The sequence below is a fragment of the Orbicella faveolata genome, unplaced genomic scaffold, assembly GCF_042242905.1.
Source record: "Orbicella faveolata isolate gen_17 unplaced genomic scaffold, um_ofav_v1 contig_47, whole genome shotgun sequence".
NCBI lineage: Eukaryota > Metazoa > Cnidaria > Anthozoa > Scleractinia > Merulinidae > Orbicella > Orbicella faveolata.
The window spans coordinates 27,503,428-27,647,606 of NW_028301577.1; the positions used below are offsets into that span (position 1 = coordinate 27,503,428).

The 144,179-nt window shown below is 45.7% G+C and overlaps 1 long non-coding RNA gene across 1 annotated transcript; it reads left to right on the forward strand.

Annotated features, from left to right (window-relative positions):
* The first annotated feature begins 66,580 nt into the window (after nucleotides 1-66,580).
* LOC149097797 (uncharacterized) lies at nucleotides 66,581-68,844 on the forward strand. Its single transcript, XR_016204258.1, has 2 exons — nucleotides 66,581-67,156; nucleotides 67,265-68,844. It is a non-coding gene; the product is annotated as an uncharacterized LOC149097797 (long non-coding RNA).
* Nucleotides 68,845-144,179: the final 75,335 nt, after the last annotated feature.

The window sequence follows — 144,179 nt, forward strand, 5'->3', positions numbered from 1 at the left end:
CTTTCGAGCTTCTCGGCCGAAATAGAGCCCTACTTCACTTTAAGACTGGAAGAGTAGCCTAGACCGCCTTACGCGCTTCGTAGTTTTGACCAACTACGGCTCGATTTCCCGGAAGTTGGCGAATATTTGCAATTCCCGGGGAAGCTAAACTAACTTCCGATGGCCTTAGCTTGCAGTTAAATGGACACAGCAAAACTTTTTGAACGCTCACTTTCGAGCTTATGGGTCGAAATATAACCCCACTTAACTTTAAGACTGAAAGAGTGGCCGAGACCGCCTTAGGCGCATCGTGATTTTGGGATACTTCGGCTCGATCTCCCGGAAATAGACCGATATTTTCCAGTCCCGGGGACCCTAAACTAACTCCTGATGGCCTTGGTTTCCAGTGAAATGGACACAGGAAAACATTTTGAACGCGCACTTCCGAGCTTGCTGGCCGAAATATAACCCTACTTCTTTTTAAGACTCAAAGAGTAGCCGGGAGCGCCTTACGCGCATTGTGATTTTGAGGATCTTCGGCTCGATCTGGCGAAACTTGGGAGATATTTTCCAGTCCCAAAGTCTCTAAACTCACTCCTGATTGTCTAAGATGTGAGTTAAATAGAGACAAAAATTTTTGAACCATTACTTTGGAGCTTCTGGAGTTAAATCTAAGCCCACTTTACCTTAAGCCTGAAAGAGTAGCCGACACCCCCTTAAGCGCATCGTGATTTTGACTAACTTCGGGTGGATTTCCCGTAACTTGGGGGATATTTCCAGTCCCTTGGACGCTAAACTAAGTCGTGATGGCCTTGTTTTGGAGTGAAATGGACACAGCAAAACTCTTTAAACACACAGTTTCGAGGTTCTGGGCCGCAATATTGCCCCACTTCACTTTAAGACTGAAAGAGTAGCCAAGACCGCCGTACGCGCGTGCTGATTTTGACCAACTTTGGCTAAATTTCCCGGAACTTGGGGGATATTTTCCATTCCCGAGGACTCTAAACTGGCCCCCGACGTCCTTGCTCTGCAGTAAAATGGACACAGCAAAACTTTTTGAACGCTCACTTTCGAGCTTATGGGCCGAAATATAACTTCACTTTACTTTAAGATTGAAAGAGTAGCCGAGACCGGCTTACGCGCATCGTAATTTTCACCAACTTTGGCTCGATTTCCCGGAAATTGGGGGATATTTTACAGTCCCGCAGACTCTAACGTAACTCCTGATCGCCTTGCTTTGGAGTGAAATGGACACAGCAAAACTTTCTGAACGCTCACTTTCAAGCTTCTGGGCGGAAATATTGCCCCAGTTCACTTTAAGAATGAAAGAGTAGCGGAGACCGCCTTACGCTTATCCTGATTGTGACCAACTTTGGCTCGATTTCCCGGGAAATGGGGGATATTTTCCGGTACCGGGGACTCTAAAGTAACTCCTGATTGCCTTGGTTTGCATTGAAATGGAGAGAGCAAAACTTTTTGAACGCTCGCCTTCGAGCTTCTGAGCCGAAATATAGCCCCACTTTACTTTAAGACTGAAAGAGTAGCCGAGACCGTCTTACGTGCATCGTGGTTTTGACCAACTTCGGCTAGATTTCCCAAAACTTCGGGGATATATTCCAGTCCCAAAGACTCTAAAGTAATTCCTGATGGCCTTAGTTTGCAGTGAAATGGACACAGCCAATTTTTTTGAAAGCATACTTTCGAAATTCTGGGGAGAAATATAGCCCAACTTCACTTTAAAACTGAAAGAGTAGCCAAGACCGCCTTAGGCGCATCGTGATTTTGACTAACTTCGGCTCGAGATTCCGGAACTTAAGGGATACTTTTCAGTCCCTAGGACTCTAAACTAACTCACGATAGCCTTGGTTTTCAGTTAAATTGAGAGAGCAAAACTTTTTGAAGGCTCACTTTCGAGCTTCTGGACCGAAATATAGCCCTACTTCACTTTAAGACTGAAAGAGTAGCCAAGACCGCCTTACGGGCATCGTGATTTTGACCAACTTCGTCTCAATTTCGCGGAACTTGGGGGATATTTTCCAGTTCCGGGGACTCTACACTAAATCCTGATGGCTTTGGTTTGCAGTGAAATGGACACAGGATAACATTTTGAACGCTCGCTTTCGAGCTTCTGGGCCGAAGCATAGCCCTACTTCACTTTAAGACTGAAAGAGTAGCTGAGATTGCCTTACGCGCATCGTGATTTTGGGTTACTTCGGCTCGATTTCCCGGAAGTTGGGAAATAATTCCCAGTCCCAGGCACTCTAAACTAATCCCTGATGGCCTTGGTTTTCAGTAAAATGGACACAGCCAAACTTTTTGAACGTTCACTTTCGAGCTTCTGGGCCGAAATATAGCCCCACTTCACTTTAAGACTGAAAGAGTAGCCGAGACCGCCTTACGCGCATGGTAAATTTGTCCAACTTCGGCTTGATTTCTCGGGGTTTGGGGGATATTTTCCAGTCCCGGAAGCTCAAAACTAACTCCTGATTGCCTTGGTTTTCAGTGAAATGGACACAGGTAAAAGGAACGCACGCTAGGTTTCCATGTTGTAGGCCGAAATCTACCCCCACTTTATTTTAAGACTGAAAGGGTAGACGAAACCGCCTTAACCGCATCGAAATGTTTAGCCACTATGGCTCGATCTGCCAAACCTTGGGGGATATTTTCCAGTCCCGGGGACTCTAACCTTACTCCTGATAACCTTAGTTTTCAGTAAAATAGTCACAGGTAACAGGAGCGCACGCTCCCTGTCGAGCTTCTTTGTCGAAATAAAGCCCCACTTCATTTTAAGACTGAAAGAGTAAAGGAAACTGCCGTACGCTTATCGTAATTTTAAGAAACTATGGCTCAATTTGCCGAAACTTGGAGGATAGTTTCCAGTCTCGAGGACTCTAAACTATCTCCTGATGGACTTAGTTCTTAGTGAAAAGGACACAGGCAAAAGGAGCGCACGCTCGGTGTCAAGCTTGTAGAACAGAAATATGGCCCCACTTCATTTTCAGAGTGAAAGAGTAGCCGAGTCCGCCTTACTCGCATCTTGATTTTGAGCATCTTTGGCTCGATTTGCCGGAATTTGGGGAATATTTTCCAGTCCCAAGGACTCTATGCTAACTCATGATGAACTTAGTTTTAGGTGATATGTACACAGGCAAAAGGAGCGCACGCACGGTGTCGAGCTTCTAGGTCGAAATATAGGCCCCCTTAATTTTAAGACTGAAAGAGTAGCCGAGACCGCCTTACGCGCATCGTGATTTTGGGCCACTTTTGCTCGATTTCCCGGAAGTTGGCGAATAATTTAAAGTCCCTGGGACGCTAAACTAACTGCCGATGACCTTGGTTTCCAATTTAATGAACACAGCAAAACATTCTGAACGCTCACCTTCGAGCTTCGGGGCCGAAATATAGCCCTACTTAAATTTAAGACTGAAAGAATAGCCGAGAGCTTGTTACGCGCATCCTGATTTTGATCAACTTCGGCACGATTTCCGGGAACTTGGGGAGTATTTTCCACTCCCGGGGACTCTAAACTAACTCCTGATGGCCATGGTTTGCAGTCAAATTTACACAGCTCAAGTTTTTGAACGAACACTTTCGAGGTTCTGGACCGAAATAAAGCCCCACTTCACTTGAAGACTGAAAGAGTAGCCGAGACCGACTTACGCGCATCCTGATTTTGAGCAACTTTGGCTCGATTTCCCGGAACTTAATGGATATATTCTAGTTCTGAGGACTCTAAACTAATTCCTGATGGCCTTAGTTTGCAGTAAAATGGACACAGCAAAACTTTTTGAACGCTCAATTGCGAGCTTCTGGGCCAAAATATAGCCCTACTTTACTTTAGCACTAAAAGGGTAGCCGAGACCGCCTTACGCGCATGGTGATTTTGACAAACTTCGGGTTGATTTCCCGGAACTTGGGGGATATTTTCCAGTCTCGGGGACTCTAAACTAACTCCTGCTTGTCTTGGTTTGGAGTGAAATGGAAACAGCAAAACTTTTTGAACGCTGACTTTCCAGCTTCTGGGCCCAAAAGTTTAGCCCCACTTCATTTTAAGATTGAAAGAGTAGCCGAGGCCGCCTTACGCGCATCCTAATTTTGACCAACTTAAGCTCGATTTTCGGAAACTTGGGAGATATTTTCAAGTCTCGGGGACTCTAAACTAACTCCTGATGTCCTTGCTTTGCTGTGAAATGGACACAGGAAATATTTTTTAACGCTCTTGTGCGAGCTTCTGGGCCAAAATATAGCACACTTCACTTTAAGACTGAAAGAGTAGCCTAGACCGCTTTATGCGAATCGTGATTTTGACAAACTACGCCTCGATTTCCCGGAACTTGGGTGATAGTTTCCAGCTTTGGGAGCTCTAAACTAACTCCTGATTGCCTTAGTTTTCAGTGAAATCGACACAGATGAAATTAGCGCACGCTCGGTGCCGAGCTTCTAGGTCGAGATATAGCCCCACTTCATTTTAAGACTGAAAAAATAGACGAAACGGCCTTACGCGCATCATGATTTTTAGTAACTTTGGCTCAATTTGCCGGAACTTGTGGGATATTTTTCAGTCCCAGGGACTGTAAACTAACTCCCGATCGCCTTGGTTTGCATTGAAATGGACAGAGCAAAACATTTTAAACGCTCACCTTCAAGCTTTTGAGCCGAATATAGCCCCACTTCACTTTAAGCCTGAAAGAGTAGCCGAGACCGTCTTACGCGCATCGTGATTTTGACCAACTTCGGCTTGATTTCCCGGGACTTGGGAGATATTTTCTAGTCCCGGGGACTATAAACTAACTCCTGATGTCCTTGTTTTGGAGTGGAATTGAAACAGCAAACGTTTTTGAAAGCAGAGTTTCGAGCTTCTGGGGCGAAATATAGCCCCACTTCACTTTAGGAGTGAAAGATGAGCCGAGTCCGCCTTACGCGCATCGTGATTTTGACAAACTTTCGCTCCATTGGCCGGAACTTAGTGAATATTTTCCAGTTCTGTGGACTCTAAACTAATTCCTGATGGCCTTGGTTTGCAATGAAATGGACACAGCAAAACTTTTTGAACGCTCATCTTCGAGCTTCTGCGCCAAAATATAGCCCCACTTCACTTGAAGACTGACAGAATAGCCGAGACCGCCTTACAGAGATCGTGATTTTGATCAAATTCAGCTCGATTTCCCGGAACTTGGGGGATATTTTCCAGTCCGGGGAACTTTCAAATAACTCCTGATGGCCTTTTTTTGCAGTTAAACGCAAGAAGCGTAACTTTTTAAACGGTCACTTTCGAGCTTCTGGGCTGAAATATAGCCCCACTTCACTTTAAGACTGCAACAATAGCCGAGCTCGCGTTTCGCGAATCGTGATTTTGACCAACTTCGGATCGATATCCCGGAACTTGGGGGATATTTTCCAGTCCTGGGGATCCTAAACTAACTCCTGATCACCTTGGTTTGAAGTGAACTTGACAAGGGAAAACTTTTTGAACGCTCACTTTCGAGCTTCTGAGGCGAAATATAGCCCGACTTCACTTTAAGACTGAAAGATTAGCCAAGACCGTCTTACGCCCATGGTGATTTTGACAAACTTCGGCTAAATTTCCCGGAATTTGGGGAATATTTTCCACTCCCTGGGTCTCTATACTAACTCCTGATGGCCTTGGTTTGCAGTGAAATTGACACAGCAAAACTTTTTAAACACTCAGTTTCGAGCTTCTGGGGCGAAATATTGCCTCACTTCACTTTAAGACTGAAAGAGTAGCCGAGACCGCGTACGCGCGTCGTGATTTTGACCAACTTCGGCTAAATTTCCCTGAACTTGGGGGATATGTTCCATTCCCGTGGACTCTAAACTGAACCCCGACGTCCTTGGTTTGCAGTAAACTGGACACAGCAAGGCTTTTTGAACGCCCATTATCGAGCTTCTAGCACGAGATATAGCCCCACTTTACTTTAAGACTAAAAGAGTAGCCGAGCCCGCCTTACGCGCATCGTGATTTTGACCAACTTCGGCTCGGTTTCCCGGAACTTGGGGAATATTTTTTAGTCCCGCGGACTCTAAAGTAACTCCTGATGGCCTTGGTTCGCATTGAAATTGACACAGCAAAACGTTTTGAACATTCACTTTCGAGCTTCTTGGCCCAAATATAGCCCCACTTATCTTTAAGACTGAAAGAGTAAGCGAGAGCGCCTTACGCGCATGGTGATTTTCACCAACTTCCGCTCGATTTCCCGCAACTTGGGGAATATTTTTTTAGTCCCGGGGACTCTAAACGAACTCCTGATGGCCTAGGTTTGCATTGAAATGGACATAGGAAAACATTTTCAACGCTCACCTTCGAGCTTCTGGGCCCAAATATAGCCCCACTTCTCTTTAAGACTTTAAGAGTAGCCGAGACCGCCTTACGCGCATCGTGATTTTGACCAGCTCAAGCTCGATTTCCCGCAACTTGGGGGATATTTTCAAATCCAGCGGACTCTAAACTAATACCTTATTGCCTTGCTTTGCAGTGAATTGGGCACAGCATAACTTTTTCAACGCTCACTTTCGACCTTCTTTGCCGAAATATAACCACACTTCACTTTAAGACTGAAAGAGTAGCCGAGACCGCCTTACGCGCACCGTGATTTTGACCAACTTCGGATCGATTTCTAGGAACTTGGGGGGTATTTTACAGTCCCGAGGACTCTAAACTAACCCCTGATCGCCTTGGTTTGTATTGAAATAGACAGAGGAAAACATTTTGAACGCTCACCTTCGAGCTTCTGGGCCGAAATATAGCCCCACTCTATTTTAAGATAGAAAGAGTAGCCGAGTGCGTCTTACGCGCATCGTGAGTTTGACAAACTTTGGCTCGATTTCCCGGAACTTAGGGGATATATTCAAGTCTCGGGGTCTCTAAACTATCTCCTGATTGCCTTGGTTTGCAGTGAAATGGACACAGCAGTTTTTTTGAACGCTCACTTTGGACCTTCTGGGCCAAAGTAGAGCCTCACTTCACTTTAAGACTGAACGAATAGCCGAGACGGCCTTACGCGTATCTTCATTTTGACAACCTTTGTCCCCATTTTCCCGCACTTACAGGATATTTTCCAGTCCCTGGGACTCTAACCTAACTTCTGCTCGCCTTTGTTTGCAGTGAAATTGACACAGGAAGACCTTTTGAACGGTCACTTTCGAGCTTCTGGGCAGAAATATAGCCCCACTTCACTTTAAGACTGAAAGATTAGCCGAGACCGCCTTACGCGCATGGTGATTTTGACCAACTTCGGCTAAATTTCCCGGAATTTGGAGGATATTTTCCACTTCCTGGGTCTCTAAACGAATTCCTGGTGGCTTTGGTTTGCAGTGAAATTGACACAGCAAAACCTTTTTAAACACTCACTTTAGAGCTTCTAGGCCGAAATATTGCCCCACTTCACTTTAAGACTGAAAGAGTAGCCGAGACCGCCTTACGGGCATGGTGATTTTGATCAACTTGGCTCGAATCTCCGGAAATTGGGGGATATTTTCCAGTGCCGGAATCTCTAAACTAAACCCTGATGTCTTTATTTTTGCTGAAATAGACACAGGTTAAAGAAGCGAGAGCTAGGGGTCGAGCTTCTAGGCCGAAATATAGCCCCACTTCATTTTAAGACTAAAAGAGTAGCCGAGACCGCCTTACGCGAATGGTGATTTTTGAGCATCTTTGGCTGGATTTGCGGGGACTAGGGGGATATTTTTCAGTCCCGGGAACTCTAAACTAACTCCTGATTGCCGTATTATTAAGTGAAAAGGACAGAGGTAAACGAAGCGGACGCTAGGCGTGGAGCTTCTAGGCCGAAATAAAGCCCCACTTTAATTTAAAACGGTAAGATTAGCATAAACTCTTACGCACATCGTGATTTTCAGCAACTTTGGTTGGTTTGCCGGATTTTGGTTGATATTTTACAGTCCCGGGGACTCTAAACTAACTTTTGATGGCTATAATTTTTACTAAAATGGACACAGATAAAAGGAGCGCTCGCTCGGTGTCTAGCCTCTAGGCCGAAATATAGCCCCACTTCACTTTAAGACGTAAAGAGTAGCAAAGAACGCCTTCAACGCATCGTGATTTTCACCAACTTCGGCTCGATTTCCCGGAAATTAGGGAATAGTTTCCAGTTCTGTGGACTCTAAACTTATTCCTGATCGTCTTGGTTTGCAGTGAAATGGACACAGCAAAACTTTTTGAACAGTTGTCTTCGAGCTACTGGCCTAAAATATAGCCCAACTTCACTTTAGGACTGAAAGAATAGCTGAGACCGCCTTGCGCGCATCGTGATTTTGACCAACTTGGGCTCGATTTCCCGGAACTACGCGGGTCGTGATTTGGACTAACTTTGGCTAAATTTCTCGGAAGTTGGGGGATATTTTCCATTCCCGGGGACTCTAAACTGGCCTCCGACGTCCTTGCTCTGCAGTAAAATGGACACAGCAAAACTTTTTGAACGCTCACTTTGCAGCTTATGGGCCGAAATATAACTCCACCTTACTTTAAGATTGAAAGAGTAGCCGAGACCGGCTTACGCGCATCGTAATTTTGACCAACTTCGGCTCGATTTCCCGGAAATTGGGGGATATTTTACAGTCCCGCGGACTCTAACGTAACTTCTGATGGCCCTGCTTTGGAGTGAAATGGACACAGCAAAACTTTCTGAACGCTCACTTTCAAGCTTCTGGGCGGAAATATTGCCCCAGTTTACTTTAAGAATGAAAGAGTAGCCAAGACCGCCTTACGCTTATCCTGATTGTGACCAACTTTGGCTCGATTTCCCGGGAAATGGGGGATATTATCCGGTACCGGGGACTCTAAAGTAACTCCTGATTGCCTTGGTTTGCATTGAAATGGAGAGAGCAAAACTTTTTGAACGCTCCCGTTCGAGCTTCTGAGCCGAAATATAGCCCCACTTCACTTTAAGACTGAAAGAGTAGCCGAGACCGTCTTACGCGCATGGTGGTTTTGACCAACTTCGGCTAGATTTCCCGAAACTTCGGGGATATATTCCAGTCCCAAGGACTCTAAAGTAATTCCTGATGGCCTTGGTTTGCAGTGAAATGGACACAGCCAACTTTTTGAACGCATACTTTGGAAATTCTGCGGAGAAATATGGCCCCACCTCACTTTAAAACTGAAAGAGTAGCCGAGACCGCCTTAGGCGCATCGTGATTCTGACCAGCTTCGGCTCGAGTTTCCGGAACTTAAGGAATATTTTTCAGTCCCGGGGACTCTAAACTAACTCACGATGGCCTTGGTTTTCAGTTAAACTGAGAGAGCAAAACTTTTTGTAGGCTCACTTTCGAGCTTCTGGACCGAAATATAGCCCTAGTTCACTTTAAGACTGAAAGAGTAGCCGAGATTGCCTTACGCACATGGTGATTTTGGGTTACTTCGGCTCGATTTCCCGGAAGTTGGAAAATAATTCCCAGTCCCGGGCACTCCAAACTAACTCCTGATGGCCTTGGTTTTCAGTGAAATGGACACAGACAAACTTTTTGAACGTTCACTTTCGAGCTTCTGGGCCGAAATATAACCCCACTTCACTTTAAGATTAAAAGAGTAGCCGAGTCCGCCTTACGCGCATGGTAAATTTGTCCAACTTCAGCTTGATTTCTCGGGGTTTGGGGGATATTTTCCAGTCCCGGAAGCTCTAAACTAACTCCTGATTGCCTTGGTTTTCAGTGAAATGGGCACAAGTAAAAGGAGCGCACGCTAGGTTTCCAGGTTGTAGGCCGAGATCTAGCCCCACTTTATTTTAAGACTGAAAGGGTAGACGAAACCGCCTTAAGCGCATCGAAATTTTTAGCCACTATGGCTCGATCTGCGAAAACTTGGGGGATATTTTCCAGTCCCGGGGACTCTACCCTAACTCCTGATAACCTTAGTTTTCAGTAAAATAGTTACAGGTAACAGGAGCGCACGCTGCCTGTCGAGCTTCATGGTCGAAATAAAGCCCCACTTCATTTTAAGACTGAAAGCGTAAAGGAAACTGCCGTATGCTTATCGTAATTTTAAGAAACTATTGCTCAATTTGCCGAAACTTGGAGGATAGTTTCCAGTCTCGAGGACTCTAAACTATCTCCTGATGGACTTAGTTCTTAGTGAAAAGGACACAGGCAAAAGGAGCGCACGCTCGGTGTCAAGCTTGTAGAACCGAAATATGGACCCACTTAATATTTAGAGTGAAAGATTAGCCGAGACCGCCTTACTCGCATCTTGATTTTGAGCATCTTTGGCTCGATTTGCCGGAATTCGGGGAATATTTTCCAGTCCCGAGGACTCTATGCTAACTCATGATGAACTTAGTTTTCAGTGATATGTACACAGGCAAAAGGAGCGCACGCACGGTGTCGAGCTTCTCGGCCGAAATATAGCCCCACTTGATTTTAAGACTGAAAGAGTAGCCGAGACCGCCTTACGCGCATCGTGATTTTGAACAACTTTGGCTCGATCTGCCAGAATTTGGGAAATATTTTCCAGTCCCAAGGACTCTACATTAACACCTGATCGCCTACGACGTCACTGAAATGGACACAGGTAAAATTAGCGCACGCCCGGTCTCGAGCTTCTAGGTCGAGATATAGCCTCCCTAAATTTTAAGACTGAAAGAGTAGCCGAGACCGCCTTACGCGCATCGTGATTTTGGGCCACTTTTGCTCGATTTCCCGGAAGTTGGCGACGGGGACGGGGACGCTAAACTAACTCCCGATGACCTTGGTTTGCAGTTTAATGAACAGAGCAAAACATTCTGAACGCTCACCTTCGAGCTTCAGAGCCGAAATATAGCCCTACTTAAATTTAAGACTGAAAGAAGTGCTTTTGAACTTTTAGGATATTGGCGCTATATAAATATTTTATTATTATTATTATTATTATTATTTACAGCCGAGAGCCCGTTACGCGCATGGTGATTTTGATCAACTTCGGCGCGATTTCCTGGAACTTGGAGAATATTTTCCACTCCCGGGGACTCTAAACTAACTCCTGACGGCCTTGGTTTCCAGTGAAAGGCACAGAGCAAAACTTTTTGAACGCGCACTTTCGAGCTTCTTGGCCCAACTATAGCCCAACTTCACTTTAAGACTGAAAGACTAACCGAGAGCGCCTTACACGCATCGTGACTTTGACCAACTTCGGCTCGATCTGCCGGAACTTGGGAAATATTTTCTAGTCCCAAGGGTTCTAAACTAACACCTGATGGCCTTGCTTTGCAGTGAAATGGACACAGCAGAACTTTTCGAATGCGCACTTTCGAGCCTCTAGGCCGAAATATAGCGCAACTTCACTTTAAGACTGAAAGAGTAGCGGGGACCGCCTTGCGCGGATCGTGATTTTGACCAACTTGGGCTTGATTTCCCGGAGCTGGGGGGATATTTTCTACTTCCGCGTACTCTAAACTAACTCCTGATGGCCATGGTTTGCAGTGAAATTTACACAGCAAAAGTTTTTGAACGCACACTTTCGAGGTTCTGGACCGAAGTAGAGGCCCACTTCACTTGAAGACTGAAAGAGTAGCCGAGACCGACTTACGGGCATCCTGATTTTGAGCAACTTCGGCTCGATTTGCCGGAACTTAGGGGATATATTCCAGTTCTGAGGACTCTGAACTAATTCCTGATGGCCTTGATTTGCAGTAAAATGGACACAGCAAAACTTTTTGAACGCTCAATTTCCAGCTTCTGGGCCAAAATATAGCCCCACTTTACTTTAACACTAAAAGGGTAGCCGAGACCGCCTTACGGGGATCGTGATTTTGACAAACTTCGGGTTGATTTCCCGGAACTTCGGGGATATTTTCAAGTCCTGGCGACCCTAAACTAACTCCTGCTTGTCTTGGTTTGGAGTGAAATTTAAACAGCAAAACTTTTTGAACGCTGACTTTCCAGCTTCTGGGCCAAAAAGTTTAGCCCCACTTCATTTTAAGATTGAAAGAGTAGCCGAGGCCACCTTACGCGCATCGTAATTTTGACTAAGTTAAGCTCGATTTTCGGAAACTTGGGGGATATTTTCCAGTCCCGAGGAATCTAAACTAACTCCTACTTGTCTTGGTTTGGAGTGAAATTGAAACAGGAAAACTTTTTGAACGTTGACTTTCCAGCTTCTGGGCCCAAAAGTTTAGCCCCACTTCATTTTAAGATTGAAAGAGTAGCCGAGGCCGCCTAACGCGCATCATAATTTTGACTAACTTAAGCTCGATTTTCGGAAACTTGGGGGATATTTTCCGGTCCCATGAACTCTAAACTAACTCCTGCTTGTCTTGGTTTGGAGTGAAATTGAAACAGGAAAACTTTTTGAACGCTGACTTTCCAGCTTCTGGGCCAAAAAGTTTAGCCCCACTTCACTTTAAGACTGAAAGAGTAGCCGAGACCGCCTTATGCGAATCGTGATTTTGGCAAACTACGCCTCGATTTCCCGGAACTTGGGGGATATTTTCCAGACCCGGCAACTTTAAACTAACTCCTGATTGCCTTGGTTTGCAGTAAAACTGAAACGGCAAAACTTTTTCAACGCTCACTTTAAAGCTTCTGGGCCAACACATAGCCCCACTTCACTTTAAGACTTAAAGAGTAGCCGAGACCGTCTTAAGCGCATCGTGATTTTTACGAAGTTCGGCTCCATTTCCTGGAACTGGGGGGACATTTTCCAGTCCCGGAGACTCTAAACTAACTCCTGATTGCCTTGGTTGGCCGAGCAATGGACACAGGAAAACTTTTTGAACGCTCACTTTCGAGCTGCTGGGCCGAAATATAGCCCATTTCATTTTAAGGCTGAAAGAGTACACGAGACCGCCTTACGCGCATCGTGATTTTGAGCCTCTATGGCTCGATTTCCCGGAACTTGGGGGATAGTTTCTAGCTTTGGGAGCTCTAAACTAACTCCTGATTGCCTTAGGTCTCAGTGAAATCGACACGGATTAAATAAGCGCACGCTCGGTGCCGAGCTTCTAGGTCGAAATATAGCCCCACTTCATTTTAAGACTGAAAAAGGAGACTAAACGGCCTTACGCGCATCGTGATTTTGAGCAACTTTGGCTCAATTTGCCGGAACTTGTGGGATATTTTTCAGTCCCAGAGACTAAAAACTAACTCCCGATCGCCTTGGTTTGCATTGAAATGGACAGAGCAAAACATTTTAAACGCTCACCTTCAAGCTTCTGAGCCGAATATAGCCCCACTTCACTTTAAGCCTGAAAGAGTAGCCGAATCCGTCTTACGCGCATCGTGATTTTGCCCATTTTTGGCTTGATTTTCCGCAACTTGGGGGATATTTTCCAGTCCCGGGGACTCTAAAGTAACTCCTGATGGCCTTGCTTTGCAGTGAAATGGACACAGAAAACTTTTTGAACGCTCACTTTGGACCTTCTGGGCCGAAATATAACCCCACTTCACTTTAAGACTTAAAGAGTTGCCGAGACCGCTTTACGCGCATCGTGATTTTGACCATCTTCGGCTTGATTTTCCGGGACTTGGGGGATATTTTCTAGTCCCGGGGACTATAAACTAAGTGCTGATGACCTTGTTTTGGGATGAAATTGAAACAGTAAAAGTTTTTGAAAGCAGAGTTTCGAGCTTCGGGGCCGAAATATAGCCCCACTTCACTTGAGGAGTGAAAGATGAGCCGAGTCCGCCTTACGCGTATCGTGATTTTGACCAACTTCGGCTCGATTGGCCGGAACTTAGAGAATATTTTCCAGTTCTGTGGACTCTAAACTAATTCCTGATGGCCTTGGTTTGCAATGAAATGTACACAGCAAAACTTCGAGCTTCTGCGCCAAAATATCGCCCCACTTCACTTCAAGACTGAAAGAATAGCCGAGACCGCCTTACAGACATCGTGATTTTGATCAAATTCAGCTCGATTTCCCGGAACTTGGGGGATATATTCCAGTCCGGGGGACTTTAAAATAACTCCTGATGGCCTTTTTTTGCAGTTAAATGCACGAAGCGTAACTTTTTAAACGGTCACTTTCGAGCTTCTGGGCTGAAATATAGCCCCACTTCACTTTAAGACTGCAACAATAGCCGACCCGCGTTTCGCGAATCGTGATTTTAACCAACTTCGGATCGATATCCCTGAACTTGGGGGATATTTTGCAGTCCTGGGGACCCTAAACTAACTCCCGATCACCTTCGTTTGAAGTGAACTTGACAAGGGAAAACTTTTTGAACGCTCACTTTCGAGCTTCTGGGGCGAAATATAGCCCCACTTCACTTAAAGACTGAAAGATTAGCCAAGACCGTCTTACGCCCATGGTGATTTTGACAAACTTAGGCTAAATTTCCCGGAATTTGGGGGATATTTTCCACTCCCTGGGTCTCTATACTAACTCCTGATGGCCTTGGTTTGCAGTGAAATTGACACAGCAAAACTTTTTAAAGACTCAGCTTCGTGCTTCTGGGGCGAAATATTGCCCCACTTCACTTTAAGACTGAAAGAGTAGCCGAGACCGCGTACGCGCGTCGTGATTTTGACCAACTTCGGCTCGATTTCCAGGAACTTGGGGGATATGTTCCATTCCCGGGGACTCTAAACTGACCCCCAACGTACTTGGTCTGCAGTAAACTGGACACAGCAAGGCTTTTTGAACGCTCATTTTCGAGCTTCTGGGAGGAGATATAGCCCCACTTTACTTTAAGACTAAAAGAGTACCCGGGCCCGCCTTACGCGCATCGTGATTTTGACCAACCTCGGCTCGATTTCCCGGAACTTGGAGAATATTTTTTAGTCCCGCGGACTCTAAAGTAACTCCTGATTGCCTTGGTTCCCATTGAAATGGACACAGCAAAACTTTTTGAACGTTCACTTTCGAGCTTCTTGGCTCAAATATAGCCCCACTTCACTTAAAGACTGAAAGAGTAAGCGAGAGCGCCTTACACGCATCGTGATTTTGACCAACTTCGGCTCGATTTCCCGGAACTTGGGGGATATTTTCAAATCCGGCAGACTCTAAACTAACATCTGATTGCCTTGCTTTGCAGTGAATTGGGCACAGCATAACTTTTTCAACGCTCACTTTCGACCTTCTTTGCCGAAATATAGCCACACTTCACTTTAAGACTGAAAGAGTAGCCGAGACCGCCTTACGCGCATCGTGATTTTGACCAACTTCGGATCGATTTCTAGGAACTTGGGGGGTATTTTCCAGTCCCCAGGACTCTAAACTAACCCCTGATCGCTTTGGTTTGCATTGAAAGGGAGAGAGGAAAACATTTGGAAAGCTCACCTTTGAGCGTCTGGGCCGAAATATAGCCCCACTCTACTTTAAGATAGAAAGAGTAGCCGAGTGCGTCTTACGCGCATCGTGAGTTTGACAAACTTTGGCTCGATTTCCCGGAACTTAGGGGATATATTCAAGTCTCGGGGACTCTTAACTATCTCCTGATTGCCTTGGTTTGCAGTGAAATGGACACAGCAATTTTTTTGAACGCTCACTTTGGACCTTCTGGGCCAAAGTAGAGCCTCACTTCACTTTAAGACTGAACGAATAGCCGAGACGGCCTTACGCGTATCTTCATTTTGACAACCTTTGTCCCCATTTTCCCGCACTTACAGGATATTTTCCAGTCCCTGGGACTCTAACCTAACTTCTGCTCGCCTTTGTTTGCAGTGAAATTGACACAGGAAGACCTTTTGAACGGTCACTTTCGAGCTTCTGGGCAGAAATATAGCCCCACTTCACTTTAAGACTGAAAGATTAGCCGAGACCGCCTTACGCACATGGTGATTTTGACCAACTTCGGCTAAATTTCCCGGAATTTGGGGGATATTTTCCACTCCCTGGGTCTCTAAACTAATTCCTGATGGCTTTGGTTTTCAGTGAAATGACACAGCAAAACCTTTTTAAACACTCACTTTAGAGCTTCTGGGCCGAAATATTGCCCCACTTCACTTTAAGACTGACAGAGTAGCCGAGACAGCCTTACGCGCATGGTGATTTTAACCAACCTCGGCCCGATTGCCAGGAAGTTGGGGGATATTTTCTACTGCCGGAAGCTCTAAATTAACACCTGATGGCCTTCGTTTGCAGTGAAATAGACAGAGCAAAACTTTTTAAACGCTCACTTTCAAGCTCTTGGGCAGCAATGTGGCCCCACTTCACTTCAAGACTGAAAGAGTAGCCGAGACCGCCTTACGCGCATCGTAATTTTGATCAACTTCGGCTCGATTTTTAGGAAATTGGGGGATATTTTCCAGTGCCGGATTCTCTTAACTAAACCCTGATGTCTTTATTTTTTGCTGAAATGGACACAGGTTAAAGAAGCGCAAGCTAGGTGTCGAGCTTCTAGGCCGAAATATAGCCCCACTTCATTTTAAGACTAAAAGAGTAGCCGAGACCGCCTTACGCAAATGGTGATTTTTGAGCATCTTTGGCTGGATTTGCAGGGACTAGGGGGATATTTTTCCGTCCCGGAGACTCTGAACTAACTCCTGATTGCCGTATTATTAAGTGAAAAGGACAGAGGTAAACGAAGCGGACGCTAGGTGTGGAGCTTCTAGGCCGAAATAAAGCCCCACTTTAATTTAAAACGGTAAGAGTAGCATAAACTCTTACGCACATCGTGATTTTCAGCAACTTTGGTTGATTTGCCGGATTTTGGTTGATATTTTACAGTCCCGGGGACTCTAAACTAACTTCTGATGGCCTTAATTTTTACTAAAATGGACACAGATAAAAGTAGCGCTCGCTCGGTGTCGAGCTTCTATGCCGAAATATAGCCCCACTTCACTTTAAGACGGAAAGAGTAGCAAAGAACGCCTTCCGCGCATCGTGATTTTCACCAACCTCGGCTCGTTTTGCCGGAAATTAGGCAATAGTTTCCAGTTCTGTTGACTCTAAACTTATTCCTGATCGTCTTGGTTTGCAGTGAAATGGACACAGCAAAACTTTTTGAACGCTTATCTTCGAGCTTCTGGCCTAAAATATAGCCCAACTTCACTTTAAGACTGAAAGAACAGCTGAGACCGCCTTGCGCGCATCGTGATTTTGACCAACTTCGGCTCAATTTCCCGGAATTTGGGGGATATTTTCCAGTCCCGGAGACTCTAAACTAACTCCTGATCGTCTTGGTTTGCATTGTAATGGACACAGCGAAACTTTTTGAACGCTCACTTTCGAGCTTCTGGCCCGAAATATAGCCCACTTTACTTTAAGACTGAAAGAGTAGCCGAAACCGTTTGCGCGAATCGTGATTTTACCAACTTCGGGTCGATTTCGCGGAACTTGGGGGATATTTTCCAGTTCCGGGGACTCTAAACTAACTCCTGATGGCTTTGGTTTGCAGTGAAATGGACACAGGATAACTTTTTCAATGCTCACTTTCGAGCTTCTGAGCCGAAGCATAGCCCTACGTTATTTTAAGACTGAAAGAGTAGCTGAGATTGCCTTACGCGCATGGTGATTTTGGGTTACTTCGACTCGATTTCCCGGAAGTTGGCAAATAATTCCCAGTCCCGGGCATTCTAAACTAATTCCTGATGGCCTTGGTTTTCAGTGACATGGACACAGCCAAACTTTTTGAACCTTTACTTTCGAGCTTCTGGGCCGAAATATAGCCCCACTTCACTTTAAGACTGAAAGATTAGCCGAGACCGCCTTACGCGCATGGTAAATTTGTCCAACTTGGGCTTGATTTCTGGGGGTTTGGGGGATATTTTCCAGTCCCGGAAGCTCTCAACTAACTCCTGATTGCCTTGGTTTTCAGTGAAATGGACACAGGTAAAAGGAGCGCACGCTAGGTTTCCAGGTTGTAGGCCGAGATCTAGCCCCACTTTATTTTAAGACTGAAAGGGTAGACGAAACCGCCTTAAGCCCATCGAAACTTTTAGCCACTATGGCTCGATCTGCCAAAACTTGGGGGATATTTTCCAGTCCCGGGGACTCTAAACTAACTCCTGATAACCTTAGTTTTCAGTAAAAAGGTCAGAGGTAACAGGAGCGCACGCTGCCTGTCGAGCTTCTAGGTCGAAATAAAGCCCCACTTCATTTTAAGACTGAAAGAGTAAACGAAACTGCCGTACGCTTATCGTAATTTTAAGAAACTATGGCTCAATTTGCCGAAACTTGGAGGATAGTTTCCAGTCTCGAGGACTCTAAACTATCTCCTGATGGACTTAGTTCTTAGTGAAAAGGACACAGGCAAAAGGAGCGCACGCTCGGTGTCAAGCTTGTAGAACCGAAATATGGCCTCACTTCATTTTCAGAGTGAGAGAGTAGCCGAGACCGCCTTACTCGCATCTTGATTTTGAGCATCTTTGGCTCGATTTGCCGGAATTCGGGGAATATTTTCCAGTCCCAAGGACTCTATGCTAACTCCTGATGAACTTAGTTTTCAGGGATATGTACACAGGCGAAAAGACCGCACGCTCGGTGTCGAGCTTCTCGGCCGAAATATAGCCCCACTTGATTTTAAGACTGAAAGAGTAGCCGAGAACGCCTTACAAGCATGGTGATTTTTAGCAACTTTGGCTCGATCTACCAGAATTTGGGAAATTTTTTCCAGTCCCAAGGACTCTAAACTAACACCTGATCGCCTAAGACGTCACTGAAATGGACACAGGTAAAATTAGCGCACGCCCGGTCTCGAGCCTCTAGGTCGAAATATAGCCCCCTTAATTTTAAGACTGAAAGGGTAGCCGAGACTGCCTTACGCGCATCGTGATTTTGGGCCACTTTTGCTCGATTTCCCGGAAGTTGGCGAATAATTTAAAGTCCCGGGGACGCTAAACTAACTCCCGATGACCTTGGTTTCCAATTTAATGAACACAGCAAAACATTCTGAACGCTCACCTTCGAGCTTCAGGGCCGAAATATAGCCCTACTTAAATTTAAGACGGAAAGAATAGCCGAGAGCCCGTTACGCGCATGGTGATTTTGATCAACTTCGGCGCGATTTCCTGAAACTTGGAGAATATTTTCCACTTCCGGGGACTCTAAACTAACTCCTGACAGCCTTGGTTTCCAGTGAAAGGGACAGAGCAAAACTTTTGTAAACGCGCACTTTCGAGCTTCTTGCCCGAACTATAGCCCAACCTCACTTTAAGACTGAAAGAGTAGCCGAGACCGCCTTACGCGCATCGTGATTTTGGGCCACTTTTGCTCGATTTCCCGGAAGTTGGCGAATAATTTAAAGTCACGGGGACGCTAAACTAACTCCCGATGACCTTGGTTTCCAATTTAATGAACACAGCAAAACATTCTGAACGTTCACGTTCGAGCTTTAGGGCCGAAATATAGCCCTACTAAAATTTAAGACTGAAAGAATAGCCGAGAGCCCATTACGCGCATGGTGATTTTGATCAACTTCGGCGCGATTTCCTGAAACTTGGAGAATATTTTCCACTTCCGGGGACTCTAAACTAACTCCTGACAGCCTTGGTTTCCAGTGAAAGGGACAGAGCAAAACTTTTGTAAACGCGCACTTTCGAGCTTCTTGCCCGAACTATAGCCCAACCTCACTTTAAGACTGAAAGAGTAGCCGAGACCGCCTTACGCGCATCGTGATTTTGGGCCACTTTTGCTCGATTTCCCGGAAGTTGGCGAATAATTTAAAGTCACGGGGACGCTAAACTAACTCCCGATGACCTTGGTTTCCAATTTAATGAACACAGCAAAACATTCTGAACGTTCACGTTCGAGCTTTAGGGCCGAAATATAGCCCTACTAAAATTTAAGACTGAAAGAATAGCCGAGAGCCCATTACGCGCATGGTGATTTTGATCAACTTCGGCGCGATTTCCTGAAACTTGGAGAATATTTTCCACTTCCGGGGACTCTAAACTAACTCCTGACAGCCTTGGTTTCCAGTGAAAGGGACAGAGCAAAACTTTTGTAAACGCGCACTTTCGAGCTTCTTGCCCGAACTATAGCCCAACCTCACTTTAAGACTGAAAGAGTAGCCGAGACCGCCTTACGCGCATCGTGATTTTGGGCCACTTTTGCTCGATTTCCCGGAAGTTGGCGAATAATTTAAAGTCACGGGGACGCTAAACTAACTCCCGATGACCTTGGTTTCCAATTTAGTGAACACAGCAAAACTTTCTGAACGCTCACCTTCGAGCTTTAGGGCCGAGATATAGCCCTACTTAAATTTAAGACTGAAAGAATAGCCGAGAGCCCGTTACGCGCATGGTGATTTTGATCAACTTCGGCGCGATTTCCTGGAACTTGGAGAATATTTTCCACTCCCGGGGACTCTAAACTAACTCCTGACGGCCTTGGTTTCCAGTGAAAGGGACAGAGCAAAACTTTTTGAACGCGCACTTTCGAGCTTCTTGGCCCAACTATAGTCCAACTTCACTTTAAGACTGAAAAACTAACCGAGAGCGCCTGACGCGCATCGTGACTTTGACCAACTTCGGCTCGATCTGCCGGAACTTGGGAAATATTTTCTAGTCCCAAGGGCTCTCAACTATCTCCTGATGGCCTTGCTTTGCAGTGAAATGGACACAGCAGAACTTTTCGAATGCGCACTTTCGAGCCTCTAGGCCGAAATATAGCGCAACTTCACTTTAAGACTGAAAGAGTAGCGGGGACCGTTTTGCGCGCATCGTGATTTTGACCAGCTTGGGCTCGATCTCCCGATACTGGGGGGATATTTTCTACTTCCGCGTACTCTAAACTAACGCCTGATGGCCTTCGTTTGCAGTGAAATGGACACAGCAAAACTTTTTGAACGCTCACTTTCGAGCTTGTGGGCCGAAATACAACCACACTTCACTTGAAGACTGAAACGGTAGCCGAGACCGCGTTACGCGCATCGTGATTTTGATCAACTTCTGCTCGATTTCCCGGAACTTGGGGAATATTTTCCAGTCCCGGGGACTCTAAACTAACTCCTGATGGCCATGGTTTGCAGAGAAATTTACACAGCACAAGTTTTTGAACGCACACTTTTGAGGTTTTGGACCGAAATAGAGCTCCACTTCACTTGAAGACTGAAAGAGTTGCCGAGACCGACTTACGCGCATCCTGATTTTGAGCAACTTCCGCTCGATTTGCCGGAACTTAGGGGATATAATCCAGTTCTGAAGACTCTAAACTAATTCCTGATGGCCTTGGTTTGCAGTAAAATGGACACAGCAAAACTTTTTGAACGCTCAATTTCGAGCTTCTGGGCCAAAATATAGCCCCACTTTACTTTAACACTGAAAGAGTAGCCGAAACCGCCTTACGCGCATGGTGATTTTGACAAACTTCGGGTTGATTTCCGGGAACTTTGGGGATATTTTCCAGTCCCGGGGACTCTAACTTAACTCCTGCTTGTCTTGGTTTGGAGTGAAATGGAAACAGCAAAACTTTTTGAACGCTGACTTTCCAGCTTCTGGGACCAAAACCTTAGCCCCACTTTATTTTAAGATTGAAAGAGTAGCCGAGGCCGCCTTACGCGCATCGTAATTTTGACTGACTTAAGCTCGATTTTCGGAAACTTGGGGGATATTTTCCAGTCCCGGGGACTCTAAACTAACTCCTGATGTCCTTGCTTTGCAGTGAAATGGACACAGGAAATCTTTTTTAACGCTCTTGTGCGAGCTTCTGGGCCAAAATATAGCCACACTTCACTTTAAGACTGAAACACTAGCCGAGACCGCCTTATGCGAATCGTGATTTTGACAAACTACGCCTCGATTTCCCGGAACTTGGGGGATATTTTCCAGACCCGGGAACTTTAAACTAACTCCTAATTGCCTTGGTTTGCAGTAAAATGGAAACGGCAAAACTTTTTGAGCGCTCACTTAAAAGCTCCTGGGCTAACACATAGGCCCACTTCACTTTAAGACTTAAAGAGTAGCCGAGACCGTCTTAAGCGCATCGTGATTTTGACGAAGTTCGGCTCCATTTCCCGGAACTGGGGGGATATTTTCCAGTCCCGGGGACCCTAAACTAACTCCTGATTGCCTTGGTTGGCCGAGCAATGGACACAGGAAAACTTTTTGAACGCTCACTTGCGAGCCTTTGGGCTGAAATATAGCCCATTTTATTTTAAGGGTGAAAGAGTAGACGAGACCGCCTTACCCGCATCGTGATTTTGAGCCTCTATGGCTCGATTTCCCGGAACTTGGGTGATAGTTTCCAGCTTTGGGAGCTCTAAACTAACTCCTGATTGCCTTAGGTCTCAGTGAAATCGACACAGATTAAATTAGCGCACGCTCGGTGCCGAGCTTCTAGGTCGAAATATAGCCCCACCTCATTTTGAGACTGAAAAAATAGACGAAACGGCCTTTCGCGCATCGTGATTTTGAGCGACTTTGGCTCAATTTGTCGGAACTTGAGGGAGATTTTTCAGTCCCAGGGACTGTAAACTAACTCCCGATCGCCTTGGTTTGCATTGAAATGGACAGAGCAAAACATTTTAAACGCTCACCTTCAAGCTTCTGAGCCGAATATGGCCGCACTTCACTTTAAGCCTGAAAGAGTAGCCGAGACCGTCTTACGCGCATCGTGATTTTGACCAATTTTGGCTTGATTTTCCGGAACTTGGGGGATATTTTCCAGTCCCGGGGACTCTAAAGTAACTCCTGATGGCCTTGCTTTGCAGTGAAATGGACACAGCAAAAGTTTTTGAACGCTCACTTTGGACCCTTTGGGCCGAAATATAACCCCACTTCACTTTAACAGTTAAAGAGTTGCCGAGACCGCTTTACGCGCATCGTGATTTTGACCATCTTCGGCTTGACTTCCCGGGACTTGGGGGATATTTTCTAGTCCCGGGGACTGAAAACTAAGTCCTGATGACCTTGTTTTGGAGTGAAATTGAAACAGCAAAAGTTTTTGAAAGCAGAGTTTCGAGCTTCTGGGCCGAAATATAGCCCCTCTTCACTTGAGGAGTGAACGATGAGGAGAGTCCGCCTTACGCGCATCGTGATTTTGACCAACTTCGGCTCGATTGGCCGGAACTTAGAGAATATTTTTCAGTTCTGTGGGCTCTAAGCTAATTCCTGATGGCCTTGGTTTGCAATGAAATGGACACAGGAAAACTCTTTGAACGCTCATCTTCGAGGTTCTGCGCCAAAATATAGCCCCACTTCACTTTAACGCTGAAAGAATAGCCGATACCGCCTTACAGACATCGTGATTTTGATCAAGTTCAGCTCGATTTCCTGGAACTTGGGGGATATTTTCCAGTCCGGGGGACTTTAAACTGACTCCTGATGGCCTTTTTTTGCAGTTAAATGCACGAAGCGTAACTTTATAAACGGTCACTTTCGAGCTTCTGGGCCGAAATATAGCCCCACTCTACTTTAAGATAGAAAGAGTAGCCGAGTCCGTCTTACGCGCATCGTGATTTTGACAATCTTCGGCTTGATATCCCGAGACTTGGGGGATATTTTCCAGTCCTGGGGACCCTAAACTAACTCCTGATCACCTTGGTTTGAAGTAAAATTGACAAGGGAAAACTTTTTGAACGCTCACTTTCGAGCTTCTGGGGCGAAATATAGCCCCACTTCACTTTAAGACTGAAAGATTAGCCAAGACCGTCTTACGCCCATGGTGATTTTGGCAAACTTAGGCTAAATTTCCCGGAATTTGGGGGGTGTTTTCCACTCCCTGGGTCTCTATATTAACTCCTGATGGCCTTGGTTTGCAGTGAAATTGACACAGCAAAACTTTTTAAACACTCAGTTTCGAGCTTCTGGGGCGAAATATTGCCCCACTTCCCTTTGACACTGAAAGAGTAGCCGAGACCGCGTACGCGCGTCGTGATTTTGACCAACTTCGGCTAAATTTCCCGGAACTTGGGGGATATTTACCCATCCCGGGGACTCTAAACTGACCCCCTACGTCCTTGGTCTGCAGTAAACTGGACACAGCAAGGCTTTTTGAACGTCATTTTCGAGCTTCTGGGACGAGATATAGCCCCACTGTTTTTTAATACTAAAAGAGTAGCCGAGCCCGCCTTACGCGCATCGTGATTTTCACCAACTTCGGCTCGGTTTCGGTCTCGGTTTTTCGTCCCGCGCACTCTAAAGTAATTCGTGATGGCCTTGGTTCGCATTGAAATGGACACAGCAAAACTTTTTGAACGTTCACTTTCGAGCTTCTTGGCCCAAATATAGCCCCACTTCACTTAAAGACTGAAAGAGTAAGCGAGAGCTCCTTACGCGCATCGTGATTTTGACAAACTTCGGGTCCATTTCCCGCAACTTGGGGGATATTTGTTTAGTCCCGGGGACTCTAAACGAACTCCTGATGGCCTTGGTTTGCATTGAAATGGACATAGGAAAACATTTTGAACGCTCACCTTCGAGCTTCTGAGCCCAAATATAGCCCCACTTCACTTTAAGACTTTAAGAGTAGCCGAGACCGCCTTACGCGCATCGTGATTTTGACCAGGTTAGGCTCGATTTCCCGGAACTTGGGGGATATTTTCAAATCCGGTAGACTCTAAAGTAACACCTGATTGCGTTGCTTTGCAGTGAATTGGGCATAGCATAACTTTTTTAACGCTCACTTTCGACCTTCTTTGCCGAAATATAGCCACACTTCACTATAAGACTGAAAGAGTAGCCGAGACCGCCTTACGCGCATCGTGATTTTGAGCAACTTCGGATCAATTTCTAGGAACTTGGAGGGTATTTTCCAGTCCCGAGGACTCTAAACTAACCCCAGATCGCCTTGGTTTGTATTGAAATGGACAGAGGAAAACATTTTGAACGCTCACCTTCGAGCTTCTGGGCCGAAATATAGCCCCACTCTACTTTAAGATAGAAAGAGTAGCCGAGTCCGTCTTACGCGCATCGTGATTTTGACAATCTTCGGCTTGATATCCCGAGACTTGGGGGATATTTTCTAGTCCTGGGGACTATAAAATAAGTCCTGATGACCTTGTTTTGCAGTGAAATTGAAACAGCAAAAGTTTTTGAAAGCAGAGTTTCGAGCTTCTGGGCCGAACTATAGCCCCACTTCACTTGACGAGTGAAAGATGAGCGGAGTCAGCCTTACGCGCATCGTAATTTTGACCAACTTCGGCTGGATTGGCCGGAGCTTAGGGAATATTTTCCAGTTCTGTGGACTCTAAACTAATTCCTGATGGCCTTGGTTTGCAATGAAATGGACACAGCAAAACTTTTTTAACGCTCATCTTCGAGCTTCAGCGCCAAAATATAGCCCCACTTCACTTGAAGACTGAAAGAATAGCCGAGACCGCCTTACAGACATCGTGATTTTGACCAAGTTCAGCTCGATTTCCCGGAACTTGGGGGATATTTTCCAGTCCGGGGGACTTTAAACTAACTCCTGATGGCCTTTGTTTGCAGTTAAATGCAAAAAGCGTAACTTTTTAAACGGTCACTTTCGAGCTTCTGGGCCGAAGTATAACCCCACTTCACTTTAAGACTGAAACAATAGCCGAGATCGCGTTTCGCGCATCGTGATTTTGACCAACTTCAGTTCGATATCCCGGAACTTGGGGGATATTTTCCAGTCCCGGGGACTCTAAACTAACTCCTGATCGCCTTGGTTTGCATTGAAACTGACAGAGCAAAACGTTGTGAAGACTCACCTTCGAACTTCTGGGCCGAAATATAGCCCCACTTCATTTTAAGAGTAAGAGTAGCCGAGTCTGTCTTACGCAAATCGTAATTTTGACTAACTTCGGCTCGATATCCCGGAACCTGGGGGATATATTCCAGTCCCGGGAACACTAAACTAACTCCTGATGGCCTTGGTTTCCAGTGAAATGGACCAGCAAATTTTTTTGAACCCTTACTTTGGAGCTTCTGGGCCGAAATAAAGCCCCACTTTATTTTAACACTAAAAGAGTAGCCGAGACGGCCTTACGCGCTTATTTATTTTGCCAAACTTTGTCTCGATTTTTCGGCGCTTACGAGATATTTTCCAGTCCCTGGGACTCTAAACTAACTCTTGATGGCTTTGGTTCGAAGTGAAATTGACACAGGAAAACTTTTTGAACGCTCACGTTCCAGCTTCTAGGGCGAAATATAGCCCCACTTCACTTTACGCCCTGGTGATTTTGACAAACTTGGGCTAAATTTCCCGGAATTTGGGGGATATTTTCCACTCCCTGGACCTGGGTCCATTTCAGCAAAAAAATGAAGACATCAGGGTTTAGTTTAGAGTTTCCAGCACTGGAAAATATCCCCCAATTTCCGGAAAATCGAGCCAAACTTGCTCAAAATCACGATGCGCGTAAGGCGGTCTCGGCTACTCTTTCAGTCTTCAAGTGAAGTGGGGCTACATTGCTGCCCAAGAGCTTCAAAGTGAGCATTTAAAAAGTTTTGCTCTGTCTATTTCACTGCAAACGAAGGCCATCAGGAGTTAATTTAGAGTTTCTGGAAGTAGAAAATATCCCCCAACTTCCTGGCAATCGAGCCGAGGTTGGTTAAAATCACCATGCCCGTAAGGCGGTCTCGGCTGCTCTTTCAGTCTTAAAGTGAAGTGGGGGACTATTTCGGCCCACAAGCTCGAGAGTGACCGTTCAAAAGGTCTTCCTGTGTCAATTTCACTTGAAACAAAGGCGAGCAGAAGTTAGGTTAGAGTCCCAGGGACTGGAAAATATCCTGTAAGTGCGGGAAAATGGGGACAAAGGTTGTCAAATTGAAGATACGCGTAAGGCCGTCCCGGCTATTCGTTCAGTCTTAAAGTGAAGTGAGGCTCTACCTCGGTCCAGAAGGTCCAAAGTGAGCGTTCAAAAAAAATTGCTGTGTCCATTTCACTGCAAACCAAGGCAATCAGGAGATAGTTTAGAGTCTCTAGAGACTTGAATATATCCCCTAAGTTCCGGGAAATCGAGCCAAAGTTTGTCAAACTCACGATGCGCGTAAGACGGACTCGGCTACTCTTTCTATCTTAAAGTAGAGTGGGGCTATATTTCGGCCCAGAAGCTCGAAGGTGAGCGTTCAAAATGTTTTGCTCTCTCCATTACGATACAAACCAAGGCGATAAGGGGTTAGTTTAGAGTCCTCGGGACTGGAAAATACCCTCCAAGTACCTAGAAATCGATCCAAAGTTGTCAAAATCACGATGCGCGTAAGGCGGTCTCGGCTACTCTTTCAGTCTTAAAGTGAAGTGTGGCTATATTGCGGCAAAGAAGGTCGAAAGTGAGCGTTGAAAAAGTTATGCTGTGCCCTATTCACTGCAAAGCAAGGCAATCAGGTATTAGTTTAGAGTCCGCTGGATTTGAAAATATACCCCAAGTTCCGGGAAATCGAGGCTAAGCTGGTCAAAATCACCATGCGCGTAAGGCGGTCTCGGCTACTCTCAAAGTTTTAAAGTGAAGTGTGGCTATATTTGGGCCAAGAAGCTCGAAGGGGAGCGATCAAAATGTTTTCCTGTGTCCATTTCAATGCAAACCAAGGCAATCAGGAGTTACTTTAGAGTCCGCGGGACTAAAAAATATTCCCCAAGTTGCGGGAAACCGAGCCGAAGTTGGTTAAAATCACAATACGCGTAAAGCGGTCTCGGCTACTCTTTTAGTCTTAAAGTAAAGTGGGGCTGTATCTCGTCCCAGAAGCTCGAAAATGAGCGTTCAAAAAGCCTTGCTGTGTCCAGTTTACTGCAGACCAAGGACGTCGGGGGTCAGTTTAGAGTCCCCGAGAATGGAAAATATCCCCCAAGTTCCGGGAAATTTAGCCGAAGTTGGTCAAAATCAGGACGCGCGTACGCGGTCTCGGCTACTCTTTCAGTCTTAAAGTGAAGTGGAGCTATATTTCAGCCCAGAAGCTCGAAATTGACCGTCTAAAAAGTTACGCTTCGTGCATTTAACTGCAAAAGAAGGCCATCAGGAGGTATTTGAAAGTCCCCCGGACTGGAAAATATCCCCCAAGTTCCGGGAAATCGAGCTGAACTTTGTCAAAATCACGATGTCTGTAAGGCGGTCTCGGCTACTCTTTCAGTCTTCAAGTGAAGTTGGGCTATATTTTGGCGCAGAGGCTCGAAGATGAGCGTTCAAAAAGTTTTGCTGTGTCCATTTCATTGCAAACGAAGGCCATCAGGAATTAGTTTAGAGTCCAGAGAACTGGAAAATATTCCCTAAGTTCCGGCCAATTGAGCCGAAGTTGGTCAAAATCACGATGCGCGTAAGGCGGATTCTGCTCATCTTTCACTCCTCAAGTGAAGTGGGGCTCTATTGCGGCCCAGAAGCTCGAAACTCTGCTTTCAAAAACTTTTGCTGTTTCAATTTCACTGCAAAACAAGGCCATCAGGACTTAGTTTATAGTCCCCGGGACTAGAAAATATCCCCCAAGTCCCGGGAAATCAAGCCGAAGATGGTCAAAATCACGATGCGCGTAAAGCGGTCTCGGCAACTCTTTAAGTCTTAAAGTGAAGTGGGGTTAAATTTCGGCCCAGAAGGTCCAAAGTGAGCGTTCAAAAAGTTTTGCTGTGTCCATTTCACTGCAAGGCAAGGCAATGAGGAGTTAGTTTAGAGTCCCCGGGACTGGAAAATATCCCACAAGTTCCGGAAAATCAAGCCAAAGTTGGTCAAAATCACGATGCAGCTCGAAAGTGAGCGTTCAAAAAGTTTTCCTGTGTCCATTGCTCGGCCAACCAAGGCAATCAGGAGTTAGTTTAGAGTCCCCGGGACTGCAGAATATCCCCCCAGTTCCGGGAAATGGAGCCGAACTTGGTCAAAATCACGATGCGCTTAAGACGGTCTCAGCTACTCTTTAAGTCTTAAAGTGAAGTGGGGCTATGTGTTGACCCAGAAGCTTTAAAGTGAGCGTTGAAAAAGTTTTGCCGTTTTTATTTGACTGCAAACCAAGGCAATGAGGAGTTAGTTTAAAGTTCCCGGGTCTGGAAAATATCCCCCAAGTTCCGGGATATCGAGGCGTAGTTTGTCAAAATCACGATTCGCATAAGGCGGTCTCGGCTACTCTTTCAGTCTTAAAGTGAAGTGTGGCTATAGTTTAGCCCAGAAGCTGGCACAAGAGCGTTCAAAAAGTTTTCCTGTGTCCATTTCACTCCAAAGCAAGGCCATCAGCAGTTAGTTTAGAGTCCCCGGGACTGGAAAATATCCCCCAAGTTTCCGAATATCGAGCTTAAGTTAGTGAAAATTACGATGGGCGTAAGGCGGCCTCAGCTACTCTTTCAATCTCAAAATGAAATGGGGCTAAACTTTTCGGCCCAGAAGCTGGAAAGTCAGCGTTCAAAAAGTTTTGCTGTTTCCATTTCACTCCAAACCAAGACAAGCAGGAGTTAGTTTAGAGTCCCCGGGACTGGAAAATATCCCCCAAGTTCCGGGAAATCAACCCGAAGTTTGTCAAAATCACGATGCGCGTAAGGCGGTCTCGGCTACCCTTTTAGTGTTAAAATAAAGTGGGGCTATATTTTGGCCCAGAAGCTCGAAATTGAGCGTTCAAAAAGTTTTGCTGTGTCCATTTTACCGCAAACCAAGGCCATCAGGAACTAGTTTAGAGTCCTCAGAACTGGAGTATATCCCCTAAGTTCTGGCAAATCGAGCCGAAGTTGCTAGAAATCACGATGCGCGTAAGTCGGTCTCGGCTACTCTTTCAGTCTTCAAGTGAAGTGGGGCTCTATTTCGGTCCAAAACCTCGAAAGTGTGCGTTCAAAAACTTGTGCTGTGTAAAGTTCACTGTAAACCATGGCCATCAGGCGTTAGTTTAGAGTACGCGGAAGTAGAAAATATCCGCCCAGTTCCGGGAAATCGAGCCCAAGTTGGTCAAAATCACGATGCGCGCAAGGCGGTCCCCGCTACTCTTTCAGTCTTAAAGTGAAGTTGCGCTATATTTCGGCCCAGAGGCTCGAAAGTGCGCATTCGAAAAGTTTAGCTGTGTCCATTTCACTGCAAAGAAAGGCCATCAGGAGTTAGTTTAGAGCACTTGGGACTAGAAAATATTTCCCAAGTTCCGCCATATCGAGCCGAAGTTGGTCCAAGTCACGATGCGCGTTAGGCGCTCTCGGTTAGTCTTTCAGTCTTAAAGTGAAGTAGGGCTATAGTTCGGCCAAAAAGCTCGAAAGTACGCGTTCAAAAAGTTTTGCTCTGTCCCTTTCACTGGAAACCAAGGCCGTCAGGGGTTAGTTTAGAGTCCCCGGGACTGGAAAATATTCTCCAAGCTCCAGGAAATCGCGCCGAAGTTGATCAAAATCACCATGCGCGTAACGGGCTCTCGGCTATTCTTTCAGTCTTAAATTTAAGTAGGGCTATATTTCGGCCCTGAAGCTCGAAGGTCAGCGTTCGGAATGTTTTGCTGTGTTCATTCAATTGGAAACCAAGGTCATCGGCAGTTAGTTTAGCGTCTCCGGGACTTTAAATTATTCGCCAACTTCCGGGAAATCGAGGAAGAGTGGCCCAAAATCACGATGCGCGTAAGGCGGTCTCGGCTACTCTTTCAGTCTTAAAATTAAGGGGGCCAATATTTCGACCTAGAACCTCGAGACCGGGCGTGCGCTTATTTTACCTGTTTCCATTTCACTGACATCTTAGGCGATCAGGTGTTAGTTTAGATTCCTTGGGACTGGAAATTATTTCCCAAATTCTGGCAGATCGAGCCAAAGTTGCTCAAAATCACGACGCGCGTAAGGCGGTCTCGGCTACTCTTTCAGTCTTAAAATGAAGTGGGGCTATATTTCGGCCGAGCAGCTCGACACCGAGCGTGCGCTCCGTTTGCCTGTGTAATTATCACTGAAAACTAAGTTCATCATGAGTTAGCATAGAGTCCTCGGGACTGGAAAATATTCCCCGAATTCCGGCAAATCGAGCCATAGTTTCTTAAAATTACGATAAGCGTACGGCAGTTTCGTTTACTCTTTCAGTCTTAAAATGAAGTGGGGCTTTATTTCGACAAAGAAGCTCGACAGGGAGCGTGCGCTCATGTTACCTGTGACCATTTTACTGAAAACTAAGGTTATCAGGAGTTAGCGTAGAGTCCCGGGACTGGAAAATATCCCCCAAGTTTTGGCAGATCGAGCCATAGTGGCTAAAAATTTCGATGCGCTTAAGGCGGTTTCGTCTACCTTTTCAGTCTTAAAATAAAGTGGGGCTAGATTTCGGCCTACAACCTCGAAACCTAGCGAACGCTCCTTTTACCTGTGTCCATTTCACTGAAAACCAAGGCAATCAGGAGTTAGTTTAGAGTTTCCGCGACTGGAAAATATCCCCCAAACCCCGAGAAATCAAGCCCAAGTTGGACAAATTTACCATGTGCGTAAGGCGGTCTCGGCTAGTGTTTCAGTCTTAAAGTGAAGTATGGCTATATTTCGGCCCACAACCTCGAAAGTGAGCGTTCAAAAAGCTTTGCTGTGTCCATTTCATTGCAAAACAAGGCCATCGGCACCTAGTTTAGCGTCCAAGGGACTGGAAACTATCCCCCAAGTTCCGGGAAATCCACCCGCCCGAAGCTTGTCAAAATCACGATACGCGTAAGGCGGTCTCGGCTACTTTTTCAGTATTAAAGTAAAGTGGGCTATATTTCGGCCCAGAAGATTGAAGGTGAGCGTTCAAAAAGTTTTGCTGTCGCTATTTCACTGCAAACCAAGGCAGTCAAGAGTTAGTTTAGAGTCCCTGGGACTGGAAAATATCCCCCAAGTTCAGGAATATCGACGCGAAGTTGGTCAAAATCACGATGCGCGCACGCCGGTCTCGGATAAACTTTAAGTCGTAAGTGATGTGGGACTATATTTCGGCCTAGAAGCTCCAAAGTGTGCGTTCAAAAACTTGTGCTGTCTGAATTTCACTGCAAACATGGCCATCAGGAGTTAGTTTAGCGTCCCCGGGACTGGAAAATATTCCCAAAGTTCCAGGAAAGCGAGCAGAAGTTGATCAAAATCACGATGCGCGTAACGCGGTCTCGGCTACTGTTTCAGTCTTAAACTTTTGCTGTTTCAATTTCACTGCAAAACAAGGTCATCAGGACTTAGTTTATAGTCCCCGGGACTAGAAAATATCCCCCAAGTCCCGGGAAATCAAGCCGAAGATGGTCAAAATCACGATGCGCGTAAAGCGGTCTCGGCAACTCTTTAAGTGTTAAAGTGAAGTGGGGTTATATTTCGGCCCAGAAGGTCCAAAGTGAGCGTTCAAAAAGTTTTGCTGTGTCCATTTCACTGCAAACCAAGGCCCTCATGAGTTAGTTTAGAGTTCCCGGGACTGGAAAATATTCTCCAAGTTCTAGGAAATGGCGCCGAAGTTGATGAAAATTACGATGCTCGGCTATTCTTTCAGTGTTAAATTTAGGTAGGGCTATATTTCGGCCCTGAAGCTCGAAGATGAGCGTTCAGAATGTTTTGCTGTGTTCATTGAACTGCAAACCAAGGTCATCGGGAGTTAGTTTAGCGTCCCCGGGACTCTAAATTATTCGCCAACTTCCGGGAAATCGAGCAAAAGTGGCCCAAAATCACGATGCGCGTAAGGCGGTCTCGGCTACTGTTTCAGTCTTAAAATTTTGCTGTTTCAATTTCACTGCAAAACAAGGTCATCAGGACTTAGTTTATAGTCCCCGGGACTAGAAAATATCCCCCAAGTCCCGGGAAATCAAGCCGAAGATGGTCAAAATCACGATGCGCGTAAAGCGGTCTCGGCAACTCTTTAAGTGTTAAAGTGAAGTGGGGTTATATTTCGGCCCAGAAGGTCCAAAGTGAGCGTTCAAAAAGTTTTGCTGTGTCCATTTCACTGCAAACCAAGGCCCTCATGAGTTAGTTTAGAGTTCCCGGGACTGGAAAATATTCTCCAAGTTCTAGGAAATGGCGCCGAAGTTGATGAAAATTACGATGCTCGGCTATTCTTTCAGTGTTAAATTTAGGTAGGGCTATATTTCGGCCCTGAAGCTCGAAGATGAGCGTTCAGAATGTTTTGCTGTGTTCATTGAACTGCAAACCAAGGTCATCGGGAGTTAGTTTAGCGTCCCCGGGACTCTAAATTATTCGCCAACTTCCGGGAAATCGAGCAAAAGTGGCCCAAAATCACCATGCGCGTAAGGCGGTCTCGGCTACTCTTTCAGTCTTAAATCTAAGGGGGACTATATTTCGACCTAGAAGCTCGAGACCGGGCGTGCGCTAATTTTACCTGTGTCCATTTCACTGACATCTTAGGCGATCAGGAGTTAGTTTAGAGTCCTTGGGACTGGAAAATATTTCCCAAATTCTGGCAGATCGAGCCAAAGTTGCTCAAAATCACGATGCGCGTAAGGCGGTCTCGGCTACTCTTTCAGTCTTAAAATCAAGTGGGGCTATTTTTCGGCCGAGAAGCTGGACACCGAGCGTGCGCTCCTTTTGCCTGTGTACATATCACTGAAAACTAAGTTCATCATGAGTTAGCATAGAGTCCTCGGGACTGGAAAATATTCCCCGAATTCCGGCAAATCGAGCCATAGATGCTCAAAATCACGATGCGCGTAAGGCGGTCTCGGCTACTAGTTTACTCCGAAAATGAAGTGGGGCCATATTTCGGTTCTACAAGCTCGACACCGAGCGTGCTCTCCTTTTACCTGTGTCCTTTTCACTAAGAACTAAGTCCATCACGAAATAGTTTAGAGTCCTCGAGCCTGGAAGCTATCCTCCAAGTTTCGGCAAATTGAGCCATAGTTTCTTAAAATTACGATAAGCGTAGGGCAGTTTCGTTTACTCTTTCAGTCTTAAAATGAACTGGGGCTACATTTCGACCTAGAAGCTCGACAGGGAGCGTGCGCTCCTGTTACCTGTGACCATTTTACTGAAAACTAAGGGCAAGAAGAGTTAGCGTAGAGTCCCCGTGACTGGAAAATATCCCCCAAGTTTTCCCAGATCGAGCCATAGTGGATAAAAATTTCGATGCGCTTAACGCGGTTTCGTGTACACTTTCAGTCTTAAAATAAAGTGGGAATATATTTCGGCCTACAACCTGGAAACCTAGCGTGCGCCCCTTTTACCTGTGTCCATTTCACTAAAAACCAAGGGAGTCAGGAGTTAGTTTAGAGCTTCCGGGACTGGAAAATATCCCCCAAGTCCCAGGAAATCAAGCCGAAGTTCAACAAAATTGCCATCCGCGTAAGGCGGTCCCGGCTACTCTTTCAGTCTTAAAGTGAAGTGGGGCTATATTTCGGCCCAGAAGCTCGAAAGTGAACGTTCAAAAAGTCTGGCTGTGTCCATTTCACTGAAAACCAAGGCCATCAGGAATTAGTTTAGAGTGTCCGGGACTGGGAATTATCTCCCAAGTTCCGGGAAATCGAGCCGAAGTAGCCCAAAATCACGATGCGCGTAAGCCGGTCTCGGCTACTCTTTCACTCTTAAAGTGAAGTGGAGGTTTATTTCGGCCCAGAAGCTCGAAAGTGAGCGTTCAAAAAGTTTTGCTGTGTCCATTTTACTGCAGACCAAGGACGTCGGGGGTCAGTTAAGAGTCCCCGGGTCTGGAAAATATCCCCCAGGTTCCGGGAAATTTAACCGAAGTTGGTCAAAACCACGACGCGCGTACGACGGTCTCGGCTACTCTCTCAGTCTTAAAGTGAAGTGGGGCAATATTTCGGCCCAGAAGCTCGAAACTGAGTGTTTAAAAAGTTTTCCTGTGTCCATTTCACTGCAAAACAAGGCCATCACAACTTAGTTTAGTGTCCAAGGGATTGGAAATATCCTCCAAGTTACGGGAAATCCACCCGAAGTTAGTCAAAATTACGATGCGCTTAAGGGGGTCTCGGCTACTCTTTCAGTCTTAAGGTAAAGTGGGCTTAGATTTAACTCCAGAAGCTCGAAAGTAAGGGTTCAAAAATTTTTGTCACTCACATCTTAGACAATCAGGAGTGAGTTTGGGACTGGAAAATATCTCCCAAGTTTCGCCAGATCGCGCCGAAGATCCTCAAAATCACAATGCGCGTAACGCGCTCCCGCCTACTCTTTCAGTCTTAAAAAGAAGTAGGGCTATATTTCGGGCAGCAAGCTCGAAAGTGCGCGTTCAAAAAGTCTTCCTGTGTCCATTTCACTGGAAACCAAAGCCATCAGGAGTTAGTTTAGAGTCCCCGGGACTGCAATATATTTCCCAAGCTCCGGAAAATCGAGAAGACGTTGGTCAAAATCACGATGCGTGCAAGACGGTCTTGGCTACTCTTTCTGTCTTAAAGTGAAGTGGGGCTATATTTCGGGCCAGAAGCCCGAAAGTGAGCGTTCAAAAAGTTTTGCTGTGTCCATTTCACTGCAAACCAAGGCCATCAGGGGTTAGTTTAGAGTCCCCGGGACTGAAAAATGTTGCATAAGTTCCGGGAAATCAAACCGAAGTTGATCAAAATCACGATGGGTGAAATGCGGTATCGGCTACTGTTTCAGTCCTAAAGTGAAGTGGGCCTATATTTCGGCCCAGAAGCCCGAAAGTGAGCGTTCAAAGAGTTTTCCTGTGTTCTTTGACTGAAAAACAAGGCCATCCCGAGTTAGTTTAGCGTCCCTGGGACTGGAAAATATTCCCCAAGTTCCGGTACATCAAGCTGAAGTTGCTCAAAATCACGATGCTCCCAAAGCTGTCTCGGCTACCCTTTCAGTCTAAAAGTGAAGAGGGGCTATATTTCTGTCCACAAGCTCGAAAGTGAGCGTTCAAAAAGTTTTGCTGTGTCCATTTCACTGCAAACCAAAGCGATCAAAAGTTAGTTTAGAGTCCCCGGGACTGGAAAATATTCCCCAAGTTCCGGGAAAGTGAGCCGAAGCTGATCAAAATCACGATGCGCGAAATGCGGTCTCGGCTACTGTTTCAGTCTTATAGTAAAGTGAGGCTATATTTCGGTCCACAGGCTTGAAAGTGAGCGTTCAAAAAATTTTGCTCTGTCCATTTCACTGCAAACCAAGGCCATCAGGAGTTAGTTTAGAGTTCCTGGGACTGGAAAATATCCCCCAAGTTCCGCAATATCGACCCGAAGTTTGTCAAACTTACGATGCGAGCAAGGCGGTCTCGGCTACTCTTTCAGTCTTAAGTCAAGTGGGGCTATATTTCGGCCCAGAATCTCGAAAGTGTGCGTTCAAAAAAACGTGCTGTGTCCATTTCAATGCAAACCAAGGCCATCAGGAGTTAGTTTAGAGTCCCCGGGACTGGAAAATATCCCCCAAGTCCCGGGAATTGGAGCCGAAGTTGATCAAATTCATGATGCGCGTAACGTGGTCTCGGCTACTGTTTCAGTCTTAAAGTCAAGTGTGCCTATATTTCGGCCCACAAGCTAGAAAGTGAGCGTTAGAAAAGTTTTGCTGTGTCCATTTCACTTCAAAACAAGGCCATGAGGACTTAGTTTAGCGTCCAAGGGACTGGAAAATATACCCCAATTTCCGGGAAATCCATTCGAAGTTCGTCAAAATTACGATATACGTAAGGCGGTTTCGGCTACTCTCTCAGTCTTAAAGTAAAGTCGGGCTATATTTCTGCCCAGAAGCTCCAAAGTTGTGCTCTGTCCATTTCCCTGAAGACTAAGGCCATCAGGAGTTACTTTAGAGTCCCTTTGACTGGAATATATCCGCCAAGTTTCGGGACTTGGACGCGAAATTGGTCAAAATCACGATTCGCTCAAGACGGTCTCGCTACCCTTTCAGTCTTAAAGTAAACTTGGGCTCTATTTCGGCCCAAACGCTTAAAAGTGAGAGTTCAAAAACTTTCGCTGTGTCCGTTTCACTACAAACCAAGACAAGCAGGAGTTAGTTTAGAGTCCCCGGGACTGGAAAATATCCCCCAAGTTCCGGGAAATCAACCCGGAGTTTGTCAAAATCACGATGCCCGTAAGGCGGTCTTGGCTACCCTTTTAGTGTTAAAGTAAAGTGGGGCTATATTTTTGCCCAGAAGCTCGAAATTGAGCGTTCAAAAAGTTTTGCTGTGTCCATTTTACTGCAAACCAAGGCAATCCGGGATTAGTTTAGAGTCCTCAGAACTGGAATATATCCCCTAAGTTCCGGCAAATCGAGCCGAAGTTGCTAAAAATCACGATGCGCGTAAGTCGGTCTCGGCTACTCTTTCAGTCTTCAAGTGAAGTGGGGCTCTATTTCGGTTCAGAACCTCGAACGTGTGCGTTCAGAAACTTGTGCTGTGCAAATTTCACTGCAAACCATGGCCATCAGGAGTTACTTTAGAGTACGCGGAAGTAGAAAATATCCGCCCAGATCCGGGAAATCGAGCCCAAGTTGGTCAAAATCACGATGCGCGCAAGGCGGTCCCCGCTACTCTTTCAGTCTTAAAGTGAAGTTGCGCTATATTTCGGCCCAGAGGCTCGAAAGTGCGCATTCGAAAAGTTTTGCTGTGTCCATTTCACTGCAAAGCAAGGCCATCAGGAGTTAGCTTAGAGCCCTTGGGACTAGAAAATATTTCCCAAGTTCCGCCAGATCGAGCCGAAGTTGGTCCAAGTCACGATGCGCGTTAGGCGCTCTCGGTTAGTCTTTCAGTCTTAAAGTGAAGTAGGGCTATATTTCGGCCCAGAGCCTCGACAGTGCGCATTCGAAAAGTTTTGCTGTGTCCATTTCACTGCAAAGCAAGGCCATCAGGAGTTAGCTTAGAGCCCTTGGGACTAGAAAATATTTCCCAAGTTCCGCCAGATCGAATCGAAGTTGGTCCAAGTCACGATGCGCGTAAGGCGCTCTCGGTTAGTCTTTCAGTCTTAAAGTGAAGTAGGGCTATATTTCGGCCCTGAAGCTCGAAGGTGAGCGTTCAGAATGTTTTGCTGGGTTCATTAAACTGCAAACCAAGGTCATCGGCAGTTAGTTTAGCGTCCCCGGGACTTTAAATTATTCGCCAACTTCCGGGAAATCGAGCAAAAGTAGCCCAAAATCACCATGCGCGTAAGGCGGTCTCGGCTACTCATTCAGTCTTAGAATTTAGGGGGGCTATATTTCGACCTAGAAGCTCGAGACCGGGCGTGGGCTAATTTTACCTGTGTCCATTTCACGGACATCTTAGGCGATCAGGTGTAAGTTTGGAGTCCTTGGGTTTGGAAAATATTTCCCAAATTCTGACAGATCGAGCCAAAGTTGCTCAAAATCACGATGCCCGTAAGGCGGTCTCGGCTACTCTTTCAGTCTTAAAATCAAGTGGGGCTATATTTCGGCCGAGAAGGTGGACACCGAGCGTGCGCTCCTTTTGCCTGTGTACATATCACTGAAAACTAAGTTCATCATGAGTTAGCATAGAGTCCTCGGGACTGGAAAATATTCCCCGAATTCCGGCATATCGAGCCAAAGATGCTCAAAATCAAGATGCGAGTAAGGCTGTCTCGGCTACTCTTTCACTCTGAAAATGAAGTGAGGCCATATTTCGGTTCTACAAGCTTGACACCGAGCGGGCGCTCCTTTTGCCTGTGTCCTTTTCACTAAGAACTAAGTCCATCAGGAGATAGTTTAGAGTCCTCGAGACTGGAAACTATCCTTCAAGTTTCGGGAAATTGAGCCATAGTTTCTTAAAATTACGATAAGCGTACGGCAGTTTCGTTTACTCTTTCAGTCTTAAAATGAAGTGGGGCTTTATTTCGACCTAGAAGCTCGACAGGGAGCGTGCGCTCCTGTTACCTGTGACCATTTTACTGAAAACTAAGGTTATCAGGAGTTAGCGTAGAGTCCCCGGGACTGGAAAATATCCCGCAAGTTTTCCCAGATCGAGCCATAGTGGCTAAAAATTTCGATGCGCTTAAGGCGGTTTCGTTCACCCTCTTAGTCTTAAAATAAAGTGGGGCTAGATCTCGGCCTACAACCTGGAAACCTAGCGTGCGCTCCTTTTACCTGTGTCCATTTCACTTAAAATCAAGGCAATCAGGAGTTAGTTTAGAGCTTCTGCGACTGGAAAATATCCCCCAAACCCCGAGAAATCAAGCCGAAGTTGGACAAATTTACCATGCGCGTAAGGCGGTCTCGGCTACTCTTTCAGTCTTAAAGTGAAGTGGGGCTATATTTCGGCCCAGAAGCTCGAAAGTGAACGTTCAAAAAGTTTGGCTGTGTCCATTTCACTGAAAACCAAGGGCATCAGGAATTAGTTTAGAGTGCCCGGGACTGGAAATTATTTCCCAACTTCCGAGAAATCGAGCCGAAGTAACCCAAAATCACGATGCGCGTAAGGCAATCTCAGCTACTCTTTCAGTCTTAAAGTGAAGTAGAGCTATCCTTCGGCCCAGAAGCTCGAAAGTGAGCGTTCAAAAAGTTATCCTGTGTCCATTTCACTGCAAACCAAAGCAATCAGGAGTTAGTTTACAGTCCCCGGAACTGGAAAATATCCCCCAAGTTCCGCGAAATCGAGACGAAGGTGGTCAAAATCACGATGCGCGTAAGGCGGTCCCGGCTACTCTTTCAGTCTTAAAGTGAAGTAGGGCTATATTTCGGTCCAGAAGCTCGAAAGTGAGCGTCCAAAAAGTTTTGCGCTCTCAATTTAACTGAAAACCAAGGCCATCGTGAGTTAGTTTAGAGTCCCCGGGACTGAAAAATATCCCCTAAGTTCGGGAAACTCGAGCCGAAGTTGGTCAAAATCACGATGCGCCTAAGGCGGTCTCGGCTACTCTTGCAGTTTTAAAGTGAAGTTGGCCTATATTTCTCCCCAGAATTTCGAAAGTATGCGTTCAAAAAAATTGGCTGTGTCCATTTCACTGCAAACCAAGGCCATCAGGAATTACTTTAGAGTCCTTGGGACTGGAATATATCCCCGAAGTTTCGGAAAATCTAGCCGAAGTTGGTCAAAACCACGATGCGCGTAAGACGGTCTCGGATACTCTTTCAGTCTTAAAGTGAAGTGGGGCTATATTTCGGCTCAGAAGCTCGAAGGGGAGCGTTCAAAAAGTTTTGCTCTCTCCATTTCAATGCAAACCAAGGCAATCAGGAGTTACTTTAGAGTCCCCGGTACCGGAAAATATCCCCCATTTCCTGGGAAATCGAGCCAAAGTTGGTCACAAACACGATAAGCGTAAGGCGGTCTCGGCTACTCTTTCATTCCTAAAGTGAACTGGGGCAATATTTCCGCCCAGAAGCTTGAAAAAGATCGTTCAGAAAGTTTTGCTGTGTCCATTTCACTCCAAAGCAAGGCCATCAGGAGTTACTTTAGAGTCCGCGGGACTGTAAAATATCCCCCAAGTTCCGGGAAATCGAGCCGAAGTAGCCCAAAATCACGATGCGCGTAAGCCGGTCTCGGCTACTCTTTCAATCTTAAAGTAAAGTGGAGCTACATTTCGGCCCAGAAGCTCGAAAGTGAGCGTTCAAAAAGTTTTGCTGTGTCCATTTTACTGCAGAGCAAGGACGTCGGGGGCCAGTTTAGAGTCCCCGGGAATGGAAAATATCCCCGAAGTTCTGGGAAATTGAGCCAAAGTTGGTCAAAATCACGACGCGCGTACAGCGGTCTCGGCTACTCTTTCAGTCTTAAAGTGAAGTGGGGCAATATTTCGGCCCAGAAGCTCGAAACTGAGTGTTTCAAAAGTTTTGCTGTCTCCATTTCGCTGCAAACCAAGGCCATCACGAGTTAGTAGAGAGACCCAGGGAGTGGAAAATATTCCCCAAATTCCGGGAAATTTAGCCGAAGTTTGTCAAAATCAGCAGGGCGTAAGGCGGTCTTGGCTAATCTTTCAGTCTTAAAGTGAAGTGGGGCTATATTTCGCCCCAGAAGCTCGAAAGTGAGCGTTCAAAAAGTTTTCCTGTGTCAATTTCACTTCGAACGAAAGCCATCAAGAGTTAGTTTAGAGTCCCAGGGACTGGAAAATATCCCGTAAGTGCCGAAAAATCGAGACAAAGTTTGGCAAAAAAAAAATAAGCGCGTAAGGCCGTCTCGGCTACTCTTTTAGTGTTAGAATAAAGTGGGGCTCTATTTCGGCCCAGAAGCTCCAAAGTAAGGGTTCAAAAAAATTTGCTGTGTCCATTTCACTGGAAACCAAGGGCATCAGGAGTTAGTTTAGTGTTCCCGGGACTGGAATACATCCCCCAGGTTCCGGGAAATCGAGCCGAAGTTAGTCAAAATCACGATTTGCGTAAGAAAGACTCGGCTACTCTTACTCTTAAAGAGAAGTGGGGCTATCTTTCGGCCCAGAAGCTCGAAGGTGAGTCTTCACAACGTTTTGCTCTGTCAATTTAAAGGCAAAGCAAGGCGATCGGGAGTTAGTTTAGAGTCACCTGGACTGGAAAATATCCCCCAAGTTCCGGGATATCCATCCGAAGTTGGTCAAAATCACGATGCGCGAAACGCGATCTCGGCTATTGTTTCAGTCTTAAAGTGAAGTGGGGCTATATTTCGGCCCAGAAGCTCGAAAGTGACCGTTTAAAAAGTTACGCTTTGTGCATTTAACTGCAAACAAAGGCATCAGGAGTTAGTTTATGGTCCCCCGGACTGGAAAATATGCGCCAACTTCCGGGAAATCGAGCTGAAGTTGGTCAAAATCACGATGCCTGTAAGGCGGTCTCCGCTACTCTTTCAGTCTTAAAGTGAAGTGGGGCTATATTTCGGCCCAGAAGCTGCAAAGTGATCGTTAAAAAAGTTATGCTCTCTGCATTTCACTGCAAACGAAGGCCGTCATAAGTTATTTTAGAGTCCCCCGGACTGGAAAATATCCCACAAGTTCCGGGAAATCGAGCTGAACTTGGTCAAAATCACGATGCGCGTAAGGCGGTCTCGGCTACTATTTCAGGGTTAAAGTGAAGTGGGCTTCTATTTAAGCCCACAAGCTAGAAGGTGAGTGTTAAAAAAGTTCTGCTCTGTCTATTTTCCCGAAAACCAAGGCCATAAGGAGTTAATTTAGAGCACGCGGGACTCGAATATATCCGCCAAGCTCCGGGAAATCGACCCGAAGTTGGTCAAAAGCACGATTCGCGCAAGACGGTTTCGGCTACTCTTTCAGTCTTAAAGTAGAGTGGGCTATATTTCGGGCCAGAAGCTCGAAAGTGAGCGTTCAAAAAGTTTGGCTGTGTCCATTTCAATGCAAACCAAGACGATCAGGAGTTAGTTTAGAGTCTCCGGGACTGGAAAATATTCCCCAAATTCCGGGAAATCGAGCCGAAATTGGTCAAAATCACATTGCGCGCAAGGCGTTCTCAGCTATTCTTTCAGTCTTAAAGTGAAGTTGGGCTATATTTTAGGCCAGAAGCTCGAAGATAAGCGTTCAAAAAGGTTTTGCTGTGTCCATTTCACTGCTAACCAAGGCCATCAGGAATAAGTTTAGAGTCCACAGAACTGGAAAATATTCCCTAATTTCCGGCAAGTCGAGCCGAAGTTGGTCAAAATCACGATGCGCGTAAGGCGGACTCGCCTCATCTTTCACTCTTCAAGTGAAGTGGGGCTATATTTCGGCCTAGAAGCTCGAAACTTTGCTTTCAAAAAGTTTGGCTGTTTCAATTTCACTGCAAAACAAGGCCATCCGGACTTAGTTTAGAATCCCCGGGACTAGAAAATATCTCCCAAGTCCCGCGAAATCAAGCCGAAGATGGTCAAAATCACGATGCACTTAAGGCGGTCTCGGCTACTCTTTTAAGTCTTAAAGTGAAGTGGGGCTATGTTTCGGCCCAGAAGCTCGAAAGGAAGCGTTCAAAAAGTTTTCCTGTGTCCATTTCACTGCAAACCCAGGCCATCAGGAGTTAGTTTAGAGTCCCCGGGACTGAATATATCCCCTAAGTTGCGGGAAATCGAGCCAAATTTGGTCAAAATCACCATGCACGTAAGCCGGTCTCCGCTACTCTATCAGTCTTAAAGTCAAGTTGGGCTATATTTTGTTCCAGAAACTCACAAGTGAGCGTTTAAAAAGTTCTGCTAAGTCCACTTCACTGCAAAGCACGACAATGAGGAGTTAGTTTAGAAATCCCGGGACTGGAAAATATCCTCGAAGTTGCGGGAAATCGAACCCAAGTTGGTGAAAATCACGATGCGCCGAAGGCGTTCTTTGCTACTCTTTCCGTCTTAAAGTGAAGTGGGGCTATATTTCGGCCTAGAAGCTCGACACCGAGCGAGCGCTCCTTTTCTCTGTGTCCATTTTAGCGAAAATTAAGGCCATCAGAAGTTAGTTTAGAGTCCCCGGGACTGTAAAATATCAACCAAAATCGGCAAATCAACCAAAGTTGCTGAAAATCACGATGTGCGTAAGAGTTTATGCTACTCTTACCGTTTTAAATTAAAGTGGGGCTATATTTCGGCCTAGAAGCTCCACACCTGGCGTCCGCTTCGTTTACCTCTGTCCTTTTCACTTAATAATACGGCAATCAGGAGTTAGTTTAGAGTCCCCGGGACTGAAAAATATCCCCCTAGTCCCCGCAAATCCAGCCAAAGATGCTCAAAACTCACCATTCGCGTAAGGCGGTCTCGGCTACTCTTTTAGTATTAAAATGAAGTTGGGCTATATTTCCGCCTAGAAGCTCGACACCTAGCTTGCGCTTCTTTAACCTGTGTCCATTTCAGCAAAAAATAAAGACATCAGGGTTTAGTTTAGAGATTCCGGCACTGGAAAATATCCCCCAATTTCCAGAAAATCGAGCCGAAGTTGATAAAAATCACGATGCGCGTAAGGCGGTCTCGGCTACTCTTTCAGTCTCGAAGTGAAGTGGGGCTACATTGCTGCCCAAGAGCTTGAAAGTGAGCATTTAAAAAGTTCTGCTCTGTCTATTTCACATCAAACGAAGGCCATCAGCAGTTAATTTAGAGTTTCCGGGAGTAGAAAATATCCCCCAACTTCCTGGCAATCGAGCCGAGGTTGGTTAAAATCACCATGCCCGTGAGGTGGTCTCGGCTACTCTTTCAGTCTTAAAGTGAAATGGGGCAATATTGCGGCCCAGAAGCTCTAAAGTGAGTGTTTAAAAACGTTTCGCTGTGTCAATTTCACTGCAAACCAAAGCTATCAGGAATTAGTTTAGAGACCCAGGGAGTGGAAAATATCCCCCAAATTCCGGGAAATTTAGCCGAAGTTGGTCAAAATCACCATATGCGTAAGGCGGTCTTGGCTAATCTTTCAGTATTAAAGTGAAGTGGGGCTATATTTCTGCCCAGAAGCTCGAAAGTGACCGTTCAAAAGGTCTTCCTGTGTCAATTTCACTGCAAACAAAGCCAAGCAGAAGTTAGTTTACAGTCCTCGGGATTAGAAAATACCCCCCAAGTTCTTAGAAATCGATCCGAAGTAGCTCAAAATCACGATGCGCGTAAGGTTGTCTCGGCTACTCTTTCAGTCTTAAAGTGAAGTGTGGCTATATTTCGGCAAAGAAGGTCGAAAGTGAGCGTTGAAAAAGTTATGCTGTGCCCAATTCACTGCAAAGCAAGGATATCAGGTGTTAGTTTAGAGTCCGCCGCATTTGAAAATATCCCCTAAGTTCCGCGAAATCGAGGCTAAGCTGGTCAAAATCACGATGCGCGTAAGGCGGTCTCGGCTACTCTTAAAGTCTTAAAGTGAGGTGGAGCTATATTTGGACCCAGAAGCTTGAAGGTGAGCGTTCAGAATGTTTTCCTATGTCCATTTCAATGCAAATAAAGGCCATCAGGAGTTAGTTTAGAGTCCCCGGGACTAAAAAATATTCCCCAAGTACCGGGAAATCGAGCCGAAGTTGGTTAAAATCACGTGCGGGTAAGGCGGGCTCGGCTACTCTTTTAGCCTTAAAGTAAAGTGGGGCTATATCTCGTCCCAGAAGCTCGAAAATGAGCGTTCAAAAAGCCTTGCTATGTCCAGTTAACTGCAGACCAAGGACGTCGGGGGTCAGATTACAGTCCCCGGGAATGGAAAATATCCCCCAAGCTCCGGGAAATTTAGCCGAAGTTGGTCAAAATCACGACGCGCGTACGCGGTCTCGGCTACTCTTTCAGTCTTAAAGTGAAGTGGGGATATATTTCGCCCCAGAAGCTCGAAACTGAGTGTTTAAAAAGTTTTGCTGTGTCAATTTCACTGCAAACCAAGGCCATCAGGAGTTAGTATAGAGACCCAGCGAGTGGAAAATATCCCCCAAATTCCGGGAAATTTAGCCTAAGTTTGTCAAAATCACCATGGGCGTAACACGGTCTTGGCTAATCATTCAGTCTTAAAGTGAAGTGGGGCTATATTTCGTCCCAGAAGCTCGAAAGTGAGCGTTCAGAAAGTTTTCCCTTGTCAAGTTCACCTCAAACCAAGGTGATCAGGAGTTAGTTTAGGGTCCCCAGGACTGGAAAATATCCCCCAAGTTCCGGGATATCGATCCGAAGTTGGTCAAAATCACGATTCGCGAAACGCGGGTCGGCTATTGTTGCAGTCTTAAAGTGAAGTGGGGCTATATTTCAGCCCAGAAGCTCGAAAGTGACCGTTTATAAAGTTACGCTTCGTGCATTTAACTGCAAAAAAAAACCCTCAGGAGTTACTTTAAAGTCCCCAGGACTGGAAAATATCCCCCAAGTTCCGGGAAATCGAGCTGAACTTGGTCAAAATCACGATGTCTGTAAGGCGGTCTCGGCTATTCTTTCAGTTTTCAAGTGAAGTGGGGCTATATTTTGGCGCAGAAGCTCCAAGATGAGCGTTCAAAAAGTTTAGCTGTGTCCATTTCATTGCAAACCAAGGCCACCAGGAATTAGTTTAGCGTCTACAGAACTGGAAAATGTTCTCTAAGTTCCGGCCAATCGAGCCGAAGTTGGTCAAAATCACGATGCGCGTAAGGCGGACTCGGCTCATCTTTCACTCCTCAAGTGAGGTGGGGCTATATTTCGGCCCAGAAGCTCGAAACTCTGCTTTCAAAAACTTTTGCTGTTTCAATTTCACTGCAAAACAAGGTCATCAGGACTTAGTTTATAGTCCCCAGGACTAGAAAATATCCCCCAAGTCCCGGGAAATCAACCCTAAGATGGTCAAAATCACGATGCGCGTAAAGCGGTCTCGGCAACTCTTTAAGGCTTAAAGGTAAGTGGGGTTATATTTCGGCCCAGAAGGTCCAAAGTGAGCGTTCAAAAAGTTTTGCTGTGTCCATTTCACTGCAAACCAAGGCGATCGGGAGTTAGTTTACAGTCCCTGGGACTGAAAAATATCCCACAAGTTCCGGCAAATTGTGCCAAAGTTGCTTAAAATCACGATGCGCGTAAGGCCGTTTCGTCTATTTTTTCAGTCTTAAAATGAAGTGGGGCTATATTTCGACCTAGAAGCTCGGCACCGAGCGTGCGCTAATTTAATCTGTGTCGATTTCACTGAAAACTAAGGCAATCAGGAGTTAGTTTAGAGCTCCCAAAGCTGAAAACTATCCCCCAAGTTCCGGGAAATCGAGCCATAGAGGCTCAAAATCACGATGCGCGTAAGGCGGTCTCGTCTAGTCTTTAACCCTTAAAATGAAATGGGCTATATTTCGGCCCAAAGGCTCGCAAGTGAGCGTTCAAAAAGTTTTCCTGTGTCCATTTCACTGCAAACCAAGGCGAAGAGGAATTACGTTAGAGTCTCCGGGACTGTAAAATATCCCCCAAGTTGCGGGAAAGCAAGCGGAAGTTGGTCAAAATCACGTTGCGTGCAAGGAGGTCTCGGCTACTCTTTCAGTTTTAAAGTGAAGTGGGGCTATATTTCCACCCAGCAGCTCGAAAGTGAGCGTTCAAACAGTTTTCCTGTGTCCATTGCTCGGCCAACCAAGGCAATCAGGAGTTAGTTTAGGGTCCCCGGGACTGGAAAATATCCCCCCAGTTCCGGGAAATGGAGCCGAACTTGGTCAAAAACACGATGCGCTTAAAACGGTCTCAGGTACTCTTTAAGTCTTAAAATGAAGTGGGGCTATGTGTTGACCCAGAAGCTTTAAAGTGAGCGTTGAAAAAGTTTTGCCGTTTCCATTTTACTGCAAACCAAGGCAATCAGGAGTTAGTTTAAAGTTCCTGGGTCTGGAAAATATCCCCCAAGTTCCGGGAAATCGAGGCGTAGTTTGTCAAAATCACGATTCGCATAAGGCGGTCTAGGCTACTCTTTCAGTCTTAAAGTGAAGTGTGGCTATATTTTGGCCCGGAAGCTCGCACAAGAACGTTAAAAAGGTTTTCCTGTGTCCATTTCACTCCAAAGCAAGGACATCAGGAGTTAGTTTAGAGTCCCCGGGACTGGAAAATATCCCCCAAGTTTCCGAAAATCGAGCTTAAGTTAGTCAAAATTACGATCCGCGTAAGGCGGCCTCGGCTACTCTTTCAATCTTAAAATGAAGTGGGGCTAAACTTTTGGGCCCAGAAGCTGGAAAGTCAGCGTTCAAAAAGTTTTGCTGTTTCCATTTCACTCCAAACCAAGACAAGCAGGAGTTAAGTTAGAGTCCCCGGGACTGGAAAATATCCGCCAAGTTCCGGGAAATCAACCCGAAGTTTGTCAAAATCACCATGCGCGTAAGGCGGTCTCGGCTACCCTTTTAGTGTTAAAGTAAAGTGGGGCTACTCTTTCAGTCTTAAAAAGAAGTAGGCCTATATTTCGGCCAGCAAGCTCGGAAGTGCGCGTTCAAAAAGTGTTCCTGTGTCCATTTCACTGGAATCCAAGGCCATCAGGAGTTAGTTTAGAGTCCCCGGGACTGGAAAATATCCCCCTATTTTCGGGAAATCGAGCCGAAGTATCCCAAAATCACGATGCGCGTAAGGCGGTCTTGGCTACTCTTTCAGTCTTAAAGTTAAGTGGGGCTATATTTCGACCCATAAGCTCGGAGGTGAGCGTTCAAAAAGTTTTCCTGTGTCCATTTAACTGCAAACTAACGCCATCGGAAGTTAGTTTAGCTTCCCCGGGAATTGAAAATATCGCCAAAATTCTAGAAAATCGAGCGGAAGTTGCTCAAAATAACGATGCGCGTAAGGCGGTCTCGCCTTCTCTTTCAGTCTTAAAGTGAAGTGGGGCTATATTTCATCCCAGAAGCTCGAAAATAAGCGTTCAAAAAGTTTTGCTCTGTTCATTTCACTGCAAACAAAGGCCATCAGGAGTTAGTGTAGACTCCTCGGGACTGGAAAATATCGCCCAAGTTCGGGGAAATTGAGCCGAATTTTGTCAAAATCACGATGCGCGTATGGCGGTCTCGGCTACTCTTTCATTCTTAAAGTGAACTGGGGGTATATTTCGGCCCAGAAGCTAGAAAGTGAAAGTTCAAAAAGATTTTCCTGTCCATTTCACCGCAAACCAAGCCACATCAGCAGATTGTTTACAGTGTCCGGGACATCAAAATATCCCCCAAGTCCTGGGAAATCGAGCCGAAGTTTGTCAAAATCACGATGCGCGTAAAGCAGTCTCGGCTACTCTTTTAGTCTTAAAGTGACGTGGCTGTATATTTCGGCCCAGAAGCTCGAAAGTGAGCGTTCAAAAATTTTTGCTCTCTCAATTTAACATAAAACCAAGGCCATCATGAGTTAGTTTAGAGTTCACGGGACTGGAAAATATCCCTTAAGTTCTGGCAACTCAAGCCGAAGTTCCTCAAAATCACGATGCGTCTAAGGCGGTCTCGGCTACTATTTCAGTCTTAAAGTGAAGTGGGGCTATATTTCGGCCCAGAATTTCGAAAGTAAGCGTTCAAAAAAATTTGCTGTGTCCATTTCACTGCATACCAAGGCCATCAGGGGTTAGTTTAGAGTCCTTGGGACTTGAATATATACCCGAAGTCTTGGGAAATCGAGCCGAAGTTGGTCAAAATCACGATGCGCCTAAGACGGTGTCGGCTACTCTGTCAGTCTTAAACTGAGGTGGGGCTATATTTCGGCTCAGAAGCCCGAAGGGGAGCGTTGAAAAAGTTTTGCTCTCTTCATTTCAATGCAAACGAAGGCAATCAGGACTTACTTTAGAGTCCCCGGTTCCGGAAAATATTTCCCATTTCCCGGGAAATCGAGCCGAAGTTTGTCAAAATTACGATGCGCGTAAAGCATTCTCGGCTACTCTTTTAGTTTTTAAGTGACGTGGCTGTATATTTCGGCCCAGAACCTCGAAAGTGAGCGTTCAAAAAGTTATGCTGTGCCCATTTCACTGCAAAGCAAGGCCATCAGGAAGTAGTTTCCAGTCCCCGGAACTGGAAAATTTCCCCCAAGTCCCGCGAAATCTAGACGAAGTTGGTCAAAATAACGATTCGCCTAAGGCGGTCTCGGCTACTCTTTCAGTCTTAAAGTGAAGTAGCGCTATATTTCGGTCCAGAAGCTCGAAAGTGAGCGTTCAAAAAGGTTTCCTCTCTGAATTTCACTGAAAACCAAGGCCATCGTGAGTTAGTTTAGAGTCCCCGGAACTGGAAAATATCTTTTAAGCTCTGGCAACTCAAGGCGAAGTTGGTCAAAGTCACGATGCGCCTAAGGCGATCTCGGCTACTCTTTCAGTCTTAAAGTGAAGTGGCGCTCTATTTCGGCCCAGAAGCTCAAAAATGAGCGCCGGAAACCAAGGCTATCAGGAGTTAGTTTAGAGTCCCCGGGATTGCAATATATTTGCAGAGTTCCGGAAAATCGAGAAGACCTTGGTGAAAATCACGATGCGCGCAAGACGGTCATGGCTAGTCTTTCAGTCTTAAAGTGAAGTGGGGCTATATTTCGGCCCAGAAGCTCAAAAGTGAGCTTCAAAAAGTTTTGCTGTGTCCATTTCACTGCAAACCAAGGCCATCAGGGGTTAGTTTAGAGTCCCCGGGAGTGAAAAATATTCCCCAAGTTCCGGGGAATCGAACCGAAGTTGATCAAAATCACGATGCACGAAATGCGGTATCGGCTACTCTTTCAGTCTTAAAGTGAAGTGGGGCTATATTTCGGCCCACAAGCTCGAAAGTGAGCGTTCAAAAAAGTTTTGCTGTGTTCTTTGACTAAAAAACAAGGCCATCACGAGTTAGTTTAGCGTCCCTGGGACTGGAAAATATTCCGCAAGTTCCGGTAAATCGAGCTGAAGTTGGTCAAAATCACGATGCTCCCAAAGCGGTCTCGGCTACCCTTTCAGTCTTAAAGTGAAGTGGGGCTATATTTCGGCCCACAAGCTCGAAAGTGAGCGTTCAAAAAAGTTTTGCTGTGTTCTTTGACTAAAAAACAAGGCCATCACGAGTTAGTTTAGCGTCCCTGGGACTGGAAAATATTCCGCAAGTTCCGGTAAATCGAGCTGAAGTTGGTCAAAATCACGATGCTCCCAAAGCGGTCTCGGCTACCCTTTCAGTCTTAAAGTGAAGTGGGGCTATATTTCTCTCCAGAAGCTCGAAAGTGACCGTTGAAAAAGTTTTGCTGTGTGCATTTCACTGCAAACCAAAGCTATCAAAAGTTAGTTTAGGGTCCCCGGGACTGGAAAATATTCCCCAAGTTCCGGGAAAGCGAGCCGAAGTTGATCAAAATCACGATGCGCGAAATGCGGTCTCGGCTACTGTTTCAGTCTTAAAGTAAAGTGTGGCTATATTTCGGCCCACAAGCTCGAAAGTGAGCGTTCAAAAAAGTTTTGCTGTGTTCTTTGACTAAAAAACAAGGCCATCACGAGTTAGTTTAGCGTCCCTGGGACTGGAAAATATTCCCCAAATTCCGGTAAATCGAGCTGAAGTTGGTCAAAATCACGATGCTCCCAAAGCGGTCTCGGCTACTCTTTCAGTCTTAAGGTGAAGTCGGGCTATATTTCTGTCTAGAAGCTCGAAAGTGAGCGTTGAAAAAGTTTTGCTGTGTGCATTTCACTGCAAACCAAAGCTCTCAAAAGTTATTTTAGGGTCCCCGGGACTGGAAAATATTCCCCAAGTTCCGTGAAAGCGAGCCGAAGTTGATCAAAATCACGATGCGCGAAATGCGGTCTCGGCTACTGTTTCAGTCTTAAAGTAAAGTGTGGCTATATTTCGGCCCACAAGCTTGAAAGTGAGCGTTCAAAAAGTTTTGCTCTGTCCATTTCAATGCAAAGCAAGGCCATCAGGAGTTAGTTTACACTCCCCGGGACTGGAAAATATCCCCCAAGTTCGCAGAAATCGATCCGAAAATGGTCAAAATCACCATGCGCGTAAGGCGACCTCGGCTACTCTTTCAGTCTTAAAGTAAAGTATGGCTATATTTCGGCCCAGAAGCTCCAAAGTGGGCGTTCAAAAAGTTATGCTGATCGCATTTCAGTGCAAACCAAGGCCATCCGGAGTTAGTTTAGAGTCCCCCACTTCACTTTAAGACTGAAAGAGTAGCCGAGACCGCCTTACGCCCATCGTAATTTTGACCAACTTCGGCTCGATTTCTTGGAACTTGGGGGATATTTTCCAGTCCCGCGGACTCTAAAGTAACTCCTGATGGCCTTGCTCGGGAGTGAAATGGACACAGCACAACTTTTTGAACGCTCACTTTCGAGCTTCTGGGCGGAAATATTGCCCAAGTTCACTTTAAGAATGCTCCGGGAAATCGACCCGAAGTTGGTCAAAATCACGATTCGCGGAAGACGGTTTCGGCTACTCTTTCAGTCTATATCTCGGGCCAGAAGCTCGAAAGTGAGCGTTCAAAAAGTTTCGCTGTGTCCATTTCAATGCAAACCAAGATAGTCAGGAGTTAGTTTAGAGTCTCCGGGACTGGAAAATATCCCCCAAATTCCGGGAAATCGAGCCAAAGTTGGTCAAAATCACGATGCGCGCAAGGCGGTCTCGGCTATTCTTTCAGTCTTAAAGTGAAGTTGGGCTATGTTTTAGGCCAGAAGCTCGAAGATAAGCGTTCAAAAAGGTTTTGCTGTGTCCATTTCACTGCTAAACAAGGCCATCAAGAATAAGTTTAGAGTCCACAGAACTGGAAAATATTCCCTAATTTCCGGCAAATCGAGCCGAAGTTGGTCAAAATCACGATGCGCGTAAGGCCGACTCGGCTCATCTTTCACTCTTCAAGTGAACTGGGGCTATATTTCGGCCTAGAAGCTCGAAACTTTGCTTTGAAAACGTTTAGCTGTTTCAATTTCATTGCAAAAGAAGGGCATCCGGACTTAGTTTAGAATCCCCGGGACTAGAAAATATCCCCCAAGTCCCGCGAAATCAAGCCGAAGATGGTCAAAATCACGATGCGCGTAAGGCGGTCTCGGCTACTCTTTAAGTCTTAAAGTTAGGCTATGTTTCGGCTCAGAAGCTCGAAAGGAAGCGTTCAAAAAGTTTTCCTGTGTCCATTTCACTGCAAACCCAGGCCATCAGGAGTTAGTTTAGAGTCCCCGGGACTGGAATTTATCCCCCAAGTTCCGGGAAATCGAGCCAAATTTGGTCAAAATCACCATGCGCGTAAGCCGGTCTCGGCTACTCTATCAGTCTTAAAGTCAAGTTGGGCTATATTTTGTTCCAGAAACTCACAAGTGAGCGTTTAAAAAGTTCTGCTAAGTCCACTTCATTGCAAACCACGACAATAAGGAGTTAGTTTAGAAATCCCGGGACTGGAAAATATCCTCGAAGTTGCGGGAAATCGAGCCGAAGTTGGTGAAAATCACGATGCGCGGAAGGCGTTCTTTGCTACTCTTTCCGTCTTAAAGTGAAGTGGGGCTATATTTCGGCCTAGAAGCTCGACACCGAGCGAGGGCTCCTTTTATCTGTATCCATTTTAGCAAAAATTAAGGCCATCAGAAGTTAGTTTAGAGTCCCCGGGACTGTAAAATATCAACCTAAATCCGGCAAATCAACCAAAGTTGCTGAAAATCACGATGTGCGTAATAGTTTATGCTACTCTTACCGTTTTAAATTAAAGTGGGGCTATATTTCGGCCTAGAAGCTCCACACTTAGCGTCCGCTTCGTTTACCTCTGTCCTTTTCACTTAATAATACGGCAATCAGGAGTTAGTTTAGAGTCCCCGGGACTGAAAAATATCCCCCTAGTCCCCCCAAATCCAGCTTCTTCAACCTGTGTCCATTTTAGCAAAAAATAAAGACATCAGGGTCTAGTTTAGAGATTCCGGCAGTCGAAAATATTGCCCAATTTCCAGAAAATCGCGCCGAAGTTTATCAAAATCACGATGCGCGTAAGGCGGTCTCGGCTACTCTTTCAGTCTTGAAGTGAAGTGGGGCTACATTGCCGCCCAAGAGCTTGAAAGTGAGCGTTTAAAAAGTTCTGCTCTGTCTATTTCACTGCAAACGAAGGCCATTAGGAATTAATTTAAAGTTTCTGGGAGTACAAAATATCCTCCAACTTCCTGGCAATCGAGCCGAGGTTGGTTAAAATCACCATGCCCGTAAGGCGGTCTCGGCTACTCTTTCAGTCTTAAAGTGAAGTGGGGCAATATTTCGACCCAAAAGCTCTAAAGTGAGTGTTTAAAAAGGTTTTCCTGTGTCAATTTCACTGCAAACCGAAGCCATCAGGAATTAGTTTAGATACCCAGGGAGTGGATAATATCCCCCAAATTCCAGGAAATTTAGCCGAAGTTGGTCAAAATCACCATGTGCGTAAGGCAGTCTCGGCTAACCTTTCAGTCTTAAAGTGAAGTGGGGCTATATTTCCGCCCAGAAGCTCCAAAGTGACCGTTCAATAGGTCTTTCTGTGTCAATTTCACTGCAAACAAATGCAAGCAGAAGTTAGGTTAGAGTCCCAGGGACTGGAAAATATCCTGTAAGTGCGGGAAAATGGGGACAAAGCTTGTCAAAATGAAGATACGCGTAAGGCCGTCTCGGCTATTCGTTCAGTCTTAAAGTGAAGTGAGGCTCTACTTTGGCCCAGAAGGTCCAAAGTGAGCGTTCAAAAACAATTGCTGTGCCTATTTCACTGCAAACCAAGGCAATCAGGAGATAGTTTAGAGTCCCCGAGACTTGAATATATCCCCTAAGTTCCGGGAAATCGAGCCAAAGTTTGTCAAACTCACGATGCGCGCAAGACGGACTGGGCTACTCTTTCAATCTTAAAGTAGAGTGGGGCTATATTTGGGCCCAGAAGCTCGAAGGTGAGCGTTCAAAATGCTTTCCTCTGTCCATTTCAATACAAACCAAGGCGATCAGCGGTTAGTTTAGAGTCCTCGGGACTGGAAAATACCTCCCAAGTTACTAGAAATCGATCCGAAGTTGGTCAAAATCACGATGCGCGTAAGGCGGTCTCGGCTACTCTTTCAGTCTTAAAGTGAAGTGTGGCTATATTTCGGCAAAGAAGGTCGAAAGTGAGCGTTGAAAAAGTTATGCTGTGCCCAATTCACTGCAAAGCAAGGATATCAGGTGTTAGTTTAGAGTCCGCCGGATTTAAAAATATCCCCAAGTTCCGGGAAATCGAGCCTAAGCTGGTCAAAATCACGATGCGCGTAAGGCGATCTCGGCTACTCTTAAATTCTGAAAGTGAAGTGGGGCTATATTTGGGCCCAGAAGCTCGAAGGTGAGCGTTCAAAATGTTTTCCTATGTCCATTTCACTGCAAACCAAGGTCATCAGGAGTTAGTTTAGAGTCCCCGGGACTAAAAAAATATCCCCCAACTTGCGGGAAATCGAGCCGAAGTTTGGTCAAAATAACGATGCGCTTAAGGCGCTCTCGCTCACTCTTTCAATCTTTAAGTGAAGTGGGGCTATATTTGGGCCAAGAAGCTCGAAAGTGAACGTTAAAAAATTTTGCTGTGTCCATTTCAATAACAACCAAGGCCGTCAGGAGTTACTTTAGAGTCCGCGGCACCAAAAAATATTCCCCAAATTTCGGGAAATCGAGCCGAAGTTGGTCAAAATCTCGATGCGCGTAAGGCGGGCTCGGCTACTTTGTTAGTCTTAAAGTAAAGTGGGGCTATATCTCGTCCCAGAAGCTCGAAAATGAGCGTTCAAAAAGCCTTGCTGTGTCCAGTTTACTGCAGACCAAGGACGTCGGGGGTCAGTTTAGAGTCCCCGGGAATGGAAAATATGCCCCCAGTTCCGGGAAATTTAGCCGAAGTATGTGAAAATCACGACGCACATACGAAGTCTCGGCTACTCTTTCAGTCTTAAAGTGAAGTGGGGCAATATTTCGCCCCAGAAGCTCAAAACTGAGTGTTTAAAAAGTTTTGCTGTGTCAATTTCACTGCAAACCAAGGCCATCAGGAGTTAGTATAGAGACCCAGGAAGTGGAAAATATCCCCCAAATTCCGGGAAATTTAGCCTAAGTTTGTCAAAATCACCATGGGCGTAAGACGGTCTTGGCTAATCTTTCAGTCTTAAATTGAAGTGGGGCTATATTTCGCCCCAGAAGCTCGAAAGCGAGCATTCAAAAAGTTTTCCCTTGTCAAGTTCACTTCAAACCAAGGTGATCAGGAGTTAGTTTAGGGTCCCCAGGACTGGAAAATATCCCCCAAGTTCCGGGATATCGATCCGAAGTTGGTCAAAGTCACGATTCGCGAAACGCGGGTCGGCTATTGTTGCAGTCTTAAAGTGAAGTGGGGCTATATTTCAGCCCAGAAGCTCGAAAGTGACCGTTAAAAAAAGTTACGCTTCGTGCATTTAACTGCAAAAAAAGGCCATCAGGAGTTATTTTAAAGTCCTCCGGACTGGAAAATATCCCCCAAGTTTCGGGAAATGGAGCTGAACTTGGTCAAAATCACGATGTCTGTAAGGCGGTCTCGGCCATTTTTTCAGTCTTCAAGTGAAGTGGGGCTATATTTTGGCGCTGAAGCTCGAAGATGAGCGTTAAAAAAGTTTTGCTGTGTCCATTTCATTGCAAACCAAGGCCATCAGGAATTAGTTTAGAGTCCACAGAACTGGAAAATATTCCCTAAGTTCCGGCCAATCCAGCCGAAGTTGGTCAAAATCACGATGCGCGTAAGGCGGACTCGGCTCATCTTTCACTCCTCAAGTGAGGTGGGGCTATATTTCGGCCCAGAAGCTCGAAACTCTGCTTTCAAAAACTTTTGCTGTTTCAATTTCACTGCAAAACAAGGTCATCAGGACTTAGTTTATAGTGCACGGGAGTAGGAAATATCCCCCAAGTACCGGGAAATCAAGCCGAAGATGGTCAAAATCACGATGCGCGTAAAACGGTCTCGGCAACTCTTTAAGTCTTAAAGTGAAGTGGGGTTATATTTCGGCCCAGAAGGTCCAAAGTGAGCGTTCAAAAAGTTTTGCTGTGTCCATTTCACTGCAAAGCAAGGCCATCAGGAGTTAGTTTAGAGTCCGCGGGACTGGAAAATATCCCCCAAGTTACTGAAAATCAAGCCAAAGTTGGTCAAAATCACGATGTGGGTAAGACGGTCTCGACTACTCTTTCAGGCTTAAAGTGAAGTGGGGCTATATTCCGCTCACAAGCTTGAAGGTGAGCGTTTAAAATGTTTTGCTCTGTCCATTTCAATGCAAAACAAGGCGATCGGGAGTTAGTTTACAGTCCCTGGGATTGAAAAATATCCCACAAGTTCCGGCAAATTGAGCCAAATTTGCTCAAAATCACGATGCGCGTGAGGCTGTTTCGTCTATTTTTTCAGTCTTAAAATGAAGTGGGGCTATATTTCGACCTAGAAGCTCGGCACCTAGCGTGCGCTAATTTAATCTGTGTCGATTTCATTGAAAACTAAGGCAATCAGGAGTTAGTTTAGAGCTCCCAAAGCTGGAAACTATCCCCCAAGTTCCGGGAAATCGAGCCATAGAGGCTCCAAATCACGATGCGCGTAAAGCGGTCTCGTCTACCTTTTCAGCCTTAAAATGAAATGGGCTATATTTCGGCCCAAAGGCTCGAAAGTGAGCGTTCAAAAAGTTTTCCTGTGTCCTTTTCACTGCAAACCAAGGCCCAGAGGAAATACGTTAGAGTCCCCGGGACTGTAAAATATCCCCCAAGTTCCGGGAAATCAAGCGGAAGTTGGTCAAAATCACGTTGCACGTAAGGCGGTCTCGGCTACTCTTTAAGTCTTAAAGTGAAGTGGGGCTATGTGTTGGGCCAGAAGCTTTAAAGTGAGCGTTCAAAAAGTTTTGCCGTTTCCATTTTACTGCAAACCAAGGCAATCAGGAGTTAGTTTAAAGTTCCCGGGTCTGGAAAATATCCCCCAAGTTCCGGGAAATCGAGGCGTAGTTTGTCAAAATCACGATTCGCATAAGGCGGTCCCGGCTACTCTTTCAGTGTTAAGGTGAAGTGTGGCTATATTTTGGAACGGAGGCTCGCACAAGAGCGTTAAAAAAGTTTTGCTCTGTCCATTTTACTGCAAACCTAGGCCATCAGGATTTAGTTTAGAGTCCTCAGAACTGCAATATATCCCCTAAGTTCCGGCAAATCGAGCCGAAGTTGCTCAAAATCAGGATGCGCGTAAGTCGGTTTCGGCTACTCTTTCAGTCTTCAAGTGAAGTGGGGCTCTATTTCGGTCCAGAACCTCGAAAGTGTGCGTTCAAAAACTTCTGGTGTGTAAATTTCACTGCAAACCATGGCCATCAGGAGTTAGTTTAGAGTCCCCGGGACTGGAAAATATTCCCCAAGTTCCGGGAAATCGAGCAGAAGTTGATCAAAATCACGATGCGCGTAACGCGGTCTCGGCTACCCCTTTCAGTCTTAAGTTGAAGTGTGGCTGTATTTCGGCCCACAAGCTCGAAAGTGAGCGTTCAAAAAGTTTTCCTGTGTCCATTTCACTGCAAACCATGGCCATCAGGAGTTAGTTTAAAGTACGCGGAAGTAGAAAATATCCCCCCATTTCCGGGAAATCGAGCCCAAGTTGGTCAAAATCACGATGCACGCAAGGTGGTCCCGGCTACTCTGTCAGTCTTAAAGTGAAGTTGCGCTATATTTCGGCCCAAAGGCTCGAAAGTGCGCATTCGAAAAGTTTTGCTGTGTCCATTTCACTGCAAAGCAAGGCATCAGGAGTTAGTAGAGAGCCCCTGGGACTACAAAATATTTCCCAAGTTCGGCCAGATCGAGCCGAAGTTGGTCAAAGTCACGATGCGCGTAAGGTGCTCTCGGTTAGTCTTTCAGTCTTAAAGTGAAGTTGGGCTATAGTTCGGCCAAGAAGCTGGAAAGTGCGCGTTCAAAAAGTTTTGCTCTGTCCCTTTCACTGGAAACCAAGGCCGTCAGGAGTTAGTTTACAGTCCCCGGGAGTGGAAAATATTCTCCAAGTTCCAGGAAATTGCGCCGAAGTTGTTCAAAATCACCATGCGCGTAACGGGCTCTCGGCTGTTCTTTCAGTCTTAAATTTAAGTAGGGCTATATTTCGGCGCTGAAGCTCGAGGGTGAGCGTTTAGAATGTTTTGCTGTGTTCATTAAATTGGAAACCAAGGTCATCGGGAGTTAGTTTAGCGTCCGGGACTTTAAATTATTCGCCAACTTCCGGGAAATCGAGCAAAAGTGGCGCAAAATCACGATGCGCGTTAGGCGGTCTCGGCTACTCTTTCACTCTGAAAATGAAGTGGGGCTATATTTCGGTTCTACAAGCTTGACACCGAGCATGCGCTCCTTTTGCCTGTGTCCTTTTCACTAAGAAGTAAGTCCATCAGAAGATAGCTTAGAGTCCTCGAGACTGGAAACTATCCTCCAAGTCTCGGCAAATTGAGCCATAGTTTCTTAAAATTACGATAAGCGTACGGCAGCTTCGTTTACTCTTTCAGTCTTAAAATGAAGTGGGGCTTTATTTCGACCTAGAAGCTCGACAGGGAGCGTGCGCTCCTGTTACCTGTGACCATTTTACTGAAAACTAAGGTTATCAGGAGTTAGCGTAGAGTCCCCGGGACTGGAAAATATCCCCCAAGTTTTGGCAGATCGAGCCATAGTGGTTGAAAATTTCGATGCGCTTAAGGTCGTTTGGTCTACCCTTTCAGTCTTAAAATAAATTGGGGCTACCTTTCGGCCTACAACCTGAAAACCTAGCGTGCGCTCCTTTTACCTGTGTCCATTTCACTGAAAACCAAGGCAATCAGGAGTTAGTTTAGAGCTTCCGGGACTGGAAAATATCCCCCAAACCCCGAGAAATCAAGCCGAAGCTGGACAAATTTACCATGCGTAAGGCGGTCTCGGCTACTCTTTCAGTCTTAAAGTGAAGTGGGGCTATATTTCGGTCCAGAAGCTCGAAAGTGAACGTTCAAAAAGTTTGGCTGTGTCCATTTCACTGAAAACCAAGGCCATTAGGAATTAGTTTAGAGTGCCCGGGACAGGGAATTATTTCCCAAGTTTCGGGAAATCGAGCCGAAGTAATCCAACATCACGATGCGCGTAAGGCAATCTCAGCTACTCTTTCAGTCTTAAAGTGAAGTAGGGCTATATTTCGGTACAGAAGCTCGAAAGTGACCGTTCAAAAAGTTTTACTCTCCCAATTTAACTGAAAACCAAGGCCATCGTCAGTTAGTTTAGAGTCCCCGGGACTGAAAAATATCCCTTCAGTTCCGGAAACTCGAGCCGAAGTTGGTCAAAATCACGATGCGCCTAAGGCGGTCTTCGCTACTCTTTCAGTTTTAAAGTGAAGTGGGGCTATATTTCGGCCCAGAAGCTGCAAAGTGATCGTTAAAAAAGTTATGCTCTGTGCATTTCACTGCAAACCAAGGCCGTCAGGAGTTAGTTTAGTGTCCCCCGGACCGGAAAATATCCCCCAAGTTGCGGGAAATCGAGCTGAACTTGGTCAAAATCACGATGCGCGTAAGGCGGTCTCGGCTACTATTTCAGGGTTAAAGTGAAGTGGGCTTCTATTTAAGCCCACAAGCTAGAAGGTGAGTGTTAAAAAAGTTCTGCTCTGTCCATTTCTCTGAAAACCAAGGCCATAAGGAGTTAATTTAGAGCTCGCGGGACTCGAATATATCCGCCAAGCTCCGGGAAATCGACCCGAAGTTGGTCAAAATCACGATTCGCGCAAGACGGTTTCGGCTACTCTTTCAGTCTTAAAGTAAAGTGGGATATATTTCGAGCCAGAAGCTCGAAAGTGAGCGTTCAAAAAGTTTGGCTTTGTCCGTTTCAATGCAAACCAAGACGATCAGGAGTTAGTTTAGAGTCTCCGGGACTGGAAAATATCCCCCAAATTCCGGGAAATCGAGCCGAAGTTGGTCAAAATCACGATGCCCGCAAGGCGGTCTCAGCTATTCTTTCAGTCTTAAAGTGAAGTTGGGCTATATTTTAGGCCAGAAGCTCGAAGATAAGCGTTCAAAAAGGTTTTGCTGTGTCCATTTCACTGCAAACCAAGGCCATCAGGAATAAGTTTAGAGTCCACAGAACTGGAAAATATTCCCTAATTTCCGGCAAATCGAGCCGAAGTTGGTCAAAATCACGATGGGCGTAAGGCCGACTCGGCTCATCTTTCACTCTTCAAGTGAAGTGCGGTCACGGCCTAGAAGTTCGAAACTTTGCTTTCAAAAAGTTTGGCTGTTTCAATTTCACTGCAAAACAAGGGCATCCGGACTTAGTTTAGAATCCCCGGGACTGGAATATATCACCCAAGGTGCGGGAAATCGAGCCAAATTTGGTCAAAACCACCATGCGCGTAAGCCGGTCTCGGCTACTCTATCAGTCTCAAAGTAAAGTTGGGCTATATTTTGTTCCAGAAACTCATAAGTGAGCGTTTAAAAAGTTCTGCTAAGTCCACTTCACTGGAAACCACGACAATGAGGAGTTAGTTTAGAAATCCTGGGACTGGAAAATATCCTCGAAGTTGCGGGAAATCGAGCCGAAGTTGGTGAAAATCACGATGCGCGGAAGGCGTTCTTTGCTACTCTTTTCGTCTTAAAGTGAAGTGGGGCTATATTTCGGCCTAGATGCTCGACACCGAGCGAGCGCTACTTTTATCTGTGTCCATTTTAGTAAAAATTAAGGCCATCAGAAGTTAGTTTAGAGTCCCCGGGACTGTAAAATATCAACCAAAATCCGGCAAATCAACCAAAGTTGCTGAAAATCACGATGTACGTAAGAGTTTATGCTACTCTTACCGTTTTAAATTAAAGTGGGGCTATATTTCGGCCTAGAAGCTCCACACCTAGCGTCCGCTTCGTTTACCTCTGTCCTTTTTACTTAATAATACGGCAATCAGGAGTTAGTTTAGAGACCCCGGGACTGAAAAATATCCCCCTAGTCCCCGCAAATCCAGCCAAAGATGCTCAAAACTCACCATTCGCGTAAGGCGGTCTCGGCTACTCTTTTAGTCTTAAAATAAAGTGGGGCTCTATTTCGGCCTAGAAGCTCGACACCTGTCCATTTCAGCAAAAAAGAAAGACAACAGGGTTGAGTTTAGAGATTCTGGCACTGGAAAATATCCCCCAATTTCCGGAAAATCGAGCCGAAGTTGATAAAAATTACGATGCGCGTAAGGCGGTCTCGGCTACTCTTTCAGTCTTAAAGTGAATTGGGGTACATTGCTGCCCAAGAGCTTGAAAGTGAGCGTTTAAAAAGTTCCGCTCTGTCTATTTCACTGCAAACGAAGGCCATCAGGAATTAGTTTAGAGACCCAGGGAGTGGAAAATATCCCCCAAATTCCGGGAAATTTAGCCGAAGTTGGTCAAAATCACCATGTGCGTAAGGCGGTCTCGGCTAATCTTTCAGTCTTAAAGTGAGGTGGGGCTATATTTCTGCCCAGAAGCTCCAAAGTGACCGTTCAAAAGGTCTTCCTGTGTCAATTTCACTGCAAACAAAGGCGAGCAGAAGTTAGGTTAGAGTCCCAGGGACTGGAAAATATCCTGTATGTGCGGGAAAATGAGGAGAAAGCTTGCCAAAATGAAGATACTCGTAAGGCCGTCCCGGCTATTCGTTCAGTCTTAAAGTGAAGTGAGGCTCTACTTCGGCCCAGAAGGTCCAAAGTGAGCGTTCAATAAAAATTGCTGTGTCCATTTCACTCCAAACCAAGGCAATCAGGAGATAGTTTAGAGTCCCCGAGACTTGAATATGTCCCCTAAGTTCCAGGAAATCGAGCGAAAGTTTGTCAAACTCACGATGCGCGTACGACGGACTCGGCTACTCTTTTAGTCTTAAAGTAAAGTGGGGCTATATCTCGTCCCAGAAGCTCGAAAATCAGCGTTCAAAAAGCCTTGCTGTGTCCAGTTTACTGCAGGCGAAGGACGTCGGGGGTCAGTTAAGAGTCCCCGGGAATGGAAAATATGCCCCAAGTTCCGCGAAGTTTAGCCGAAGTTGGTCAAAATCACGACGCGCGTACGCGGTCTCGGCTACTCTTTCAGTCTTAAAGTGAAGTGGGGCAATATATTGCCCCAGAAGCTCGAAACTGAGTGTTTAAAAAGTTTTGCTGTGTCAATTTCACTGCAAACCAAGGTCATCAGGAGTTAGTATAGAGACCCAGGGAGTGGAAAATATCCCCCAAATTCCGGGATATCGATCCGAAGTTGGTCAAAGTCACTATTCGCGAAACGCGGGTCGGCTATATAGTGGCTATATAGTGGGGCTATATTTCAGCCCAGAAGCTCGAAAGTGACCGTTTAAAAAGTTACGTTTCGTGCATTTAACTGCAAAAAAAGGCCATCAGGAGCTATTTTAAAGTCCCCCGGACTGGAAAATACACCTCAAGTTCCGGGAAATCGAGCTGAACTTGGTCAAAATCACGATGTCTGTAAGGCGGTCTCGGCTATTCTTTCAGTCTTCAAGTGAAGTGGGGCTATAGTTTGGCGCAGAAGCTCGAAGATGAGCGTTCAAAAAATTGTGCTGTGTACATTTCATTGCAAACCAAGGGCATCAGGAATTAGTTTAGAGTCCACAGAACTAGAAAATATCCCCCAAGTCCGGGGAAATCAAGCCGAAGATGGCCAAAAGCACGATGCGCGTAAAGCGGTCTCGGCAACTCTTTAAGTCTTAAAGTGAAGTGGGGTTATATTTCGGCCCAGAATGTCCAAAGTGAGCGTTCAAAAAGTTTTGCTGTGTCCATTTCACTGCAAAGCAAGGCTATCAGCAGTTAGTTTAGAGTCCCCGGGACTGGAAAATATCCCCCAAGTTCCTGAAAATCAAGCCAAAGTTGGTCAAAATCACGATGCGCCGTAAGACGGTCTCGGCTACTCTTTCAGGCTTAAAGTGAAGTGGGGCTATATTCGGCTCAGAAGCTTGAAGGTGAGCGTTTAAAATGTTTTGCTCTGTCCATTTCAATGCAAACCAAGGGGATCGGGAGTTAGTTTACAGTCCCTGGGACTGAAAAATATCCCACAAGTTCCGGCAAATTGTGCCAAAGTTGCTCAAAATCACGATGCGCGTAAGGCCGTTTCGTCTATTTTTTTCAGTCTTAAAATGAAGTCGCGCTATATTTCGACCTAGAAGCTCGGCACCGAGCGTGCGCTAATTTAATCTGTGTCGATTTCACTGAAAACTAAGGCAATCAGGAGTTAGTTTAGAGCTCCCAAAGCTGAAAACTATCCCCCAAGTTCCGGGAAATCGAGCCATAGAGGCTCAAAATCACGATGCGCGTAAGGCGGTCTCGTCTAGTCTTTAACCCTTAAAATGAAATGGGCTATATTTCGGCCCAAAGGCTCGAAAGTGAGCGTTCAAAAAGTTTTCCTGTGTCCTTTTCACTGCAAACCAAGGCCAAGGGAAATACGTTAGAGTCCCCGGAACTGTAAAATATCTCCCAAGTTCCGGGAAATCAAGCGGAAGTTGGTCAAAATCACGTTGCGTGCAAGGCGGTCTCGGCTACTCTTTCAGTTTTAAAGTGAAGTGGGGCTATATTTCGACCCAGCAGCTCGAAAGTGAGCGTTCAAAAAGTTTTCCTGTGTCCATATCTCGGCCAACCAAGGCAATCAGGAGTTAGTTTAGAGTCCCAGGGAGTTAAAAATTGCCCCCCCCCATTTCCGGGAAATGGAGCCGAACTTGGTCAAAATCACGATGCGCTTAAGACGGTCTGGGCTACTCTTTAAGTCTTAAAGTGAAGTGGGGCTATGTGTTGGCCCAGAAGCTTTAAAGTGAGCGTTGAGAAAGTTTTGCCGTTTCCATTTTACTGCAAACCAAGGCAATCAGGAGTTAGTTTAAAGTTCCCGGGTCTGGAAAATATCCCCCAAGTTCCGGGAAATCGAGGCGTAGTTTGTCAAAATCACGATTCGCATAAGGCGGTCTCGGCTACTCTTTTAGTCTTAAAGTGCAGTGTGGCTATATTTTGGCCCGGAAGCTCGCATAAGAGCGTTAAAAAAGTTTTCCTGTGTCCATTTCACTGCAAAGCAAGGCTATCAGGGGTTAGCTTAGAGTCCCCGGGACTGGAAAATATCCCCCAAGTTTCCGAAAATCGAGCTTAAGTTAGTCAAAATTACGATGCGCGTAAGGCGGCCTCGGCTACTCTTTCAATCTTAAAATGAAGTGGGGCTAAACTTTTGGGCCCAGCAGCTGGAAAGTCAGCGTTCAAAAAGATTGCTGTTTCCATTTCACTCCAAGCCAAAACAAGCAGGAGTTAGTTTAGAGTCACAGGATCTGGAAAATATCCCCCAGGTTCCGGGAAATCAACCCGAAGTTTGTCAAAATCACCATGCGCGTAAGGCGGTCTCGGCTACCCTTTTAGTGTTAAAGTAAAGTGGGGCTATATTTTGGCCCAGAAGCTCGAAATTGAGCGTTCAAAAAGTTTTGCTGTGTCCATTTTACTGCAAACCAAGGCCATCCAGGAATTAGTTTAGAGTCCTCAGAACTGGAATATATCCCCTAAGTTCCGGCAAATCGCGTATCAAGCTTTGCCTATTGTCTATGTTTAATTTTTTTAAGACAATGAGCCTTTTGTTGTCTGTTCCTTAGGGATTTTTCGTCCGGTTTCACGAAATTATACTCGGGTCATATCGGATTTAGTCGGCAAATTGTCACTGATGACATATTTTCCCTAAGGGTAACCTACTTGGGAAAACAAAGACAAACCATTCGGGGGTGGGTCAGTAAATTTCAAGAGCACGTCAACAGCTTTGACTAAACTTTTGTAATACCGCGCGCGCATGTTTCGGCCTTACTAGCTCAGCCTAACTGAACTTTACTTTTATTTAAGTCGTTAATTAAAATAATTGATACTTAGAATATAGCTTGTATTATCCGTGTTTTAGCAAGCAAGCGGCGGTCAGTAGCTGGAAGCGATGAGAACGGTTTCTCTTTAAATTTACTTCGTGCATGGCTTAATAGTTATTTAACCAATTGCGCATGGATCTACGAAAACCATAAACGAAAACAGAACTGTTGTCGATCGGCAAGAAGAAAAGTTTACCTTTTGCACCTTTCCACGTTTAAATGATTTCGCTGTTCGCTCATTGATTGCTCGACTGCTAAAAAAAACTCAGAAAAGAAAAAAACAATACAGTGAAGACACACCGCTTGATTTTTGTTTTCTGGTCTATTGAAGCAAGTAAACATCGTTGTTGAAGGCAAAACAAAACGTGCGATTTCGCACCTTTTTCCGTTTCAGTGATTTTTTTCTCCGGTTGGCCAAAAATTCTGAAACAAAAATCTTTATCATCACCGCTCGATTTTTCTTTTTTGGTCTCAGAAAACTCAGAAACTCAAAACTCAGAAGAGAAAAGAAAAAAAATACAGTGAAGACACAACGCTCGATTTTTGTTTTTTGGCCTATTGAAGCAAGTAAATATCGTTGTTGAAGACAAGACAAAAGGTGCGATTTTCGCACCTTTTTCCGTTTCAGTAATTTTATTCTCCGGTTAGCCAAAAATTCTCAAACAAAAATCTTTATTGTCGCATTAGGTGAGCGAAAAAAAAATAGTGTGACTTGTTTGGAATTGCTTGGGCAAACCGTTGTTTTTTTATTCCTTATTCCTTTTTTCGTGACGACTCCCTACCTCGCGCGCGCTCATGTTTGTCGCCGATTTGTTTCTGCCCACGCGACGCCGCTCAAATATAAACGAAGGCGGGCCATTCACTAATTTGGGGTATTGTTCTGCAGTTGAAAAGCTCATAAATTTTATCAATGATACTTGCATAAATAGCCTCGTAAACGCAAGCCATAATCACTTTAGACAATCCCTGATTGAGAGAAGAGCTAAGGAAAATGAGTAAGTTTTATGAAGTGTCGAAAGTGCTCGATAAGCGCACGGACGCTCACGGTCGTGTTCAGTATCTTGTTCGCTGGCGTGGCTATGGAAAGAAGAACGATAGCTGGGTGGATGAAGCCGATACAAACGAGCGCCTAAAACAAGTCTTTAGGACACGCCACCAAGGAACTCCAGGCTTGCTGCAGACCTTGGCTGTGTTAGTTGCAGAGAAGCTGAACATGAAGAAACCACCAACAACCAGCATCGTGAGACGTGCGTCCGTTACCATGCCGATGGATGCCGAGACCTTTAAAGAGTTGTTCGGTGGACTTCCTTCCGCGCCAAATCTCTTGCGAGCGACGAAGTTTTCTGTGCCCATTCACGAGCTTGACGCCATAATGCCTGCCGGATGGTCACTAAACACTTTTAAAACCTCTACGACTTGTCGGTTGCAGCCCGGCAAGCCTGTCGAGATTGCTCTCTTAGAGCGTAAAAAAGTGTTTTTTGATCATTCGGGGTGTTTGCGCTGTCAAGGCGGGAATGGAGCCACCGTCGCTTGCAAAGACGTGGTACGGAAAGTAGTGTTCGGTTCAACTCTTTTAAAGGTCTCATTCTACCGTGAGCGGAACAAGCAAGCCGAGCGGAAGCCCAAGGAGCGCACGAGACTAACCTGGGCGAAGCCAAGATCAGTCGCCAAGTGAACAACAGTGACCTACCGCTGGGTAGTCACTTAAACAAACGGCTCCTTTAGGAGCCACCAAATATAAGAAAGCATTGACCAACTCGAGTGTGTGATACTTTTCTATTTCTCTTTTCTGGTCCTTTTTTGTATTCATTAAATTATTTGCCTTAAAAAAAAGCTCAGCATTCAATCCACCTCGATTTGAACGGAAAGCTCCATACGTCTCACTTTTTAGATCGCGCTAGTCGCGTGCATCCCCGGGGTTGGTATCACTGAAATAATCATACTAAAATGGGCTTTATTCAGTGACCTTTAACCCAGTCGCCCTTTTGAACTAGCCTGGTAATTTGACACCGATGCCAGTTGGCACTGTCAAAAGCGTGGTCTATTCATCAATCATGGAGGAAGCAGGGCACGAGGCTTGGTAAGTGAGAAGTTAATGCATCCGTATTAAGTACTTCTTCCTGCGACCTATCTCCGTTTGCAAACGCGAAAGTATTTCTTAGTCAAACAGCACATCAAAGCTCACAGTAAAAGCTCGTAAATCCGCCGGTGGTTCAGTGAAATGAGCTAAATTTATTCTCGATGAAATAGCTGCCGTTTCCAACTTGACGGATTACACACAACAACAGAAAGTATTAGTGTAGATTTTGAAGTGCCTGTTGAGCGACGGACCACAAAATACACCTCAAATAGATATCACACTGATGGATAAGAATGCTGCACTATAAATCTCATCGGTTTAGCATGCTATGGAAATCTAATGCCAAAAATATATATGACCAAATTCAGGATATCAAAATACTCTACTCGTGTTACACTCGCGCTGACAACAATTTATTAAATGGACTGCTTCTTGCTCTCAGACCTGGTGAAATGATTCTCACATTGTCAGAAGAAAAAGAAAAAAAAGTCAAGTCAAGCCCTTCCATTCCTCTCCAATTTAGTTTCTGGAATTGTCCAAACTCATCACTGACATTTCTTTTTATCTTATTTTATTAGTGAGATATTTCCAGTTCCAGGAAGCTCTGGACTAGGTGGAGTGGGTCAAGGTAAACTACTACTCTATGCCCTAAGTAAATGGCATATAATAATGTTGAAAATTTGACATGGTAATTGATAAGATTTTATAATTTATCAAATTATTTCTAAATTCACAGGAGTTAAGAGAAAAAGGGATTCACATGGTAAATATTACTTTTCAAGGTGGAGTTTGAACAGTTTAAAAAAAGAAGAAATTTGAGTATTCCATTTAACATACTACTTTTTTTAATTATTTTATTTAGAACAATTAAAATGGGGCTGTGGGTTCATTGGTGGCCCCATCACCACAGAGGAAAACCCTGACTCGGAAGACCCTGACTCTGAAGACCCTGAATATGCTGGTCGTACGCCTCAAGGAGTGGCAAAGAGATAGCAGACTGCTCTACCTCAAAATGCCTCGGTCCGCGTTTGTAGAGGACGTTTGGCGCCTTCTCTATCTTAAACTTGGAAAACATTGCCTAGAAAACTTTTTTTTCGACGATCTAAACACGAGCGAAATGGTTGTTGTCAAGTGACAATAGCGAAATGATTGTTGTCAAGCACGCGTCTCTATAACCATTTACCTCATTAGAATAACTAGAACTCAATGACCATTCATGACAACAAGAAAACAATGGTGTCAACTAAGCGCGAATTTCAAAGACGCTCAGCTGCACTCAAAACATGTTATACGCCGGTAACTTTTTTAAATAACCAATTCGGAGAACAAGCTGAATAGAGGTCTTCATTAGAACTTTATTCATGTTGTGCACAAGACCTGACAATGGTTAGCGGCACGCGCTTCTACATGGAAAGTAAAGTTTTTGTCAATTAATGGTTTGTTGACGATTAAGAGACAAAGACGATAAAACAATACACAACTAGCCACGAAAGCGTTCAAGTTATGAATACTTTAGTGGAACTAATGCAATGAAAGTGTTTGGTAACTAAATTCCCCAAGAATCCTGTCACCATTTCTTAGATTGACTAATTATAAACTTTAATATGTTTGGAAAGAGTAAAAATCGATTAGTTTGAATTGGGGGAGTAACAGCACTAATAGCGCAATTGTGTTTTTAAATAACACGAAAGGCGCTTTTGTTTTCTTATACTTAAAGACATTCAATAATTTTATCATGACAATTTAACCCTCCCAAGAGTTTACTGATATTTCGAACATAATTGATAGTGGCGGAAACTACGGCAGTTCGTCGCTGCAAGTAGGCTACTTTCCACGCAGCGTGTTTGGCTTACTAGCGGCTGGCCTATTGCAGGGCATTAAACAGACCAGAAAAAAAGGCTTATTTCTTCGCTTCACTTTTCTTTGCCGATGACTGGGTTTTACTTGCAGTTTATTTTTCGCTTTTTCATTTGTATTTTAAAATACACACCCTGGCAATTTAAGCGTGCGTTTCTGAACGTTGGCGTTCGCCGGTTTGCAACAAGAAAGAAATAACTTCTACAGCCCGCGCTTCATGTAACAAATTTTCCCTTCCGTACCCCGGAAAAATGTCGCTGTACTGAGCGACATTTCCCCTACCCCACCACGAGAAGGGTGATATTGTCAGCATCTGGTCGTCAGCGAAGATTTTGAATCTCGCGCTCGGAAATTGGCTGAGAGTCGGTTCTTTGTTCTAGAAACAATAGCGCCTTTCAAGCTGCAAACAATAAAAAATGCCCATAAACGGTGTGCCATTGTCCAAAAATTAAACACAAAGTCTGATACGCGAGCGGAAGTTGTTCAAAATCAGGATGCGCGTAAGTCGGTCTCGGCTACTCGTTTAGTCTTCAAGTAAAGTGGGGCTCTATTTCGGTCCAGAACCTCGAAAGTGTGCGTTCAAAAGCTTGTGCTGTGTAACTTTCACTGCAAACCATGGCCATCAGGAGTTAGTTTAGAGTTCCCGGGACTTAAAAATATTCCCCAAGTTCCGGAAAATCGAGAAGAAGTTGACCAAAATCACGATGCGCGTAACGCGGTCCCGGCTACTGTTTCAGTCTTAAAGTGTAGCTGTATTTCGGCCCACAAGCTCGAAAGTGAGCGTTCAAAAGTTTTGCTGTGTCCATTTCACTGCAAACCAAGGCCATCAGGCGTTAGTTTAGAGTACGCGGAAGTAGAAAATATCCCCCCATTTCCGGGAAATCGAGCCCAAGTTGGTCAAACTCACGATGCGCGCAAGCCGTCCCGGCTACGCTTTCAGTCTTAAAGTGAAGTTGCACTATATTTCGGCCCAGAGGCTCGAACGTGCGCATTCGAAAAGTTTTGCTGTGTCCATTTCACTGCAAAGCAAGACCATCAGGAGTTACTTTAGAGCCCTTGGGACTAGAAAATATTTCCCAAATTCCGCCAGATCGAGCCAAAGTTGGTCAAAGTCACGATGCGCGTAAGGCGCTCTCGGTTAGTCTTTCAGTCTTAAAGTGAAGTTGGGCTATAGTTCGGCCAAAAAGCTGGAAAGTGCGCGTTCAAAAAGTTTTGCTCTGTCCCTTTCACTGGAAACCAAGGCCGTCAGGAGTTAGTTTAGAGTCCCCGGGGCTGGAAAATATTCTCCAAGTTCCAGGAAATCGCGCCGAAGTTGATCAAAATCACGATGCGCGTAACGGGCCCTTGGCTATTTTTTCAGTCTTAAAATTAAGTAGGGCTATATTTCGGCCCTGAAGCTCGAAGGTGAGCGTTCAGAATGTTTTGCTCTGTTCATTAAATTGGAAACCAAGGTCATCGGCAGTTAGTTTAGCGTCCCCGGGACTTTAAATTATTCGCCAACTTCCAGGAAATCGAGCAAAAGTGGCCCAAAATCACGATGCGCGTAAGGCGGTCTCGGCTACTCTTTCAGTCTTAAATCTAAGGGGGGCTATATTTCGACCTAGAAGCTCGAGACCGGGCGTGCGCTAATTTTACCTGTGTCCATTTCAGTGACATCTTAGGCGATCAGGTGTTACTTTAGAGTCCTTGGGACTGGAAAATATTTCCCAAATTTTGGCAGATCGAGCCAAAGTTGCTCAAAATCACCATGCGCGTAAGGCGGTCTCGGATACTCTTTCCGTCTTAAAATGAAGTGGGGCTATATTTCGGCCGAGCAGCTCGACACCAAGCGTCCGCTCCTTTTGCCTGTGTACATATCACTGAAAACTAAGTTCATCATGAGTTAGCATAAAGTCCTCGGGACTAGAAAATATTCCCCGAATTCCGGCAAATCGAGCCAAAGATACTCAAAATCAAGACGCGAGTAAGGCAGTCTCGGCTACTCTTTTACTCTGAAAATGAAGTGGGGCCATATTTCGGTTCTACAAGCTTGACACCGAGCGTGCGCTCCTTTTGCCTGTGTCCTTTTCACTAAGAACTACGTCCATCAGGAGATAGTTTAGAGTCCTCGAGACTGGAAACTATCCTCCAAGTTTCGGCAAATTGAGCCATAGTTTCTTAAATTTACGATAAGCGTACGGCAGTTTCGTTTACTCTTTCAGTCTTCAAATGAAGTAGGGCTTTATTTCGACCTAGAAGCTCGACAGGGAGCGTGCGCTCTTCTTACCTGTGACCATTTTACTGAAAACTAAGGTTATCAGGAGTTAGCTTAGAGTCCCCGGGACTGGAAAATATCCCCCAAGTTTTGGCAGATCGAGCCACAGTGGCTAAAAATTTCGATGCGCTTAAGGCGGTTGCGTCTACCCTTTCAGTCTTAAAATAAAGTGGGGCTAGTAGGGCTTTATTTCGACCTAGAAGCTCGACAGGGAGCGTGCGCTCTTCTTACCTGTGACCATTTTACTGAAAACTAAGGTTATCAGGAGTTAGCTTAGAGTCCCCGGGACTGTAAAAATAGCCCCCAAGTTTTGGCAGATCGAGCCATAGTGGCTAAAAATTTCGATGCGCTTAAGGCGGTTGCGTCTACCCTTTCAGTCTTAAAATAAAGTGGGGCTTTATTTCGGCCTACAACCTGGAAACCTAGTGTGCGCTCCTTTTACCTGTGTCGATTTCACTGAAAACCAAGGCAATCAGGAGTTAGTTTAGAGCTTTCGGGACTGGAAAATATCCCCCAAACCCCGAGAAATCAAGCCCAAGTTGGACAAATTTACCATGCGCGTAAGGCGGTCTTGGTCTCGGTCTCGGCCTCGGTCTCTTTCAGTCTTAAAGTGAAGTGGGGCTATATTTCGGCCCAGAAGCTCGAAAGTGAACGTTCAAAAAGTTTGGCTGTGTCCATTTCACTGAAAACCAAGGCCATCAGCAATTAGTTTAGAGTGCCCGGGACTGGGAATTATTTCCCAAGTTCCGGGAAATCGAGCCGAAGTAACCAAAAATCACGATGCGCGTAAGGCAATCTCAGCTACTCTTTCAGTCTTAAAGTGAAGTAGGGCTACGCTTCGGCCCACAAGCTCGAAAGTGAGCGTTGAAAAACTTATGCTGTGTCCATTTCAATGCCAACCAAAGCCCTCAGGAGTTAGTTTAAAGTCCCCGGAACTGGAAATATCCCCCAAATTCCGCGAAATCGAGACGAAGTTGGTCAAAATCACGATGGGCGTAAGGCGGTCTCGGCTACTCTTGGAGTCTTAAAGTAAAGTAGGGCTATATTTCGGTCTAGAAGCTTGAAAGTGAGCGTTCAAAAACTTTTGTTCTCCCAATTTAACTGAAAACCAAGGCCATCGTGAGTTAGTTTAGAGTCCCCGGGACTGAAAAATATCCCTTAACTTCCGGAAACTCGAGCCGAACTTGGTCAAAATCACGATGCGCCTAAAGCGGTCTCGGCTACTCTTTCAGTTTTAAAGTGAAGCGGGGCTATATTTCTCCCCAGAATTTCGAAAGTATGCGTTCAAAAAAATTGCCTGTGTCCATTTCACTGCAAACCAAGGCCATCAAGAATTACTTTAGAGTCCTTGGGACTGGAATATATCCCCGAAGTTTCGGGAAATCCAGCCGAAGTTGGTCAAAACCACGATGGGCGTAAGACGGTCTCGGCTACTCTTTCAGTCTTAAAGTGAAGTGGGGCTATATTTCGGCTCAGAAGCCTCGAGGGGGAGAGTTCAAAAAGTTTTGCTCTCTCCATTTCAATGCAAACCAAGGCAATCAGGAGTTACTTTAGAGTCCCCGGTACCGGAAAATATCCCCCATTTCCCGGGAAATCGAGCCAAAGTTGGTCACAATCACGATAAGCGTAAGGCGGTCTCGGCTACTCTTTCATTCTTAAAGTGAACTGGGCCAATATTTCCGCCCAGAAGCTTGAAAGTGAGCGTTCAGCAAGTTTTTGCTGTGTCCATTTCACTCCAAAGCAAGGCCATCAGAAGTTAGTTTAGAGTCCCCGGGACTAAAAAAATATCCCCCAAGTTGCGGGAAATCGAGCCGAAGTTGGTCAAAATCACGATGCGCGTAAGGCGCTCTCGCTTACTCTTTAAGTCTTTAAGTGAAGTGGGGCTACATTTGGGCCAAGAAGCTCAAAAGTGAGCGTTCAAAAAGTTTTGCTGTGTCCATTTCAATGCGAACCAAGGCCCTCAGGAGTTACTTTAGAGTCCGCGGGACTAAAAAATATTCCCCAAGTTCCGGGAAATCGAGCCGAAGTTGGTCAAAATCACGATGCGCGTAAGGCGGGCTCGGCTACTCTTTTAGTCTTAAAGTAAAGTGGGGCTATATCTCGTCCCAAGAGCTCGAAAATCAGCGTTCAAAAAGCCTTGCTGTGTCCAGTTTACTGCAGACCTAGGACGTCGGGGGTCAGTTTAGAGTCCCCGGGAATGGAAGATATGCCCCAAGTTCTGGGAAATTTAGCCGAAGTTGGTCAAAATCACGACGCGCGTACGCGGTCTCGGCTACTCTTTCAGTCTTAAAGTGAAGTGGGGCAATATTTCGCCCCAGAAGCTCGAAACTGAGTGTTTAAAAAGTTTTGCTGTGTCAATTTCACTGCAAACCAAGGCCATCAGGAGTTAGTATAGAGACCCAAGGAGTGGAAAATATCCCCCAAATTCCGGGAAATTTAGCCTAAGTTTGTCAAAATCACCATGGGCGTAAGACGGTCTTGGCTAATCTTTCAGTCTTAAAGTGAAGTGGGGCTATATTTTGGCGCAGAACCTCGAAGATGAGCGTTCGAAAAGTTTTGGTGTGTCCATTTCATTGCAAACCAAGCCCATCAGGAATTAGTTTAGAGTCCACAGAACTGCAAAATATTCCCTAAGCTCCGGTCAATCGAGCCGAAGTTGGTCAAAATCACGATCCGCGTAAGGCGGACTCGGCTCATCTTTCACTCCTCAAGTGAAGTGGGGCTATATTTCGGCCCAGAAGCTCGAAACTCTGCTTTCAAAAACTTTTGCTGTTTCAATTTAACTGCAAAACAAGGTCATTAGGTCGTAGTTTATAGTTTCCGGGACTAGAAAATATCCCCCAAGTCCCGGGAAATCAAGCCGAAGATGGTAAAAATCACGATGCGCGTAAAACGGTCTCGGCAACTCTTTAAGTCTTAAATGAAGTGGGGTTATATTTCGACCCAGAAGGTTTAAAGTGAGTGTTCAAAAAGTTTTGCTGTGTCCATTTCACTGCAAAGCAAGGTCATCAGTACTTATTTTATAGTCCCCGGGACTGGAAAATATCCCCCAAGTTCCGGAAAATCAAGCCAAAGTTGGTCAAAATCACGATGCGCCGTAAGACGGTCTCGGCTACTCTTTCAGGCTTAAAGTGAAGTGGAGCTTTATTCGGCTCAGAAGCTTGAAGGTGAGCGTTTAAAATGTTTTGCTCTGTCCATTTCAATGCAAACCAAGGCGATCGGGAGTTAATTTACAGTCCCTGCGACTGAAAAATATCCCACAAGTTCCGGCAAATTGAGCCAAAGTTGCTCAAAATCACGATGCGCGTAAGGCCGTTTCGTCTTTTTTTTCAGTCTTAAAATGAAGTGGGGCTATATTTCGACCTAGAAGCTTGGCACCGAGCGTGCGCTAATTTAATGCGCCAATTTCACTGAAAACTAAGGCAATCAGGAGTTAGTTTAGAGCTCCCAAAGCTGCAAACTATCCGTCAAGTTCCGGGAAATCGAGCCATAGAGGCTCAAAATCACGATGCGCGTGAGGCGGTCTCGTCTACTCTTTCAGCCTTAAAATGAAATGGGCTATATTTCGGCCCAAAGGCTCGAAAGTGAGCGTTCAAAACGTTTTCCTGTGTCCATTTCACTGCAAACCAAGGCCAAGAGGAAATACGTTAGAGTCCCCGGGACTGTAAAATATCCCCCAAGTTCCGGGAAATCAAGTGGAAGTTGCTCAAAATCACGTTTCGAGCAAGGCGGTCTCGGCTACTCTTTCAGTTTTAAAGTGAAGTGGGGCTATATTTCGACCCAGGAGCTCGAAAGTGATCGTTCAAAAATTTTTCGACTAGAAAATATTCCCCAAGTTCCCGGAAATCGAGCAGAAGTTGATCAAAATCACGATGCGCGTAATGCGGTCTCGGCTACCCTTTCAGTCTTAAAGTGAAGTGTGGCTGTATTTTGGCCCACAAGCTCGAAAGTGAGCGTTCAAAAAGTTTTGCTGTGTCCATTTCACTGCAAACCAAGGCCATCAGGCGTTAGTTTAGAATACCCGGAAGTAGAAAATATCTCCCAGCTCCGCGAAATCGAGCCCAAGTTGGTCAAAATCACGATGCGCGCAAGGCGGTCCCGGCTACTCTTTCAGTCTTAAAGTGAAGTTGCGCTATATTTCGGCCCAGAGGCTCGAAAGTGCGCATTTGAAAAGTTTTACTGTGTCCATTTCACTGCAAAGCAAGGCCATCAGTAGTTAGTTTAGAGCCCTTGGGACTAGAAAATATTTCCCAAGTTCCGCCAGATCGAGCCGAAGTTGGTCAAGGTCACGATGCAAGTAAGGCGCTCTCGGTTAGTCTTTCAGTCTTAAAGTGAAGTTGGGCTATAGCTCGGCCAAAAAGCTGGAAAGTGCTCGTTCAAAAAGTTTTGCTCTGTCCCTTTCACTGGAAACCAAGGCCGTCAGGAGTTAGTTTAGAGTCCCCGGGACTGGAAAATATTCTCCAAGTTCCAGGAAATCGCGCCGAAGTTGATCAAAATCACGATGCTCGTAACGCGCTCTCGGCTAATCTTTCAGTCTTAAATTTAAGTAGGGCTATGTTTCGGCCCTGAAGCTCGAAGGTGAGCGTTCAGAATGTTTTGCTCTGTTCATTAAATTGGAAACCAAGGTCATCGGCAGTTAGTTTAGTGTCCCCGGGACTTTAAATTATTCGCCAACTTCCGGGAAATCGAGCAAAAGTGGCCCAAAATCACGATGCGCGTAAGGAGGTCTCGGCTACTCTTTGAGTCTTAAAATTACGGGGGCTATATTTCGACCTAGAAGCTCGAGACCGGGCGTGCACTAATTCTACCTGTGTCCATTTCACTGACATCTTAGGCGATCACGTGTTAGTTTAGAGTCCTTGGGACTGGAAAATATTTCCCAAATTCTGGCAGATCGAGCCAAAGTTGCTCAAAATCACCATGCGCGTAAGGCGGTCTCGGTTACTCATTTAGTCTTAAAATGAAGTGGGGCTATATTTCGGCCGAGCAGCTCGACACCGAGCGTCCGCTCCTTTTGCCTGTGTACATATCACTGAAAACTAAGTTCATCATGAGTTAGCATAAAGTCCTCGGGACTGGAAAATATTCCCCGAATTCCGGCAAATCGAGCCAAAGATGCTCAAAATCAAGATGCGAGTAAGGCGGTCTCGGCTACTCTTTCACTCTGAAAATGAAATGGGGCCATATTTCGGTTCTACAAGCTTGACACCGAGCGTGGACTCCTTTTGCCTGTGTCCTTTTCACTACGAACTAACTCCATCAGGAGATAGCTTAGAGTCCTTGAGACTGGAAACTATCCTCCAAGTTTCGGCAAATTGAGCCATAGTTTCTTAAAATTACGATAAGCGTACGGCGGTTTCGTTTACTCTTTCAGTCTTAAAATGAAGTGGGGCTTTATTTCGACAAAGAAGCTCGACAGGGAGCGTGCGCTCCTGTTACCTCTGACCATTTTACTGATAACTAAGGTTATCAGGAGTTAGCTTAGAGTCCCCGGGACTGTAAAAATATCCCCCAAGTTTTCGCAGATTGAGCCATAGTGGCTAAAAATTTCGATGCGCTTAAGGCGGTTTCGTCTACCCTTTCAGTCTTAAAATAAAGTGGGGCTACATTTCGGCCTACAACCTGGAAACCTAGTGTGTGCTCCTTTTACCTGTGTCCATTTCACTAAAAACCAGGGCAATCAGGAGTTAGTTTAGAGCTTCCGGGACTGGAAAATATCCCCCAATTTCCGAGAAATCAAGCCGAAGCTGGACAAATTTACCATGCGTAAGGCGGTCTCGGCTACTCTTTCAGTCTTAAAGTGAAGTGGGGCTATATTTCGGTCCAGAAGCTCGAAAGTGAGCGTTCAAAAAGTTTGGCTGTGTCCATTTCACTGAAAACCAAGGCCATCAGCAATTACTTTAGGGTGCTTGGGACTGGGAATTATATCCCAAGTTCCGGGAAATCGAGCCGAAGTAACCCAAAATCACGATGCGCGTTAGGCAATCTCAGCTACTCTTTCAGTCTCAAAGTGAAGTAGGGCTATGCTTCGGCCCAGAAGCTCGAAAGTGAGCGTTCAAAAAGTTATCCTGTGTCCATTTCACTGCAAACCAAAGCCATCAGGAGTTAGTTTAGAGTCCCCGGAACTGGAAAATATCCCCCAAGTTCCTCGAAATCGAGACGAAGTTGTTCAAAATCACGATACGCGTAAGGCGGTCTCGGCTACTCTTTCAGTCTTAAAGTGAAGTAGGGCTATATTTCGGTCCAGAAGCTCGAAAGTGAGCCTTCAAAAAGTTTTGCTCTCTCAATTTAGCTAAAAACCAAGGCCATCGTGAGTTAGTTTAGAGTCCCCGGGACTGAAAAATATCCCTTAACTTCCGGAAACTCGAGCCGAACTTGGTCAAAATCACGATGCGCCTAAGGCGGTCTCGGCTACTCTTTCAGTTTTAAAGTGAAGTGGGGCTATATTTCTCCCCAGAATTTCGAAAGTATGCGTTCGAACAAATTGGCTGTGTCCATTCCACTGCAAACCAAGGCCATCAGGAAATACTTTAGAGTCCTTGGGCCTGGAATATATTCCCGAAGTTTCGGGAAATCTAGCCGAAGTTGGTCAAAACCACGATACGGGTAAGACGGTCTCGGCTACTCTTTCAGTCTTAAAGTGAAGTGCGGCTATATTTCGGCTCACAAGCTCGAAGGGGAGCGTTCAAAAAGTTTTGCTCTCTCCATTTCAATGCAAACCAAGGCAATCAGGAGTTACTTTAGAGTCCCCGGTACCGGAAAATATCCCCCATTTCCCGGGAAATTGAGCCAAAGTTGGTCACGATCACGATAAGCGTAAGGCGGTCTCGGCTACTCTTTCATTCTTAAAGTGAACTGGGGCAATATTTCCGCCCAGAAGCTTTAAAGTGTACGTTCAGAAAGTTTTGCTGTGTCGATTTCACTCCAAAGCAAGGCCATCAGAAGTAACTTTAGAGTCCGCGGGATTGTAAAATATCCCCCAAGTTGCGGGAAATCGAGCCGAAGTTGGTCAAAATTACGATGCGCGTAAGCCGGTCTCGGCTGCTCTTTCAGTCTTAAAGTAAAGTGGAGCTATATTTCGGCCCAGAAGCTCGAAAGTGAGCGTTCAAAAAGTTTTACTGTGTCCATTTTACTGCAGACCAAGGACATCGGGGGCCAGTTTAGAGTCCCCGGGAATGGAAAATATCCCCCAAGTTCCGGCAAATGTAGCCAAAGTTGGTCAAAATCACGACGCGCGTACGGCGGTCTCGGCTACTCTTTCAGTCTTAAAGTGAAGTGGGGCAATATTTCGGCCCAGAAGCTCGAAACCGAGTGTTTAAAAGGTTTTGCTGTCTCAATTTCAGTGCAAACCAAGGCTATCAGGAGTTAGTTTAGAGACGCAGGAGTGGAAAATATCCCCCAAATTCCGGGAAATTTACCTGAAGTTTGTCAAAATGACCAGGGCGTAGGGCGGTCTTGGCTAATCTTTCAGTCTTAAAGTGAAGTGGGGCTATATTTCGCCCCAGAAGCTCGAAAGTGAGCGTTCAAAAAGTATTCCTGTGTCAATTTCACTTCGAAGCAAAGCCGTCAAGAGTTAGTTTACAGTCCCAGGAACTGGAAAATATCCCGTAAATGCCGAAAAATCGAGACAAAGTTTGGCAAAATAAATAAGCGCGTAAGGCCGTCTCGGCTACTATGTTAGTGTTAAAATAAAGTGGGGCTCTATTTCGGCCCAGAAGCTCCAAAGTAAGGATTCAAAAAAATTTGCTGTGTCCATTTCACTGGAAACCAAGGCCATCAGGAGTTAGTTTAGTGTTCCCGGGACTGGAATATATCCCCCAGGTTCCGAGAAATCCAGCCGAAGTTAGTCAAAATCACGATTTACGTAAGACAGACTCGGCTACTCTTACTCTTAAAAAGAAGTGGGGCTATATTTCGGCCCAGAAGCTCGAAGATGAGTCTTCACAACGTTTTGCTCTGTCAGTTTCAATGCAAAGCAAGGCGATCAGGAGTTATTTTAGAGTCCCCGGGACTGGAAAGTATCCCCCAAGTTCCGGGATATCGATCCGAAGTTGGTCAAAATCACGATGCGCGAAACGCGATCTCCGCTATTGTTTCAGTCTTAAAGAGAGGTAGGGCTATATTTCGGCCCAGAAGCTCGAAAGTGACCGTTTAAAAAGTTACGCTTTGTCCATTTAACTGCAAACAAAGGCCATCAGGAGTTAGTTTAAAGTCCCCCGGACTGGAAAATATCCGCCAACTTCCGGGAAATCGAGCTGAACTTGGTCAAAATCAGGATGCCTGTAAGGCGGTCTCCACTACTCTTTCAGTCTTAAAGTGAAGTGGGGCTATATTTCGGCCCAGAAGCTGCAAAGTGATCGTTAAAAAAGTTATGCTCTCTGCATTTCACTGCAAACATAGGCCACCAGGAGTTAGTTTAGAGTCCACCGGACTGGAAAATATCCCCCAAGTTCCGGGAAATCGAGTTGAACTTGGTCAAAATCACGATGCGCGTAAGGCGGTCTCGGCTACTATTTCAGGGTTAAAGTGAAGTGGGCTTCTATTTAAGCCCACAAGCTAGAAGGTGAGTGTTAAAAAAGTTCTGCTCTGTCCATTTCTCCGAAAACCAAGGCCATAAGGAGTTAATTTAGAGCTCGCGGGACTCAAATATATCCGCCAAGCTCCGGGAAATCGACCCGAAGTTGGTCAAAATCACGATTCGCGCAAGACGGTTTCGGCTACTCTTTCAGTCTTAAAGTAAAGTGGGCTATATTTCGGGCCAGAAGCTCGAAAGTGAGCGTTCAAAAAATTTCGCTGTGTCCATTACAATGCAAACCAAGACGATCAGGAGTTAGTTTAGACTCTCCGGGACTGGAAACTAACCCCCAAATTTCGGGAAATCGAGCCGAAGTTGGTCAAAATCACGATTCGCGAAACGCGGTCGGTTATTGTTGCAGTCTTAAAGTGAAGTGGGGCTATATTTCAGCCCAGAAGCTCGAAACTCTGCTTTCAAAAACTTTTGCTGTTTCAATTTCACTGCAAAAACATGGTCATCAGGACTTAGTTTATAGTCTTCGGGACTAGAAAATCTCCTCCAAGTCCCGGGAAATCAAGCCGAAGATGGTCAAAATCACGATGCGCGTAAAGCGGTCTCGGCAACTCTTTAAGTCTTAAAGTGAAGTGGAGTTATATTTCGGCCCAGAAGGTCCAAAGTAAGCGTTGAAAAAGTTTTGCTGTGTCCATTTCACTGGAAAGCAAGGCCATCAGGAGTTAGTTTAGAGTCCCCGGGACTGGAAAATATCCCCCAAGTTCCGGAAAATGAAGCCAAAGTTGGTCAAAATCACGATGCGCGTAAGGCGGTCTCGGCTACTCTTTTAGTCTTGAAGTGAAGTGGGGCTACATTGCTGCCCAAGAGCTTGAAAGTGAGCATTTAAAAAGTTTTGCTCTGTCTATTTCACTGCAAACGAAGGCCATCAGGACTTAATTTAGAGTTTCCGGGAATAAAAAATATCCCCCAACTTCCTGGCAATCGAGCCGAGGTTGGTTAAAATCACCAAGCCCGTAAGGCGGTCTCGGCTACTCTTTCAGTCTTAAAGTGAAGTGGGGCAATATTTGGGCCCAGAAACTCTAAAGTAAGTGTTTAAAAAGGTTTTGCTGTGTCAATTTCACTGCAAACCGAAGCCATAAGGAATTAGTTTAGAGACCCAGGGAATGGAAAATATCCCCCAAATTCCGGGAAATCTAGGCGAAGTTGGTCAAAATCACCATGTGCGTAAGGCGGTCTCGGCTAATCTTTCAGTCTTAAAGTAAAGTGGGGTTACATTTCTGCCCAGAAGCTCGAAAGTGACCGTTCAAAAGGTCTTCCCGTGTCCATTTCACTGCAAACAAATGCAAGCAGAAGTTAGGTTAGAGTCCCAGGGACTGGAAAATATCCTGTAAGTGCGGGAAAATGGGGACAAAGGTTGTCAAAATGAAGATACGCGTAAGGCCGTCTCGGCTATTCGTTCAGTCTTAAAGTGAAGTGAGGCTCTACTTCGGCCCAGAAGGTCCAAAGTGAGCGTTCAAAAAAATTGCTGTGTCCATTTCACTGCGAAACAAGGCAATCAGGAGATAGTTTAGAGTCCCCGAGACTTGAAGATATCCCGGGAAATCGAGCCAAAGTTTGTCAAACTCACGATGCGCGTAAGACGGACTGGGCTACTCTTTCAATCTTAAAGTAGAGTGGGGCTATATTTGGGCCCAGAAGCTCGAAGGTGAGCGTTCAAAATGTTTTCCTCTCTCCATTTCAATACAAACCAAGGCGATCAGGGGTTAGTTTAGAGTCCTCGGGACTGGAAAGTACCCCCCAAGTTCCTAGAAATCGATGCGAAGTTGGTCAAAATCACGATGCGCGTAAGGCGGTCTCGGCTACTCTTTCAGTCTTAAAGTGAAGTGTGGCTATATTTCGGCAATGAAGGTCGAAAGTGAGCTTTGAAAAAGTTATGCTGTGCCTAATTCACTGCAAAGCAAGGCAATCAAGTGTTAGTTTAGAGTCCGCCAGATTTGAAAATATCCCCTAAGTTCCGGGAAATCGAGCCTAAGCTGGTCAAAATCACGATGCGCGTAAGGCGGTCTCGGCTACTCTTAAAATCTGAAAGTGAAGTGGGGCTATATTTGGGCCCGGAAGCTCGAAGGTGAACGTTCAAAATGTTTTCCTATGTCCATTTCAATGAAAACCAAGGCCATCAGGAGTTAGTTTAGAGTCCCCGGGACTAAAAAAATATGCCCCAAGTTGCGGGAAATCGAGCCGAAGTTGGTCAAAATCACGATGCGCGTAAGGCGCTGTCGCTTACTCTTTCAGTCTTTAAGTGAAGTGGGGCTCTATTTGGGCCAAGAAGCTCGAAAGTGAACGTTCAAAAAGTTTTGCTGTGTCCATTTCAATAAGAACCAAGGCCATCAGGAGTTACTTTAGAGTCCGCAGGACTAAAAAATATTCAACAAGTTCCGGGAAACCGAGCCGAAGTTGGTCAAAAGCACGATGTGCGTTCGCCGGGCTCGGCTACTCTTCTAGTCTTAAAGTAAAGTGGGGCTATATCTCGTCCCAGAAGCTCGAAAGTGAGCGTTCAAAAAGCCTTGCTGTGTCCAGTTTACTGCAGACCAAGGACGTCGGGGGTCAGTTTAGAGTCCCCGGAAATGGAAAGTATCCCCCAAGTTCCGGGAAATTTAGCCGAAGTTGGTCAAAATCACGACGCGCGTACGCGGTCTCGGCTACTCTTTCAGTCTTAAAGTGAAGTGGGGCAATATTTCGCCGCAGAAGCTCGAAACTAAGTGTTTAAAAAGTTTTGCTGTGTCAATTTCACTGCAAACCAAGGCCATCAGGAGTTAGTATAGAGCCCAAGGAGTGGAAAATATCCCCCAAATTCCGAGAAATTTAGCCAAAGTTTGTCAAAATCACCATGGGCGTAAGACGGTCTTGGCTAATCTTTCAGTCTTAAAGTGAAGTGGGGCTATATTTCGCCCCAGAAGCTAGAAAGTGAGCGTTCAAATCGAGCCAAAGATGCTCAAAACCACGATGCGCGTAAGGCGGTCTCGGCTACTCGTTTACTCCGAAAATGAAGTGGGGCTATATTTCGGTTCTACAAGCTCGACACCGAGCGTGCTCTCCTTTTACCTGTGTCCATATCACTAAGAACTAAGTCCATCAGGAGATAGTTTAGAATCCTCGAGACAGGAAGCTATCCTCCAAGTTTCGGCAAATTGAGCCATACTTTCTTAAAATTACGATAAGCGTACGGCAGTTTCGTTTACTCTTTCAGTCTTAAAATGAAATTGGGCTACATTTCGGCCTAGAAGCTCGACACCGAGCGTGCGCTCCTGTTACCTTTGACCATTTTACTGAAAACTAAGGCCATCAAGAGTTAGGGTAGAGTCCCCGGGACTGGAAAATATCCCCCAAGTTTTGGCAGATCGAGCCATAGTGGCTAAAAATTTCGATGCGCTTAAGGCGGTTTCGTGTACACTTTCAGTCTTAAAATAAAGTGGGGCTATATTTCGGCCTACAACCTGGAAACCTGGCGTGCGCCTCTTTTACCTGTGTCCATTTCACTATAAGCCAAGGCATTCAGGAGTTAGTTTAGAGCTTGCGGGACTGGAAAATATCCCCCAAGTCGCAGGAAATCAAGCCGAAGTTCGACAAAATTACCATGCGCGTAAGGCGGTCCCGGCTACTCTTTCAGTCTTAAAGTCAAGTGGGGCTATATTTCGGCCCAGAAGCTGGAAAGTGAACGTTCAAAAAGTTTGGCTGTGTCCATTTCACTGAAAACCAAGGCCATCAGGAATTAGTTTAGAGTTGCCGGGAGTGGGAATTATCTTTCAAGTTCCGGGAAATCGAGCCGAAGTAGCCCAAAATCACGATGCGCGTAAGGAGGTCTCGGCTAGTCTTTCACTCTTAAAGTGAGGTGGAGCTATATTTCGACCGAGAAGCTCGAAAGTGAGCGTTCACAAAGTTTTGCTGTGTCCATTTTACTGCAGACCAAGGACGTCCGAGGTCAGTTTAGAGTCCCCGGGACTGGAATAGATCCCCGAAGTTCCGGGACATCGAGCGGAAGTTGCTCAAAATCACGATGCGCGTAAGACGGTCTCGGCTACTCTTTCAGTCTTAAAGTAAAGTGGGGCTATATTTCGGCCCAGAAGCTCGAAAGTGACCCTTTAAAAAGTTACGCTTTGTGCGTTTAACTGCAAACCAAGGCCAGCAGGAGTTAGTTTAAAGTCCCCCGGACTGGAAAATATCCCCCAAGTTCCGGCAAATCGAGCTGAACTTGGTCAAAATCACGATGCTCGTAAGGCGGTCTTGGCCACTATTTCAGTCTCAAAGTGAAGTACGGCTATATTTCGGCCCAGAAGCTCGAAACTGAGCGTTCAAAAAGTTTTCCTGCGTCCATTTCACTTTAAACCAAGGCCATCAGGAGTTACTTTAGAGTCCCCGGGACCTGAAAATATCGCCAAAATTCTAGAAAATCGAGCGGAAGTTGCTCAAAATCACGATGCGCGTAAGGCGGTCTCGCCTACTCTTTAAGTCTTAAAGTGAAGTGGGGCTATATTTCATCCCAGAAGCTCGAAAATAAGCCTTCAAAAAGTGTTACTGTGTTTATTTCACTGCAAACCAAGGCCATCAGGAGTTAGTTTAGACTCCTCGGGACTGGAAAATATCGCCCAAGTTCTAGGAAATCGAGCCGAATTCTGTCAAAATCACCATGCGCGTAAGGCGGTCTCGGCTACTCTTTCATTCTTAAAGTGAACTGGAGGTATATTTCGGCCGAGAACCTAGAAAGTGAAAGTTCAAAAAGTTTTGCTGTGTTCATTTCACTGCAAACCAAAGCAATCAGGAGTTAGTTTAGACTCCTCGGGACTGGAAAATATCGCCCAAGTTCGGGGAAATCGAGCCGAATTTTCTCAAAATCACGATGCGCGTAAGGCGGTCTCGGCTACTCTTTCATTCTTAAAGTGAATCGGGGCTATATTTCGGCCCAGAAGCTAGAAAGTGAAAGTTCAAAAAGTTTTGCTGTGTTCATTTCACTGCAAACCAAGGCAATCAGGAGTTAGTTTAGACTCCTCGGGACTGGAAAATATCGCCCAAGTTCGGGGAAATCGAGCCGAATTTTCTCAAAATCACGATGCGCGTAAGGCGGTCTCGGCTACTCTTTCATTCTTAAAGTGAACTGGGGCTATATTTCGGCCCAGAAGCTAGAAAGTGAAAGTTCAAAAAGTTTTGCTGTGTCCATTTCACCGCAAACCAAGCCACATCAGCAGATTGTTTACAGTGTCCGGGACATCAAAATCTCCCCCAAGTCCCGGGAAATCGAGCCGAAGTTTGTCAACATCACGATGCGCGTAAAGGAGTCTCGGCTACTCTTTTAGTCTTAAAGTGACGTGGCTGTATATTTCGGCCCAGAAGCTCGAAAGTGAGCGTTCAAAAAGTTTTGCTCTCTCAATTTAACTGAAAACCAAGGCCATCATGAGTTAGTTTAGAGTTCACGGGACTGGAAAATATCCCTTAAGTTCTGGCAACTCAAGCCGAAGTTGGTCAAATTACGATGCGTCTAAGGCGGTCTCGGCTACTATTTCAGTCTTAAAGTGAAGTGGGGCTATATTTCGGCCCAGAATTTCGGAAGTAAGCGTTCAAAAAAATTGGCTGTGTCCATTTCACTGCAGACCAAGGCCATCAGGGGTTAGTTTAGAGTCCTTGGGACTTGAATATATCCCCGAAGTTTCGGGAAATCGAGCCGAAGTTGGTCAAAATCACGATGCGCGTAAGACGGTGTCGGCTACTGTTTCAGTCTTAAACTGAAGTGGGGCTATATTTCGGCTCAGAAGCCCGAAGGGGAGCGTTGAAAAAGTTTTGCTCTCTCCATTTCAATGCAAACCAAGGCAATCAGGAGTTACTTTAGAGTCCCCGGTACAGGAAAATATTCCTCATTTCCCGGGAAATCGAGCCAAAGTTGGTCAAAATCACGATGCGCGTAAGGCGGTCTCGGCTATTCTTTCAATCTTAAAGTGAACTCGGGCTATATTTCGGCCCAGAAGCTCGAAAGTGAAAGTTCAAAAAGTTTTGCTGCGTCCATTTCACTGCGAACGAAGCCACATCAGCATATAGTTTACAGTCTCCGGAACATCAAAATATCCCCCAAGTTGCGGGAAATCGAGCCGAAGTTGATCAAAATCACGATGCCCGTAAAGCAGTCTCGGCTACTCTTTTAGTCTTAAAGTGACGTGGCTGTATATTTCGGCCCAGAAGCTCGAAACTGAGTGTTCAAAAAGTTATGCTGCGCCCATTTCACTGCAAAGCAAGGCCCTCAGGAAGTAGTTTACAGTCCCCGAAACTGGAAAATATCCCCCAAGTTCCGCGAAATCGAGACAAAGTTGGTCAAAATAACGATTCGCGTAAGGCGGTCTTGGCTATCCTTTCAGTCTTAAAGTAAAGTGTGGCTATATTTCAGCCCACAAGCTCGAAAGTAAGCGTTCAAAAAGTTTTGCTCTGTCCATTTCAATGCAAAGCAAGGCGATCAGGAGTTAGTTTACAGTCCCGGGGACTGGAAAATATCCCCCAAGTTCCGAGAAATCGATCCGAAAATGGTCAAAATCACGATGCGCGTAATACGACCTCGGCTACTCTTTCAGTCTTAAAGTGAAGTGGGGCTATATTTCGGACCAGAAGCTCCAAACTGGGCGTTCAAAAAGTTATGCTGTACACATTTCAGTGCAAACCAAGGCCATCCGGAGTTAGTTTAGAGTCCCCCACTTCACTTTAAGAGTGAAAGAGTAGCCGAGACCGCCTTACGCCCATCGTAATTTTGACCAACTTCGGCTCGATTTCTTGGAACTTGGGTGATATTTTCCAGTCTCGCGGACTCTAAAGTAACTCCTGATGGCCTTCCTCTGGAGTGAAATGGACACAGCACAACTTTTTGAACGCTCGCTTTCGAGCTTCTGGGCGGAAATATTGCTCCAGTTCACTTTAAGAATGAAAGATTAACCGGGACCGCCTTACGCGCATCGTGATTTTGACCAACTTTGCCTCGATTTCCCGGGAAATGGGGATATTTTCCGGTACCGGGGACTCTAAACTAACTCCTGATTGCCTTGGTGTCCAGTGAAATGGACACAGCACAACTTTTTGAACGCGCACGTTTTGAGCTTCTGGGCCGAAGCATAGCCCTACTTCACTTTAAGACTGAAAGACTAGCCGAGACTGCCTTACGCGCATCGTGATTTTGGGCTACTTCGGCTCGATTTCCCGGAACTTGGGAGATAATTCCCAGTCCCGGCCACTCTGAACTAATTCCTGATGGCCTTGGTTTTCAGTGAAATGGACACAGCCAAACTTTTTGAACGTTCACTTTCCAGCTTCTGGGCCGAAATATAGCCCTACTTGACTTTAAGACTGAAAGAGTAGCCGGGACCGCCTTACGCGCATGGTAATTTTGTCGAACTTCGGCTTGATTTCCTGCAACTTGGGGGATATTTTCCAGTCCCGGAAGCTCTAAACTAACTCCTAAATGCCTTGGGTTTTAGTGAAGTGGACACAGGTAAAAGGGGCGCACGCTAGGTTTCCAGGTTGTAGGCCGAAATATAGCCCCACTTTATTTTAAGACTGAAAGTGTACACGAAACCGCCTTAAGCGCATCGAAATTTTTAGCCACTATGGCGCGATCTGCCAAAACTTGGGGGATATTTTCCAGTCCCGGGGACTCTACCCTAACTCTTGATGGCCTTAGTTTTCAGTAAAATGGTCAAAGGTAACAGGAGCGCACGCTCGGTGTCGAGCTTCTAGGCCGAAATGTAGCCCAATTTCATTTTAAGACTGAAAGAGTAAACAAAACTGCCGTACGCTTATGGTAATTTTAAGAAAGTATGGCTCAATTTGCCGAAACTTGGAGGATAGCTTCCTGTCTCGAGGATTCTAAACTATCTCCTGATGGACTTAGTTCTTAGTGAAATAGACAAAGGTAAAAGGAGAGCACGCTCGGTGTCGAGCTTGTAGAACCAAAATATAGCCCGACTTCATTTTCGGAGTAAACGAGTAGCCGAGACTGCCTTACGCGGATCGTGATTTTGAGCAACTTTGGCTCGATCTGCCAGAATTTGGGAAATATTTTCCAGTCCGAAGGAGTCTAAACTAACTCCTGATGGCCTAAGATGTCAGTGAAAAGCACACGTAAAATTAGCGCACGCCCGGTCTCGAGCTTCTAGGACGAAATATAGCCCCCCTTAATTTTAAGACTGAAAGAGTAGGCGAGACCGCCTTACGCGCATCGTGATTTTGGGCCACTTTTGCTCGATTTCTCGGAAGTTGGCGAATAATTTAAAGTCCCGGGGACGCTAAACTAACTCCCGATGACCTTGGTCTCCAGTTTAATGAACACAGCAAAACATTCTGAACGCTCACCTTCGAGCTTCAGGGCCGAAATATAGCCCTACTTAAATTTAAGACTGAAAGAATAGCCGAGAGCCCGTTACGCGCATCGTAATTTTCATCAACTTCGGCGCCATTTCCTGGAACTTGGAGAATATTTTCCACTCGCGGGGACTCTATACTAACTCCTGATTGCCTTGGTTTGCAGTGAAATGGACACAGCAAAACTTTTTGAACGCTCACTTTCGAGCTTGTGGGCCTAAATATAGCGACACTTTACTTTAAGACTGAAACAGTAGCCGAGACCGCGTTACACGCATCGTGATTTTGATCAACTTCGGCTCGTGACTTCTGCTCGCTTTCCTGGAACTTGGGGAATATTATCCAGTCCCGGGGACTCTAAACTGACTCCTGGTGGCCATGGTTTGCAGTGAAATTCACAGAGCACAAGGTTTTGAACGCACACTTTCGAGCTTCTAGGCCGAAATATAAACCCACATCACTTACCACTTAAAGAGTAGCCGAGACCGGCGTGCGCGCATCGTGATTTTGACCAACTTCGGGTCGATATTCCGGAACTTGGGGGATACTTTGCAGTCTCAAGGACTCTAAACTAACTCTTGATGGCCTTGGTTTGCAGTGAAATGGACACAGGAAAACTTTTTGAACGCTCACCTTCAAGCTTCTGGGCCGAAATATAGCCCACTTTACTTTAATACTGAAAAAGTAGCCGAGACCGCCTTACGCGCATCGTGATTTTGAGAAACTTCCGGTGGATTTCCCGGAACTTAGGGGATATTTTCCAGTCCCTTGGACGCTAAACTAGGTGCCGATGGCCTTGTTTTCCAGTGAAATGGACACAGCAAAGCTTTTTGAACGCTCACTTTCGAGGTTGTGGGCCGAAATATAGCCATACTTCACTTTAAGACTGAAACAGTAGCCGAGACCACGTTTCGCGCATTGTGATTTTGATCAACTTCGGCTCGATTTCCCGGAACTTGCGAAATATTTTCCAGTCCCGGGGACTCTAAACTAACTCGTACTGGTCTTGGTTTGCAGTGAAACGGAAACAAAAAAAAGTTTTTGAACGCATACTTTCGAGCTCCTGGACCGAAATAGAACCCCACTTCACTTGAAGACTGAAAGAGTAGCCGAGACCGCCTTACGTGCATCGTGATTTTGAGCAACTTCGGCTGGATTTGCCGGAACTAAGGGGATATATTCCAGTTCTGAGGACTCTAAACTAATTCCTGATGGCCTTGGTTTGGAGTAAAATGGACCCAGCAAAACTTTTTGAACGCTCAATTTCGAGCTTCTGGGCCAAAATATAGCCCCCCATTACTTTAACACTGAAAGAGTAGCCGAGACCACCTTACGCGCATCGTGATTTTGACAAACTTCGGGTTGATTTCCCGGAACATGGGGGATATTTTCCAGTCCCGGTGACTCTCAACTAACTCCTGCTTGTCATGGTTTGCAGTGAAATGGCCACAGCGAAAGTTTTTGAACGCTCACTCTCGAGCTTCTGGGCCGAAATAGAGCCCCATTTTACTTTAAGACTGAAAGAGTAGGCGAGACCGCCTTGAGCGAATCGTGATTTTGACCAATTTCGCCTTTATTTTCCGAAACTTGGGGGATATATTCCAGTCAAAGGGACTCTAAAGTAACTCCTGATGGCCTTGGTTTTCCGTGAAATGGACAGAGCACAACTTTGGAGCTTCTGGGCAGAAATATAGCCCCACTTTACTTTAAGACTGAAAGAGTAGATGAGACCGCCTTACGCGCATCGTAATTTTGACGAACTTCGAATGGATTTCCCAGAACTTGGGGGATATTTTCCAGTCCCTTGGACGCTAAACTAAGTCCTGATGGCCTTGTTTTGAACTAAAATGGACACAACAAAACTTTTTGAACGCTCACTTTCTAGCTTGTGGGCCGAAATATAGCCACACTTCACCTTAGGACTGACACAGTAGCCGAGACCACGTTACGTGCATCATGAATTTGATCAACTTCGGCTCGATTTCCCGGGACTTGGGGGATATTCTCCAGTCCCGGGGACTCTAAACTAACTTCTGATGGCCTTGGTTTGCACTGAAAGTGACAGAGCAAAACTTTTTAAACACTCACTTTTGAGCTTCTGGGCCGAAATATAGCCCCACTTCACTTTAAGACTGAAAGAGTAGCCGAGACCGTCTTGCGCGCATCGTGAGTTTGACCAACGTCTTCTCGATTTTCCGGAACTTGGGAAATACATTCCACTCCCGGGGACTCTAAACTAACTCCTGATAGCCTTGGTTTGCAGTGAAATAGACACAGTAATTTTTTTTTGAGCTTTGAGCTTGTGGGCCGAAATAGAGCCCCACTTCACTTTAAGACTGAAGGAGTAGCCGACACCGCCTTAAGCGCAGCGTGATTTTGACCAACTTCGGCTCGATTTGCCGGAACCTGGGGGATATTTTCCAGTCCCGGGGACTCTAAACTAACTCCTGATTTTCTTGGTTTTCAGTGAAATGGACACAGCGAAACTTTTTGAACGCTCACTCTCGAGCTTCTGGACCGAAATATAGCCCCACTTTACTTTAAGACTGGAAGAGTAGCCGAGACCGTCCTGCGCAAATCGTGATTTTGACCAAGTTCGGGTCGGTTTCCCGGAACTTGGGGGATATATTCCATTTCCGCGGGCTCTAAACTAACTCCTGATGGCCTTGGTTTCCAGTGAAATGGAGAAAGGAAAGCTTTTGGAACACTCTCTTTGTAGCTTCTGGGCCGAAATAGAATCCCACTTCACTTTCAGACTGAAATAGTAGCCGAGATCCCCTCACGCGCATCGTGAGTTAGACCAAGTTCAGCTCGATTTCACGCAATTTTTGGGATATTTTCCAGTCCGGGGGACTCTAAACTAACTCCGGATGGCCTTGGTTTGCACTGAAATGCGCACAGCATAACTTTTTGAACGCCCACTTTGGAGCTTGTGGGTCGAAATATAGCCCCACTTCACTTTAAGACTGAAAGAGTAGCCGAGATCGCCTTACGCGCATCGTGATTTTGACCATTTTCGGATCAATTTCTCGGAACTTGGGGGATATTTTCCAGTCCCGGGGACTCTAAACTAACTCCTGATCGCCTTGCTTTGCATTGAAATAGACAGAGGAAAACTTTTTGAACGCTCACCTTCGATCGTCCTGGCCGAAAGGAAGCCCCGCTTTACTTTAAGACTTAAAGAGTAACCGAGGCCACCTTACGCGTATTGTGATTTTGACAAACTTCGGGTGGATCTCCCGGAACTTGGGGAGCATTTTCCAGTCCCTTGGACGCTAAACTAAGTTCTGATGGCCTTGTTTTGCAGTGAAATGGACACAGCAAAACTTTTTGAACGCTCACTTTGGAGCTTGTGGGCTGAAATATAGCCACACTTTACTTTAAGACTGAAACAGTAGGCGAGACCGCATTTCACGCATCGTGATTTTGATCAACTTCGGCTCGCTTTCCCCGAACCTGGGGAATATTTTCCAGTCCCGGGGACCCTAAACTAACTTTTGATAGCTTCGGTTTGCAGTGAAATGAACAAAGCAAAACTTTTTGAACGCTCACTTTCGAGCTTCTGGACAGAAATATAGCCCCACTTCACTTTAAGACTGAAAGGGTAGCCAAGACCGCTTTGGGAGCATCGTGATTTTGACCAACTTCAGCTCGATTTACCGGAACTTGGGGAATATTTTCCAGTCGCAGGGACGCTAAACTAACTCGTGATGGCCTTGTTTTTCAGTCAAAGAACACAGCAAAACTTTTTGAACGCTCACTTTCGGGCTTCTGGGCCAAAATATAGCCCCACTTCACTTTAAGACTGAAACAGTAGCCGATACCGTATTTCGCGCATCGTGATTTTGATCAACTTCGGTTCGATTCCCCGGAACTTGGGGAAGATTTTTCAGTCCCGGGGACTCTAAACTAAGCCCTGATGGCCTTGGTTTGCAGTAAAATGGACACAGCAAAACTTTTTGAACGCTCACTTTCGGGCTTGTGGCCCGAAATATAGCCCAACTTCACTTTAAGACAGAAAGAGTAGCCGAGACCACTTTAGGGGCATCGTGATTTTGACCAACCTCGGCTCAATTTCCCGGACCTTGGGGCATATTTCCTTGTCCCGGGGACGCTACCCTAACTCCTGATGGCCTTGGTTTCCAGTGATATGCACACAGCAAAACTTTTTGAACGCTCACTTTCGGGCTTCTGGCCCGAAATATAGCCCGACGTCACTTTAAGACTCAAAGAGTAGCCGAGACTGCTTTACGCGCATCGTGATTTTGACAAACTTGGCTCGATTTCCCGGAACTTGGGGGATATTTTGATGTCCCGGAGACTGTAAACTAGCTCCTGATGTGGCTTGGTTCGCGGTGAAATGGACACAGCAAAACTTTTTGAACTTTCACTTTCGAGCTTCTGGGCCGAAATATAGCCTCACTTCACTTTAAGAATGAAAGAGTAGCCGAGACCGCCTTACGCGCATCGTGATTTTGACCAACTTTGGCTCGATTTCCCGGGAAATGGGGAATATTTTCCGGTACCGGGCACTCTAAAGTAACTCCTGATTGCCTTGGTTTGCATTGAAATGGAGAGAGCAAAACTTTTCCAACGCTCCCCTTCGGGCTTCTGAGCCGAAATATAGCCCCACTTCAGTTTAAGACTGAAAGAGTAGCCGACACCGTCTTACGCGCATCGTGATTTTGACCAACTTCGGCTCGATTTCCCGAAACTTCGGGGATATATTCAAGTCCCAAGATCCTAAACTAACCCCTGATGGCCTTGGTCAGGCGGTGAAATGGACACAGCAAATTTTTTTGAACGCTTACTTTCGAAATTCTGGGCCGAAATATAGCCCCACTTCACTTTAAGACTGAAATAGTAGCCGAGACCGCCTTAGACGCATCGTGATTTTGACCAACTTCGGCTTGAGTGGCCAGAACTTAAGGGATATTTTCCAGTCCCGTGGACTCTAAACAAACTCATGATGACCTTGGTTTTCAGTTAAATTGAGAGAGCAAAACTTTTTAAACGCTCACTTTCGAGCTTCTGGGCCGAAATATACAGCCACGTCACTTTAAGACTAAAAGAGTAGCCGAGACTGCTTTACTCGCATCGTGATTTTGACAAACTTCGGCTCGATTTCCCGGGACTTGGGGGATATTTTGATGTCCCGGACACTGTAAACAATCTGCTGATGTGGCTTGGTTTGCGGTGAAATGGACACAGCAAAACTTTTTGAACTTTCACTTTCTAGCTTCTGGGCCGAAATATAGCCCCAGTTCACTTTAAGAATGAAAGAGTAGCCGAGACCGCCTTACGCGTATCGTGATTTTGACAAAAATCGGCTCGATTTCCCCGAACTTGGGCGATATTTTCCAGTCCCGAGGAGTCTAAACTAACTCTTGATGGCCTTGGTTTGCAGTGAAATGAACACAGAAACACTTTTTGAAGGCTTATTTTCGAGCTTCTGGGATGAAATATAGCCCCACTTCACTTTAAGACTGAAAGAGTAGGCGAGACCGCCTTACGCGCATCGTGATTTTGAGGAACCTCCGGTCGATTTTCTAGAATTTTGGCGAAATTTTCAAGTCCCGGGGACTCTAAACTAACTCCTGATGGCCTTGGTTTCCATTGAAATGGACACAGGAACACTTTTTGAACGCGCATTTTCGAGCTTGCTGGCCGAAATTTAGCCCTACTTCTTTTTAAGACTGAAAGAGTAGGCGGGAGCGCCTTACGCGCATTGTGATTTTGAGGATCTTCTCGATCTGGCGAAACTTGGGAGATATTTTCAAGTCCCAAAGTCTGTAAATTCACTCCTGATTGTCTAAGATGTGAGTGAAATAGACACAAAAATTTTTGAATCCTAAGTTTCGAGCTTCTGGAGTTAAATCTAAGCCCACTTTACCTTAAGACTGAAAGAGTAGCCGAGACCCCCTTAAGCGCATGGTGATTTTGACTAACTTCGGGTGGATTTTCCGTAACTTGGGGGATATTTCCAGTCCGTTGGACGCTAAACTAAGTCGTGATGGCCTTGTTTTGCAGTGAAATGGACACAGCAAAACTTTTTAAACACTCAGTTTCGAGCTTCTGGGCCGAAATATTGCCCCACTTCACTTTAAGACTGAAAGGGTAGCCGAGACCGCCGTACCCGCGTCGTGATTTTGACCAACTTCGGTTAAATTTTCCGGAACTTAGGAGATATTTTCCACTTCTGGGGACTGTAAAGTGACCCCCGACATCCTTGGTCTGCAGTAAAATGGACACAGGAAAACTTTTTGAACGCTCACTTTTGAGCTTCTCGGCCGAAATATAGCTCCACTTCACTTTAAGAGTGAAAGAGTAGCCGAGACCGCCTTACGCCCATCGTAATTTTGACCAACTTGGGCTCGATTTCCCGGGACTTGGGGGATATTTTCCAGTCCCGCAAGCTCTAAACTAACTCCTGAATGCCTTGGTTTTTAGTGAAATGGACACAGGTAAAAGGGGCGCACGCTAGGTTTCCAGGTTGTAGGCCGAAATATAGCCCCACTTTATTTCAAGACTGAAAGTGTACACGAAACCGCCTTAAGCGCATCGAAATTTTTAGCCACTATGGCTCGATCTGCCAAAACTTGGGGATATTTTCCAGTCCCGGGGACTCTACCCTAACTCTTGATGGCCTTAGTTTTAAGTCAAATGGTCACAGGTAACAGGAGCGCACGCTCGGTGTCGAGCTTCTAGGCCGAAATGTAGCCCCAGTTCATTTTAAGACTGAAAGAGTAAACGAAACTGCCGTACGCTTATCGTAATTTTAAGAAAGTATGACTCAATTTGCCGAAACTTGGAGGATAGCTTCCAGTCTCGAGGACTCTAAACTATCTCCTGATGGACTTAGTTCTTAGTGAAATGGACACAGGTAAAAGGAGAGCACGCTCGGTGTCGAGCTTGTAGAACCAAAATATAGCCCCACTTCATTTTCGGAGTAAACGAGTAGCCGAGACCGCCTTACGCGCATCGTGATTTTGAGCATCTCTCACTCTCGAGCTTCTGGGCCGTAATAGAGCCCCATTTTACTTTAAGACTGAAAGAATAGGCGAGACCGTCTTGAGCGAATCCTGATTTTGACCAATTTTGCGTTTATTTCCCGAAACTTGGGGGATATTTTCCAGTCCCTTGGACGCTAAACTAGGTGCCGATGGCCTTGTTTTCCATTGAAATGGACACAGCAAAGCTTTTTGAACGCTCAATTTCGAGATTGTGGACCGAAATATAGCCATATTTCAATTTAAGACTGAAACAGTAGCCGAGACCACGTTTCGCGCATCGTGATTTTGATCAACTTCGGCTCGATTTGCCGGAACTTGCGAAATATTTTCCAGTCCCGGGGACTCTAAACTAACTCGTGCTGGTCTTGGTTTGCAGTGAAACGGAAACAGAAAAAGTTTTTGAACGCATACTTTCGAGCTTCTGGACCGAAATAGAACCCCACTTCACTTGAAGACTGTAAGAGTAGCCGAGACCGCCTTACGGGCATCGTGATTTTGAGCAACTTCGGCTGGATTTGCCGGAACTAAGGGGATATATTCCAGTTCTGAGGACTCTAAACTAATTCCTGATGGCCTTGGTTTGCAGTAAAATGGACCCAGCAAAACTTTTTGAACGCTCAATTTCGAGCTTCTGGGCCAAAATATAGCCCCCCATTACTTTAACACTGAAAGAGTAGCCGAGACCGCCTTACGCGCATCGTGATTTTGACAAACTTCGGGTTGATTTCCCGAAACTTGGGGGATATTTTCCAGTCCCGGTGACTCTCAACTAACTCCTGCTTGTCTTGGTTTGCAGTGAACTGGACACAGCCAAAGTTTTTGAACGCCCACTCTCGAGCGTCTGGGCCGAAATAGAGCCCCATTTTACTTTAAGATTGAAAGAGTAGGCGAGACCGCCTTGAGCGAATCGTGATTTTGACCAATTTCGCCTTTATTTCCCGAAACTTGGGGGATATATTCCAGTCAAAGGGACTCTAAAGTAACTCCTGATGGCCTTGGTTTTCAGTGAAACGGACAGAGCCCAACTTTGGAGCTTCTGGGCAGAAATATAGCCCCACTTTACTTTAAGACTGAAAGAGTAGATGAGACCGCCTTACGCGCATCGTAATTTTGACGAACTTCGAATGGGTTTCCCGGAACTTGGGGGATATTTTGCAGTCCCTTGGACGCTAAACTAAGTCCTGATGGCCTTGTTTTGAAGTAAAATGGACACAACAAAACTTTTTGAACGCTCACTTTCTAGCTTGTGGGTCGAAATATAGCCACGCCTCACTTTAGGACTGACACAGTAGCCGAGACCACGTTACGCGCATCATGAATTTGATCAACTTCGGCTCGATTTCCCGGGACTTGGGGGATATTCTCCAGTCCCGGGGACTCTAAAGTAACTTCTGATGGCCTTGGTTTGCACTGAAAGTGACAGAGCAAAACTTTTTAAACACTCACTTTCGAGCTTCTGGGCCGAAATATTGCCCCACTTCACTTTAAGACTGAAAGAGTAGCTGACACCACCTTACGCACATCGTGATTTTGACCAACTTCGGCTGGATTTACCGGAACTTGGGGTATATTGTCCAGTCCCGAGGACACTTAAGTAACCCCTGATGGCCTTGGTTTGCATTGAAATGGATACAGCAAAACTTTTTGAACGCTCACTTTTGAGCTTCTGGGGCGAAATATAGCACCACTTAACTTTAAGACTGAAAGAGTAGCCGAGACCGCCTTACGCGTATCGTGATTTTGGGATACTTCGGGTTGATTTCCCGGAACTTGGGGGATATTTTCCAGTCCCGGGGACGCTCAACTAACTCCTGCTTGTCTTGGTTTGCAGTGATATGGACACAGCGAAGACTGAAAGAGTAGGCGAGACCGTCTTGAGCGAATCGTGATTTTGACCAATTTCGCGTCCAATTCCCGAAACTTGGGGGATATATTCCAGTCAAAGGGACTCTAAAGTAACTCTTGATGGCCTTGGTTTTCAGTGAAATGGACAGAGCACAACTTTGGAGCTTCTGAGCAGAAATATAGCCCCACTTTACTTTAAGACTGAAAGAGTAGATGAGAGCGCCTTACGCGCATCGTAATTTTGACGAACTTCGAATGGGTTTCCCGGAACTTGGGGGATATTTTCCAGTCCTTTGGACGCTAAACTAAGTGCTGATGGCCTTGTTTTGAAGTAAAATGGACACAACAAAACTTTTTGAACGCTCACTTTCTAGCTTGTGGGCCGAAATATAGCCACGCCTCACTTTAGGACTGACACAGTAGCCGTGACCACGTTACGCGCATCATGAATTTGATCAACTTCGGCTCCAATTCCCGGGACTTGGGGGATATTCTCCAGTCCCGGGGACTCTAAACTAACTCCTGATGGCCTTGGTTTGCATTGAAATGGACACAGCACAATTTTTTGAACGCACACCTTCGAGATTCTGGGCCGAAATATAGTCCCACTTTACTTAAGACTGAAAGAATAGCCGAGACCGCCTTGCTCGCATCGTGAGTTTGACAAACTTCGGGTCGATATTCCGGAACTTGGGGGATATTTTCCAGTCCCAGGAACTCTAAAGTAACTCCTGATGGCCTTGGTTTGCAGTGAAATGGACAGAGGAAAACTTTTTCAACGCTCACCTTCCAGCTTTCTGGCCGAACTAAAGCCCCACTTTACTTTTAGACTTAAAGAGTAACCGAGACCACCTTACGCGCATTGTGATTTTGACTAACTTCGGGTGGATCTCCCGGAACTTGGGGAGCATTTTCCAGTCCCTTGGACGCTAAACTAAGTCCTGATGGCCTTGTTTTGCAGTGAAATGGACACAGCAAAACTTTTTGAACGCTCACTTTCGAGCTTGTGGGCCGAAATATAGCCACACTTTACTTTAAGACTGAAACAGTAGCCGAGACCGCATTTCGCGCATCGTGATTTTGATCAACTTTCGGCTCGCTTTCCCCGAACCTGGGCAATATTTTCCAGTCCCGGGGACCCTAAACTAACTTTTGATAGCTTTGGTTTGCAGTGAAATGCACACAGCAAAACTTTTTGAACGCTCACTTTCGAGCTTCTGGACAGAAATATAGCCCCACTTTACTTTAAGACTGAAAGGGCAGTCGAGACCGCTCTGGGAGCATCGTGATTTTGACCAACTTTAGCTCGATTTACCGGAACTTGGGGAATATTTTCCAGTCGCAGGGACGCTAAACTAACTCGTGATGGCCTTGTTTTTCAGTCAAAGAACACAGCAAAAATTTTTGAACGTTCACTTTCGGGCTTCTGGGCCGAAATATAGCCCCACTTCACTTTAAGACTGAAAGAGTAGCCGATACCGCATTTCGTACATCGTGATTTTGATCAACTTCGGTTCGATTCCCCGGAACTTGGGCAATATTTTTCAGTCCCGGGGACTCTAAACTAACCCCTGATGGCCTTGGTTTGCAGTGAAATAGACACAGCAAAACTTTTTGAACGCTCACTTTCGGGCTTGTGGCCCGAAATATAGCCCCACTTCACTTTAAGACAGAAAGAGTAGCCGAGACCACTTTAGGGGCATCGTGATTTTGACCAACCTCGGCTCAATTTCCCGGACCTTGGGGCATATTTTCTTGTTCCGGGGATGCTAAACTAACTCCTGATGGCCTTGGTTTGCAGTGAAATGAACACAGCAAAACTTTTTGAACGCTCACTTTCGGGCTTCTGGCCCGAAATATAGCCCCACTTCACTTTAAGACTGAAAGAGTAGCCGAGACTACGTTACGCAAATCGTTATTTTGACCAACTTCGGCTCGATTTCCCGGAAGTTGGGGGATATTTTCCAGTCCCGGGGACTCTAAACTAGCTCCTGATGGCTTTGGTTTGCAGTGAAATAAACACAGGGAAACTTTTTGAACGCTCACTTTCAAGCTCCTGGGCAGGAATAAAGCCTCACTTCACTTTAAGACTGAAACAGTAAGCGAGACCGCCTAACGCGCACAGTGATTTTGACCAACTTCGGCTAAATTTCCCTGAACTTGGGGGATATTTTCCAGTCCCGAAGACTCTTAAGTAACCCCTGATGGCCTTCGTTTACATTGAAATGGATACAGCAAAACTTTTTTAAGCTCACATTTGAGCTTCTGGGCCGAAATATAGCCCCACTTCACTTTAAGACTGAAAGACTAGCCAAGACCGTCTTGCGCGCATCGTGATTTTGACCAACGTCTTCTCGATTTTCCGGAACTTGGGAAATATATTGCAGTGCCGGGGACTCTAAACTAACTCCTGATGGCCTTGGTTTGCAGTTAAATGGACACAGCAAATTTTTTGCAGCGCTCACTTTGGAGCTTCTGGGCCGAAATAGAGCCCCACTTCACTATAAGACTGAAAGAGTAGCCGAGGCCGCCTTAGGCGCATCGTAATTTTGACCAACTGCGGCTTGAGTTGCCAGAGCTTAAAAGATATTTTCCAGTCCCAGGGACTCTAGACTTACTCATGATGGTCTTGGTTTTCAGTGAAATTGAGAGAGGAAAACTTTTTGAACGCTCACTTTCGAGCTTCTGGACCGAAATATAGCCCTACTTCATTTTAAGACTGAAAGAGTAGCCGAGACCACCTTACGCGAATGGTTATTTTGACCAACTTCGTCTCGATTTCGCGGAAGTTGGGGGATATTTTCCAGTTTCGGGCACTGTAAACTACTTCCTGAGGGCCTTGCTTTGCAGTGAAATGGGCACAGCATAACTTTTTGAACGCTCACTTTCGAGCTTGTGGGCGGAAATATACAGCCACGTCACTTTAAGACTCAAAGAGTAGCCGAGATTGCTATACGAGCATCGTGATTTTGACAAACTTCGGCTCGATTTCCCGGAACTTGGGGGATATTTTGATGTCCCGGAGACTGTAAACTATATCCTGATGTGGCTTGGTTCGCGGTGAAATGGACACAGCCAAACTTTTTGAACTTTCACTTTCGAGCTTCTGGGCCGAAATATAGCCCGAGTTCACTTTAAGAATGAAAGAATAGCCGCGACCGCCTTACGCGCATCGTTATTTTGACCAACTTTGGCTCGATTTCCCGGGAAATGGGGAATATTTTCCGGTACCGGGGACTCTAAAGTAACTGCTGATTGCCTTGGTTTGCATTGAAATGGAGAGAGCAAAACTTTTTCAACGCTCCCCTTCGGGCTTCTGAGCCGAAATATAGCCCCACTTCAGTTTAAGACTGAAAGAGTAGCCGACACCGTCTTACGCGCATCGTGATTTTGACCAACTTCGGCTCGATTTCCCGAAACTTCGGGGATATATTCAAGTCCCAAGGACTCTAAACTAACCCCTCATGGCCTTGGTCTGCAGTGAAATGGACACAGCAAAGTTTTTTGAACGCTTACTTTCGAAATTCTGGGCCGAAATATAGCCCCACTTCACTTTAGGACTGAAATAGTAGCCGAGACCGCCTTAGACGCATCGTGATTTTGACCAACTTCGGCTTGAGTTGCCAGAACTTAAGGGATATTTTCCAGTCCCGTGGACTCTAAACTAACTCATGATGGCCTTGATTTTCAGTTAAATTGAGAGAGCAAAACTTTTTGAACGCTCACTTTCGAGCTTCTGGGCCGAAATATACAGCCACGTCACTTTAAGACTAAAAAAGTAGCCGAGACTGCTTTACGCGCATCGTGATTTTGACAAACTTCGACTCGATTTCCCGGGACTTGGGGGATATTTTGATGTCCCGGACACTGTAAACAATCTGCTGATGTGGCTTGGTTTACGGTGAAATGGACAGGCAAAACTTTTTGAACTTTCACATTCTAGCTTCTGGGTCGAAATATAGCCCCAGTTCACTTTAAGAATAAAAGAGTAGCCGAGACCGCCTTACGCGCATCGTGATTTTGAGCAACTTCCCCTCCATTTTCTAGAATTTTGGCGATATTTTCAAGTCCCGGGCACTCTAAACTAACTCCTGATGGCCTTGGTTTGCAGTGAAATGGACGAAGGAAAACTTTTTGAACGCTCAGTTTCGAGCTTCTGGGCCGAAATACAACCTTACTTCACTGTAAGACTGAAATAGTAGCCGAGACCGCCTTACGAGCATCGTGATTTTGACCAAGTTCAGCTCGATTTCCTGGAACTTGGGGGATATTTTCCAGTCCGGGGGACTTTAAACTAACTCGTTATTGCCTTGGTTTGCAGTTAAATGCAGAAAGCGTAACTTTTTAAAGGGTCACTTTCGAGCTTCTTGGCCGAAATATAGCTCCACTTTACTTTAAGACTGTAAGAGTAGCCGAGACCGTCTTACGCGCATCGTCATTTTGACCAACTTCCGTTCGATTTCCCGGAATTTCGGGGATATATTCCAGTCCCAGGGACTCTAAACTAACTGCTGATGCCCTTGGTTTGTAGTGAAATGGACACAGCACATTTTTTTGAAGGCTCACTTTGAAGCTTCTCGGCCGAAATATAGCCCTACTTCACTTTAAGACTGAAAGAGTAGCCGAGACCGCCTTACGCGCATCGTAATTTGGGGATACTTCGGCTGGATTTCCCGCAAATAGGGGGATATTTTCCAGTCCCAGGGACTCTAAACTAACTCTTGATGGCCTTGGTTTTTTCAACTTCGGCTCGATTTCCCGGAAGTTGGCGAATATTTTCAATTTTCGGGGAAGCTAAACTAACTTCCGATGGCCTTAGTTTGCAGTTAAATGGACAGCAAAACTTTTTGAACGCTCACTTTCGAGCTTATGGGTCGAAATATAGCCCCACTTAACTTTAAGACTGAAAGAGTAGCCGAGACCGCCTTACGAGCATCGTGATTTTGGGATACTTCGGCTGGATTTCCCGCAAATAGGGGGATATTTTCCAGTCCCAGGGACTCTAAACTAACTCTTGAGGGCCTTGGTTTGCAGTGAAATGGACACAGGAAGACTTTTTGAACGCGCACTTTCAAGCTTGCTGGCCGAAATATAGCCCTACTTCTTTTTAAGACTGAAAGAGTAGGCGGGAGCGCCTTACGCGCATTGTGATTTTGAGGATCTTCGGCTCGATCTGGCGAAACTTGGGAGATATTTTCCAGTCCCAAAGTCTCTAAACTCACTCATGATTGTCTAAGATGTGAGTGAAATAGAGACAAAAATTTTTGAACCCTTACTTTCGAGCTTCTGGAGTTAAATCTAAGCCCACTTTACCTTAAGACTGAAAGAGTAGCCGAGACCCCCTTAAGCGCATCGTGATTTTGACTAACTTCGGGTGGATTTCCCGTAACTTGGGGATATTTCCAGTCCCTTGGACGCTAAACTAAGTCCTGATGGCTTTGGTTTGCAGTGAAATGGACACAGCAAAACTTTTTAAACACTCAGTTTCGAGCATCTGGGCTGAAATATTGCCCCACTTCACTTTAAGACTGAAAGAGTAGCCGAGACCGCCGTACGCGCGTCGTGCTTTTGACCAACTTCGGTTAAATATCCCGGAACTTGGGGGATATTTTCCAGTCCCGGGGACTCTAAACTGACCCCCGACGTCCTTGCTCTGCAGTAAAATGGACACAGCAAAACTTTTTGAACGCTCACTTTTGAACTTCTGGGCCGAAATATAGCTCCACTTCACTTAAAGAGTGAAAGAGTAGCCGAGACCGCCTTACGCCCATCGTAATTTTGACCAACTTCGGCTCGACTTCCCGGAACTTGGGGGATATTTTCCAGTCCCGCGGACTCTAAAGTAACTCCTGATGGCCTTGCTATGGAGTGAAATGGACACAGCACAACCTTTTGTACGCTCACTTTCGAGCTTCCGGGCGGAAATATTGCCCCAGTTCACTTTAAGAATGAAAGAGTAACCGAGTCCGCCTTACGCGAATCGTGATTTTGCCCAACTTTGGCTCGATTTCCCGGGAAATGGGGAATATTTTCCGGTACCGGGGACTCTAAACTAACTCCTGATTGCCTTGGTTTGCAGCGAAATGGACACAGCACAACTTTTTGAACTCTCACGTTTGAGCTTCTGGGCCGAAGCATAGCCCTACTTCACTTTAAGACTGAAAGACTAGCCGAGACCGCCTTACGCGCATCGTGAATTTGGGCTACTTCGGCTCGATTTCCCGCAACTTGGGAAATAATTCCCAGTCCCGGGCACTCTAAACTAATTCCTGATGGCCTTGGTTTTCATTGAAATGGACACAGCCAAACTTTTTGAACGTTCACTTTCGAGCTTCTGGGCCGAAATATAGCCCCAATTCACTTTAAGACCGAAAGAGTAGCCGGGACGGCCTTACGCGCATGGTAATTTTGTCGAACTTCGGCTTGATTTCCTGCGACTTGGAGAATATTTTCCAGTCCCGCAAGCTCTAAACTAACTCCTGAATGCCTTGGTTTTTAGTGAAATGGACACAGGTAAGAGGGGCGCACGCTAGGTTTCCAGGTTGTAGGCCGAGATATAGCCCCACTTTATTGTAAGACTGAAAGTGTACACGAAACCGCCTTAAGCGCATCGAAATTTTTAGCCACTATGGCTCGATCTGCCAAAACTTGGGGGATATTTTCCAGTCCCGGGGACTCTACCCTAACTCTTGATGGCCTTAGTTTTCAGTAAAATGGTCACAGGTAACAGGAGCGCACGCTCGGTGTCGAGCTTCTAGGCCGAAATGTAGCCCCAGTTCATTTTAAGACTGAAAGAGTAAACGAAACTGCCGTACGCTTATCGTAATTTTAAGAAAGTATGGCTCAATTTGCCGAAACTTGGAGGATAGCTTCCAGTTTCGAGGACTCTAAACTATCTCCTGATGGACCTAGTTCTTAGTGAAATGGACACAGGTAAAAGGAGAGCACGCTCGGTGTCGAGCTTGTAGAACCGAAATATAGCCCCACTTCATTTTCGGAGTAAACGAGTAGCCGAGACCGCCTTACGCGCATCGTGATTTTGAGCATCTTTGGCTCGATTTGCCAGAATTCGGGGAATAATTTCCAGTCCCGAGGACTCTATGCTAACTCGTGATGAACTTAGTTTTCAGTGATATGTACACAGGCAAAAGGAGCGCACGCTCGGTGTTGAGCTTCTCGGCCGAAATATAGCCCCACTTCATTTTAAGACTGAAAGAGTAGCCGAGACCGCCTTACGCGCATGGTGATTTTGAGCAACTTTGGCTCGATCTGCCAGAATTTGGGAAATATTTTCCAGTCCCAAGGACTCTAAACTAACTCCTGATGGCCTAAGATGTCAGTGAAATGGACACAGGTAAAATTAGCGCACGCCCGGTCTCGAGCTTCTAGGTCGAAATATAGCCCCCCTTAATTTTAAGACTGAAAGAGTAGGCGAGACGGCGTTACGCGCATCGTGATTTTGGGCCCCTTTTGCTCGATTTCCCGGAAGATGGCGAATAATTTAAAGTCCCGGGGACGCTAAACTAGCTCCCGATGACCTTGGTTTGCAGTTTAATGAACACAGCAAAACATTCTGAACGCTCACCTTCGAGCTTCAGGGCCGAGATATAGCCCTACTTAAATTTAAGACGAAAGAATCGCCGAGAGCCCGTTACGCGCATCGTAATTTTCATCAACTTCGGCACCATTTCCTGGAACTTGGAGAATATTTTCCACTCCCGGGGACTCTAAACTAACTCCTGATGGCCTTGGTTTGCAGTTTAATGAACACAGCAAAACATTCTGAACGCTCACCTTCGAGCTTCAGGGCCGAGATATAGCCCTACTTAAATTTAAGACTGAAAGAATCGCCGAGAGCCCGTTACGCGCATCGTAATTTTCATCAACTTCGGCACCATTTCCTGGAACTTGGAGAATATTTTCCACTCCCGGGGACTCTAAACTAACTCCTGATGGCCTTGGTTTGCAGTGAAATGGACACAGCAAAACTTTTTGAACGCTCACTTTCGAGCTTGTGGGCCTAAATATAGCAACACTTCTCTTTAAGACTGAAACAGTAGCCGAGACCGCGTTACGCGCATCGTGATTTTGATCAACTTCTGCTCGCTTTCCTGGAACTTGGGGAATATTTTCCAGTCCCGGGGACTCTAAACTAACTCCTGATGGCCATGGTTTGGAGTGAAATTCACACAGCACAAGTTTTTGAACGCACACTTTCGAGCTTCTAGGCCGAAATATAGTCCCACATCACTTACGACTTAAAGAGTAGCCGAGACCGGCGTGCGCGCATCGTGATTTTGACCAACTTCGAATCGATATTCCGGAACTTGGGCGATATTTTCCAGTCCCAGGGACTCTAAACTAACTCTTGATGGCCTTGGTTTGCAGTGAAATGGAGACTGCAAACCTTTTTGAACGCTCACCTTCAAGCTTGTAGGCCGAAATATAGCCCACTTTACTTTAATACTGAAAAAGTAGCGGAGACCGCCTTACGCGCATCGTGATTTTGACAAACTTCGGGTTGATTTCCCGGAACTTGGGGGATATTTTCCAGTCCCTTGGACGCTAAACTAGGTGCCGATGGCCTTGTTTTGCAGTGAAATGGACACAGCAAAGCTTTTTGAACGCTCACTTTCGAGCTTGTGGGCCGAAATATAGCCATACTTTACTATAAGACTGAAACAGTAGCCGAGACCACGTTTCGCGCATCGTGATTTTGATCAACTTCGGCTCGATTTCCCGGAACTTGCGAAATATTTTCTAGTCCCGGGGACTCTAAACTAACTCGTGCTGGTCTTGGTTTGCAGTGAAACGGAAACAGAAAAAGTTTTTGAACGCATACTTTCGAGGTTCTGGACCGAAATAGAACCCCACTTCACTTGAAGACTGAAAGAGTAGCCGAGACCGCCTTACCTGCATCGTGATTTTGAGCAACTTCGGCTGGATTTGCCGGAACTAAGGGGATATATTCCAGTTCTGAGGACTCTAAACTAATTCCTGATGGCCTTGGTTTGCAGTAAAATGGACCCAGCAAAACTTTTTGAACGCTCAATTTCGAGCTTCTGGGCCAAAATATAGCCCCCCATTACTTTAACACTGAAAGAGTAGCCGAGACCGCCTTACGCGCATCGTGATTTTGACAAACTTCGGGTTGATTTCCCGGAACTTGGGGGATATTTTCCAGTCCCTTGGACGCTAAACTAGGTGCCGATGGCCTTGTTTTGCAGTGAAATGGACACAGCAAAGCTTTTTGAACGCTCACTTTCGAGCTCGTGGGCCGAAATATAGCCATACTTTACTTTAAGACTGAAACAGTAACCGAGACCACGTTTCGCGGATCGTGATTTTGATCAACTTCGGCTCGATTTCCCGGAACTTGCGAAATATTTTCTAGTCCCGGGGACTCTAAACTAACTCGTGCAGGTCTTGGTTTGCAGTGAAACGGAAACAGAAAAAGTTTTTGAACGCATACTTTCGAGCTTCTGGACCGAAATAGAACCCCACTTCACTTGAAGACTGAAAGAGTAGCCGAGACTGCCTTACCTGCATCGTGATTTTGAGCAACTTCGGCTGGATTTGCTGGAACTAAGGGGATATATTCCAGTTCTGAGATCTCTAAACTAATTCCTGATGGCCTTGGTTTGCAGTAAAATGGACCCAGCAAAACTTTTTGAACGCTCAATTTCGAGCTTCTGGGCCAAAATATAGCCCCCCATTACTTTAACACTGAGAGAGTAGCCGAGACCGCCTTACGCGCATCGGGATTTTGACAAACTTCGGGTTGATTTCCCGGACCTTGGGGGATATTTTCCATTCCCGGGGACTCTCAACTAACTCCTGCTTGTCTTGGTTTGCAGTGAAATGGACACAGCGAAAGTTTTTGAACGCTCACTCTCGAGCTTCTGGGCCGAAATAGAGCCCCATTTTACTTTAAGACTGAAAGAGTAGGCGAGACCGCCTTACGCGGATGGTGTTTTTTTAGCATCTTTGACTGGATTTGCGGGGACTAGGGGGATATTTTTCAGTCCCGGGGACTCTAAACTAACTCCTGATATCCGTATTATTAAGTGAAAAGCAGAGAGGTAAACGAAGTGGACGCTAGGTGTGGAGCTTCTAGGCCGAAATATAGCCCCACTTTAATTTAAAACGGTAAGAGTACCATAAACTCTTACCCACATCGTGATTTTCAGCAACTTTGGTTGATTTGCCGGATTTTGGTTGATATTTTACAGTCCCGGGGACTCTAAACTAACTTCTGATGGCCTTAATTTTTACTAAAATGGACACAGATAAAAGGAGCGCTCGCTCGGTGTGGAGCTTCTAGGCCGAAATATAGCCCCACTTCACTTTAAGACGGAAAGAGTAGCAAAGAACGCCTTCCGCGCATCGTGATTTTCACCAACGTCGGCTCGATTTCCCGCAACTTCGAGGATATTTTCCAGTCCCGGGATTTCTAAACTAACTCCTCATTGTCGTGGTTTGTAGTGAAGTGGACTCAGGAGAACTTTTTAAACGCTCACTTGTGAGTTTCTGGAACAAAATATAGCCCAACTTGACTTTAAGACTGATAGAGTAGCCGAGACCGGCTTACGCGTATGGTGATTTTGACCAAATTTGGCTCGATTTCCCGGAACTTGGGGGATATATTCCAGTCCCGGGGACTCTAAACTAAGTCCGGATGGCCTTGTTTTGCAGTGAAATGGAAACAGCCAAACTTTTTGAACGCTTCCTTTCGAGCTTCTGGGCCGAAACATAGCCCCACTTCACTTGAAGAGTAAAAGATGAGTCGAGTCTGCCTTACACGCATCGTGATTTTGACCAACTTCGGCTCGATTTGCCGGAAATTAGGGAATATTTTCCAGTTCTGTGGACTCTAAACTTATTCCTGATGGCCTTGGTTTGCAGTGAAATTGACACAGCAAAACTTTTTGAACGCTTATCTTCGAGCTTCTGGCCTAAAATATAGCCCAACTTCACTTTAAGACTGACAGAATAGCTGAGACCGACTTGCGCGCATCGTGATTTTGAGCAACTTCGGCTCGATTTCCCGGAATTTGGGGGATAGTTTCCAGTCCCGGAGACTCTAAACTAACTCCTGATCGTCTTGGTTTGCATTGAAATGGACAGAGCGAAACTTTTTGAACGCTCACTTTCGAGCTTCTGGCCCGAAATATAGCCCACTTTACTTTAAGACTGAAAGAGTAGCCGAAACCGTCTTGCGCGAATCGTGATTTTGACCAACTTCGGGTCGATTTCCCGGAGCTTGGCGGTTATATTCGAGTCCCGCGAGCTCTAAATTAACTCCTTACGGCCTTGGTTTTCGGAGAAATGGACAGAGCAAAACTTTTTTAACACTCACCTTCTAGCTTGTGGGCTTAAATAGAAGCCCACTTTACTTTAACCCTGAAATAGTAGCCGAGACCGCCTTACGCGCATCGTGATTTTGACCAAGTTCAGCTCGATTTCCCGGAGCTTGGGGGATATTTTCCAGTCAGGGGGACTCTAAACTAACTCCTGATGGCCTTGGTTTGCAGTGAAATTGACACAGCAAAACTTTTTAAACACTCAGTTTCGAGCTTCTGGGCCGAAATATTGCCCCACTTCACTTTAAGACTGAAAGAGTAGCCGAGACCGCCGTACGCGCGTCGTGATTTTGACCAACTTTTGCTAAATTTCCCGGAACTTGGGGGATATTTTCCATACCCGGGGACTCTAAACTGGCCCGCGACGTCCTTGGTCTGCAGTAAAATGGACACAGCAAAACTTTTTGAACGCTCACTTTCGAGCTTCTGGGCCGAAATATAGCTCCACTTTACTTTAAGATTGAAAGAGTAAGCGAGACCGGCTTACGCGCATCGTAATTTTGACCAACTTTGGCTCGATTTCCCGGAAGTTGGGGGATAGTTTCTAGTCCCGCGGACTCTAAAGTAACTCCTGATGGCCTTGCTTTGGAGTTGAATGGACACAGCAAAACGTTCTGAACGCTCACTTTCAAGCTTCTGGGCGGAAATATTGCCCCAGTTCACTTTAAGAATGAAAGAGTAGCCGAGACCGCCTGACGCTTATCGTGATTGTGACCAGCTTTGGCTCGATTTCCCGGGAAATGGGGGATATTTTCCGGTACCGGGGACTCTAAAGTAACTCCTGATTGCCTTGGTTTGCATTGAAATGGAGGGAGAAAAACTTTTTGAACGCTCCCCTTCGAGCTTCTGAGCCGAAATATAGCCCCACTTCAGTTTAAGACTGAAAGAGTAGCCGAGACCGTCTTACGCTCATCGTGGTTTTGACCAACTTCGGCTAGATTTCCCGAAACTTCCGGGATATATTCCAGTCCCAAGGACTCTAAAGTATTTCCTGATAGCCTTGGTTTGCAGTGAAATGGACACAGCCAATTTTTTTGAACGAATACTTTCGAAGTTCTGGGGAGAAATATAGCCCCACTTCACTTAAAAACTGCAAGAGTAGCCGAGACCGCCTTAGGCGCATCGTGATTTTGACCAACTTCGGCTCGAGTTTCGGGAACTTCAGGGATATTTTTCAGTCCCGGGGACTCTAAACTAACTCACGATGGCCTTGGTTTACAGTTAAATTGAGAAAGTAAAACTTTTTGAACGCTCACTTTCGAGCTTCTGGACCGAAATATAGCCCTACTTCACTTTAAGACTAAAAGAGTAGCCGAGACTGACCTACGCGCATAGTGATTTTGACCAACTTCGTCTCGATTTCGCGGAACTTGGGGGATATTTTCTAGTCCCGGGGACTCTAAACTAACTCCTGATGGCTTTGGTTTGCAGTGAAATGGACACAGGATAACTTTTTGAACGCTCACTTTCGAGCTTCTGGGCCGAAGCATAGCCCTACTTCACTTTAAAATTGAAAGAGTAGCTGAGATTGGCTTACGCGCATCGTGATTTTGGGTTACTTCGGCTCGATTTCCCGGAACTTGGGAAATAATTCCCAGTCCCGGGCACTCTAAACTAATTCCTGATGACCTTGGTTTTCAGTGAAATGGACACAGCCAAACTTTTTGAACGTTCACTTTCGAGCTTCTGGGCCGAAATATAGCCCCACTTCACTTTAAGACTGAAAGAGTAGGAGAGACCGCCTTACGCGCATGGTAAATTTGTCCAACTTCGGCTTGAATCTCGGGGTTTGGGGGATATTTTCCAGTCCCGGAAGCTCTAAACTAACTCCTGAATGCCTTGGTTTTCAGTGAAATGGACACAGGTAAAGGCAGCGCACGCTAGGTTTCCACGTGGTAGGCCGAAATGTAGCCGCACTTTATTTTAAGACTGAAAGGGTAGACGAAACCGCCTTAAGCGCATCGAAATTTTTAGCCACTATGGCTCGATCTGCCAAAACTTGGGGGATATTTTCCAGTCCCGGGGACTCTACCCTAACTTCTGATAACCTTAGTTTTAAGTAAAATGGTCACAGGTAACAGGAGCGCACGCTCGGTGTCGAGCTTCTAGGCCGAAATGTAGCCCCAGTTCATTTTAAGACTGAAAGAGTAAACGAAACTGCCGTACGCTTATCGTAATTTTAAGAAAGTTTGGCTCAATTTGCCGAAACTTGGAGGATAGCTTCCAGTCTCGAGGATTCTAAACTTTCTCCTGATGGACTTAGTTCTTATTGAAATGGACACAGGTAAAAGGAGAGCACGCTCGGTGTCGAGCTTGTAGAACCGAAATATAGCCCCACTTCATTTTCGGAGTAAACGAGTAGCCGAGACCGCCTTACGCGCATGTGATTTTGAGCATCTTTGGCTCGATTTGCCGGAATTCGGAGAATATTTTCCAGTCCCGAGGACTCTATGCTAACTCGTGATGAACTTAGTTTTCAGTGATATGTACACAGGCAAAAGGAGCGCACGCTCGGTGTTGAGCTTGTCGGCCGAAATATAGCCCCACTTCATTTTAAGACTGAAAGAGTAGCCGAGACCGCCTTACGCGCATCGTGATTTTGAGCAACTTTGGCTCGATATGTCAGAATTTGGGAAATATTTTCCAGTCCCAAGGACTCTAAACTAACTCCTGATGGCCTAAGATGTCAGTGAAATGGACACAGGTAAAATTAGCGCACGCCCGGTCTCGAGCTTCTAGGTCGAAATATAGCCGCCCTTAATTTTAAGACTGAAAGAGTAGGCGAGACCGCGTTACGCGCATCGTGATTTTGGGCCACTTTTGCTCGATTTCCCGGAAGTTGGCGAATAATTTAAAGTCCCGGGGACGCTAAACTAACTCCTGATGACCTTGGTTTGCAGTTTAATGAACACAGCAAAACATTCTGAACGCTCACCATCGAGCTTCAGGGCCGAAATATAGCCCTACTTAAATTTAAGACTGAAACAATAGCGGTAAGCCCGTTACGCGCATCGTAATTTTCATCAACTTCGGCGCCATTTCCTGGAACTTGGAGAATATTTTCCAGTCCCGGGGACTCTAAACTTACTCCTGATGGCGTTGGTTTACAGTGAAATGGACACAGGAAAACTTTTTGAACGCTCACTTTCGAGCTTGTGGGCCTAAATATAGCCACACTTCAATTTAAGATTGAAACAGTAGCCGAGACTGCGTTACGCGCATCTTGATTTTGACAAACTTCGGGTGGATTTCCCGGAAAATGGGGGATATTTTCCAGTGCCGGGGACTATCACCTAAGTCCTGCTTGTCTTGGTTTGCAGTGAAATGGACACAGCGAAAGTTTTTGAACGCTCACTCTCGAGCTTCTGGGCTGAAATAGAGCCCCATTTTACTTTAAGACTGAACGAGTACGCGAGACCGTCTTGAGCGAATCGTGATTTTGACCAATTTCGCGTCCAATTCCCGAAACTTGAGGGATATATTCCAGTCAAAGGGACTCTAAAGTAACTCCTCATGGCCTTGGTTTTCAGTGAAATGGACAGAGCACAACTTTGGAGCTTCTGGGCAGAAATATAGCCCCACTTTACTTTAAGACTGAAAGAGTAGATGAGACCGCCTTACGCACATCGTAATTTTGAGGAACTTCAAATGGACTTCCCGGAACTTGGGGGATATTTTGCAGTCCCTTGGACGCTAAACTAAGTCCTGAAGGCCTTTTTTGAAATAAAATGGACACAACAAAACTTTTTGAACGCTCACTTTCTAGCTTGTGGGCCGAAATATAGCCACACTTCACTTTAGAACTGACACAGTAGCCGAGACCACGTTACGCGCATCATGAATTTGATCAACTTCGGCTCGATTTCCCGGGACTTGGGGTATATTCTCCAGTCCCGGGGACTCTAAAGTAACTTCTGATGGCCTTGGTTTGCACTGAAAGTGACAGAGCAAAACTTTTTAAACACTCACTTTCGAGCTTCTGGGCCGAAATATTGCCCCACTTCACTTTAAGACTGAAAGAGTAGCCGAGACCACCTTACGCAGAGCTTGATTTTGACCAACTTCGGCTGGATTTACCGGAACTTGGGGGATATTTTCCAGTCCCGAGGACTCTTAAGGAACCCCTGATGGCCTTGGTTTGCATTGAAATGGATACAGCAAAACTTTTTGAACGCTCACTTTTGAGCTTCTTGGCCGAAATATAGCCCCACTACACTTTAGGACTGAAAGAGTAGCCGAGACCGTCTTACGCGCATCGTGATTTTGACCAACGTCTTCTCGATTTTCCGGGACTTGGGAAAAACATTCCACTCCCGGGGACTCTAAACTAACTCCTGATAGACTTGGTTTGCAGTGAAATAGACACAGTAATTTTTTTTGAGCTTTGAGCTTGTGGGCCGAAATAGAGCCCCACTTCACTTTAAGACTGAAGGAGTAGCCGACACCGCCTTAAGCGCACCGTGATTTTCACCAACTTCGCCTCGATTAGCCGGAACTTGGGGGATATTTTCCAGTCGCTGGGACTCTAAACTAACTCCTGATTGTCTTGGTTTTCAGTGAAATGGACACAGCGAAACTTTTTGAACGCTCACTCTCGAGCTTCTGCACCGAAATAAAGCCCCACTTTATTTTAAGACTGAAAGAGTAGCCGAGACCGTCTTGCGCAAATCGTGATTTTGACCAAGTTCGGGTCGGTTTCCCGGAACTTGGGGGATATATTCCATTTCCGCGGGCTCTAAACTAACTCCTGACGGCCTTGGTTTTCAGTGAAATGGACAAAGGAAAGCTTTTTGAACACTCTCTTTGGAGCTTCTGGGACAAAATAGAATCCCACTTCACTTTCAGACTGAAATAGTAGCCGAGACCGCCTCACGCGCATCGTGAGTTACACCAAGTTCAGGTCGATTTGACGCAACTTTTGGGATATTTTCCAGTCCGGGGTACTCTAAACTAACTCCGGATGGCCTTGGTTTCCACTGAAATGTGCACAGCATAACTTTTTGAACGCCCACTTTGGAGCTTTCTGGCCGAAATATAGCCCCACTTCACTTTAAGACTGAAAGAGTAGCCGAGACCGCTTTACGCGAATCGTGATTTTGACCAACTTCGTCTCGATTTCGCGGAAGTTGGGGGATATTTTCCAGTTCCGGGCACTGTAAACTACTTCCTGAGGGCCTTGCTTTGCAGTGAAATGGGCACAGCATAACGTTTTGAACGCTCACTTTCGAGCTTCTATGCCGAAATATACAGCCACGTCACTTTAAGACTCAAAGAGTAGCCGAGACTGCTTTACGCGCATCGTGATTTTGACAAACTTCGGCTCGATTTCCCGCAACTTGGGGGATATTTTGATGTCCCGGAGACTGTAAGCTATATCCTGACGTGGCTTGGTTCGCGGTGAAATGGACACAGCAAAACTTTTTGAACTTTCACTTTCGAGCTTCTGGGCCGAGATATAGCCCGAGTTAACTTTAAGACTGAAAGAGTAGCCGAGACCGTCTTACGCGCATCGAGATTTTGACCAACTTCGGATGGATTTCCCGAAACTTCGGGTATATATTCAAGTCCCAAGGACTCTAAACTAACCCCTCATGGTCTTGGTCTGCAGTAAAATGGACACAGCAAATTTTTTTGAACGCTTACTTTCGAAATTCTGGGCCGAAATATAGCCCCACTTCACTTTAAGACTGAAATAGTAGCCGAGACCGCCTTAGACGCATCGTGATTTTGAGCAACTTCGGCTTGAGTTGCCAGAACTTAAGAGATATTTTCCAGTCCCGTGGACTCTAAACTAACTCATGATGGCCTTGGTTTTCAGTTAAATTGAGAGAGCAAAACTTTTTTCAACGCTCACTTTCGAGCTTCTATGCCGAAATATAGAGCCACGTCACTTTAAGACTAAAAGAGTAGCCGAGACTGCTTTACGCGCATCGTGATTTTGACAAACTTCGGCTCGATTTCCCGGGACTTGGGGGATATTTTGATGTCCCGGACACTGTAAACACTCTGCTGATGTGGGTTGGTTTGCGGTGAAATGGACACAGCAAAACTTTTTGAACTTTCACTTTCTAGCTTCTCGGCCGAAATATAGCCCCAGTTCACTTTAAGAATGAAAGAGTAGCCGAGACCGCCTTATGCGCATCGTAATTTTGACAAAATTCGGCTCGATTTCCCCGAACTTGGGCGATATTTTCCAGTCCCGAGCAGTCTAAACTAACTCCTGATGGCCTTGGTTTGCAGTGAAATGAAAACAGCACAACTTTTTGAACTTTCACTTTCTATCTTCTCGGCCGAAATATAGCCCCACTTCACTTTAAGAATGAAAGAGTAGCCGAGACCGCCTTACGCGCATCGTGATTTTGACAAAATTCGGCTCGATTTCCCCGAACTTGGGCGATATTTTCCAGTCCCGGGGACTCTAAACTAACTGCTAATGGCCTTGGTTTGCAGTGAAATGGACACAGGAACACTTTTTGAACGCGCACTGTCGAGCTTGCTGGCCGAAATATAGCCCTACTTCTTTTTAAGACTGAAAGAGTAGGCGGGAGCGCCTTACGCGCATTGTGATTTTGAGGATCTTCGGCTCGATCTGGCGAAACGTGGGAGATATTTTCCAGTCCCAAAGTCTCTAAACTCACTCCTGATTGTCTAAGATGTGAGTGAAATAGAGACAAAAATTTTTGAACCCTTACTTTCGAGCTTCTGGAGTTAAATCTAAGCCCACTTTACCTTAAGACTGAAAGAGTAGCCGAGACCCCCTTAAGCGCATCGTGATTTTGACTAACTTCGGGTGGATTTCCCGTAACTTGGGGGATATTTCCAGTCCCTTGGACACTAAACTAAGTCGTGATGGCCTTGTTTTGCAGTGAAATGGACACAGCAAAACTTTTTAAACACTCAGTTTCGAGCTTCTGGGCCGAAATATTGCCACACTTCACTTTAAGACTGAAAGAGTAGCCGAGACCGCCGTACGCGCGTCGTGATTTTGACCAACTTCGGTTAAATATCCCGGAACTTGGGGGATATTTTCCAGTCCCGGGGACTCTAAACTGACCCCCGACGTCCTTGCTCTGCAGTAAAATGGACACAGCAAAACTTTTTGAACGTTCACTTTTGAGCTTCTAGGCCGAAATATAGCTCCACTTCACTTTAAGAGTGAAAGAGTAGCCGAGACCGCTTTACGCCCATCGTAATTTTGACCAACTTCGGCTCGACTTCCCGGAACTTGGGGGATATTTTCTAGTCCCGCGGACTCTAAAGTAACTCCTGATGGCCTTGCTCTGGAGTGAAATGGACACAGCACAAGTTTTTGAACGCTCACTTTCGAGCTTTTGGGCGGAAATATTTTCCCAGTTCACTTTAAGAATGAAAGAGTAACCGGGACCGCCTTACGCGCATCGTGATTTTGACCAACTTTGGGTCGATTTCCCGGGAAATGGGGGACATTTTCCGGTACCGGGGACTCTAAGCTAACTCCTGATTGCCTTGGTTCGCAGTGAAATGGACACAGCAGAACTTTTTGAACGCTCACCTTCAAGCTTCTGGGCCGAAATATAGCCCACTTTACTTTAATACTGAAAAAGTAGCCGAGACCGCCTTACGCGCATCGTGATTTTGACAAACTTCGGGTGGATTTCCCGGAACTTGGGGGATATTTTCCAGTCCCTTGGACGCTAAACTAGGTGCCGATGGCCTTGTTTTGCAGTGAAATGGACACAGCAAAGCTCTTTGAACGCTCACTTTCGAGGTTGTGGGCCGAAATATAGCCATACTTCATTTTAAGACTGAAACAGTAGCCGAGACCACGTTTCGCGCATCGTGATTTTGATCAACTTCGTCTCGATTTCCCGGAACTTGCGAAATATTTTCCAGTCCGTGGGACTCTAAACTAACTCGTGCTGGTCTTGGTTTGCAGTGAAACGGAAACAGAAAAAGCTTTTGAACGCATGCTTTCGAGGTTCTGGACCAAAATAGAACCCCACTTCACTTGAAGACTGAAAGAGTAGCCGAGACCGCCTTACGTGCATCGTGATTTTGAGCAACTTCGGCTGGATTTGCCGGAAATAAGGGGATATATTCCAGTTCTGAGGACTCTAACCTAATTACTGATGGCCTTGGTTTGCAGTAAAATGGACTCAGCAAAACTTTTTGAACGCTCAATTTCGAGCTTCTGGGCCAAAATATAGTCCCCCATTACTTTAACACTGAAAGAGTAGCCGAGACCGCCTTACGCGCATCGTGATTTTGATAAACTTCGGGTTGATTTCCCGGAACTTGGGGGATACTTTCCAGTCCCGGGGACTCTCAACTAACTCCTGCTTGTCTTGGTTTGCCGTGAAATGTACACAGCGAAGACTGAAAGAGTAGGTGAGACCATCTTGAGCGAATCGTGATTTTGACCAATTTCGCGTTTATTTCCCGAAACTTGGGGGATATATTCCAGTCAAAGGGACTCTAAAGTAACTCTTGATGGCCTTGGTTTTCAGTGAAATGGACAGAGCACAACTTTGGAGCTTCTGGGCAGAAATATAACCCCACTTTACTTTAAGACTGAAAGAGTAGATGAGAGCGCCTTACGCGCATCGTAATTTTGACGAACTTCGAATGGATCTCCCGGAACTTGGGGGATATTTTGCAGTCCCTTGGACGCTAAACTAAGTCCTGATGGCCTTGTTTTGAAGTAAAATGGACACAACAAAACTTTTTGAACGCTCACTTTCTAGCTTGTGGGCCGAAATACAGCCACACTTCACTTTAAGACTGACACAGTAGCCGAGATCACGTTACGCGCATCATGAATTTGATCAACTTCGGCTCGATTTCCCGGGACTTGGGGGATATTCTCCAGTCCCGGGGACTCTAAAGTAACTTCTGATGGCCTTGGTTTGCACTGAAAGTGACAGAGCAAAACTTTTTAAACACTCACTTTCGAGCTTCTGGGCCGAAATATTGGCCCACTTCACTTTAAGACTGAAAGAGTAGCTGACACCACCTTACGCACATCGTGATTTTGACCAACTTGGCTGGATTTACCGGAACTTGGGGGATATTTTCCAGTCCCGAGGACTCTTAAGTAACCCCTGATGGCCATGGTTTGCATTGAAATGGATACAGCAAAACTTTTGGAACGCTCACTTTTGAGCTTCTGGGCCGAAATATAGCCCCACTTCACTTTAAGACTGAAAGAGTAGCCGAGACCGTCTTACGGGTATCGTGATTTTGGCCAACGTCTTCTCGAGTTTCCGGAAGTTGGGAAATACATTCCACTCCCGGGGACTCTAAACTAACTCCTGATAGCCTTGGTTTGCAGTGAAATAGACACAGTAATTTTTTTGAGCTTTGAGCTTGTGGGCCGAAATAGAGCCCCACTTCACTTTAAGACTGAGGGAGTAGCCGACACCGCCTTAAGCGCACCGTGATTTTGACCAACTTCGGCTCGATTTGCCGGAACTTGGGGGATATTTTCCAGTCCCGGGGACTCTAAACTAACTCCTGATTGTCTTGGTTTGCAGTGAAATGGACACAGCGAAACTTTTTGAACGCTCACTCTCGAGCTTCTGCACCGAAATAAAGCCCCACTTTATTTTAAGACTGAAAGAGTAGCCGAGACCGTCTTGCGCAAATCATGATTTTGACCAAGTTCAGGTCGGTTTCCCGGAACTTGGGGGATATATTCAATTTGCGCGGGCTCTAAACTAACTCCAGATGGCCTTGGTTTTCAGTGAAATGGACAAAGGAAAGCTTTTTGAACACTCCCTTTGCAGCTTCTGGGCCGAAATAGAATCCCACTTCATTTTCAGACTGAAATAGTAGCCGAGACCGCCTCACGCGCATCGTGAGTTACACCAAGTTCAGGTCGATTTGACGCGACTTTTGGGATATTTTCCAGTCCGGGGGACTCTAAACTAACTCCGGATGGCCTTGGTTTGCACTGAAATGCGCAGAGCATAACTTTTTGAACACCCACTTTGGAGCTTGTGGGGCGAAATATAGCCCCACTTCACTTTAAGACTGAAAGAGTAGCCAAGATCGCCTTACGCGCATCGTGATTTTGACCATTTTCGGATCGATTTCTCGGAACTTGGGGGATATTTTCCAGTCCCGGAGAATCTAAACTAACTCCTGATCGGCTTGCTTTGCATTGAAATAGACAGAGCAAAACTTTTTGAACGCTCACTTTCGCTCGCTTTCCCTGAAGTTGGGGAATATTTTCCAGTCGCGAGGACCCTAAACTAACTTTTGATGGCTTTGGTTTGCAGTGAAATGCACACAGCAAAACTTTTTGAACGCTCACTTTCGAGCTTCTGGACAGAAATATAGCCCGACTTTACTTTAAGAGTGAAAGAGTATCTGAAACCGCCTTACGTATATCGTAATTTTGACGAACTTCGAATGGATTTCCCGAAACTTGGGGATAGTTTCCAGTCCCTTGGACGCTAAACTAATTCCTGATAACCTTGTTTTGAAGTGAAATGGACACAGCAAAACTTTTCTAACGCTCACTTTCTAGCTTCTGGGCCGAAATATTGCCCCACTTCACTTTAAGACTGAAAGAGTAGCCGAGACCACCTTACGCACAGCGTGATTTTGACCAACTTCGGCTGGATTTACCGGAACTTGGGGGATATTTTCCAGTCCCGAGGACTCTTAAGGAACCCCTGATGGCCTTGGTTTGCATTGAAATGGATACAGCAAAACTTTTTGAACGCTCACTTTTGAGCTTCTGGGCCGAAATATAGCCCCACTTCACTTTAAGACTGAAAGAGTAGCCGAGACCGTCTTACGCGCATCGTGATTTTGACCAACGTCTTCTCGAGTTTCCGGAAGTTGGGAAATACATTCGACACCAGGGGACTCTAAACTAACTCCTGATAGCCTTGGTTTGAAGTGAAATGGACACAGCGAAAGTTTTTGAACGCTCACTCTCGAGCTTCTGGGCCGAAATAGAGCCCCATTTTACTTTAAGACTGAAAGAGTAGGCGAGACCGTCTTGAGCGAATCGTGATTTTGACCAATATCGCGTTTATTTCCCGAAACTTGGGTGATATATTCCAGTCAAAGGGACTCTAAAGTAACTCCTGATGGCGTTGGTTTTCAGTTAAATGAACAGAGCACAACTTTGGAGCTTCTGGGCAGAAATATAGCCCCACTTTACTTTAAGACTGAAAGAGTAGGCGAGACAGTCTTGAGCGAATCGTGATTTTGACCAATTTTGCGTTTATTTCCCGAAACTTGGGTGATATATTCCAGTCAAAGGGACTCTAAAGTAACTCCTCATGGCCTTGGTTTTCAGGGAAAAGGACAGAGCACAACTTTGAAGCTTCTGGGCAGAAATATAGCCCCACTTTTCTTTAAGACTGGAAGAGTAGATGAGACCGCCTTACTCGCATCGTAATTTTGACGAACTTCAAATGGATTTCCCGGAACTTGGGGGATATTTTGCAGTCCCTTGGACGCTAAACTAAGTCCTGATGGCCTTGTTTTGAAGTAAAATGGACACAACAAAACTTTTTGAACGCTCACTTTCTAGCTTGTGGGCCGAAATATAGCCACACTTCACTTTAGGACTGACACAGTAGCCGAGATCACGTTACGCGCATCATGAATTTGATCAACTTCGGCTCGATTTTCCGGGACTTGGGGGATATTCTCCAGTCCCGGAGACTCTAAAGTAACTTCTGATGGCCTTGGTTTGCACTGAAAGTGACAGAGCAAAACTTTTTAAACACTCACTTTCGAGCTTCTGGGCCGAAATATTGCCCCACTTCACTCTAAGACTGAAAGAGTAGCCGAGACCACCTTACGAACATCGTGATTTTGACCAACTTCGGCTGGATTTACCGGAACTTGGGGGATATTTCCAGTCCCGAGGACTCTTAAGTAAGCCGTGATGGCCTTGGTTTGCATTGAAATGGATACAGCAAAACTTTTTGAACGCTCACTTTAAGACTGAAAGAGGAGCCGAGACCGTCTTACGCGCATCGTGATTTTGACGAACGTCTTCTCGAGTTTCCGGAAGTTGGGAAATACATTCCACTCCCGGGGACTCTAAACTAACTCCTGATAGCCTTGGTTTCCAGTGAAATGGACACAGCGAAAGTTTTTGAACGCTCACTCTCGAGTTTCTGGGCCGAAATAGAGCCCCATTTTACTTTAAGACTGAAAGAGTAGGCGAGACCGTCTTGAGCGAATCGTGATTTTGACCAATTTCGCGTTTATTTCCCGAAACTTGGGTGATATATTCCAGTCAAAGGGACTCTAAAGTAACTCCTGATGGCGTTGGTTTTCAGTGAAATGGACAGAGCACAACTTTGAAGCTTCTGGGCAGAAATATAGCCCCACTTTACTTTAAGACTGAAAGAGTAGATGAGAGTGCCTTACGCGCATCGTAATTTTGACGAACTTCGAATAGATTTCCCGGAACTTGGGGGATATTTTGCAGTCCCTTGGACGCTAAACTAAGTCCTGATGGCCTTGTTTTGAAGTAAAATGGACACAACAAAACTTTTTGAACGCTCACTTTCTAGCTTGTGGGCCGAAATATAGCCACACTTCACTTTAGGACTGACACAGTAGCAGAGACCACGTTACGCGCATCACGAATTTGATCAACTTCGGCTCGATTTGCCGGGACTTGAGGGATATTCTCCAGTCCCGGGGACTCTAAACTAACTTCTGATGGCCTTGGTTTGCACTGAAAGTGACAGAGCAAAACTTTTTAAACACTCACTTTCGAGCTTCTGGGCCGAAATATTGCCCCACTTTACTCTAAGACTGAAAGAGTAGCCGAGACTGTCTTGCGCAAACCGTCATTTTGACCAACTTCGGGTCGGTTTCCCTGAACTTGGGGGATATATTCCATTTCCGCGGGCTCTAAACTAACTGCTGATGGCCTTGGTTTTCAGTGAAATGGACAAAGGGAAGCTTTTTGACCACTCTCTTTGTAGCTTCTGGGCCGAAATAGAATCCCACTTCACTTTCAGACTCAAATAGTAGCCGAGACCGCCTCATGCGCATCGTGAGTTAGACCAAGTTCAGGTCGATTTCACGCGACTTTTGGGATATTTTCCAGTCCGGGGGACTCTAAACTAACTCCGGATGGCCTTGGTTTGCACTGAAATGCGCAGAGCATAACTTTTTGAACGCCCACTTTGGAGCTTGTGGGCCGAAATATAGCCCCACTTCACTTTAAGACTGAAAGAGTAGCCGAGATCGCCTTACGCGCATCGTGATTTTGACCATTTTCGGATCGATTTCTCGGAACTTGGGGGATATTTTCCAGTCCCGGGGACTCTAAACTAACTCCTGATCGCCTTGCTTTGCATTGAAATGGACAGAGCAAAACTTTTTGAACGCTCACTTTCGAGCTTGTGGGCCGAAATATAACCCCACTTTACTTTAAGACTGAAACAGTAGCCGAGCCCGCATTTCGCGCATCGTGATTTTGATCAACTTCAGCTCGCTTTCCCAGAACTTGGGGAATATTTTCCAGTCCCGGGGACAGTAAATTAACCTTTGATAGCTTTAATTTGCAGTGAAATGCACACAGCAAAACTTTTTCAACGCTCACTTTCGAGCTTCTGGACAGAAATATAGACCCACTTCACTTTAAGACTGAAAGGGTAGCCGAGATCGCTTTGGGAGCATCGTAATTTTGACCAACTTGAGCTCGCTTTCCCGGAACTTGGGCAATAGTTTTCAGTCCCAGGGACTCTAAACTAACCCCTGATGGCCTTGGTTTGCATTGAAATGGACACAGCAAATTTTTTTGAACGCTCACTTTCGGGCTTCTGGCCCGAAATATAGCCCCACTTCACTTTAAGACAGAAAGAGTAGCCGAGTCCACTTTAGGGGCATCGTGATTTTGACCAACCTCGGCTCAATTTCCCGGACCTTGGGGCATATTTTCCTGTCCCGGGGACGCTAAACTAAGTCCTGATCGCCTTGGTTTGCAGTGAAATGAACACAGCAAAACTTTTTGAACGCTCACTTTCGGGCTTCTGGCCCGAAATATAGCCCCACTTCACTTTAAGACTGAAAGAGTAGCCGAGACTACGTTACGCAAATCGTGATTTTGACCAACTTCGGCTCGATTTCCCGGAAGTTGAGGGATATTTTCAAGTCCCGGGGACTCTAAACTAGCTCCTGATGGCTTTGGTTTGCAGTGAAATAAACACAGGGAAACTTTTTGAACGCTCACTTTCAAGCTCCTGGGCAGGAATAAAGCCTCACTTCACTTTAAGACTGAAACAGTAAGCGAGACCGCCTAACGCGCACCGTGATTTTGACCAACTTCGGCTAAATTTCCCTGAACTTGGGGGATATTTTCCAGTCCCGAAGACTCATAAGTAACCCCTGATGGCCTTCGTTTGCATTGAAATGGATACAGCAAAACTTTTTGAACGCTCACTTTTGAGCTTCTGGGCCGAAATATAGCCCCACTTCACTTTAGGACTGAAAGACTAGCGAAGACCGTCTTGCGCGCATCGTGATTTTGACGAAAGTCTTGTGGATTTTCTGGAGCTTGGGAAATATATTGTAGTCCCAGGGACTCTAAACTAACTGCTGATAGCGTTGGTTTGCAGTGAAATGGACACAGCAAATTTTTAGCAGCGCTCACTTTGGAGCTTCTGGGCCGAAATAGAGCCCCACTTCACTTTAAGACTGAAAGAGTAGCCGAGGCCGCCTTAGGCGCATCGTGATTTTGACCAACTTAGGCTTGAGTTGCCAGAACTTAAAAGATATTTTCCAGTCCCGGGGACTCTAAACTAACTCATGATGGCCTTGGTTTTCAGTGAAATTCAGAGAGGAAAACTTTTTGAACGCTCACTTTCGAGCTTCTGGACCGAAATATAGCCCTACTTAACTTCAAGACTGAAAGAGTAGCCGAGACCGCCTTACGCGAATCGTTATTTTGACCAACTTCGTCTCGATTTCGCGGAACTTGGGGGATATTTTCCAGTTCCGGGCACTGTAAACTACTTCCTGAGGGCCTTGCTTTGCAGTGAAATGGGCACAGCATAACTTTTTGAACGCTCACTTTCGAGCTTGTGGGCGGAAATATACAGCCACGTCACTTTAAGACTCAAAGAGTAGCCGAGACTGCTTTACGCGCATCGTGATTTTGACAAACTTCGGCTCGATTTCCCGGAGCTCTGGGGATATTTTGATGTCCCGGAGACTGTAAACTATCTCCTGATGTGGCTTGGCTCGCGGTGAAATGGACACAGCAAAACTTTTTGAACTTTCACTTTCTAGCTTCTGGGCCGAAATATAGCCCCAGTTCACTTTAAGAATGATAGAATAGCCGAGACCGCCTTACGCACATCGTGATAGTGACCAACTTTGGCTCGATTTCCCGGGAAATGGGGAATATATTCCGGTACCGGGGACTCTAAAGTAACTCCTGATTGCCTTCGTTTGCATTGAAATGGAGAGAGCAAAACTTTTTCAACGCTCTCCTTCGGGCTTCTGATCCGAAATATAGCCCCACTTCAGTTTAAGACTGAACGAGTAGCCGACACCGTCTTACGCGCATAGTGATTTTGACCAACTTCGGCGCGATTTCCCGAAACTTCGGGTATATATTCAAGTCCCAAGGACTCTAAACTAACCCCTGATGGCCTTGGTCTGCAGTGAAATGGACACAGCAAAGTTTTTTGAACGCTTACTTTCGAAATTCTGGGCCGAAATATAGCCCCACTTCACTTTAAGACTGAAAGAGTAGCCGAGACCGCCTTACGCGCATCGTGATTTTGGGATACTTCGGCTCGATTTCCCGCAAATAGGGGCATATTTTCCAGTCCCGGGGACCCTAAACTAACTCCTGATGGCCTTGGTTTCCAGTGAAATGGACACAGGAACACTTTTTGAACGCGCACTTTCGAGCGTGCTAGCCGAAATATAGCCCTACTTCTTTTTAAGACTGAAAGAGTAGGCGGGAGCGCCTTACGCGCATTGTGATTTTGAGGATCTTCGGCTCGATCTGGCGAGACTTGGGAGATATTTTCCAGTCCCAAAGTCTCTAAACTCACTCCTGATTGTCTAAGATGTGAGTGAAATAGAGACAAAAATTTTTGAACCCTTACTTTCGAGCTTCTGGAGTTAAATCTAAGCCCACTTTACCTTAAGACTGAAAGAGTAGCCGAGACCCCCTTAAGCGCATCGTGATTTTGACTAACTTCGGGTGGATTTCCCGTAACTTGGGGGATATTTCCAGTCCCTTGGACACTAAACTAAGTCGTTTTGGCCTTGTTTTGCAGTGAAATGGACACAGCAAAACTTTTTAAACACTCAGTTTCGAGCTTCTGGGCCGAAATATTGCCCCACTTCACTTTAAGCCTGAAAGAGTAGCCGAGACCGCCGTACGCGCATCGTGATTTTGACCAACTTCGGTTAAATTTCCCGGAACTTGGGGGATATTTTCCACTCTCGGGGACTCTAAACTGGGCCCCGACGTCCTTGGTCTGCAGTAAAATGGACACAGCAAAACTTTTTGAACGCTCACTTTTGAGCTTCTGCGCCGAAATATAGCTCCACTTCACTTTAAGAGTGAAAGAGTAGCCGAGAGCGCCTTACGCCCATCGTAATTTTCACCAACTTTGGCTCGATTTCCCGGAACTTGGGACACATTTTCCAGTCCCGCGGACTCTAAAGGAACTCCTGATTGCCTTGCTCTGGAGTGAAATTGACAGAGCACAAGTTTTTGAACGCTCACTTTCCAGCTTCCTGGCGGAAATATAGCCCCAGTTCACTTTAAGAATGAAAGAGTAACCGGGACCGTCTTACGCGGATCGTGATTTTGACCAACTTTAGCTCGATTTCCCGGGAAATCGGGGATATTTTCCGGTACCGGGGATTCTAAACGAACTCCTGATTGCCTTGGTTTGCAGTGAAATGGACACAGCACAACTTTTTGAACGCTCACGTTTGAGCTTCTGGGCCGAAGCATAGCCCTACTTCACTTTAAGACTGAAAGACTAGCCGAGACCGCCTTACGCGCATTGTGATTTTGGGCTACTTCGGCTCGATTTCCCGGAACTTGGGAGATAATTCCCAGTCCCGGGCACTCTAAACTACTTCCTGATGGCCTTGGTTTTCAGTGAAATGGACACAGCCAAACTCTTTGAAGGTTCACTTTCGAGCTTCTGGGCCGAAATATAGCCCCACTTCACTTTAAGACTGAAAGAGTAGCCGGGACCGCCTTACGCGCATGGTAATTTTGTCGAACTTCGGCTTGATTTCCTGGGACTTGGGGGATATTTTCCAGTCCCGGAAGCTCTAAACTAACTCCTGAATGCCTTGGTTTTTAGTGAAATGGAGACAGGTAAAAGGGGCGCACGCTAGGTTTCCAGGTTGTAGGCCGAAATATAGCCCCACTTTATTTTAAGACTGAAAGTGTACACGAATCCGCCTTAAGCGCATCTAAATTTTTAGCCACTATGGCTCGATCTGCCAAAACTTGGGGGATATTTTCCAGTCCCGGGGACTCTACCCTAACTCTTGATGGCCTTAGTTCTCAGTAAAATTGTCACAGGTAACAGGAGCGCACGCTCGGTGTCGAGCTTCTAGGCCGAAATGTAGCCCCAGTTCATTTTAAGACTGAAAGAGTAAACGAAACTGCCGTACGCTTATCGTAATTTTAAGAAAGTATGGTTCAATTTGCCGAAACTTGAAGGATAGCTTCCAGTCTCGAGGATTCTAAACTTTCTCCTGATGGACTTAGTTCTTAGTGAAATGGACACAGGTAAAAGGAGAGCACGCTCGGTGTCGAGCTTGTAGAACCAAAATATAGCCCCACTTCATTTTCGGAGTAAACGAGTAGCCGAGACCGCCTTACGCGCATCGTGATTTTGAGCATCTTTGGCTCGATTTGCCGGAATTCGGGGAATATTTTCCAGTCCCGAGGACTCTATGCTAACTCCTGATGAACTTAGTTTCCAGTGATATGTACACAGGCAAAAGGAGCGCACGCTCGGTGTTGAGCTTCTCGGCCGAAATATAGCCCCACTTCATTTTAAGACTGAAAGAGTAGCCGAGACCGCCTTACGCGCATCGTGAATTTGAGTAACTTTGGCTCGATCTGTCAGAATTTGGGAAATATTTTCCAGTCCCAAGGACTCTAAACTAACTCTTGATGGCCTAAGATGTCAGTGAAATGGACACAGGTAAAATTAGCGCACGCTCGGTCTCGAGCTTCTAGGTCGAAATATAGCCTCCCTTAATTTTAAGACTGAAAGAGTAGCCGAGACCGCCTTACGCGCATCGTGATTTTGGGCCACTTTTGCTCGATTTCCCGGAAGTTGGCGAATAATTTAAAGTCCCGGGGACGCTAAACTAACTCCCGATGACCTTGGTTTGCAGCTTAATGAACACAGCAAAACATTCTGAACGCTCACCTTCGAGCTTCAGGGCCGAAATATAGCCCTACTTAAGTTTAAGACTGAAAGAATAGCCGAGAGCCCGTTAAGCGCATCGTAATTTTTATCAACCTCGGCGCCATTTCCTGGAACTTGGAGAATATTTTCCAGTCCCGGGGACTCTAAACTAACTCCTGATGGCCTTGGTTTGCAGTGAAATGGACACAGCAAAACTTTTTGAACGCTCACTTTCGAGCTTGTGGGCCTAAATATAGCCAGACTTCACTTTAAGACTGAAACAGTAGCCGAGACCGCGTTACGCCCATCGTGATTTTGATCAACTTCTGCTCGCTTTCCTGGAACTTGGGGAATATTTTCCAGTCCCGGGGACTCTAAACTAACTCCTGATTGCCATGGTTTGCAGTGAAATTCACACAGCACAAGTTTTTGAACGCACACTTTCGAGCTTCTAGGCCGAAATATAGTCCCACATCACTTACCACTTAAAGAGTAACCGAGACCGGCGTGCGCGCATCGTGATTTTGACCAACTTCGGGTCGATATTCCGGAACTTCGGGGATATTTTCCAGTCCCAGGGACTCTAAACTAACTCTTGATGGCCTTGATTTTGCAGTGAATGGAGACAGCAAAACTTTTTGAACGCTCACCTTCAAGCTTGTAGGCCGAAATATAGCCCACTTTACTTTAATACTGAAAAAGTAGCCGAGACCGCCTTACGCGCATCGTGATTTTGGCAAACTTCGGGTGGATTTCCCGGAACTTGGGGGATATTTTCCAGTCCCTTGGACGCTAAACTAAGTCCTGATGGCCTTGTTTTGAAGTGAAATGGACACAGCAAAACTTTTTGAACGCTCAACTTTCAAGCTTGTGGGCCGAAATATAGCCACACTTGACTTTAAGACTGAAACAGTAGCCGAGACCACGTTACGCGCATCATGAATTTGATCAACGTCGGCTTCAAATCCCGGGACTTGGGGGATATTTTCCAGTCCCGAAGACTCTAAACTAACTCCTCATGGCCTGGTTTGCATTGAAATGGACACAGCACAATTTTTTTAACGCACACTTTCCAGATTCTGGGCCAAAATATAGCCCCACTTCACTTAAGACTGAAAGACTAGCCGAGACCGCCTTGCTCGCATCGTGAGTTTGACAAACGTTGGGTCGATATTCCGGAACTTGGGGGATATTTTCCAGTCCCAGGAACTCTAAACTAACTCCTGATGGCCTTGGTTTGAAGTGAAATGGACAGAGCAAAACTTTTTGAACGCTCACCTTCGAGCTTCCTGGCCGAAATAAAGCCCCACTTTACTTTAAGACTTAAAGAGTAACCGAGACCACCTTACGCGCATTGTGACTTTGACAAACTTCGGGTGGATATCCCGGAACTTGGGTAATATTTTCCACTCCGTTGGATGCTAACCTAAGTCCTGATGGCCTTGTTTTGCAGTGAAATGGACACAGCAAAACTTTTTGAACGCTCACTTTCGAGCTTGTGGGCCGAAATATAGCCACACTTTACTTCAAGACTAAAACAATAGCCGAGACCGCATTTCGCGCATCGTGATTTTGATCAACTTCGTCTCGCTTTCCCGGAACTTGGGGAATATTTTCCACTCCCGGGGACCCTAAACTAACTTTTGATAGCTTTGGTTTGCAGTGAAATGCACACAGCAAAACTTTTTGAACGCTGACTTTCGAGCTTCTGGAAAGAAATATAGCCCGACTTTACTTTAAGACTGAAAGAGTAGCCGAGACCGCATTTCGCGTATCGTGATTTTCACCAACTTCGGCTCGATTTCCCGGAAGTTGGGGGATATTTTCCAGTCCCGGGGACCCTAAACTAGCTCCTGATGGCTTGGTTTGCAGTGAAATAAGCACAGGAAAACTTTTTGAACGCTCACTTTCAAGCTCCTGGGCAGGAATAAAGCCTCACTTCACTTTAAGACTGAAACAGTAAGCGAGACCGCCTAACGCGCACCGTGATTTGACCAACTTCGGCTAAATTTCCCTGAACTTGGGGGATATTTTCCAGTCCCCAAGACTCTTAAGTAACCCCTGATGGCCTTCGTTTGCATTGAAATGGATACAGCCAAATTTTTTGAACGCTCACTTTTGAGCTTCTGGGCCGAAATATAGCCCCACTTCACTTTAAGACTGAAAGACTAACCAAGACCGTCTTGCGCACATGGTGATTTTGACGAACGTGTTCTCGATTTTCCCAAACTTGAGAAATATATTGCAGTCCCGGGGACTCTAAACTAACTCCTGATGGCCTTGGTTTGCAGTGAAATGGACACAGCAAATTTTTGCGGCGCTCACTTTGGAGCTTCTGGGCCGAAATAGAGCCCCACTTCACTTTAAGACTGAAAGAGTAGCCGAGGCCGCCTTAGGCGCATCGTGATTTTGACCAACTTCGCCTTGATCTGCCAGAACTTAAAAGATATTTTCCAGTCCCGGGGACTCTAAACTAACTCATGATGGCCTTGGTTTTCAGTGAAATTTAGAGAGGAAAACTTTTTGAACGCTCACTTTCGAGCTTCTGGACCGAAATATAGCCCTACTTAACTTTAAGACTGAAAGAGTAGCCGAGACCGCCTTACGCGAATCGTTATTTTGACCAACTTCGTCTCGATTTCGCGGAACCTGGGGGATATTTTCCAGTTCCGGGCACTGTAAACTACTTCCTGAGGGCCTTGCTTTGCAGTGAAATGGGCACAGCATAACTTTTTGAACGCTCACTTTCGAGCTTCTGGGCCGAAATATACAGCCGCGTCACTTTAAGACTCAAAGAGTAGCCGAGACTGCTTTACGCGCATCGTGATTTTGACAAACTTCGGCTCGATTTCCCGCAACTCTGGGGATATTTTGATGTCCCGGAGACTGTAAACTATCTCCTGATGTGGCTTGGCTCGCGGTGAAATGGACACAGCAAAACTTTTTGAACTTTCACTTTCGAGCTTCTAGGCCGAAATATAGCCCCAGTTCACTTTAAGAATGAAAGAATAGCCGAGACCGCCTTACGCGCATCGTGATTTTGACCAACTTTGGCTCGATTCCCCGGGAAATGGGGAATATTTTCCGGTACCGGAGACTCTAAAGTAACTCCTGATTGCCTTGGTTTGCATTGAAATGGAGAGAGCAAAACTTTTTCAACGCTCCCCTTCGGGCTTCTGAAACGAAATATAGCCCCACTTCAGTTTAAGACTGAAAGAGTAGCCGACACCGTCTTACGCGATTCGTCACTTTCACCAAGTTCGGCTCGATTTCCCGAAGCTTCGGGTATATATTCAAGTCCCAAGGACTCTAAACTAACCCCTGATGGCCTAGGTCTGCAGTGAAATGGACACAGCAATTTTTTTTTTGAACGCTTACTTTCGAAATTCTGGGCCGCAATATAGCCCCACTTCACTTTAAGACTGAAATAGTAGCCGAGACTGCCTTAGACGCATCGTGATTTTGACCAACGTCGGCTTGAGTTGCCAGAACTTAAGGGATAGTTTCCAGTTCCGTGGACTCTAAACTAACTCACGATGGCCTTGGTTTTCAGTTAAATTGAGAGAGGAAAACTTTTTGAACGCTCACTTTCGAGCTTCTGGGCCGAAATATACAGCCACGTCACTTTAAGACTCAAAGAGTAGCCGAGACTGCTTTACGCGCATCGTGATTTTGACAAACTTCGGCTCGATTTCCCGGGACTTGGGGGATATTTTGATCTCCCGGACACTGTAAACAATCTGCTGATGTGGCTTGGTTTGCGGTGAAATGGACACAGCAAAACATTTTGAACTTTCACTTTCTAGCTTCTCGGCGTAAATATAGCCCCAGTTCACTTTAAGAATGAAAGAGCAGCCGCGACCGCCTTACGCGCATCGTGATTTTCACAAAATTCGGCTCGATTTTCCCGAACTTGGGCGATATTTTCCAGTCCCGAGGAGTCTAAACTAACTCCTGATGGCCTCGGTTTGCAGTGAAATGAACACAGCAAAACTTTTTTAACTTTAATTTCTAGCTTCTCGGCCGAAATATAGCCCCAGTTCACTTTAAGAATGAATGAGTAGCCGAGACCGCCTTACGCGCATCGTGATTTTGACAAAATTCGGTTCGATTTTCCCGAACTTGGGCGATATTTTCCAGTCCCGAGGAGTCTAAAATAACTCCTGATGGGTTTGGTTTGCAGTGAAATGAACACAGGAAAACTTTTTGAAGGCTTATTTTCGAGCTTCTGGGATGAAATATAGTCCCACTTCACTTTAAGACTGAAAGAGTAGGCGAGACCGCCTTACGCGCATCGTGATTTTGAGCAACTTTTGTTCGATTTTCTAGAATTTTGGCGATATTTTCAAGTCTCGGGGACTCTAAACTAACTCCTGATGGCCTTGGTTTTCAGTGAAATGGACAAAGGAAAGCTTTTTGAACACTCTCTTCACTTTCAGACTGAAATAGTAGCCGAGACCGCCTCACGCGCATCGTGAGTTAGACCAAGTTCAGCCCGATTTCACGCAACTTTTGGGATATTTTCTAGTCCGGGGGACTTTAAACTAACTCATGATGGCCTTGGTTTGCACTGAAATGCGCACAGCATAACTTTTTGAACGCCCACTTTGAAGCTTGTGGGCCGAAATATAGCCCCACTTCACTTTAAGACTGAAAGAGTAGCCTAGATCGCTTCACGCGCATCGTGATTTTGACCATTTTCGGATCGATTTCTCGGAACTTGGGGTATATTTTCCATTCCCGGGGACTCTAAACTAACTCATGATCGCCTTGCTTTGCATTGAAATGGACAGAGCAAAACTTTTTGAACGCTCACCTTCGAGCTTCCTGGCCGAAATAAAGCCACCACTTTTCTTTAAGACTTAAAGAGTAACCGAGACCACCTTACGCGTATAGTGATTTTGACAAACGTCGGCTCGCTTTCCCGGAACTTGGGGAACATTTTCCAGTCCCTTGGACGCTAACCTAAGTCCTGATGGCCTTGTTTTCCAGTGAAATAGACACACCAAAACTTTTTGAACGCTCACTTTCGAGCTTCTGGACAGAAATATAGCCCGACTTTACTTTAAGACTGAAAGAGTAGCCGAAACCGCCTTACGTATATCGTAATTTTGACGAACTTCGAATGGATTTCCCGGAACTTGGGCGATATTTTCCAGTCCTTTGGACGCTAAACTAAGTCCTGATGGCCTTGTTTTGAAGTGAAATGGACACAGCAAAACTTTTTGAACGCTCACTTTCTAGCTTGTGGGCCGAAATATAGGCACACTTGACATTAAGACTGAAACAGTAGCCGAGACCACGTTACGCGCATCATGATTTTGATCAACTTCGGCTCGATTTCCCGGGACTTGGGGGATATTTTCTAGTCCTCGGGACTCTAAACTAACTCCTGATTGCCTTGGTTTGCATTGAAATGGACACAGCACAATTTTTTGAAAGCACACTTTCCAGATTCTGGGCCAAAATATAGCCCCACTTCACTTAAGTCTGAAAGAGTAGCCGAGACCGCCTTGCTCGCATCGTGAGTTTGACAAACTTCGGGTCGATATTCCGGAACTTGGGGGATATTTTCCAGTCCCAGGAACTCTAAACTAACTCCTGATGGCCTTGGTTTGCAGTGAAATGGACAGAGCAAAACTTTTTGAAAGCTCACCTTCGAGCTTCTTGGCCGAAATAAAACCCCACTTTACTTTAAGACTTAAAGAGTAACCGAGACCACCTTACGGGTATTGTGATTTTGACAAACTTCGGGTGGATCTCCCGGAACTTGGGGAACATTTTCCAGTCCCTTGGACGCTAAACTAAGTATTGGTGGCCTTGTTTTGCAGTGAAATGGACACAGCAAAACTTTTTGAACGCTCACTTTCGAGCTTGTGGGTCGAAATATACCCACACTTTACTTTAAGACTGAAACAGTAGCCGAGACCGCATTTCGCGCATCGTGATTTTGATCAACTTCGTCTCGCTTTCCCGGAACTTGGGGAATATTTTCCAGTCCCAGGGACCCTAAGCTAACCTTTGATAGCTTTGGTTTTCAGTGAAATGCACACAGCAAAATTTTTTCAACGCTGACTTTCGAGCTTCTGGACACAAATATAGCCCCACTTCACTTTAAGACTGAAAGGGTACCGAGACCGCTTTGGGAGCATCGTGATTTTGACCAACTTCAGCTCAATTTACCGGAACTTGGGGAATATTTTCCAGTCCCCGGGACGCTAAACTAACTCGTGATGGCCTTGGTTTTCAGTGAAATTCAGAGAGGAAAACTTTTTGAACGCTCACTTTCGAGCTTCTGGACCGAAATATAGCCCTACTTCACTTTAAGACTGAAACAGTAGCCGAGACAGCCTTACGCGAATCGTTATTTCGACCAACTTCGTCTCGATTTCGTGGAACTTGGGGGAAATTTTGGCGTCCCGGACACTGTAAATAATCTGCTGATGTGGCTTGGTTTGCGGTGAAATGGACACAGCAAAACTTTTTGAACTTTCACTTTCGAGCCTCTCGGCCGGAATGTAGCCCGAGGTCACTTGAAGAATGAAAGAATAGCCGAGTCCGCCTTACGCGCATCGTGATTTTGACAAAATTCGGCTCGATTTCCCCGAACTTGGGCGATATTTTCCAGTTTCGAGGAGTCTAAACTAACTCCTGATGGCCTTGGTTTGCAGTCAAATGAATACAGCAAAACTTTTTGAAGGCTTATTTTCGAGCTTCTGGCATGAAATATAGCCCCAGTTCACTTTAAGACTGAAAGAGGAGGCGAGACCGCCTGACGCGCATCGTGATTTTGAGCAACTTCCGCTCGATTTTCTAGAATTTTCGCGATATTTTCAAGTCCCGGGGACTCTAGACTAACTCCTGATGGCCTTGGTTTGCAGTGAAATGGACGCAGGAAAACTTTTTGAACGCTCAGTTTCGAGCTTCTGGGCCGAAATACGACCGTATTTCACTTTAAGACTGAAATAGTAGCCAAGACCGCCTTACGAGCATCGTGATTTTGACCAAGTCAGCTCGATTTCCCGGAACTTGGGGGATATTTTCCAGTCGGGGGGACTTTAAACTAACTCCTGATGGCCTTGGTTTGCAGTTAAATGCAGAAAGCGTAACTTTTTAAAGGGTCACTTTCGAGCTTCTGGGCCGAAATATAGCCCCACTTTACTTTAAGACTGAAAGAGTAGCCGAGACCGTCTTACGCGCATCGTGATTTTGGTCAACTTCCGTTCGATTTCCCGGAACTTCGGGGATATATTCCAGTCCCGGGGACTCTAAACTAACTGCTGATGGCCTTGGTTTGGAGTGAAATGGACACAGCACATTTTTTTGAACGCTCACTTTGGAGCTTCTCCGCCGAAATATAGTCCTACTTCACTTTAAGACTGAAAGAGTAGCCGAGACCGCCTTACGCGCATCGTAATTTTGACCAACTTCGGCTCGATTTCCCGGAAGTTGGCGAATATTTTCAATTCCCGGGGAAGCTAAACTAACTTCCGATGGCCTTAGTTTGCAGTTAAATGGACACAGCAAAACTTTTTGAACGCTCACTTTCGAGCTTATGGCTCGAAATATAGCCCCACTTAACTTTAAGACTGAAAGAGTAGCCGAGACCGCCTTACGCGCATCGTGAGTTTGGGTTATTTCGGCTCGATTTCCCGCAAATAGGGGGATATCTTCCAGTCCCGGAGACTCTAAACTAACTCCTGATGGCCTTGGTTTCCAGTGAAATGGACACACGAACACTTTTTGAAAGCGCACTTTCGAGCTTGGTGGCCGAAATATAGCCCTACTTCTTTTTAAGACTGAAAGAGTAGGCGGGAGCGCCTTACGCGCATTGTGATTTTGAGGATCTTCGGCTCGATCTGGCGACACTTGGGTGATATTTTCCAGTCCCAAAGTCTCTAAACTCACTCCTGATTGTCTAAGATGTGAGTGAAATAGAGACAAAAATTTTTGAACCCTTACTTTCGAGCTTCTGGAGTTAAATCTAAGCCCACTTTACCTTAAGACTGAAAGAGTAGCCGAGACCCCCTTAAGCGCATCGTGATTTTGACTAACTTCGGGTGGATTTCCCGTAACTTGGGGGATATTTCCAGTCCCTTGGACGCTAAACTAAGTCGTGATGGCCTTGTTTTGCAGTGAAATGGACACAGCAAAACTTTTTAAACACTCAGTTTCGAGCTTCTGGGCCGAAATATTGCCCCACTTCACTTTAAGACTGAAAGAGTGGCCGAGACCGCCGTACGCGCGTCGTGATGTTGACCAACTTCGGTTAAATTTCCCGGAACTTGAGGGATATTTTCCAGTCCCGGGGACTCTAAACTGACTCCAGATGTCCTTGGTGTGTAGTAAAATGGACACAGCAAAACTTTTTGAACGGTCACTTTTGAGCTTCTGGGCCGAAATATAGCTCCACTTCACTTTAAGAGTGAAAGAGTAGCCGAGACCGCCTTACGCCCATCGTAATTGTGACGAACTACGTCTCGATTTCCCGGAACTTGGGGGATATTTTCCAGTCCCGCGGACTCTAAAGTAACTCCTGATGGCCTTGCTCTGGAGTGAAATGGACACAGCACAAGTTTTTGAACGCTCACTTTCGAGCTTCTGGGCGGAAACATTGCCCCCGTTCACTTTAAGAATGAAAGAGTAACCGGGACCGCCTTACGCGCATCGTTATGTTGACCAACTTTGGCTCGATTTCCCAGGAAATGGGGGATATTTCCCGGTACCGGGGACTCTATACTAACTCCTGATTGCCTAGGCCGAAATGTAGCCCCAGTTCATTTTAAGACTGAAAGAGTAAACGAAACTGCCGTACGCTTATCGTAGTTTTAAGAAAGTATGGCTCAATTTGCCGAGACTTGGAGGATAGCTTCCAGTCTCGAGGATTCTAAACTATCTCCTGATGGACTTAGTTCTTAGTGAAATAGACACAGGTAAAAGGAGAGCACGCTCGGTGTCGAGCTTGTAGAACCGAAATATAGCCCCACTTCATTTTTGGAGTAAACGAGTAGCCGAGACCGCCTTACGCGCATCGTGATTTTGAGCATCTTTGGCTCGATTTGCCGGAATTCGGAGAATATTTTCCACTCCCGAGGACTCTATGCTAACTCGTGATTAACTTAGTTTTCAGTGATATGTACACAGGCAAAAGGAGCGCACGCTCGGTGTTGAGCTTGTCGGCCGAAATATAGCCCCACTTCATTTTAAGACTGAAAGAGTAGCCGAGACCGCCTTACGCGCATGGTGATTTTGAGCAACTTTGGCTCGATCTGGCAGAATATGGGAAATATTTTCCAGTCCCAAGGACTCTAAACTAACTCTTGATGGCCTAAGATGTCAGTGAAATGGACACAGGTAAAATTAGCGCACGCCCGGTCTCGAGCTTCTAGGTCGAAATATAGCCTCCCTTAATTTTAAGACTGAAAGAGTAGCCGAGACCGCCTTATGCGCATCGTGATTTTGGGCCACTTTTGCTCGATTTTCCGGAAGTGTGGCGACGGAGGCGCTAAACTAACTCCCGATGACCTTGGTTTGCAGTTGAAGAAACACAGGAAAACATCCTGAACGCTCACCTTCGAGCTTCAGGGCCGAAATATAGCCCTATTTAAATTTAAGACTAAAACAATAGCCGAGAGCCCGTTACGCGCATCGTAATTTTCATCAACTTCGGCGCCATTTCCTGGAACTTGGAGAATATTTTCCAGTCCTGGGGACTCTAAACTAACTGCTGATGGCCTTGGTTTGCAGTGAAATGGACACAGCAAAACTTTTTGAACTTTCACTTTCGAGCTTCTGAGCCGAAGTATAGCCCGAGTTCACTTTAAGAATGAAAGAATAGCCGAGACCGCCTTACGCGCATCGTGATTTTGACCAACTTTGGCTCGATTTCCCGGGAAATGGGGAATATTTTCCGGTACCGGGGACTCTAAAGTAACTCCTGATTGCTTTGGCTTACATTGAAATGGAGAGAGCAAAACTTTTTCAACGCTCCCCTTCGGGCTTCTGAGTCGAAATATAGCCCCACTTCAGTTTAAGACTGAAAGAGTAGCCGACACCTTCTTACGCGCATCGTGATTTTGACAACCTTCGGCTTGAGTTGCCAGAACTTAAGGGATATTTTCCAGTCCCGTGGACTCTAAACTAACTCATGATGGCCTTGGTTTTCATTTAAATTGAGCGAGCAAAACTTTTTGAACGCTCACTTTCGAGCTTCTGGGCCGAAATATACAGCCACGTCACTTTAAGACTAAAAGAGTAGCCGAGACTTCTTTACGCGCATCGTGATTTTGACAAACTTCGGCTCGATTTCCCGGGACTTGGGGGATATTTTGATGTTCCGGACACTGTAAAAAATCTGCTGATGTGGGTTGGTTTGCGGTGAAATGGACACAGCAAAACGTTTTTTAAACTTTCACTTTGTAGCTTCTGGGCCGAAATATAGCCCCAGTTCACTTTAAGAATGAAAGAGTAGCCGAGACCGCCTTACGCGCATCGTGATTTTGACAAAATTCGGCTCGTGTTCCCCGAACTTGGGCGATATTTTCCAGTCCCGAGGAGTGTAAACTAACTCCTGATGGCGTTGGTTTCCAGTAAAATGAACACAGTAACACGTTTTGAACGCTTATTATCGAGCGTATGGGATGAAATATAGCCCCACTTCACTTTAAGACTGAAAGAGTAGGCGAGACCGCCTTACGCGCATCGTGATTTTCAGCAACTTTCGCTCGATTTTCTAGAATTTTGGCGATATTTTCAAGTCCCGGGGACTCTAAACTAACTCCTGATGGCCTTGGTTTCGAGTGAAACTGACACAGGAACACTTTTTGAACGCGCACTTTCGAGTTTGCTGGCCGAAATATAGCCCTACTTCTTTTTAAGACTGAAAGAGTAGCCGGAAGCGCCTTAAGCGCATTGTGATTTTGAGGATCTTTGGGTCGATCTGGCGAAACTTGGGAGATATTTTCCAGTCCCAAAGTCTCTAAACTCCCTCCTGATTGTCTAAGATGTGAGTGAAATAGAGACAAAAATTTTTGAACCCTTACTTTCGAGCTTCTGGAGTTAAATCTAAGCCCACTTTACCTTAAGACTGAAAGAGTAGCCGAGACCCCCTTAAGCACATCGTGATTTTGACTAACTTCGGGTGTATTTCCCGTAACTTGGGGGATATTTCCAGTCCCTTGGACGCTAAACTAAGTCCTGATTGCCTTGTTTTGAAGTAAAATGGACACAACAAAGCTTTTTGAACGCTCACTTTCTAGCTTGTGCGCCGAAATATAGCCCCACTTCACTTTAGGACTGACAAAGTAGCCGAGACCACATTACGCGCATCATGAATTTGATAAACTTCGGCTCGATTTCCCGGGACTTGGGGGATATTCTCCAGTCCCGGGGACTCTAAATTAACTTCTGATGGCCTTGGTTTGGACTGAAAGTGAGAGAGCAAAACTTTTTAAACGCTCACTTTCGAGCTTCTGGGCCGAAATATTGCCCCACTTCACTTTAAGACTGAAAGAGTAGCCAAGACCACCTTACGCACATCGTAATTTTGACCAACTTCGGCTGGATTTACCGGAACTTGGGGGATATTTTCCAGTCGCGAGGACTCTTAAGTAACCTCTGATGGCCTTGGTTTGCATTGAAATGGATACAGCAAAACTTTTTGAACGCTCACTTTTGAGCTTGTGGGCCGAAATATAGCCCCACTTCACTTTAAGACTGAAAGAGTAGCGGAGACCGTCTTACGCAAATCGTGATTTTGACCAACTTCGGGTCGGTTTCCGGGAACTTTGGGGATATATTCCATTTCCCCTGTCTCTAAACTAACTCCTGATGGCCTTGGTTTTCAGTGAAATGGACAAAGGAAAGCTTTTTGAACGCTCCCTTTCGAGCTTCTGGGCCGAAATAGAATCCCACTTCACTTTCAGACTGAAATAGTAGCCGAGACCGCCTCACGCGCATCGTGAGTTACACCAAGTTCAGCTCGATTTCACGCAACTTTTGGGATATTTTCCAGTCCGGGGGACTCTAAACTAACTCCGGATGGCCTTGGTTTGCACTGAAATTTGCAGAGCATAACTTTTTGAATGCCCACTTTGGAGTTTGTGGGCTGAAATATAGCCCCACTTCACTTTAAGACTGAAAGAGTAGCCGAGATCGCCTTACGCGCATCGTGATTTTGACCATTTTCGGATCCATTTCTCGGAACTTGGGGGATATTTTCCAGTCCCCGGGACTCTAAACTAACTCCTTGTCGCCTTGCTTTGCATTGAAATGGACAGAGGAAAACTTTTTGAACGCTCCCTTTCGAGCTTGTGGGCCGAAATATAGCCACACTTTACTTTAAGACTGCAACAGTAGCCGAGACCGCATTTCGCGCATCGTGATTTTGATCAACTTCGGCTCGCTTTCCCGGAACTTGGGGAATATTTTCCAGTCCCGGGGACCCTAAACTAACTTTTGATAGCTTTGGTTTTCAGTAAAATGCACACAGCAAAACTTTTTGAACGCTCACTTTCGAGCTTCCGGACAGAAATATAGCCCCACTTCACTTTAAGACTGAAAGGGTAGCCGAGACCGCCTTACGCGAATCGTTATTTTGACGAACTTCGGCTCGGTTTCCCGGAAGTTGGGGGATATTTTCCAGTCCCGGGGATTCTAAACTAGCTCCTGATGGCTTTGGTTTGCAGTGAAATAAACACAGGGAAACTTTTTGAACGCTCACTTTCAAGCTCCTGGGCAGGAATAAAGCCTCACTTCACTTTAAGACTGAAACAGTAAGTGAGACCGCCTAACGCGCACCGTGATTTTGACCAACTTCGGCTAAATTTCCCTGAACTTGGGGGATATTTTCCAGTCCCGAAGACTCTCAAGTAGCCCCTGATGGCCTTCGTTTGCATTGAAATGGATACAGCAAAACTTTTTGAACGCTCACTTTTGAGCTTCTGGGCCGAAATATAGCCCCACTTCACTTTAAGACTGAAAGAGTAGCCAAGACCGTCTTGCGCGCATCGTGATTTTGACCAACGTCTTCTCCATTTTCCGGAACCTGGGAAATATATTGCAGTCCCGGAGACTCTAAACTATCTCCTGATGGCCTTGGTTTGCAGTGAGATGGACACAGCAAACTTTTTGCAGCGCTCACTTTGGAGCTTCTGGGCAGAAATAGAGCCCAACTTCACTTTAAGCCTGAAAGAGTAGCTGAGTCCGCCTTAGGCGCATCGTGATTTTGACCAACTTCGGCTTGATCTGCCAGAACTTAAAAGATATTTTCCAGTCCCAGGGACTCTAAACTAACTCATGATGGCCTTGGTTTTCAGTGAAATTCAGAGAGGAAAACTTTTTGAACGCTCACTTTGGAGCTTCTGGACCGAAATATAGCGCTACTTTACTTTAAGACTAAAAGAGTAGCCGAGACCGCCTTACGCGAATCGTTATTTTGACCAACTTCGTCTCAATTTCGCGGAACTTGGGGGATATTTCCAGGTCCGGGCACTGTAAACTACTTCCTGAGGGCCTTCCTTTGCAGTGAAATGGGCACAGCATAACTTTTTGAACGCTCACTTTCGAGCTTCTGGGCCGAAATATACAGCCGCGTCACTTTAAGACTCAAAGAGTAGCCGAGACTGCTTTACGCGCATCGTGATTTTGACAAACTTCGGCTCGATCTCCCGGAACTTGGGGGATATTTTGATGTCCCGGAGACTGTAAACTGTCTCCTAATGTGGCTTGGTTCGCGGTGAAATGGACACAGCAAAACTTTTTGAACTTTCACTTTCGAGGTTCTGGGCCGAAATATAGCCCGAGTTCACTTTAAGAATGAAAGAATAGCCGACACCGCCTTACGCGCATCGTGATTTTGACCAACTTTGCCTCGATTTCCCGGGAAATGGGGAATATTTTCCGGTACCGGGGACTCTAAAGTAACTCCTGATTGCCTTGGTTTGCATTGAAATGGAGAGAGCAAAACTTTTTCAACGCTCCCCTTCGGGCTTCTGAGCCGAAATATAGCCCCACTTCCGTTTAAGACTGAAAGAGTAGCCGACACCGTCTTAGGCGCATCGTGATTTTGACCAACTTCGGCTCGATTTCCCGAAACTTCGGGGATATATTCAAGTCCCAAGGACTCTAAACTAACCCCTGATGGCCTAGGTCTGCAGTGAAATGGACACAGCAAGTTTTTTTTGAACGCTTACTTTCGAAATTCTGGGCCGAAATATAGCCCCACTTCACTTTAAGACTGAAATAGTAGCCGAGACCGCCTTAGACGCATCGTGATTTTGACCAACTTCGGCTTGAGTTGCCAGAACTTAAGGGATATTTTCCAGTCCCGTGGACTCTAAACTAACAAATGATGGCCTTGGTTTTCAGGTAAATTGAGAGAGCAAAACTTTTTAAACGCTCACTTTCGAGCTTCTGGGCCGAAATATACAGCCACGTCACTTTAAGACTAAAAGAGTAGCCGAGACTGCTTTACACGCATCGTGATTTTGAGAAACTTCGGCTCGATTTCCCGGGACTTGGGGGATATTTTGATGTCCCGGACACTGTAAACAATCTGCTGATGTGGCTTGGTTTGCGTTAAAATGGACACAGCAAAACTTTTTGAACTTTCACTTTCTAGCTTCTCGGCCGAAATATAGCCCCAGTTCACTTTAAGAATGAAAGAGTAGCCGAGACCGCCTTACGCCCATCGTGTTTTGACAAAATTCGGCTCGATTTCCCCGAACTTGGGCGATATTTTCCAGTCCCGAGGAGTCTAAACTTACTCTTGATGGCCCTGGTTTGCAGTGAAATGAACACAGCACAACTTTCTGAACTTTCACTTTCTAGCTTCTCGGCCGAAATATAGCCCCAGTTCACTTTAAGAATGAAAGAGTAGCCGAGACCGCCTTACGCGCATCGTGATTTTGACAAAATTCGGCTCAATTTCCCCGAACTTGGGCGATATTTTCCAGTCCGAGGAGTCTAAACTAACTCCTGATGGCCTTGGTTTGCAGTGAAATGGACGCAGGAACACTTTTTGAACGCTCAGTTTCGAGCTTCTGGGCCGAAATACAGCGGTATTTCACTTTAAGACTGAAATAGTAGCCGCGACCGCCTTACAAGCATCGTGATTTTGACCAAGTTCAGCTCGATTTCCCGGAACTTGGGGGATATTTTCCAGTCCGGGGGACTTCAACTAACTCCTGATGGCCTTGGTTTGCAGTTAAATGCAGAAAGCGTAACTTTTTAAAGGGTCACTTTTGAGCTTCTGGGCCGAAATATAGCCCCACTTTACTTTAAGACTGAAAGAGTAGCCGAGACCGTCTTACGCGCATCGTGATTTTGACCAACTTCCGTTCGATTTCCCGGAACTTCGGGGACATATTCCAGTCCCGGGGGCTCTAAACTAACTGCTGCTGGCCTTGGTTTGCGGTGAAATGGATACAGCACATTTTTTTGAACGCTCACTTTCGAGCTTCTCGGTCGAAATATAGCCCTACTTCACTTTAAGACTGAAAGAGTAGCCGAGACCGCTTTACGCGCAACGTAATTTGACCAACTTCGGCTCGATCTCCCGGAAGTTGGCGAATATTTTCAATTCCCGGGGAAGCTAAACTAACTTCCGATGGCTTTAGTTTACAGTTAAATGCACACATCAAAACTTTTTGAACGCTCACTTTCGAGCTTATGGCTCGAAACATAGCCCCACTTAACTTTAAGACTGAAAGAGTAGCCGAGACCGCCTTACGCGCATCGTGATTTTGGGATACTTCGGCTCGATTTCCCGCAAATAGGGGGATATATTCCGGTCCTGGGCACTCTAAACTAACTCCTGATGGCCTTGGTTTCCAGTGAAATGGACACAGGAACACTTTTTGAACGCGCACTTTCGAGCTTGCTGGCCGAAATATAGCCCTACTTCTTTTTAAGACTGAAAGAGTAGGCGGGAGCGCCTTACGTGCATTGTGATTTTGAGGATCTTCGGCTCGATCTGGCGAAACTTGGGAGATATTTTCCAGTCCCAAAGTCTCTAAACTCACTCCTGATTGTCTAAGATGTGAGTGAAATAGAGACAAAAATTTTTGAACCCTTACTTTCGAGCTTCTGGAGTTAAATCTAAGCCCACTTTACCTTAAGACTGAAAGAGTAGCCGAGACCCCCTTAAGCGCATCGTGATTTTGACTAACTTCGGGTGGATTTCCCGTAACTTGGGGGATATTTCCAGTCCCTTGGACGCTAAACTAAGTCGTAATGGCCTTGTTTTGCAGTGAAATGGACACAGGAAAACTTTCTAAACACTCAGTTTCAAGCTTCTGGGCCGAAATATTGCCCCACTTCACTTTAAGACTGAAAGAGTAGCCGAGACCGCCGTACGCGCGTCGTGATTTTGACCAACTTCGGTTAAGTTTCCCGGAACTTGGGGGATATTCTCCAGTCCCGGGGACTCTAAACTGACCCCCGACGTCCTTGGTCTGCAGTAAAATGGACAGAGGAAAACTTTTTGAACGCTCACTTTTGAGCTTCTGGGCCGAAATATAGCTCCACTTCACTTTAAGAGTGAAAGAGTAGCCGAGACCACCTTACGCCCATCGTAATTTTGACAAAATTCGGCTCGATTTTTCGGAACTTGGGGGATATTTTCCAGTCCCGCGGACTCTAAAATAACTCCTGATGGCCTTGCTCTGGAGTGAAATGGACACAGCACAACTTTTTGAACGCTCATTTTCCAGCTTCTGGGCGGAAATATTGCTCCAGTTCACTTTAAGAATGAAAGAGTAACCGGGACCGCCTTACGCGCATCGTGATTTTGACCAACTTTGGCTCGATTTCCCGGGAAAAGGGGGATATTTTCCGGTACCGGGGACTCTAAACTAACTCCTGATTGCCTAGGCCGAAATGTAGCCCCAGTTCATTTTAAGACTGAAAGAGTAAACGAAACTGCCGTACGCTTATCGTAATTTTAAGAAAGTTTGGCTCAATTTGCCGAAACTTGAAGGATAGCTTCCAGTCTCGAGGATTCTAAACTATCTCCTGATGGACTTAGTTCTTAGTGAAATGGACACAGGTAAAAGGAGAGCACGCTCGGTGTCGAGCTTGTAGAACCGAAATATAGCCCCACTTCATTTTCGGAGTAAACGAGTAGCCGAGACCGCCTTACGCGCATCGTAAGTTTGAACATCTTTGGTTCGATTTGCCGGAATTCGGGGAATATTTTCCACTCCCGAGGACTCTATGCTAACTCCTGATGAACTTAGTTTTCAGTGATATGTACACAGGCAAAAGGAGCGCACGCTCGGTGTTGAGCTTGTCGGCCGAAATATAGCCACACTTCATTTTAAGACTGAAAGAGTAGCCGAGACCGCCTTACGCGCATCGTGATTTTGGGCCACTTTTGCTCGATTTCCCGGAAGTTGGCGAATAATTTAAAGTCCCGGGGACGCTAAACTAACTCCCGATGACCTTGGTTTGCAGTTTAATGAACACAGCAAAACATTCTGAACGCTCACCTTCGAGCTTCAGGGCCGAAATATAGCCCTACTTAAATTTAAGACTGAAAGAATAGCCGAGAGCCCGTTACGCGAATCGTAATTTTCATCAACTTCGGCACCATTTCCTGGAACTTGGAGAATATTTTCCAGTCCCGGGGACTCTATACTAACTCCTGATGGCCTTGGTTTGCAGTGAAATTCACACAGCAAAACTTTTTGAACGCTCATTTTCGAGCTTGTGGGCCTATATATAGTCACACTTCACTTTAAGACTGATACAGTAACCGAGACCGCGTTACGCGTATCGCGATTTTGATCAACTTGTGCTCGCTTTCCTGGAACTTGGGGAATATTTTCCAGTCCCGGGGACTCTAAACTAACTCCTCATTGCCATGGTTTGCAGTGAAATTCACACAGCACAAGTTTTTGAACGCACACTTTGGAGCTTCTAGGCCGAAATATAGTCCCACATCACTTACGACTTAAAGAGTAGCCGAGACCGGCGTGCGCGCATCGTGATTTTGATCAACTTCGGGTCGATATTCCGGAACTTGGGGGA